Source organism: Eschrichtius robustus, chromosome 13 (genome assembly GCF_028021215.1).
Source record: "Eschrichtius robustus isolate mEscRob2 chromosome 13, mEscRob2.pri, whole genome shotgun sequence".
In the NCBI taxonomy this organism is placed as follows: Eukaryota; Metazoa; Chordata; class Mammalia; order Artiodactyla; family Eschrichtiidae; genus Eschrichtius; species Eschrichtius robustus.
In genome coordinates this window covers 13,605,875-13,750,053 of record NC_090836.1, presented here as the reverse complement: position 1 = coordinate 13,750,053, position 144,179 = coordinate 13,605,875, and the positions used below count along the sequence as shown (strand labels likewise).

The window sequence follows — 144,179 nt, the reverse complement described above, 5'->3', positions numbered from 1 at the left end:
GAGAAACCTACATAAAAGAAATGTTTAAGTCAACTTAAAAACAAATAAAGAAATAAAGCCAAAATTTTCTCCCAGATTAATCTATAAAAACAATGGAATACACAAACACGGTGGAACAACATGACAACCTGATTCTGAAGTTAAGACATGTTAGCAAAGAAACAGGACTCTCCAAGATAATCTTGGTTAAAAAGAGCGAGGAGGAGTGGGAGATTTGTGTACTACCTGCCGCCATCATTTTTATTAAAGCTCTAATAAGACAATGTGGCACGTGAATTGGGTTAGGTAGGCAGAATAATGAAAAGAATAGAGAGGTCTAAAATAATCCCACATAAATAATATGAAGCAGAAATTTGAAATCAGTGTGGGGAGTAATGATTATTCAATTAATGGGTCTGAGACAATTGGTTATCTACCAGAAAATTGAATGTTTGCTTTTTAACCCAGGTCATATCCAAAAATCAGTTATCAGTTATAAATTTAAAATAAATGTGAAAGGTAGAAACTATAGATATTATAGAATAAAATATAGAATATCTTTACAAAGTCAGACTACAGAGGATTTCTTAAGCAGTAATAAAACTGGCAAACCATAAAGTAAAAGGTAGGTATATCATTACATTGAAACTAAAAACTTGCATTCATCAAAAAGTATAAGAAGTTAAAAAGACAAATCACAAATCACAAATCATTGATGCAGAATCGATAAGAAAAAGATAACCCAATAGAAAAATGAGCAAAAATGTAAATGGGCATTTCACAGCAAAGGCAACACAAATAGCCCTAAGCATATGAAAAGATGCCTATCCTTATTGGCAATCAGAAAAATACAAATTAAAGCCACAGTGAGAAATGATTACAGTAAGTTCCCTACATATGAACGAGTTCTGTTCCGAGAGGGAGTTCGTAAGTCCAATTTGTTCATAAGTCCAACAAAGTTAGCCTAGGTACCCAACTAACACAATTGGCTATATAGTACTGTACTGTAATAGGTTTATAATACTTTTCACACAAATAATACATAAAAAACAAACACAAAAAATAAAGAAAACATTTTTAATCTTACAGTACAGTACCTTGAAATGTACACTAGTACAGTACAACAGCTGGCATACAGGGGCACATTTGCATCTTTGAAAGTTTGCAACTTGAAGGTTTGTATGTAGGCAATTTACTGTAATTAATTTTGTTAAAAATTAAAACAATGATACATTTAAAAATTAAAATTCAATCAAAACAAGGTGAAACTCTAACATACAGCTGGTGATGATTTCAAGTGTAACAGCCACCTGGGAAAAAGTTTATCCAGACAGTAGTAAGGAAAATTGAACATAGACATATCCTATGACTCAGCAAATCCATTCCTATGTTACAGGCTGAATGTTTGTGTCCACCCCCAAATTCATACGTTGAAACCTAACCCCCAAGGTGATGATATTAAAAGGTGGTGGGGGGGTCTTTGGCAGATGAGTAGGTCATGAGGGTGGAGCCCTCAGGGATTAGTGCCTTTATAAAAGCAGCCTGAAAAAGCTCCCTTTATCCCTTCTGCCATGTGAGGACATGGAGAAAAAGTGGCCATCTGGGAGGTGAATCCTCATTAGATACCTCATCAGGTATAAACTGGTGCTTGATCTCGGGCTTCAGAACAGTGAGAAATAAATGTTTGTTCATAAGCCAGTCAGTTTGTTGTATTTTTTGTTATAGTGGCCCAAACAGACTAAGACAGAAAATACCATAGGGAAACGCTAATCTATGAGGCAAGGAGAATTGCATAAGAATATTCTTAATAGTCCCAAACAGGAAGTGACCTAAATGTCCATCAGTAAGACCATGGATAAACCATCCTGTATTCACACAATAAGACATAGGAGTGAAAGTTATGAATTACTATTACATGCATCACATGAGGCTATTGGCCCAAAGAGCATGACACGTGCCCCAGAGTACTGTGCATGTCTTCCAGGTTAAGACTGGATTAACAGTATTACAACCATATTCTAGCACATGGGAAAGGGGAAGGAGAAGATGAAAAGACAAGCAATTTCCTCTAAGGAAGTGACAAAGAAGTCGCACCCATCACTTCTAATCATACTACCTTGGCAAGAATTTAGTCACATGACTATACAACAGCTGCAAGGGAGACTGGAAAACATAATCTCTAGCTAGGCCTCCATGTGCCCTTTTGAACTCAGGTGAAAGTTCTATTCCTACAGAAAAGAAAAGGAGTAATATGATATTGTAGGTAGAGGTGTAGCCCCCTGTATCAATATCTACCCAATTTCATTCCCTTCACTCTCTCCCTGGAGATAACCTCTATCCTAAATTTGCTGTTTATCACCCCCATTCATATGTGTGTACCCACAACAATTATTGATTTTTTAGTTTTTAACCCTTAGAGGCATGGTATCATCCTGGATGTATCATTTTGTGTGTTTTTCTCATACGTCCTTATATTTCTGAGATTTTTCCTTGTTAATACGTGTAGCTCTAGTTCACCCAGCTTGCCCACTGTAAAGTGATCATATGTGAATGTAATCCAAGCTACTTATTAATTCTCCTGTTGGTGAAAATTAGGTTGCTTTCAATTTTTCTCCAAAGTCCAAAGCTCAGAGAAAGGTGTTAGTGATAGTCCAGGTTGGAGATACCCATGTCCTGAGCTATGTGTTGTGTCTGTACTATGAAAATTAAGAAGACAGGGGAGTCAAGATGGCGGTGTGGGAAGACACGGAGTTAGCATCTCCCCACAACTAGGGCCACTTGTAGGGGACTCTGATGCCCAAGGAGAAGGGAGGAACCCCAAAGTGAACTGGTAGGACATAGGGGGACTGAGGGGGGAGGAGAAGTGGAAACCAGACAGGATCGGCGCCCCTGAGGCCAGGGAGATCAGGAAAGGCAGGTGGGAGGGACTTTCCGGGAAGAGCAGGAGAGGAGTGGAGGGCAATCGCCTGGCCCACTCGGGCAGGGGAGGCTGCTGAGCTCCCAAGCCAGTACCCCCACCACAAAGGCCCATCCAGGCCACGTGGGTCCTGGGGGCATAGGAGGGAGGCCAGGGAGATCAGGAGAGGGAGAGAAGCAGAGAGGGCGATTGCCCACCCACTCGGGCATGGGGAGTCTGCTGAGCTCTCAGGCTGGTCCCCTGCCCTCCAAAGCCCCCTGCAGGCCACATAGGTCCTTGGGGGCATAGCAGGGAGGCTGGGGAGATCAGGAGAGGCAGGCAGGAGGGGCCCTCCCAGATGGGAGGAGCATTTGCCCCACCCACTTGAGTCCAGGAAACCTAATGGGCTCCCAGGTGAGGTCCCCTGCCCTCTGAGACCAGGGGTGGGGGGCACGCCTGGGCCCCTTCTGTTCCTTGAGCCTAAGGGCCACCCCCCCACAGCCCCCAGAGCCTTTTCCAGCCCTGTGGGTCCTGAGCATTGGCCCCACTCACCACCCAAACCTCGACCTTGCTTAGGCCCCGCCCTCCACAGCCAAGGCCTTCCCCCCCCCTTTTTTTTTCTTTTCCCGCCTCCTCTTTTCTACTATTGTGGTACTGATGTACCTTCTGTTTGTTGATTCATCTATATATTTTTTTTTATATTCTTCCTAACATATCTGTTAGTTTCCTAGTCTAATTTTATTTTTTACTTTGTTATTGATGTGTTTTTGTTTTTGGGGTTTTTTTTGCCACCCCCAGGTGGCTTGCAGGATCTTGGTTCATGAGCCCCAGGTCAGGCCAAAGCTCCTGCGGTGGGAGCTGCCAGTCTGGACCACTAGACTAACAGAGAACCTCAGATCCCAGGGAATATTCAACAGAGTGAGGTCTCACAGAGTTCCTCATCTCAGCACCAAGACCCAGCTCTACCCAATAGCCTACAAACCCCAGTGTTAGAAGCCTCAGGCCAAACAACCAGTAAGACAGGAACACAACCCCACTCATTTAAAAAAAAAAAATGAGACAGCAAAAAAATATGTCACAGATGAAGGAGCAAGGTAAACCTACAAGGCCAAATAAATGAAGAGGACATAGGTAATCTACCTGAAAAAGAATTCAGAGTAATGATAGTAAAGATGATCCAGAATCTCAGAAATAGAATGGAGGCACAGATTGAGAAAATACAAGAAATGTTTAACAAAAATATAGAAGAACTAAAGAACAAACACACATATGAACAACACAATAACTGAAATGAAAATTACACTAGAATGAATCAATAACAGAATAACTGAGGCAGAAGAACGAAAAAGCGAGCTGGAAGACAAAATGGTGGAAATAATTGCCGAGGAGCAGAATAAAGAAAAAAGAATGAAAAGAATTGAAGACAATCTCAGAGACTTCTGGGACACTAAATGCACCAACATTCAAATTACAGGGGTCCCAGAAGAAGAAGAGAAAAAGAAAGGGTCTGAGAAAATATTTGAAGAGATTATAGTGGAAAACTTACCTAACATGAGAAAGTAAATAGTCACCCAAGTCCAGGAAGCACAGAGAGTCCCATACAGGATAAACCCTAGGGAAAACACACAAAGATACATATTAATCAACCTAACAAAAATTAAATTCAAAGAAAAAATATTAAAAGCAGCAAGGGAAAAACAAAAAATAACATATAAAGGAATCCCCATAAGGTTATCAGCTGATTTTTCAGCAGAAACTATGCAGGCCAGAAGGGAGTGGCAGGATATACTTAAAGTGATAAAAGAGAAAAACCTACAACCAAGATTACTCCACCCAGCAAGGATCTCATTCAGATTCGATGGAGAAGTCAAAAGCTTTTCAGACAAACAAAAGCTAAGAGAATTCAGTACCACCAAACCAGCTTTACAACAAATGTTAAAGAAACTTCTCTAAGTGGGAAACACAAAAGAAGAAAAAGACCCACAAAAATAAACCCAAAACAATTAACAAAATGGTAATAGGAACATACATATCGATAATAACCTTGAATGTAAATGGATTAAATGCCCTAACCAAAGGACACAGACTGGCTGAATGGATACAAAAGCAAGACCCATATACATGCTGTCTACAAGAGACCCATTTCAGACCTAGGGACACATACACACTGAAAGTGAAGGCATGGAAAAAGATATTCCTTTCCAATGGAAATCAAAAGAAAGCCGGAGTAACAATACTTGTATCAGATAAAATAGACTTTAAAATAAAGACTCTTACAAGAGATAAGGAGGGACACTACATAATGATCGAAGGATCAATCCAAGAAGAAGATAAAACAATTATAAATGTTTATGCACCCAACATAGGAGTACCTCAACACATAAGGCAAATGCTAACAACCATGAAAGGAGAAATCAACAATAACACAATAATAGTAAGAGACTTTAACACCCCACTTACACCAATGGACAGATCATCCAAACAGAAAATAAATAAGGAAACACAAGCTTTAAATGACACAATAGACCAGATAGATCTAATTGACATTTATAGAACATTCCACCCAAAAGTGGCAGAATATACTTTCTTCTCAATTGCACATGGAACATTCTCCAGGATAAATCACATCTTGGGTCATGAATCAAGCCTCAGAAAATTTTAAAAAATTAAAATCATATCAAGCATCTTTTCTGACCACAATGCTATGAGATTGGAAATCAAATACAGGAAAAAAAACTGTAAAAAACACAAATACATGGAGGCTAAACAGTATGCTACTAAATAACCAAGAGATCACTGCAGAAATCAAAGAAGAAATTTAAAAATATGTAGAAACAAATGACAACAAAAACATGACGACCCAAAACCTATGGAATGCAGCAAAAGAAGTTTTAAGAGGGAAGTTTATAGCAATACAATCTCACCTCAAGAAACAAGAAAAATCTCAAATAAACAATCTAACCCTACACTTAAAACAACTAAAGAAAGAAGAACAAAGAAAACCCAAAGTCAGTAGAAGGAAAGAAATCATAAAGACCAGAGCAGAAATAAATGAAATAGAAATGAAGAAAACAATAGCAAAGATCAATAAAACTAAAAGTTTGTTCTTTGAGAAGATAAACAAAATTGATAAACCCTTAGCCAGACTCATCAAGAAAAAAAGGGAGAAGACACAAATCAATAAAATTAGAAGTGAAAAAGGAGAAATCACAACTGACACTGCAGAAATACAAAGGATTATAAGAGACTACTACAAACAACTATATGCCAATAAAATGGACAACCGTGAAGAAATGGACAAATTCTTGGAAAAGTACAATTTTCCAAGACTGAACTAGGAAGAATGAGAAAATATAAACAAACCTATCACAATTAATGAAATTGAAAACGTAATTAAAAATCTTCCAACAAACAAAAGTCCAGGACCAGATGGCTTCACAGGCGAATTCTATCAAACATTTAGAGAAGAGCTAACACCTATCCTTCTCAAACTCTTCCAAAAAATTGCAGAAGGAGAAACACTCCCAATATTCATTCTATAAAGCCACCATCACCCTGATACCGAAACCAGACAAAGATATCACAAAAAAAGAAAATTATACACCAATATAACTGATAAACATAGATGCAAAAATCCTGAAAAAAATGCTAGCAAACAGAATCCAACAGCACATTAAATGGATCGTACACCATGATCAAGTGGGATTTATCCCAGGGATGCAAGGATTCTTCAATATATGCAAATCAGTCAATGTGATACACCATACTAACAAATTGAAGAATGAAAACCATATGATCTTCTCAATAGATGCAGAGAAAACTTTCGCCAAAATTCAGCACCCATTCATGAAAAAAACTCTCCAGAAAATAGGCATAGGGGGAACCTACCTCAACATAATAAAGGCCATATATGACAAACCCACAGCAAGCATCATACTCAATGGTGAAAAACTGAAAGCATTTCCACTAAGATCAGGAACAAGACAAGGATGTCCACTCTCGCCCCTCTTATTCAACATAGTTTTGGAAGTCCTAGCCACAGCAATCAGAGAAGAAAAAGAAATAAAAGGAATACAGATTGGAAAAGAAGAAGTAAAGCTGACACTGTTTGCCAATGACATGACACTTACATAGAAAATCTTGAAGATGCCACCAGAAAACTACTAGAACTAAGCAATGAATTTGGTAAGGTTGCAGGATACAAATTTAATGCACAGAAATCTTTTGCATTCCTATACACTAACAATGAAAGATCAGAAAGAGAAATTAAGGAAACATTCCCATTCACCATTACAACAAAAAGAATAAAATACCTAGGAATAAACATACCTTAGGAGGTAAAATACCTGTACTCAGAAAAACCGTAAGACACTGATGAAAGAAATCAAAGATGATACCAATAGATGGAGAGATATACCATGTTCTTGGATTGGAAGAATCAACATTGTGAAAATGACTATACTACCCAAAGCAATCTACAGATTCAGTGCACTCCCTAGCAAATTACCAGTGACATTTTTTACAGAACTAGAACAATCTTAAAATTTGTATGGAGACACAAAAGACCCTGAATAGCCAAAGCAATCTTGAGGGAAAAAAATGGAGCTGGAAGAATCAGACTCCCTGACTTCAGACTATACTACAAAGCTACAGTAATCAAGACAATAAGGTACTGGCACAAAAACCGAAATATAAATCAATGGAACAGGATAGAAAGCCCAGAGATAAACCCACACACCTATGGTCAACTAATCTATGACAAAGGAGGCAAGGATATACAGTGGAGAAAAGACAGCCTCTTCAATAAGTGGTGCTGGGAAAACTGGACAGCTACATGTAAAAGAATGAAATTGGAACACTCCCTTACACCATACAGAAAAATAAACTCAAAATGGATTAAAGACCTAAATGTAAGACTGGACACTATAAAACTCTTAGAGGAAAACATAGGCAGAACACTCTATGGCATAAATCACAACAAGATCCTTTTTGACTCACCTCCTAGAGAAATGGAAATAAAAACAAAAATAAACAAATGGGACCTAATGAAACTTAAAAGCTTTTGCACAGCAAAGGAAACCATAAACAAGACCAAAAGACAACCCTCAGAATGGGAGAAAATATTTCAAATGAAACAACAGACAAAGGATTAATCTCCGAAATATACAAACAGCCCATGCAGCTCAATATCAAAAAAACAAACAATCCAGTTAAAAAATGGGCATAAGACCTAAACAGACATTTCACCAAGGAAGATATACAGATGACCAAGATGCACATGAAAAGATGCTCAACATCACTAATTATTAGAGAAATGCAAATCAAAACTACAATGATGCATCACCTCACACTGGTCAGAATGGTCATTACCAAAAAATCTAGAAACAATAAATGCTGGAAAGGGTGTGGTGAAAAGGGAACCCTTTTGCACTGTTGGTGGGAATGTAAATTGATACAACCACTATGCAAAACAGTATGGAGTTTCCTTAAAAAACTAAAAATAGAACTACCATATGACCCAGCGATCCCACTACTGGGCATATACCCTGAGAAAACCATAATTCAAAAAGAGACGTACCACAGTGTTCATTGCAGCACTATTTACAATAGCCAGGACATGGAACCTAACTAAATGTCCATTGACAGATGAATGGATAAAGAATCTGTGGCACATATATACAATGGAATGTTACTCAGCCATAAAAAGAAATGAAATTGAGTCATTAGTAGTGAGGTGGATGGACCTAGAGTTTGTCTTACAAAGTGAAGTAACTCAGAAAGAGAAAAACAAATACCATATGCTAACGCATATATATGGAATCTAAAAAAAATTTTTAAATGGTACTGATGAACCTGGTTGCAGGGCAGGAATAAAGAGGTAGACATAGAGAATGGACTTGAGGACATGGTGTGGGAGGGCGAAGATGGGACGAAATGAGAGTAGCATTGACATATATACACTACGGAATGTAAAATAGTTGGCTGGTGGGAAGCAGCAGCATAGCAAAGGGAGATCGGCTCGGTGCTTTGTGAGGACTTAGAGGGGTGGGATAGGGAGGGTGGGAGGGAGGCTCAAGAGGAAGGGCATATGGGGGCATGTGTATGCATATGGCTGATTCGCTTTGCTGTGCAACAGAAACTAACACAGTATTGTGAAGCAATTATACTCCAATAAAGATCTATTTAAAAAAAAAAAAAGAAAAGCAGATCTGGGAGCTTTTTTTTTTGTCTCCTCCAAGCGTGAATCAGCACTGATTGGTTTAAGTACCTGTTGTGTCCCAGCCACTTCCTGCTTTGAATCTTGGGCTTGAATATAGTTGACAAATGTAGCACTAATTAATTAATGCTACTTTATTTTGCATACCTGGAGTAGGGTCTCTTGGACATTAATGCAGATTTATGTAAAAATAACCAAATTAATACTGCTCTGGCACTTCTTTTAATGGGACTAGAGCCTAGTTTTAGATAGAAATAAATTAAACATCTGCCTTTAGGAACTATTTTTTTCAACCACGTTTGATTTTGATCTGTCTCATAAAGAGTTATTTTTAAAAATTAGAAAATCTCTCAAAACATAATACACAGCTCAAATGCTAAGGCAACAAAGAACATGTTTTTGGAAAAACAAATCAGAGTGTAAAAAAGATTGGATTATTTTTACTGAATCATAACATAGCTTGAAACACAATCTAGAAATCCTTGTCAACACCAACTTTTTTACAGCTAATCTGTTCAAGACTGCAATTCTTGTAGCACCTCATCTTCTCCCGGGTTCCTACAGGACCTCGATCAAGCTGGCTTCCTGCAGGTTTAGCCAGGACTAGCAAGAAATCCACCCGTGAGGCTGGCACCGTCCTGTTCGACCTTCGTGTCACATCTACATCCTGAATCCAAAGACTCCACTGCCTTTGTTACTTAGGCAACAAAGTAGGATATACAGTAAGACAAGACAAATGATAAAGCTTTGGGACCTCAAAAGTTAGCCTGGAAAATGATGGAAGCTTGGGAGACTGGATCCATTCAAATGGCACAAAGCTTCTTTCACTTTTTGCTCAATACTTCTGCCCACACGTAACACACACACACACACACACACACACACACACACACACATCACACTTTGCTTGCTCTAAGAACTTCATTAATATTATTGACCAACTGACTGTAAACAAGAGGAAGAAAAAAGGCTTCCAGAATATATGAAATAACTTTTTAGTATGATACATTTGTATACTATTGACACAAACAGGCAAGATTGAGGTGCCCCGAATAATATTTGAGGATATAGAAAGACACTTTGGAAAAAAAGTTTAAAGCATTTTATGGGTCAAAGGAGAGCTGTTAAGGGATGTGACCAATCACCAAGTGGATAAAAATATTAGTGGCAGTAGTATCTTGAACTTATATAGAACTTTTTATTTAATGTCATTTATGGTATTTTATTAATAATTAAGCATACAGTATACCTTGATCTCCTATCTCCATAAAATGCATGTTAAATTCATACCAGATGTTCACCTACATTTTCCAACACACCCTCATTGATTTGTGTAGTAGAATAGTCTTCTTCACAAAAGAGAAGGGGAGACATAAACCAAAATTTTATTGCGTGTCTACCATATGCCAACACATACTACATACATTATTTCATTTAATCCCCACAGCAGTCATATGAGTATTGTATTATTATTCCCAATTTATAAATGAGAAATCATGGATTTAGAAAGGCAAGTAACTTTTTAAATGTTTCACAGCTAGAAGGTAGAAGAATCGGTATTTGAATGGAAGTCCATCTGGCTTCAAATCCCAGCAAGCTTTCTTTCCCCTGTGTTAAATCCTCCCTAATCAACGTAGTGTGTAACTGTGAAGAGGTAGAATAGGAAAATTTTCCCCTTTCCCCACTGTAGGGGAGGAAATTTTGGCACCCCAAATTGTGTTTCTTTGGCATGAGGATCAATATAGGCCGATTATTTTTAAGGCCCAAAAGACTCAGGAAGAAATGTTGACCTTCCCTCTAACTGCCTGAAAGAATGCAAACAGAGGACCTGTTCCAGGAAGGGAGATGTCACCGTGGATAACTATAGTATGAACTAAGTGCATAGACAGGGAGGAACCTAACAAAGTCTGTTTGTTAAAATTCCTCTCTGTGTCCCATGATCTCTGCGTGGCCCATGGAACACTTGAAAACACTTGCTTTTCCATCTCCATGTAAATTGTCTTCCTCCCCTTTGAGGTCCCAAACCACTGCCCCCAACATCCTCTTCTGTCTTTAGCTGAAGATGGTATTCAAGGTGAAGTCTTCTGCCACTTTGGTGAGTTAGTCAGTTTTCTTGGGTCTCTCTCAGGTATACATGTTATTAAACTTTTGATTTTCTCTTGTTGATCTGTCTCATATCAACTTAATCCTTAGACCAATCAGAAGAACCTAGAGAGGCAGAGGAAAATTTCTTCTTCCCTGACACCATAATCTAATATCAAGGTTGATCTTAATGGAGAAACTGACATCCAGCCTCAGTAAAGCCTGTCAGTAGTGAAAGCCTTTTGGAAAACCTCCTGGAGTACCAATCCCTAGGGGTAGTCAGGCAACATGGCTTTGCCTCCTCCTACTAAGTCATTCACAGCCTATGCCTTTCACTAAAATGCTGCTGATTGCAAGTGACTTCCAAATCCAAACAAGCATTTTAGGTCTGTTTAATAGATCAATACAGTAATTCGCTCCTGGCCCCCTGAAATCATTTGTTTGGACCTGATGTCTATGTCATCAGATTGAGGTGTATACATTAGCACGTGCAGGGAATTACACAAATAACTTGCATTGAAAGATGTTAAACCAATTTAGATTGTGTGAAGGAGGTAGCATTTAACTCATTTCCAAGTGACTGGGATTAAATGGGTCATTATAAAGGCAATGCCTTCAACGAGCATCACAGAGGAAAATAAACTTTTGGCCAAAGAATACACTCCACCATGTATAGATGCTTCAGAATTCCACTGAGCAGAGGCTAGAAAGAAAACAGTCAAGAAAACCTAATATAGGTTGAAGAGGTTTTCTTCTTCTCTTTTTTTCTTCTTTTTTTTAATCACTTCTATTTGACAGTGAAAGAATCTCCCAAGGGAAATAGTAGACGACCTGTTGCTTGATTCACTTAAACTCAGTGGACAAAACACCAGAGGGGAGCAATTTTGCCTCAACTCCCCAGAGGAACAGGGTCTATGTGGAGCTAATAATAATTTTCCATCTCTAATTTTGATGACACGAAAACCACAGTTACGTGCTTATTTGATCCAGTGTTGGGTTGGATTCTAGCAGCAACATTTCATATCAACTGAAGTCTGTTAATTACGTGCACCGGGACACCAGCCAAAAGACCATTACAATAGTCCAAAGGGAATAAAATAAAAAGTTTTAACATGGATCCTTCCATCAGCAACAGAGGATTGACAGTGGGAGGAAAATTTCATTACAGCTGAGGTGTGACTCGTTTGTCAGGTACTGAAGTAAAAGAGGATTCTCCATGAGAGAAACAAAAGAGATACCTTGAAAAGAGAGTTAAAGGAAGTTGTTTGCTGATCCGTAAATGACTTGTCCACTGATGCAATGCTGGTAACGGTGAGGTCCTATAAGCATTCGTTCATTCATTTATTCAATCATTCAAAAAACAGTTTTATCACCAAGTACTTTGCCAGATGCTGTCAATTTGAAAAAGAATAATACTCCATCCGTGTCTGCAAGATAGAAGGACAAAGTGGGGAAAAGAGATATGAATAGATAATGATAAGTGATATCTTGAAGCACAGTGTTATAGAAGCACAGAGAAAGAACATGTCACTTTCCATAGAATGAAGTGTAGGGACATCATCTTCCTAGAGGTCAGGAAACCTGACATAATCTTGAAATACGAATAAAACTTAGCCAACTGGAGAAGTTAGTATTCATGAAATAGGAGACAGCATGGGCCAGAGGAAAGAAACTAAGGCCAGAGTTGTGGTGGGAACTGTATGTAGTTTCGTGTCGATGAAGCAGAGAGAGTTGCTGAAGGATGAGAAACAGAGAGAGGCCAGATTACGGTGAGCACTGTGTCTTCTCAAGGAGCAAGGGCTTCATTCTGGGGAGTGACACGGTGAACAGAGGATTATGGCAGCTGAATAGAGAGGGGATTATAACGTCACCAAAGTGGAGACAGGATGATCAGTGGGAAGTCTCTTACAGTAATTACGGCAAGGCATCACGAGGGAACACTGAATAAGGAACACTAAGGGTAGAAAAGAGGAGACAATCTGAAAAATATCTGAAAGCAAAGTGGGTACAGCCATTGACTGGATGTGAAGGCTAGTGAAAGAAGCCTCAGAAGCTTAAATGAGAAAGGGGAAGGGAGGATAATGAAAGGTAACAAGAGACTTAGCCAGGACAGAAGCTGAAAGAAACCATCATAAAGACCTGTGGGGAGTCATCCTGAGTTCCTAAGTAATCCTGGTAAACCACGCCACCTTCCTGGGCTAACATCCTCATTTCTACTTGTAGTACTTGGTTTGATGTCATTTAATAACACATCCAGATCAATTATATTTGGTTTTCGGCTTTTTACTAGATAACATATATCTGTATGCTACACGTAGAAGTGCCTACACACATTTTGGTTGATTGAATTTGAATCTAAATGTTCTAGTACCCACTGTGCCTTGCCTTCTTTCAAATAAGATGCCAAGCTAGTTTTAGAATGCTCTGTTAGGCCCATCGTTTCTTCCTCTTTTCTTTACTTTTCTATTAGTGTCTCTAACAGACTGAAGCATGACTGAAAGTTACTATCCAATCTGATCATCCTGCAGCACAATTCTGATATGAATCAGCATTTTCATTATATAAATCTCAATTTTCCGTTCAAATGACCAGTATATAAGGCATTACGTTTCCTGCCATTTGGAATCTCTGACTCATTCAGCGCTTACCTGTAAGTATGAGTGAGAAAAATGATAAAAATCAAAACATCATTTTGGTAGCTGTTCGGACAGATGAGACACTAACGTGGCCTTTCTATTCTAATTTTTACTGATCTGCTCTGACATATAAATTTTTTCATTCATTTAATGAGTATTTATTGAGCACTATTTTGAGGCCCTTGAATGCTTCTGTGGGGGGGAGGGGAAGAGCAAAAAATCCTGCTGTTAGAAAATTTAATTCTACTATAGGGAAACGTTCAATTAAATGTGTGTGTGTGTGTGTGTGGTGTATATGAAGAGGAGTGGATAGATGGATAGATAGATAGATAGATAGATAGATAGATAGATAGATAAATTAACAACTTGAGCAGAGTAAGGCATATTAGGTGAGGGGTTTCCTGGGCTGTGGGACTTGCAATGTTAAAACCAGGAAGGTCCCAGGCAAACCAGGACAAGTTGGTCCCCAGAGTGTAGAGCGGGGACCAGTAAGCAATTTTAAAGAGGAAGCTTAGCGTAGGCCTAATTGAGAAGATGGTATCAGAGCAAAGCCTTGATGGAGGTGAGGGAGGTGGATCCACGGTTATCTGGGGGAAAAGCATTCTAGACAGAGGAAAGGGCTGAGGAAAAGGTCCTACGATGAGGACGTGTTTGGGGTGTATGGACATAGTGAAAACATGGACCCCAGACAGCAAAATTAAAAGAGTGAAGTTTTAATCCAAAGAGCAGTCCTCAAATGCAGTATCTTCTACTTCTTAACTCTGATATTGACCTCTCCAAACTCTGAAGGGGAATACTTTCACATTATTGGAAATATAAAAACAATAAGTTTAAATAGCTAGAGAATGGATAACATTATATTTGTGCTGAATCAACAAACCAGAAGACCTTGAACCCCCAATTCATTGTGGCCGTTCTTTAATATCCTTTGAGTCATTTAGACTTTGTCAATATAAATAAGCCCAACATGAAACCAATCAATGTAATTTTTCTTCTGCATATTTCTGCCTTTGCCTTAATAATCAAATATGAGTGTGGGAATCCTAAAACATTCAATAAGTATTTGGTACAACCGTAATAACCCCAGCCTTTCTCCGTACCAAGACTAAGTCAGTATTTCACAAGAAAAACAGGAACTTGCACGTTCACATTATTTTAGTTCTTGTTGACAGCGTATCTGGATAATTCACACTGAAGAACATCTTTAGCTGAGAAGGACTTTATATGGATTCATTAAAGCTCTTGTTTCAGCAAACCATGCAATTGCATTAAATTTCATATTCATTTTGCATGTCGTGGGCAGAGTTTACCTGTTCAGCCAGAGTGAACACTTAAAATAAAACTGGATTTACAGACCCCAAGTCTTTCCCCCCTGGTCATTTTCTACTCAAGGATACATTTTGGCCTAACATGTACCACATCACAACAGAAGTCCCTTTCTTTTCATTTTTTACTACATCCTAAGCAATTTCTCCAAGGACTTCCTCAGAGTTATCTGCAGATGGGAAAGGCAATTCACAATGCAATAAAATTTATAGCTCATAAAATTATGAATAAGCCAAACGTTAAAAAAGAAAAGTTAAACTAGGTTTAAAATGATTTTTATAATATCCACCACATGAATTGACACAGAGAATGAATTGCAAATGTAAGGGAAGGCAACAACTAAATGTTCTGTGCTATCTGGGTGTTAAATGAGGACTGTCGGCACAGCACAAAGAGATTCAGGAGATAGTCACTGATTTCTCTCAGTAGAGGTGGCCAAAGTAAGGTACAAAGTAGGGTTTTTTTTAAAGCAGATTAACTGGGTATGACTATAAGCAAAACCCCCAAAAGGAAGAATTTGGAAATTAGATGATGAAATGAAGTGAGTCAACCCAAATCATCAGTGTGGTTTTTGTTGTTGTTAAAAAGAATAAAAATGCAAAAGGAAACAAAGAATTAAACCATCCAAACTCTTTTTTCTCTCAGTAGTAGAAGTTCTTTTTAAAAAGAAATATTAGAATACTTACCAATATTCAGAATAACCTCAGTTTTCCACTTCACTTGCCTACTTAACATAGATACCCTTGGAGAAAATGACATTAGAATTTAGATTGAGGAAAAAGACATTATCAATATCTAATCCAGAATTGTCAAGTCCCCACAGGGTTGAGTCTTTGGTGGTCTTCTCTTCCTACCATACACACCTTTTCTGGATGACCTCATCTATTCTATTGGCTCCAATGATTATCCACACATTGATGATTCCCAGGTCACCATCATTATGGCTCATATTCTTATGTCCCAGGTCAATATTTCTATATCCGAATATCTGAATGTTTCTTGGTAACTTCAACCATATGCCCAAATTCAAGGTAAATGTACTTTTTCTTCTGTATTTTCCATCCCAGTTAAATGTCATTCTCCCAAGTGTGTGCGCGGACCTGGGGAGGGAGGGGATAAAGTCACCTTCCATACATCCCTCTGGGGTCAGTATCCCTGGCCCATTCCATCCAATCAGCACACTTAGGCATCAGTATCTAGGACATGTCTATTCGTTTATCTCTTCCTATCCATTTCCAGTATTACTTTTTCTCAGGTTCATTCGGGCCTTTTGCCTACTTTGCTCTGTATCACTGGAGATTGACCTCTGAAAACTCTGTTTCTGAAGCTCCCTTACCAATTGGACTCTACTTCAGTTTGATCAGTTGGGGGACGGGGGTTGTGCACATGTGGAAAATTGGAGGCCTGAGAAAGGTGACAGTCCAGGAATACCCAGCCACACAGGGACCCAAATACTCCATGTTTACCAGGCTGCAGGGTTTTGCTCACACTGTTTCTCTACGTAGGGTTCACTTTTTCACCTTTTCCACAAGGCAAATTCCCACTTTCTTCACAGCCAACTCAAATATCATCTGATTGTCCCCTCACCTCAGGGGAATAAATCCCTCCTCTTATACAGGTGTCTTATATGGGCACTAAGGAACATGCTCTGAGCCCTTTGAAAACACGTTCAGTACAGCACTTAATGTGCCAATGAAACTGGTCCCTCGTCAAAGATACCAATACCTTGTTTATTATTAAATTACATAGGTACAGTTTATTTCTTATCTAACTTGACATTTGACTCTTCAGTTCTTCCAAAATCTCCTGGGCAATCCCACCCCGGCCACCACTCCCATCTCCTTCCTACATTCCCACATAAGCAACTCTTTTTCTGACTTAAATATTGAAATTCTTCTACCTGTCTTGTTCTGCCTTTGTTTTACTCTCCCCACCCTCCCTGAATGGCTTCAACCACTCTTATGGTTCCTTTTAGCCACGGTAAATACATGACTCTTAATCTGTATCTCTGGTCCAGGTTTGTCTCCTCAGCTTCAGATGTGAATATTCTGGACATCTATTTCAGTATGTCCCTCAGGCTTCTCAAAAGCAATATATCAAAACTTAATCCATTATCTTCTTCATCCCCCCATACTCTCCCACTACAAAACCCTTCCACTCATCTGTGTCTCAGCAAGTAGCACTGTGAAATTTCTCCAGCCAGAAACCTGGGAGTCAAGATTGATTTTCCCTCCCCTAGGACAGATATTTAAATCTATCAGAAGTTTTTGAAATGTTTTCCTCCTTCATGACTCACTAATCTGTACCCTGCCTTCTACCCTCATTAAAACACCTATAAATAGGCTGTCATCATTTATCACCCGGTTTATGCCTTTACTAGCCAGTTTCTATGGCCTCCTATCCATTCTTCCCATTTCTGCTGGAAAGATGCCCCTTGTGGCTCTTTAGAATATAGTTCTGACTCCATCAACCCACAGTTGGAAATTCTGATGGCTTTCTCCTGAGTTCAGCATAAAATCTAAGCTCTATATCATGACACAAGACCCTCCACAATTTTGCCCCATCTCACTCATCTCTCACCCCTCCTTCTCTTCACACTGTGCCCTCATACTATCAAAATATCTGCAGTTCTCAGACTCTCAATTTGGTTTCACACTGGACTGCTGTGGCCCACTCCATCCTCTTCCCAGAATGTACTTCCCTTCCTTCTTGACCTGGATCACCCTTTGCACCTCGAGATTTCACTGAGGCATTACCTCTTCCAGAAAGTCTCTTCTGTACAGTCTCCTTCAGGTGCACTTCACCTGTTTTCCCATGATACCCTGTGCATATTTCTACGAAAATAACTGTCACTGTTTCCTAATTGTATTTTTATTTGGTCTCTACCATCAGACTATGAATTCCTTGAAGGCCAAATCTCTGTCTTTTTCTCTGCCCCCCCCCTACTTATTACAGCTTTCTAGCACACAACAGATATAAAATAAATATTTTTTGAATGAAGGAAGTAATCTTATCATAGTTATATGTATATGTATAAAGCATATTTAAAATATATAATATACTTACTTGAGGAAATTGAAAATTAAAGATGACTTTATTCACCTTTGACTCCCTAACATCTTAGCAGAGTGCCTGACACACAACATGTGCCTAATAAGTGTTGAATTTTTATTGGTCCTAAATGGCCTAGATGGATTGATTTTGGTGCCTCAGTTCATTGGAAAATCATGCCAATCCTCTGCTCTCTTTTCCTATGCACACTACTGAGTAGGTTAGCTGTCAGTCTGTCATTTGAGGACGTATATTGGGCACAGCACTGTGAAAAGCTTAAAAGGTTTGGTCTTTGTTCTCTTGAGATTTTTACAATCTAAATACATACATAGATGCATATATAAGCTTAATATCAGATTCCATCACATGGACAAGATAGACAGGATCTTACTAGCCCCATAAAATATTTCACCACAGCCCCTGTGCTCCATGGATTCAAAGATAACATCGTTCCCATTTGTATACGCTGCTTTGCAATTCAAAAACTTTCTAAAATCCAATATCAAGAGCTAGGGAAAGAGTCAGAAAAAGACATCTCACTCTATAACTCGCTCTAATTTCCTCATTAGTGAAAACGACATCATCATAAAGAATATCTGCCAACAATCTGATATAAAAATGTACATGCATCATGAAAAATAATTGCTGTTCAATTACTACTGAATTATAAAGCCGTCATACAGGTGCAATAATGCAAGAGCTTTGAAAGTATGAAAAACTGCTTAGCTTAGGTAATTACATGTGCTTGAATAAAGTCCCCAGAATAAAATGTGCAGAGTGTGAAGAAACAATGAAATCAGAATCAAAGTGCCATTTATAATTATATATTTTTAAATTTTCTGTTTTTTCTCCTGCATAAATTTTGAAAGGACAGGGATAATTTTTTAACTCTTGGGTCCAGGGAGTGAGAGAGAGATAAGTAGCTCTTCCTTTGCTTTTTACCTTCCCACCTCTCAAATTGGATCCACAGGGACAGTACTACCAAGATAGAAATCTAGCCATAACCATGGTAATTGCATCTTTTATAATAGTTAAATCTTACTTATGCCCTGTGCAGAGTTTACATATATGAAATGTAAAATTTATAGAAAGGCAATTCTATTACTACTGTGAAAAGGATATATTTCTTGTAAATTTCCAGGGTCTTTAGCAAGGGAAATTAGAATCAGAAAACTAGAAAGCTCCTTAAATATCATGTAATCCAAAGCCATTGGTCACCATATAAGGAAACTGAGGTCCTGAGAAGTTAAGTTTATTGTACAAATGTGTGTAGTTAATAGGAGAACTGGGTCTAAAAGCATTTCTACAATATTATGGACTTGATTAAGCATAAACTTTACAGGTCCAGGTCAATTTCTAACTTTCAAGATACTCAACCTTCAGAGCTCTAAGACAGATTTTTTACCCAACTACAATGCTATAGAAATAAAATTGGACTGGCAACAAAGGGGCATGAATTTTACTGCAGGACAGGGTGTTAATTAGTTAAGTTAGCTTAGGCAAATCACTTCACCTCTCAGACCTTCAGTTGTAAAACACCGTAAAACAAGGAGTTTGGCCAAAATGCCCTCTTCCAGATTTAAAATTGTATAATTTTGACATTAGGTGCTAGTTGATCTAGAATGATGAATTTTAAAAATTAGAGGCCACCAGCCCTACCCCTGTACCCACATCTCCAATCCTCCCTCACCCTATGGTAAGATGCCTTCCTTAAGCAAGCCATCATTCTTTCAAAACACATCTGTAAGTTTATGACCAAGCCCATATTCTAAGGGAATGATTGGTTTAAAAGTGGGTGCTTTAACATTCATCAACATTTTAAGTTTTCAAGGCCAGTACTATAGAGGTTAATGACTTCCTTCTACGTATCTTCCCTAAAATTGGTTCAGGCAAAACCCAAAACTGAGGTGAATGACAAGAAATTAGTTTTACCTTCACACTGATTAACATAGTATGTGATTCATCTGCTTACTTTTTTCTTTTAGTGAAGATATAATCTAGTGTTAAAAATAACAGCCAAATTGTTTAGTTTACTCCACGAAATAAAAAAAGAAGTGATTCAAAACATTAAAATTAAAATCAAAATACATGGATGGACCTAGAGACTGTCATACATAGTGAAGTAAGTCAGAAAGAGAAAAACAAATATCGTATGTTAACGCATATATGTGGAATCTTAAAAAATGGTATAGATGATCTTATTTGCAAAGCAGGAATAGAGACACAGATGTAGAGAACAAATGTATGGATACCAAGGAGGAAAGCAGGGGAGTGGGATAAATGGGGAGGTGGGGACTGACATATATACACTATTGATACTACGTATAAAATAGATAACTAATGAGAACTTACTGTAAAGCACAAGGAACTCTATTTAATGCTCTGTGGTGACCTAAATGGGAAGGAAATCCAAAAAAGAGGAGGTATATGTATATGTATAGTTGATTCACATATCTGTACAGTAGAAACTAACACAGCATTGTAAAACAACTATACTCCAGTAAAATTTTTTAAAAATAAAATAAAAGGATATGGAGCGAGTGGAGCAAATACAAAAATAAAATAACATAAAGGCCATTCAGCTATTTAAAAAAATCAAAATAGATTACTGTTTTGTGATTAATTTCAAAACAACTAAAACAAATCCATTTTGCTACCTTAATAAAAACTTTAAGCTTTTCTGAAGGTTATTGTTCTGGGGTATGTTTAGCAGAGACTATGGCCTCCCATAGTCTTCTCTAGGTGCTTTTCAAAGGTATTACATAGCGCCCCATAAATTCTCATGAAATCCACATGGTATTCAGTGGAGGCGATTAAATAGTAACGTTCTAAGATGCTTTTGCCTTGGAATGTTTAACATCGTTACAGAAAGTGTCATTGGGGTTATGTTTCACTTCCACTCAAAGCAGGGAGTAACTCTTCCCACGTACACTCAAAGGGTATTTGATTCACCTCTTTCATCACCGATTGGATATTCCACAGGTGCCTCAAATTCTATATGTCAAATGGTAAAGATGACTTGACCCCAGCTCTGCTCTTTAGGGTTGAATAGCACCTCTATCCACTGCAATGTCTATTCTAGGTCCTACTCATCATCCTTGATACTCTTAGTTCCTCGTACCACACATCCAATTAGTCCTAAAGACTCTGCCTCCAATTTTCTAGCAAATCCTAGCATTTATTTTTTCCATTCATTATTGCCTAGATTACTACACTAGTACTTTGGGTAGTGGCGGTAGTAAACGAAGTAGCTAGGAATTATTGTCAATACCTCTTAACTTGTGCCCATACTTCTGATCATGAGCAGAAAAAAATGATTTGGTATGAAAAACTTTAGTCCTTTATACCCTGCTTTATTGTAGAAATTTGTTCTATTTGACAGGTCCAACATATAAAAGAGGAATGACTTCAGGACTCAGTTAAATTTCCATCTTATAAAGCCATTTATGATCTAGGTTTTTTCTTATCTCTTTAGCTTCCTCACTCTTTTCTCCCACACCCCTGGAGCTCCCCAACCCAGGCCTTTTGAATCTGCTTCTGCCTTGAACCATTAAAAACAACTTCTTTTGGTCCTTAAAGGATAAAGTGCTCTATATTATGGAGAGCATGTCCTCTGTTAGGAAGAAGCCTCACCTTATACATTTTCCCAAGGCTGAATTCTGTCCCTCTAAGGGATCCAAGCATGGGTATTGCTTCCATGGAAATCTTTCTGTAGACTTTCTGAGGTTGGGAAACAGGCACTGCTATAAGTTCTGCTGCACTTTCTTCTTCCTCCACCATAGCATGTAACTCACTGTACTGTAGTTCTTGCTTAATTGTTGCTTAATTGTTGCTATTTCTCACTATGTGGTAAGCCCCATCCAGCCAAGGTTGCTATTTTGTCATCATGGGCTCCCCAGGGCCTGGCTGCTACTAGGTGCTCAATAAATACTGTTAGTAGCCAGATAGGGTCCACTTGGTGCATAACAATGCTGTTGTTTCCTTCACAATATCCTGAGAACATCTAATCCTAAACTAATCTTTCATTTATTCACTCAAGAAGTCAATTAGTCATTTATTCATTCAAAATGTTTTCATATATAGGCATCAAGTGGCTTCTACCCAAGTATTAGAGTCAAGATCCTGGTAGCAGATTTAAAAAAAAAAAACAACTAAAACTAAATGAGCAACACTTCTTGTAGAACTCTGTGCGAGTGAATGTTATTTGTGTCTGGGTATATCACAGGCACTCTCAGCCACTAGACACAAACTGAAATAACATTCCAGGCACTGTTCTAGGCAGTGGGGTATAAAGATAAACGTGAAACGGCCCCTACTCTCAACACATGGTCAGTGAAGAAAATGCAAACTAATTGAAAACTACGTATTAAGAGAGATGCACACAATGTCTTAAGAACACAGAGAAGACTATCTTTGAGAATTAAAAGAACTTTGAAAAATTTGTTTTTATTGAAGTATAGTTGATTCACAATGTTGTGTCAGTTGCTGGTATACAGCAAACTGATTCAGTTATACACACAAATATTCTTTTTCATATTCTTTTCCACTATGGTTTATTACAGGATATTGAATATAGTTCCCTGTGCTATACAGTAGGACTTTGTTGTTTATCTATTTTATATATAGTAGTTTGTGTCTGTTAATCCCAAACTCCTAATATATCCCTCCCCCTTTTCACTTTGGTAACCATAAATTTGTTTTCTATGTCTATGAGTCTGTTTCTGTTTTGTAAATAAATTCATTTGAATCATATTTTAGATTCCACACGTGAGTGATATCATATGGTATTTGTCTTTCTCTTTCTGACTTAACTTCACTTAGTATGATAATCTCTAGGTCCATCCATGTTGCTGCAAATGGCATTATTACATTCTTTTTTATGGCTGAGTAGTATTCCATTGTATATATATACCACATCTTTATTCATTTGTCTGTCAATGGACATTTAGTTTACTTCCATATCTTGGCTACTGTAAACAGTGCTGCTATGAGCTTTGGGGTGCATGTATCTTTTCGTATTAGAATTTTGTCTGGATATGTATTTTGTCTGCCCAGGAGTGGGACTGCTGGATCATATGGTAGTTCTATTTTTAGTTTTTTAAGAAACCTCCATACTGTTCTCCACAGTGGCTGCACTAATTTACATTCCCACCAGCAGTGTAGGAGGGTTCCCTTTTCTCCACACCCTCTCCAGCATTTGTAATTTGTCGACATTTTAATGATGGCCAGAGAATCAAAAGAACTTTTACTGAGAGTGTGATACTTACGCTGGGGTTTACAAAATGAAGAGGTTCCCTGTGTGAATGGAAAATGAAAGTATTCCAGGCAGAAGAGATAGCATGTGAAAAAGCATGAAGAGATAAAAGAGCACGCCATAGTTGTGCAACTGTGAGTATGTGATCTAACTCCGTGGCAGAACTGCAAGGGGAGATTCTTGTTACAAGCCAGGAACTTGATCATAAAGGGCTCTATGCGCCAGCAAAGAATTTGTAGTGTGATTCCACAGTCTAAAGGAGTTGTTCTCAAACCTTAAGCAGAAGATCAAATTGATCAAATTCAGATTAAAAAAAATCTCCAGGGCCTTTATGGAGATTTAAATACGGGAGTGTTTTCCAATATCTTGGAATTGGAAATGATTTTAGGTGATACGTGGATTGAGCATTAAATAACATGGAATCCTGTGAAAAGTGGTTGCTCATGCATTATCTTCCAATCTTTTTTATCACATAAAAGAAAAAGCATCTTATGACTGTAGGCTCTGGAGTCAGGTCACATAGGTTCGAGTCCCTGCTCTCCTATATATTAATTATCTAGAATAAGCTATTTACATTCTGTACCTTAGTTTCCATTACTATCATAGAGGTTTCATGAAAATAGTATTTACCGCCTAAGACGGTTTCAAAGATAAGTGAATGAATGCTTAGAACAGAGCATGACCCAAGAAGCACTTAATAAATGTTAACTGTTATTTTTAATTAGCATTATAATATTTATTTTTACCTTCTATTTATGGCAAGTGATTCCATTTATGGTAATCATTTTAAATTTCCTTGTTAAATAGGCTTACTTTATTTTTGAAAGTAAATCATTTTAAATGACTATTAAATAATTAGTATCAATATGGCAAAACTCAGGACAGTCAGAGGGGCAAGAGAGTACACAAATTGATGACAGTGATGTACAAATGACTGAGGTTTGACGTAGAAGGAGGCAATGTTGGAGCAGTGGTGCAAGGAGAAAGGTTAAGAGCTCAAGCTAAGATAAAGCAGAAATGGTGAAGGAAAAAGATGGATTTGTGAAATATTTAACAGGTTGGATTGACAGCACTCCCTGCCCACAAAGTCGAGGATAGTTCCTGGCACATGGTAGGTACTCAATAAAAACTTTCTGGGAAAAGGTAGATATAATAGATAAGGAAGAAATAAAGAGTCTAAGACATAGTCTAGTTTAAATATTTGAGTCATGAACTAGAAAGTAGAGCAAGAGACGAAGGATCTGGAAAGAAGATAATGAGTTAAGCTTACGATGTGATGAGTTTGCCTTTTCAGTAGAAATCTAAATGGAGAGGTCCACCCATTTACCAGGAACCCAGGTGAGATGTCTCAGTTAAACGTACAGAACTGAGAGCTATCAATTCCCTATTCTTAAGCTTGTCTTTCTCTTTCGTTCTTGATCAAAGCAGGAAGAAAAATAGGGGCACTATGGGTGGTGTCTGTAGAAGTCAGGATTCTCCAGAGAAACAGAACCAATAGGAAGTGCAAATATATAGAAAGAGTTTCATTTTAAGGAACTGGCTCACATGATTATGGAGATATGTTAAGTCTAAAATCTGATCGACGGGTCTGGCGGGCTGGAGGCTCAGAAAAGATTTAGAGTTCGAGTTCATAGGTAGTCTGCTGGAAAATCTGGAAGAGCCAATGCTGCAGGTGAAGTTCAAAGGCAATCTGCTAGAGAATTCTTCTTCTTCTGGGGGAATTAGCCTTTTGCGCTACTCAGGTCTTCAGTTGATTGGATTTAGCAAGCTGCTTTACTCAAAGTTACTGATTGAAATGTATTAATAAATGGCATCCAAAAACATCTTCACACAAACATCCAGAACAACGTTTGACCAAATATCTGGGTAGAAGTGGCTCATCCAAGTTGACACAGAAGATTAACTATTACAATGTACACGCGATAACTCATTCCCACCTTACTTACTTTATACAAATACACCTTCTATGTAGACTTCAACGCAACAGCAAGATTCATAATAATCATTGCACAGTAGAGGAAAAACCCCCTAGGAGTGCAATGGCCTTCATTCTTAGTTATCCTCAGAGAAAGGAGAATGATGGTACATTTTCTATGTTCTTGGGACTGTATGAGCTATGATCTGTGCGGGGGGGCGGAAGTAAATCTCCTTCACACTTGACAGAAGGATCTAGGTATAGATATTATACAACTGCCGGAGCCTCTTTGTAATAGAGGAGTAGGGGTTAACACAGAGAATGTCTTTTTCCCAAAACGAATCCATAGCCCAATGTGTACATTTCCAGTTCCACTTTACAACCTGACGATGAAGCACAAATTGCCCTCCAACAAGTCTTTGATGCACAGTTTTTAATAGTTAAATTATAGTAAGACCAATCCCCATGTTCTTGACATTGTTTTCAAATAAGCTACGAAACCTCATAGTCAATGGAATTAAATGGAATCGATAGGCCTAAAAGAACAAATATCTTCCACTGACCTTTGTGCATACCATTTACGGAGAATTATTGAGCTAGAAAAATCTTCCCTTAAAAACACTTATTAAGGGACTTCCCTGGTGGCGCAATGGTTAAGAATCCGCCTGCCAATGTAGGCACACGGGTTTGAGCCCTTGTCCAGGATCCCACATGCCACAGAGCAACTAAGCCCGTGCGCCACAACTAATGAGCCTGCGCTCTAGAGCCCACGAGCCACAACTACTGAGCCTGCGAGCCACAACTACTGAAGCCTGTGTCCCTAGAGCCCGTGCTCCACCACAAAAGAAGCCACCGCAATGAGAAGCCCACGCACTGCAACGAAGAGTAGCCCCCGCTCACCGCAACTAGAGAGAAAGCCCATGCACAGCAACGAAGACCCAATGCAGCCTAAATAAATAAATAAATATATTTATTTGAAAAAAATTGTCTAAAAAAAAAAACACTTATTAAGTGTTTAGAGGACCTATGAAAAGTTACCCTGTAAGTACACATAAAATTTGAAAGTATTACAGCAACACGCTGTAAAATCATTTTGGAAGACACTACAGTTTTCTCAAAATTCATAATCAACTTGGAGATATTTTATAGAAATGCTTTTTAATCCTGCATTGTTAAAAATAGCCTTCTTAAAAGCAGGGCTTACATGTCTGGTATGATCCCAATGCAACCCTTATGGGATAGGATGCATTCAGGTTCTGGGTGCTCAGTAAAAATCATGGGTAGTCATTAGGTCATCAAATAAGCTTCTGACTAATTTTTTTCTAATAAATAAGATACATATTTCAATATCTACAAGTAAGGTCAACATTATTACCCCACATGTTGACATGACTTTTGTCTTTCCAATGAAAACTTCTAGTGATAAGTATAGTTTTTACATTCCAAAAATCATACAGGCTTTTTAATTTTAAAAAATGCCTGAAATTTGCATTGTAATTTGACATTATATATCAAGATGCCTAAAAACTTTCCCACACTTTAACCCAGTAATATTGTTTCTGAAAAACTAGCCTAAAGATATAATCTGGGAATGGGAAGCTTTAAGCACAAATATTCATTAAAGTATTGCTGATAAAGTTGTCTTTTCTTTTAAATGTGGTTTCATGGTCCAAAGTTAAAGAAAGACTGACTTATAACTAATCTGAGACAAATGTAACTAACCCAAAATGGAGGAATAGTTAAGTGAGCCATGTATCTATCTATTAATGCAACCATAAAAATTCATGTTTACAAAAAGTTCACAATGGCATGTTAAAGTGCTTATAACATTACTTACAAAAGGGGTAGAAAACATATTATACAGTAATTTTATACAATTATACAATTTAAATATTTAAAGCCTACTAATAAAAACTAGCCATGAGAGGACAACATCAAAAGAAATGCTTCAAAAACATTCACTGTTTGTTTGTTTTTTTCTATTTTTAGACATTTTCCAAATTGTATCTAATGTGCATACCTGTTTCATAATGGAGGAAAAATGTCACTTTATTAAGGGTGGCACGGAGGGGGAGGGGCAGAGAACAAGCCCGAGGGTGTTGGGGGTAGGATAGGGTTGCCTAAAGCCAAAGTATGCCTAAGTTCCCACTTAAGGGCTCAAGTGTGTTGATAAAGATGGTATGCAATATATCCTGCCAAGTGTTATTCTCAAGTGAAGTTGGAACTTGTCCTTTAAGCTCATTCTGAGCTTGATATTGAGAAATACCAATAAGAAAGAGGTGCTTTGCTATTGTTTCAACACTACTCAGCAAATACTGTTGCTGTCCCTGAATAACCACCCTCACACGACAGGTCTCCACCACGTGTGTCATGTTCTTGGGCAAGGATGCACAGAGGAGCCAAGAATTCAAACACAATCATCATCAGGCCCCAGGAAGAGGCGGTGCTACCCTGCTTGGGAAATCACACTGCAGGAGACCTTCCTCAGATACTGGCTAAATATATCAACCAGTGTCTGGGGACCAACTTTCCCTTCCATTTGCAGCAAATAAAAACAAAGTATCACTGACGACTCTTTGTAAGTCACAGAAACCTAATAGGGCTAAGTTAAACTAAAATTGATTGGAAATTGAGTCCTTTATAGAAGGAAAAACTAATCATGTCTCCTTAAAGGAAAAGGACCATGGTGGCACTGAGTTCTCCATCAGGGCCACGTGGGCAATCCCTTTTTGGTAAAGCCATCTGACTCAGCTTCTACCATGTCTAATCTTGTCATTCCACTTATGATTAAAATTCCTGTGGAAAAACAGCAAAAGCACTATCTTAGACCATGTGCTGATCCCCTTTGCCAGTAGAAAGTCCCACCAGGGTCTCAAGTATAGACGGATGTCATTTCCCAAAGGTAGGATGACTACAGGTTGGGGTTTGCCCTAGACAATCCCAGTGTGTATCTGTTTTTTAGGAATAACTGTAAGTAGCATCACTTTCACTCACAAACGTGTCCAAGTTTGGATAATAAATTGCATGATCACTCTATACAAAGGAAAAACAGGGCATTGTTACCAAAGGGGGGAGAAGTGATGCTGAGCGGATGAAAATAGCCGCCATTACAATGATACTCTTAGAAGAGGTCAACACAAAGTGTTTTGCACCCAATCTCTCAGGTTAAAGATAAGAATCAGAGTCAAAAGCTTTTATCAGTCTTTTGCTTTCGACTCCAAGATGAAAATAACATTCCTGTACTCACCCCCTATGTTTTGAATTATTATGACTTTGACCCAATAATTCCATTCCCTTGTCTTCCTATGTCCTTGCTGCTAAACCCCTAACTGTTAAAATGTTCCCTTTTACGGCTGCTTTTTAAGCTTAATTCGTGCTTTTCTGCTTTCCGAAACAGAATGTTAACATCCATTCACCAGCTGAAGGGTCAGGGTGATACCAGATCCGATATTCCCCAAAGCATGTGTAGGATAGTTGCTGTACCCCTGTTGCTGACTAATAATGAGTCAAATAGTGCCTTTGGTTCTGATTTCCTCCGAGAGGCTGTTCCACAAGCCTGGGGTCAACTTAAAGGAAGACGGGTTTTGTTTAATATTTTCTCTTTTCATTAGTGCACTTAAATTACTTTCTTGCAAACTCTGCTTGTTACCTAAATGTACTAGCACTTTTGTTACCTAATTAGATTTCTTATCAGAATTCCAACCAAAAATAACAAGAAACGTAATAATGATAAGATATCCTGCCCCCTCAAAACAGAGTTCCTTTTGCGCTTTATCTCTTGGTACTGTTCTGGCTTGTTTAATTAAAGTATCAGAAATTATTAGACTCAAATTATTTCTTGATCTAGTGCTCAAATTCTCCTGAAAAACTGCTTCTTCTGCCTCTGTATTTAAACTTTATCAGTGTGAGGCAGATGAGTTTCCACACGTATGCAACTGGATTCATGTAATTCAATATAATTTTGGAGAAAGAGCCTAATTTAGCCTCTAAGTAATTAGACGAACAAATCAGATTTGGCTACACTGAGCTACCATGGTTTAAATACTCATGTCTTTTCTCTTTTGTGCTCTTGGATCATCAAAATGAACATTAATGTGCAAAAAAACCATATGAAATTTAGCATGGAGTTGTGAAATTCAAAGCAAAGATCTTATTTTTTTCATTAGAGGAGTGGGAGCAAAAATCACCAAGTTCAAACCACTAGCATAAGTAGTCTTCAAGGAGGGTAGTCATGTCTGTTACAGGCTTTAAAAACACCGATGAGAAAGTACCCTTAAATCACAGCATTGAGAAGGAGAAAACCATAAGACATATTGGTTATTTGTCTTCATCACACTCTGTGAAAAAAATTCAAGTTGGAATCTGTTTGCTTCTGGTGGAGCTGTGTGAGAGGTCCACTTTCTTTGAAGTCGTCTGCAATATGATCCCCTTTTGCACGGTCAAGCTTGGCTATCACAATTACCAGGCCGCCATTTTGAACTTGTGTTTTATTGGAACGTCAATCCTTACCCCGGTGTCTGCAGGATGGCTTGCTGATGCATGTCTAGGAAGAAACAAACTGGTACAGGTTTGCTTATTTCTGCATTTTCTAGGTAAGGGTCCACTTCTGACTGGATTGTTTTACAACTTATTTTAGTGGATTTTTTTAGAACGTTTGATTTATGCTGTACCCACTTTGTTTTTAGCATAAGATGTAATAAATGAGCTAAGAATGTTGTTTCAATTTAGTTTATTCTCTGTATTATTTGATGGAGACTACTAAGTGTGCGTGTGTGTGTGTGTGTGTGTGTTAGTTAGAGGATGCTTTGATACTTTTATCATTGCACTGATTATATTTTATAATAATTATCTCTTTAAATGTCTGTTTTCTGTACTCCGAAGAATGCCCTCCTTTCCCCCCTTCCTACCACAAGCCAAAATTTGTGACAAATTCTATGTGAAATATGAAGTTCATTTGCTTCACAACTAAAGTGAAATGTGCTAAAAAGTTGTTTTGAAGTTCATGTAGAATAATTGAGAAACGTTTTCATCAAAAGGTGGTCTTTTAATTAGTCATATAATAATTAAGATTGCGCTTGAAGACATGATTTTCATATTATGAAGTATGGCTACATGCTAAAAAATGAATGGATTTAACTCTACACTGTGCTTCTTTACATAACAAAAAAGAAATAGATCTACAAAAGTCTGGGAGTGACGTGATTGCAAGCAATGTTGGGGAAATATCAAATTTGTTTGATATGGCATAGAGATCAAGTTGATGAACAGTCTAGAAATTTAGGCTGGAAAGTTCAGGTTGCTCTTCTAGACGAGAAGGAGTTACTGAAGATATTATGAACACCATTTGTGAAATGCTTCAATAAACAGGATTGACAATCACAGTGAGAGGTTAGAGAGAGGACAGAAAATCTCAGGATGTTGGTCTAGGTGATGGAGAAGTGCCAATCCAGGAAAGAACGTAAAACCATAAAAACTCGTCCACTATGTGAGGGCACAAATATGATGGAAGGACAGAAATTAACTCCAAGTTCTGAGCTGAGGAACTTAGGTAGGCAGTTCATCAAAATTGACCAGTGCAGCAGAAATGCAGTTTTGGGGGACAGGGGAGGTGAATGAGGACGTGATGGGTATCAGGTGCTCAACCTACACACAATTCCAATCAGATGTTAAAGTACCATTCACTGAATCGATCAGAGCGTGATTCAAACTTGTAAACTTCTTCATTGTTTCAGTTCCATGAAATAAAAACTAAGTCACTGCATGGCAAATATTTGTTCACCATTCCAAAAGTGTTTCTTATTGACTACTCTGTGCTAGATGTTGTTCCAGGATCTGGAACACAACAGAGAAGAAAGCAGTCTCTTTTCTTGTGAAGTTGACTTTCTGGTGTGGGGAGAGAGAAAATCGAGTAATAAATAGCTATTATGTTGGGTGGTAATGTGTGATGATGAAAAAAGAGCTGGGGAAGGGGACAGGATAGGCTAGAGAGTGACAAGGTGGCTCTTCTGTGTCAGGGAATGTTTTCTGATGAGGAGACATTTAAGCATGATTTACTCTTCTTCACTTGGTAACAGGCCATGCCAGTAGCATTAGGTAACTTCTTGTTTAACATGGTGATTCCCGTCAGTCTAAATTCCTGTGTAAGTCATCAGACTAGGACTGAAGTCCCAACTTAGAATTTGGCAAACAAAAGGCAAGTCGATTCCACGACCATTCAGTTTCCTACTCAAAGTTGTTTCCTGGTGTCCCCCACTCATGGCTGTCATAAAATTCCAACCAGTCACTAAGTATCAGAGGTTCTATCAAAAATGTGTCTTCTGTCTGCATTGCTACAACCTTAGCTCAAAAATGCAGCCTTCATCTTCTTGACCATTACAATGACCTGCTTACTGGCTGTCAGTCATCAGTGTGACCCCAATGCTGTTTCTACCAAAAAACACTGACTTCCTAAAAGAATAAATCTATACATTGGCTCTATTATCTAAAATGTAAAAGCTAATTTAGTTTATAAGAACCTTTAGAACCTGTCCCAAATTTACCTCTCCAGACTTCTGTCTCAGTACACGACCCCAATCAGGCAGAACTTCTCGCGGGCTTCCCTACTTTTCTAATGTTACATCTGCTCTTTTCTCTGTCTGAAATTGTCATCTTCCTTTATCTTTCCATCCCATATCCGAGACATGAAAACTCCTGGCCCTTCCTTCAAGATTCATGTAGTGTTCGTTGCTAGCTCCTCCGTGCTCAGCCCCACTCTGATCATAACCAAGTGATTGCATTTGCCCCATTATAATTGTCTGCCTGCATGTGTGCCTTCTCCAATGGATGCACTAGCTCCGGATGGGAGGAACCACCAGACCCCACCACCTAGCAAGGGATATGACACATCATGGTGCTTTATACAGAGCTACCAAGTACAGGTGTGCGGACCGTGCACTGCACAATAGCACACATCAACAAGGAATCTTTTTATCTTATATGTCAATGACTTGTATTTTTATTACATCAATTTTACAGCAGATAGAAATAAAGTTTTGACCTATTGCAATCAGTGTATTATGACGTTTTTCAAAAGATGGAAGTAAAGTGCCTTTCAAATTTACACAAAGGTACCACTAAAAGAATTTGTCTTTAAATAGATGGCTGCTGCAAGAAGCAGTTCTTCTGTCCATCCTCTTTGGACAACCCTTAGCCTAGCCAGGCCTCACGTGACACTTCCAGAGATGAAGACTGAGTGGCAGAGAGAGAGAGGAGTTACCTGCACATCTGGCTCACCTTAACAGGAAACATTTCAAACTCAGTAAAGGGCCCACCCTCATGGTAAATCAATCTGTTACCAAACAACTATTAAGGGCATGCATTCTTCACATTGCAAAAGCCACTGTATGGGAGATGGAAACATAAGACCCAATTTTTGCCTTTAATACCCTTATAGTCTAATTGAGAAAACTAACCACATAAAATGACTATATAAAAATTTATACCAAAAAGTGTGAATGCCGAGTTAATAAAACAGAGGTGAAGACTAACATGGAGAAGCCATTTTTCCCTAATCAAATTGACCCCAAAAAAAAAAGTGGTGATTTGATCATGTGATAACAGGAATTTCAAGAAGAGGGAGATTACAACTGGGTTACTCCGTAACATTGGGTAAGTCACTTAGCCTCAACAAATCTGTTTCTTTTTCTTTTTCTCTTTTTTTTGAAAAATCAGAATTAAAAAAAAAAATCTATCCTCTGACATCACAAAGTTTTTCCAAGGTCAAACAATGTAGTATGCAAAAATATTTTGCAAACTATAAATAGCTTCGCAAAAGTATGGAATTGAGTGGTAATTATTAGACAAGGAAAGTCTTCAAGTTTGGTCCCGGCAAGATGGAAGTGAGAAGGCGGCTCAACCTTCTTTTTGTTGGTTTGTTTTTGTTTTTGATTGAAGTCTGGTTGATTTACAATGTCATGTTAGTTTCAGGTGTACAGCAAAGTGATTTCAACCTTCCTTTGTCACTCTCTCCTCCCTCCTTCCCACTGGCACTGCATTACTCACCTCACACCCGTCCCCAGCCTTCTCACCTATGTGTGTGGCAAAGGAGGCTCCACGCCACTGCAGGAGAAATGAGAGAAATAAAAGCGATTTAAAAGGAAAAAACGAAGTAGAAAAGGAAAAGAGAGGCTATGTTCTCCTCTAACTACAATAACGTTCTTCTTAAAACGTTTTATTTAACAGGCTTCCGAGATGTCTGAGATCATCGCGGTTTCTCTCACTCTGTTGATTAAGAACAAATAACCCTTGTGAACGGTGGTTTTTCTCTGGGGGTGGGACTGCAAACACCTTTAGTGTCTCACATCAGGTATTTCTGAATTGTTTTAACTTTGTTAAAATAGACACGATTTGCTTGTACGTTCTCTGAGAGATAGTTCAAGTCTGAGGGGAAAACAACTAGGAATTTGGATTCATTAAAAACATATATTGAGGGAAATATTTACATTTAGGAAAATCGTATTACCTCCAGAATTGCCATGATTAATATTTTAATAAGACAATTGCACAACGAGGCTACGTTCAGAGGAAAAACCTATTTCTGATGTGGTTTGGTGAGTCAGTGGTCTATACATATTTATTCCTTTTTTTTTTTTTTTTCTCTATCTATAGGCTCTGCTTTGTTATCTGTGGCTGTTTCCCCTTGGAGGGTTTCTACATAGGCACTCACCATATGATTAACAACGTACCAAAAAAGGAACAGACCAGGCTGTTTCACGTAGCACTGGTGGCCATCTGACTCGGCACAGGAGGAATAAAGCCCATCGTCTGTCCACTGGGCGCTTACAGCCTTCAGGAGTGTGGATCCCAGAAACAAATGTCCTTTTTTAACTGGCAAGTAGCACTGGCTAGGAGAGAAAACAGGCATTCTCAGGAACAGACATTCCTTCCCCTTTGGGCATTTCTCATTGTTTGCTCTCTGGTCCTGTTTTGATGATGGTTGTTCAGCCTTTGTCATTGATTGGGCTGGGTGACAATGGGACAATACCTTTGACAATGATTCAGCCAGTAGTCTGGGAGCCTATGAGTCAGGTATAGACCAACACAGTTTACCAGCACCTTCTTGAAACACACTGATGACTTTATCCCCCAAGTAAACAAGTGAGATGGCATGTCGTATTGAATAGAACGTGGCTTTGGAGCCAAACAGGCCTTGGTGGAAATCTCAATTCTACTTCACACAGTTGCCTGACCTTGGTCAAGTCATTTCTTCTTTATGAGTTTAACCATTTCTGAAGGGTTATAATAATACCTCTTCCTGGGTTTTATTAGAGGTAATAATATGTGTATTACTGGCAGAGAATGTGGCACATAGTGGTAATCAATAAGCAGTAGATATTATTAGTTATGTCTACATTGTAATAGACTAACACGGCCAAGATTAGAAATTCAGAGAGAAGATGAAAAGGATGGAAGAAGTATTTTACAATTCGTTAAAACATCAACCAGCATCTCTATTTCACATCCACTTCACCCCCAGCACCTGAAAGAATTTGTATTCCATGGAAATCAAACTACATTTCTATACATCTTTGTCTCTCTTAGTGAGTTCTTATACAGTATTATGTGTTTTCAAGGAACCAATTTTTATTATCGAATGCAAATTCAAGGAAAAATTGAGATTTTGATCTTAAGATCGAGTATTTCAGCATTTAGTAGAGAATCCTGTTGTTGTTATTGGCATTCACCAGTTGACGTCAAATATATTGGAGATAGATTGTCTTTTGCTTCCTCTTCTCTGGGAAATAGGTTAGCGTCATTTTTCTAAAATATTCTGCCATTCCATCAATGTTAGCAGTGGATAAAAGCAATGCACAGACAGCATCAGACAAAATGTTTAAAGAAAATTCATATTAAAAGCATTAAATGAAAAAAATTAGAATAAATATTATCTAGGTACATATAGCTATCTAAGACAGTTCCTTTTTCTATCCGTCTTTCTTTTCTTCTTTCTTTTTTTCCTTCTTTCTTTCCTTCTTCCCCCCATCCCCCGATTATATTAATATTACAAAGCACTCAGGCCTATTTTGGATTAAGTCCAAACGTCAGAGAATAATGCAGTTTTACCAAAGGTGGAAGGGACTTTTTACTTCCTTACAGCAAATTCTGCCTCCTTGACCTGCCCAAAGGAGAAAGAAAAATCCTTCTTTTTTATTCTATTCGGAGGTTTTAATCCTTAATTAGCAACATCATTTTGATTAAATAAGACTCTGGAGGATTAAGACTAAAGAGCAATCAGTTGTTCTGAAAGATAGCTCTGGAGAATTTATTGTACTGTGGTCTTAGTCATTCAGAGTCGTGTTTAATCAAAGTGACATTTCTCAGTGTTGATTACAAAGGAGACATTATATGAATGAAATATTTCCTTGGGGAAATGGAGGGGACACCCAATGGGTTCGTGCTTTAGGACATGGGAAAGGCGGGGATGAGGAATGGGGTGAAAATGAATTCCTGTAGCCAGGCCAAATTTAGGATGAACACATTTCGATTTGCTTACTTATTATTTCCTGATTTCATTTAAATCTCTGATAAAGGAATCATGCAATATTTTTTAAAGTTAAGCACCGAGAAATGTGTATAAAGAACCAGGGTGTTATTCTTTAATGTGATAAGAGACTGTAGAAATAATAAGCTCCTTGAAGGCTGAATACGGTTGGTTTTTTTCTCAGTTCAAATACTAAACTTTTATGAAGAGCTGCTTGTTGCACTTTATAGAAATGACTGTTCATTCTATTCTTGTACATACCGCAGGGGTTGGTGGCAAGATGCACAGAGCCCCTGCTGGGCAGCCAGATAGCTGGCAGGATCCTGGCTCTGTCACTTAGGAGTCTTATGGTTTTCGGCAAGTTCCTTCACCTCTCAAAGCACAGAATGGGGATACCTTGGAGGGCTGTTGTGGAGTTTTTACACAAAGTATCCTAGCACATTATAGGCATTCAAATCAGGGTAACTATGACTGTTATTATTAAATGACGAATAAGTCATCAGCTAAAATCATTGTCCAACTTCTGGGAAAGAGGAAGGCCATTTAGGAGAAGGCCATCTTTAAAATGAGCAGCCCATTGATTTATAATCTATTTCTCCAAGTCAAAAATGCCTCTAGAAATTACAAGCTTGGTTAATATAATGAATTTCAGCAGTGTCTTTAAAAAAGCAACACAGCACTTGAACCTATAACCACTTGAAGGCTGCATCCAGTTCTGTTTTCAGCACAGATGTCAGATGTTCATAGTTACGGGACCCTTAATGAGATGTGTCATTGCATCTCTACCACCTAAAGCTTCCCGATGATCATGTGAAATAGTATAGACTGGCAGTCTAAAGCACTGAAAGCACCACTTCCGAGTAGAGCTGCCAAATGTAGGTGAGAAAACCCCTCCCAGCCAACAACACCATCTGGTACTGGATCTTCCTCAACTATGTACCTAACTGAAAGAATAAAGCTAAGCTCCCTGAAATCAAGAGGCATAATAATCTGCCAACATCTCTTTGTGCCATCATCCAGATCGGAACCTGGCTCTTTCAGCATTTTCCAAAATCTGATGTGTACAATAAGAGTTACCATACTGGAGATCATCTAGGTAAATACACCTGTGCAGAATCTTTTCTGGAAACAAAATGAATGGTGAATAATTAAGTCTGTTCATGACCATAATTTTAAATCCTACCACAATTAACCTTAAACCTTGCTTCCTCATGTCTCTACTTTTTTCACCTGATAATTTGCATCCCATCTGCATATCATAGTCTGTCGCTAACCAGTTACCAGACTGAATTATACATGATTTAAAGGCTCAAATAGTAGATTGGTAAATTTCTTGAAAAAGTCTAGAGATTGACTTATTCCATCCCAGAAATTTTGATTATCTGGTACTCAGTTTGACTCTACATAATATCTGTTTCATACTAAAGTGTTCTGATTTTACAATACTTACTCAAATTTAATATCTTTTATCTTGGGAAAACACTAGAAGTAAAAAAATTATTATCCCACAGCCTTTTTTCCAAAGCTGTTTTAATATTTACTTGAGTGTTGTTTGAGAGCAGTGATTCTCAATCCTAGATGTCCAAGAAAGCCACCTGAGGACCCTTAAAAAATACTGATGCCTGGGCCCTACCACCAGAAGTTCTGATTATGTTGATTTGACGTGGGCACCAGAGACTAGGATTTTTTTTTTAAGCTGCCTAAGTAGTCAGGTTTGAGAACCACTGCTCTCAAGCAGCATTGCATGATTTTAAGAATCACTTGAGGGCTTTGTTATAAAACGTTTCCCATGCCCTACCCCCAACCTCCTAGATCAGAATTTCCTGGGAGCATAGCTGAGGAACAAACGTGCATTTTTAGCAAGTGCTTCAGAATTTTGAAAACAGTTCCAGAGACATAACGAAAGTGGATTCCAAACGTGGTCTAGAAATATTCTTGAAAAGAAATGGAGCTAAACATTGAGGGAAGCACCTATTTCGTACCAGGATGCTTCAGAAATTTTTGATGATTCCTCACAATTTTTTACCACACTTAGAAATCTACCTGTTTGAGAAATTCTACCTAATCCTTGAGAAGAGAAACAAAATATGAATTTACATAATTCTGCAATAGTAAAATCATAATTTCAGCTAACAAAATCAAAACAGTTCATGGAATAGTCTTATTAGTACTCATTAATACAGGCATATCTTGTTTTATTGCTTTGCTTTATTGTGCTTCACAGTGATAAAATTTTTTAATTTTATAAATTTATAAATTTTTATAAATTTTAAATTTTGTAAAATTTACAGAAAGTTTGTGGCAACTCCGTGTCCAGCAAGTCTATCAGCGCCATTTTTCCAACAGCATTTGCTCACTTCGTGTCTCTGTGAAGCATTTGGTAATTCTCACACTATGCAAACTTCATTATTATTATATTTATCATGGTGATTTGTGATCAGTGATCTTTGATGTTACTACCACCGTGCGCTGAAGGCTCAGATGATGGTTAGCATTTTTTGCAATAAAGTATTTTTAATTAAGACATGCACGTTATCTTTTTAGACATAATGCTATTGCACATTTAGTACATTACAATAGAGTGTAAACATAACTTTTATATATACTGGGAAACCAAAAACTTTGTGCAACCTGTTATATCTCGGTGGTCTAGAACCGGACCCGTAGTATCTCTGAGGTATGCTTGCGCTCAGAATATCCTCTAAGTTGCATACTGAGGAATAGCTTGTAAGTAGCTTTCTAAAAAATCGCTAGACCTTCCAAAATTCTATTTTCATGGGCTCTAGCCCAGTTTAACAAATGTTACCCACTCACCCCAATTACAACAGGCACCTCCTTCATTATCTTGGCCAGAATTGTAAACTTTCAGAAAATACACTCAGAATACCTCTCCACCATATAACCATGTAAACTAAAAAGTATTGAGGAAAGAAAAAAAAATATTTCTTACATTTCTTACTGATCCTGCAGCCTGCTGCTTTTTCTTAAGCCCTGCTTGGTCACTTTTAAGCTTGGTAGGTGCATCAGCAGGGACTTATTTTTATGAATAAACACACAGTGGTTCAAAGATCTTAAACTCAGGAAATGAGAAAATGATACACATTGTTAAAAAAACAAAATTCAACGGCAGAAATTTGAAGACCTAATGGGCTTTATTAAGCGATTCATGAACTGGTCAGCATCCCATCCAGCAACTACAAGGGTGATCTGAGGGGTTGTACAAAATGGAAGGTTTTTATAGGAAGAAGGGTAGGGCAAGGGAGCTATTCGCAAAAGAAAAGGAAGCATTATTTTTAGGCCAGGGTATCTTCTTTTTGGGGAGGTGGGGTGGGGAGGGAATGGCAAGGGTTTTACCACGTAGATTGCCTCTTCTTCTGGAGGATGGAGAGGGCCCACATGACAGATGACCTCATTGATGCCGACCAGAAAATTCCAGACTGGTTGATTAAGATTACATTTCTGGAGAAGCTCGAAACTGCAATTAAGTCCTGTATCTAAGTCTAGGTTTGGTATCATGGACTTTAGCACAAGTGACGCCATTTGGGGCCTGTGGTTTTCTCTTCAACAACATAAACAACTGTTAAAATTGGGATTTGGCAGAAGACAGGGGAACAAAGACAGAAAGGGAACGAGAGCAAGTTAAAAGAGTGAGAGAGGCAGGGAGGGCAGGAGAAAGAGAGTGAAGCATTCCCCCCCAATTTCTTAATTAAAAATAAACCTTTTACTTTAATCGTGCTGTCGATTCACCAAAATCAATGATCTTCCTTTATTAAGCCATCTTTTCTTTAATAGCATTGTTAGAAAATATTTATAGATAAAAAGTAGGAAAAAATGATATAAATGAACTGATTTACAAAATGGAAACAGACTCACAGATTTCGAAAATAAACTTATGGTTGCCAAAGTGGAAATGTGGAGGGAGGGATAAATTAGGAGCTTGGGATTAACATACACACACTACTATATATAAAATCATCAACAAGGGCCTACTGTATAGCACAGGGAACTCTACTCAATACTCTGTAATAACCTATATGGGAAAAGACTCTCAAAAAGAATGAGTATAAGCACATGTATAACTGAATCACTATGCTGTACACCTGAAACTAACACAATCATTATACTCCAATAAAATTTTTTTTAAAATGTAGGAAATGCAAAATTTCCTTCTGGTCCTTCTTTCTCCAAATTCATGTCAGCTAGAATATTCTTTGAAGTACTTCAGTGGGCCAGTGGTTATGCTAAAAGAAGCAATGATTGACAACAGCCATCCACCATGAAATCAGCGCCCCAGTGTTTCATTGACTCTTCTAAACAGTTCAATTTTAGCCCACTGAAGAACCACAAATCCCCTGGTGAATTATCTCAATATTGTTCGAGGCAGAATAAAATATTCTGTCTGAACTCTTAAAATTGTCCACTAAGGCTATGAAGACCCAGAAGTTTTTCTTCCCTCTTCAATACCTTCTCAAGTAGGTTGGAAAGCCCATTTCAAACTATTTCTCTTATAATCACTTAAAATAAGTCTGAAGCATGTCAAAATTGGTCAGTCTAAGAAGTGACAGAATATTTGAGTGACTATAAAAACTATTACTAAATAAATTAAGGCGAATGTTTAAAATAAATAATCTCAAAAGGTTTTCTGAATTTTGCAGCAATAGGGGTTTTACCCCCTTATTTGTATTCAACACCATAGAATCATGAAGACCAAAAAAAAAAAAAAAAAAAAAAAATTACCATTTATATATACCCCCAATTATTTGCAGTTCCCAGTCTGTATTTAGAAGTAGACTAAAGAAACATATTTTTACTGCTGCTTTCAATTTTCCTTAATCACTGGTATTTGTTTTGCTTTAGTGCTTTGCTCTCTGACTTTCTGTGTGAGAGTTGCTTTATATATTCAATTTGCTGGTGAGCTATGAGATGAAAGGAGTCTTAATGGTGAGTTTGAAGACTGTGGATTTTTATTTCTTTTATTTTTTTACAGTTGATACATATACAGTTTCACCCTTAATTATCTATGGCTTGTCCTGTCCATGGATCAACAACGATTATATAAAACATGATTGTACTAGGTAATTCTTTCAGAAAATTACGCAATCAAATAGGTTGGGTGGCATTTGTTAAAACACATTTAGTACTTTATGTGAAATCTCTCCCGATACAGAGATATTCAGCACTATAATTCTTTGGTTTATAACTATATTTCACAAGATGTAAATCTTGGAAGAATTGTAATTTTCCTTGACCCTCTTTAGAGCAATTCCGTTTACATCCCCCTGTGGTGTACTGAAGAGTCACACAGTGTCCTCTTGGATTTTTTCTCAGCAATACTTAGCATTTGAAAAAAGGGTTTCTTAAAGATGGAAAGGACCATAACATTGCTCTGCAGTTCCAGCCTCTCTCGGTTGTTACAGCCACAGTTCAAGTGTGCAGCTTGCAACTGCACGAAGGGATGACCTGAGGCTGAGCCTAGGGACTCTACCCCATTGTCCTAGAAAATTCTAACTTTGTACCCCCCACCCCGCACTGTGATAAATACACTGCTATCAGTGGATTACAGTCAATCAGTTTGCTCAGCATGGCCATGTTTGACATTTGATTACTTTTCTAGGTCAGTTATGGAGAGTGGATGTTCATGATTTTGAAAGGGGTGATCATTTATTGGGTGCATACATATTCAAAACTTAAATTGCACATTTTAAGCACATGCAGTTTATTGTATCTCACTTATATCTCAATAAAATTGTTTTAAAAAACAAGAGGAAAAGCAACAGTAATAAAGATAGTATGGTTTTGGCATAAGGATAGATTAGTAGAACAGAATTGAAATTCAGAAAAAAGAACCACGTTTATAACGTCAATTGATTTTCAACAAAGGTGCCAAAAAATTCAATGGGGAAAGGATCATCTTTTCAATAAATTGTGCTAGAATAACTGGATATCAAATAGAAAAAGTTACTCATGACACCTGACTAAAAAATTAATTCAAAGCCGATCAATGACCTAACATAGAGATCTAAAGGCATAAAACTGCTTTTTAAAAAAGGAGAAAATACTTGTGACCTACATTTAGGAAGTATTCTTTACATAGGACACAAGAAGCATGAACCAATTAAAAACACTGATGAAATTTATTAAAATTAAAAACAGTTGCTGTTATCAAAAGATTTAACTAAGAGAATGACGAGGCAAACCACAGACTGGGAGAAAACATTTGTAGAACATATATCTGACAAAAGACATGCAGCCTGAATATATAAAGAACTTTTACAAATCAATAATAGGAAGATAAACTACCCAGTTGAAAAATCATAGTAGGATTCCAGGACAGGCCATGACAGTAGCCCCATTCCTTCCAGGTCCTCCTTTTTTTTACATCTAAAAAACCCTGGACATAACACAACAAACAAACATAGGAAGATTCTGAAAGGTGGAAAGAAGACAGACTCTAGCTAGAGATCTTGGAACTTGAGAGAGGAGAGCAATGAGTTTTCTGGGTTTTCTTTTTGCCAACAGTGGAGAAGCCTGGAACTGTCCACAGGGATGGTGGGGAGAGGGCAGCTCCAAGAAAAGACTGCTGCCCTCAGGTAAAGTACCAGGGAAAGGGTAGCCTAACATAAAATATCTTTTTGATAATACCTGCCCTATTTCAGGCAAACACTGTGGAAAAACTGCCCCACCCTCCTACTCTGGCTCCATAGTTTCAGCAGGAAAGAGAAATCTAACGTACGCGCGCGCGCGCGCACACACACACACACACACACACACACACACACACACACACATATACAAAGCAGGCAGGGACACTCTGATTCCCCAGCTTGAGTGGTATGTTGGTGGGACCAAGTAAGGAACTGGTCTTCAATCCTCTGCCCAGCAGAAGCAGGTCGTGCACCAATCCACCCTCCTGGGTAATGTCAGCTGAGCACAGCAGGGAGCCAAACCCCGCCGTAAATCAGCAAGTGGAATTAGTAGAGTCAGGAGGCTGGTCTTCAATTAACAATCTAATTCCACATCCACAATTCCTCTCTCTCTTTCCCCCACACTTTGCAGTACTCTCCTGAGGAATGAAGGAAGCAATCCTGGTTAAAATTCAACTCTTTACTTGTTCTATTACTGTACTCACGGAGCCAAACAGGTCTGGAGGAAAATGTAAAATCATGCTATGCTCGCACTAAATACATGGCCAACCTCAAGTGAACCCTTACCATCACCCTTCAGGTGTACAGTATGCAATCATTCTCTCTCCTCCTCCTTCAAATGACTGTTTCTAACCTTTTCCTTTCTTCTCAAACCTTCAATATCCCCTTCTCATAGCCAGTCTTACCTGTTCACTCTGCTTCTTTTACTTAAAGGAAGAAAGAAAGAAAAAGAGAGAGAGAAAGAAAGAAAGAAAGAAAGAAAGAAAGAAAGGAAGGAAGGAAGGAAGGAAGGAAGGAAGGAAGGAAGAAAGAAAGGAGAGAGGGAGGGAGGGAGGGAGGGAGGGAGACGTATGGGAAATGCCATAGGATGACCCCCAGTGGGTCACACTCTTGGCAGATCCATGTCCCCGAGTATGGGAACAACCTGTGACCTGACTCTACTGAATAGAACATGGCAAAGATGATAGGATATATCACCCCCTCCTTATGTTATATGGCAAAGGTTAAGGGATTTTGCAATGTAATTAAGTTCTCTAATCAGTTGCTTTTGAGTTAATCGAAGGGGAGATTATCCTGGTATCCTGGGTGGGCCTCATCTAATTAGGTAAGCCCTTCATATTTTAGTGATAATATAAGTGTTCTAATGTAGATCTATTAGTGTTTGCACAACTGAAACATTGACCAAAACTCATAAAACCATATTTTAAAAATTTTTATTTGTTTTTAATTTTTATTTTACATTGGAGCATAGTTGATTAACAGTGTTGTGTTAGTTTCAGGTGTACAGCAAAGTGATTCAGTTATACATATATATGTATCTATTCTTTTTCAAATTCTTTTCCCATTTAGGTTATCACAGAATATTGAGCAGAGTTCCCTGTGCTATGCAGGAGGTCCTTGTTGGTTATCTATTTTAAATATAGTAGTCCATAAAACCATATTCTTAAATGGGTAAATTTTATTATATTCAATATTACTTCGATAATTTTTTAAGCTAATGTTAATGAAATGGAGTAGGACCCTTTGGTCCTTGCTCCCTATGTCCTCAGCCTGCCCTTTGTCTGTGGAAAAACTTTAGCCAAAGATGAATTTAATCAGGGAAGTAAGAAAATGCAGAAGCAAAGAAAATCAGTCAAACAGGACAAAACAATAATCGTTTAGTTACTAAGCAAAGTCAAGGACCTTTAGTTCCTTCTCAAGGGCTGTAGATAATATTCTGAGCCACATCCTGTGAGCTGTCTTGTAGATATTGAAACCCCGCACCAGGTGGAAGAAGTTAACTACATGATGACCAGACTGTAGCCGTGACATAAGCTGCCACAATTCCAAGAATTGGCCTCAAGGAAATGGGAACAAACTGACCCCGGAACTGAAGATTAACTGTACTTAACACAATCAAGATGATGCTCGTCAGACCACCATATGACCAATTTCAAGATGACTGTCAGAACTAACTGTACTGTTTCTACACGTAGTCCCCTCCCTCCGCCAATAAGAGCTCTTGCCCACTGGTTGTCAGTGGAGGGGAGTAAGCCTTTGGACGGGAGTCCGCCTTCTCCTGCCCCAGTTGCAGGCATCCAAAATAAAGCAAACTTTCCTTTTCACCACACTTGCCTCTTTATTGGCTTTGGAGCGGTGAGCAGCCAGACCCCACTTTCAGTAGCTGTAAGACACCCCCTTTGCAATGGGATTCCAGCAGCAGAATTTAGACCCAATGAAAAGTTGAGAGGTAGAGATTATTTCCCCAGAACTTGCAAACCGTACTACTGGTACTTAGTTACTTAGGTACTACTTAGGTACTTATTTTTAATATTGTTTATTAGGAGGAGACACTGGGAGTTTTATTCAAATGACACTAATTTCTTTGGTTTTACCCATGCCATGGTCTAGGTATAACCTGAGTATTCCTGAGTTTTCCCATACTTTGAAAAGTGGAATAAATAAGTTTCAACTCTTTAACTGTGTAATCTTTTCCAGGTTTATTAGGCATATTCAACGAGGTATTATTTATGGCTTCTCTAGAGTCACAACAGAGTTGACTTGTTGCTGTAGAGACCATATGATTTGCAAAGCCTATAATATTTATTATCAGATGCTTTACAGAAAAGTTTGTCAACTTCTGCTTTAGAGAAAAGAGAACACACTCTTCCTATATCTATTCTAAATAGAAAGGAAACATAGATAATGAAACTGATAAGACATAGCTGATGTGTATGCGCTTATTAAGAAAGCTAAAAACAGAAATGTAGATGGCCACAGGCATATGAAAAGATGCTCAACATCGCTAATCATCAAGGTAATGCAAATCAAAACCACAATGAGATATCACCTCACACCTGTCAGAATGGCTATCATCAAACAGAACACAAATAAATGTTGGTGACAGTGTGGAGAAAAGGGCACCTTTGTGCACTGCAGGGGGGAATGTAAATTGGTGCAGCCACTGTGGAAAACAGTATGGAGGTTTCTCAAAAAACTAAAAATAGAACTACCATATGACCCAGCAATCCCACTCCTGAGTATATATCTGAAAAAAAAAACCCCACTAATTTGAAAAGATTCATGTACCCCAATATTCACAGCAGCATTATTTACAGTTATCAAGATATGGAAACAACCTAAGTGTCCATCAACAGAGGAATGAATAAAGGAGATGTGATACACACACACACACACACACACACACACACACACACACACAATGGAATACTACACAGCCATAAAAAAGAATGAAACTTTGTCATTTGCAGCAACATGGATGGACTTGGAGGGTATTTTGTCAAGTGAAATAAGTCAGATACAGGAACACAAATACTGTATGATATCACTTATATGTAGAATCTAAAAAATACAACAAACTAATGAATATGACAAAAAAGAAGCAGACTCACAGATATAGAGAACAAACTAGTGCTTGTGGGGTTGGGGGAATATAGGGGTAGGGGAGTGGGAAGTATAAACTACTGACTGTAAGATAGGCTCAAGGATGAGTTGTACAACATGGGGAATATAGCCAATATTTTGTAATAACTATAAATGGAGAGTAAACTTTAAAAATTGTGTAAAAAATTTTAAAATGAAATTTAAAAAAAGAAAGCTGATAAACAACATTTGCAAAATCTAGTTCAGCTAACATGCTGCTAAGTTGTAGCTTATATTTATTAAAATCATTAAAATTAGCAATTGTTATACTAAGTAACTCAATGGTAATTTTATTTTTGTTTTGGTACCCCAGGTCTTATTGGATCATGAGCCTAAATGCAACTGTTGTCTTTCTGGGACTGTCTTATATCCAGCACTCGGCGGCCTGGGCCCTGGTCTTACTTACTCCTTTTATGTCTACACTTATGGCTCTGATAACCCTTCATATGATGCACTATAACCTGATTTATCAGCCAGAAAAATGTAAGCAAATCACACTTTACATTGATTTTTTTGGTTCTTATGGTTTTTTCAACACATCTTCTTCCTCTCGGATTCCCTATTACTTCTCTTTCAACTCAGAGAATTTGTAGAGTCTGTCAGTTATTATACTTGAGAGCAACAGATTCTTCAAGAATATCAATAATCTCTATCTTCTTTGATCAAATTGTTCCATGTTTGGGCAGTGAGGTACTCTTCATGCTGGCCCTGAGTCCTTCAGACAAGCCTGTGTTGTCTTTGAATGTTTCCTTGCTTTCTGGTATGCCAAGATATTCTATGGTCATCATTCTCTTCCCTGAACTTTGAATCATCTCTTTCTTAAAGAACTGTTTCCTTTTCTTGTATATATAATGGTATTTAGAGACTACAGTCTTGGTGATGGAGATGTTCATCGCTACTTAGTCCATCACGGTTTCTCGGTCTTTTCAATGCACAGACCTAGAAAATGTCCTTTTTTTTTCTCTAAGATAACATACATTTTGGACTATACGAATACCCTAATCAAAACTGGAACTACAGGATTTTTACTTAACCTTATCAAACTCAAGTTTTTTTCTACTTCTTCCCATGCCAAAATCCCAGTTCACAATGATTATTGACAGTCTCAAAATTCTTCTTACAGTTTTTTTCTTTATGTTATAATCCCTGGGAATGTACACTAAGATGATTATGTTTTAAAGTCACTTGGTATAGTTCCTCTCTGTTTGGTTATGCCACTAACTTTAAATACAATTAAGCGCATTTGCTCCATTTGTGAGGTTAGTTTTTTTTTTTTAGTTGTTGATACAGTGTAATATGATTCTTATTTTGTGTTAAGCACTTTACATCCTGTATCTCATTTAATACCATATCAACAATAGGAAATAGTGTTAAAATTCACTTTTTGCATGTAAAGTTTTAGACAATAGTTACTAAAATCTGGACCCAGACCATTCCTAATAAATTGGGAAAAAGCACAGAATCTTAGTAGCTCTGAAACCACAAGTCTCCTATCCAAAGTATTTCTATATTATATTATACTCAGTCTAGCCCACTCAAAGCTAAATGTGAAAACGGTTAAATAGCTCATATAACCCTGTCATAGGCATATATTGTTTAACATCCAGCACTGATCCCCCTTAAATCACAGTAACAATACTTCCTATATCTTTGGAGGACCCACAGGTCTTTGGAGACCTTATTGAGCTACACTGTAAAGCCTTGCCTGTGGGACTTTTTAATTACATATCTGCATAAATCAGGTTTTTCCTTCTTCCAGTTTTAGTGAGATATAACTGGCATACAGCACTATATAAATTTAAAGTGTACAACATACTGATTTGACTTCCATACGTTATGAAGTGATCGCCACAAGTTTAGTGATGATACATCATCTCACATAGATACAAAATACAAGACAAACATTTAAAACGTTTTTCCTTGTGATAAGAACTCTTAGGATTGACTCTCTTAACAACTTTCATCTATAACATACAGTTGTGTTCATTATATTAATCATGTTGTACATTACATCCCTTGTGCTTAGTTATCTTATAACTGGAAGTTTATATACCCTTTGACCATTTTTGTCACCATACAAAGATATTACATTGCTATTGACTACATTGTCCATACTGTATATTTCATCCCTGTGACTCATTTATTTTGTAACTGGAAGTTTATACCTCTTAATTTCCTTCATCTATTTCATTCATCCTTTAAAAATCCTGAGGCATTTTTAAAATTTGAAAATTTTAAATACCTGGAAGCATTTTAAAAATTTAATTTTGTTTTAAATCATAAATAATTTAATGGATCTAAAATTCATGCACAAACAAGGTCTACTTATATTCCTATATCCCCTCTATTCCTTTAGGTGTCCATTTACATATTTTTAAAGAATCATCCTTCCATTTTTTAAGTAAAGGAAAATACTAAAATTGTATATATGTGTATGTATCTCTACGTATATGTATGTATTTCCCCCCTTCTCCTATAAACAGTAGCATTTTATTCACACTTTTCTCACCTGCTTTTTTCATTTAATATAACCTAGGAATTGCTTCATAACTGTATATAACAATATTCCTCATTGTATAGAGGAAGTATAGACTTTTTTCTAGCTGGATATTACTCCATTGTTTATTTTACCAGTCTTATATTGATGGATGTTTGGTTCGTTTCTTTACTTCTGCCACATTAAATAGGTTCTAAAGAATAGCTTGGTGCATACCTCTCTTAGCATTTTTTCCCCAGCAGATCTTTAGGATAGATTCCTACAAATTGGATTACTAAATCAAAAAGTAAATCCACAGATAATTTTGCTATATATCACCAAATTCCCTTCTATAGTAGTTGTACCATATTGTATTTCCACCAAAAATGTATGACAATGACTATTTCCCTACAGTCTCTCCAAATTTTTTCAATTTCTAGATATTTATACACTGAAGATATTCTTTGTTTACGATAAAAGTTGCGAATATTATTCCCCATTTGTCATATATCTTTTAATTTTGCTTCTTGTGTTGTTATCCATGCACAACACTTATTGTTTGTTTATTCGTTTTGTCTTTTGTGTGGTTTTTGTTTGTAATCAAATTTATCAGTCTTCTCCGTTATTGCTTCTAGATTTTGGTTCATGGTGAAAAAGTTTTCCTCATTCCCAGATTATAAAGGAATTCATTCATATTTTCTTTTGGTATATATATTTACCTTTACATCTGTGACCCATTTGGAAATTATATTAGAATAAGTTTTATGAGTGAACTCAATTTTATCTTTTTCCCATATGACTGTCACATTATCCAACCTCACTTATTAAAAAGTTTCTATTTTCCCCACTAATTTGAGATGCCACCTTCCTCGTATATTGCCACTTGCATATCTAGAGTTTCTGTTCTGTTCCTTTGGTTAGTCAGTCTACCTATATTCATATTCATCTATCTTGTTTAACCCTGACCTTTATTTCTAAATAACACATTTTAGTTTTAGTAGTACTTTGACTGCTACCACTGTTTCTACCACTTACCTATACAACTACCACTAATAGCAATGCAATAAATTGTATTTTTAAAAATTCACTGTTGTTACTTCATTTCTCCACATACCAGTGAGGTAGGCAAGAAGGGCCCCATATTTCCTTTTACAGACTAGACTCCATGTCCTATGCCTCTGCTCCTGTACCATCCTGAGCTATCTTTACCATTTCACCTACCATGTTGTGTTGAAATGATCTATTTCTGAATATAGTTACAAATTCCTGTGTTGTGTACATACTTGGAATATGGTAAATTCTCAGTGTTTGTTATTGTTAAACTGAGTACAGAAAATGAGACATACTTGAATTAAATGACTTGCCCAAGATGTCACAGGCAGTGGCTGAAGTGGAACCAGAACCCAGGCCTACCTTTTCTCAGGCTAGAGCTCGTTTTATTACACCACATACTGAAGCAGTGAAACAGGGAAAACATCATCCCCAGAAGCCTCTGCCTTGTTTCTCAGAGGTCTGTGTTCTGTGGGTCACAGCTAGGCAGTACACAGCCTCCTGTACACAGCCCCCTGGTAGTCTGCGGAATGGGTTCATTATGCAAAAAGGGTCTGAGAGATCCTCTCTGTCCGCCCCAAAAAGGCAAAAAAGAGGAAAATGTAAAGGAAGTATAAACTTTTATCAAAGTTTATCAAACTTTTATCAAAGTTTTGACGTATTCTAAAGTGTGTAATTATCAAATAATTCTGATTTTTTTGTGACTAATTATGTATACATAATTTTCATATTCAAATTTTCTAAATAACTATTTGGCATCCAACCATTTGCTTCCTAATCTCCTATTTGAAAATATATTCATCTGAATAAAGAATTACAATTCTTCAAGTAATACAAATCTATCTGATCACCTCTGTTTACTGCCAGCCTACTCTAGCCCATATGTTACATATTTTAACATGTGATAAGGTAACTTTCCTTTGGACATTTACAAGAAAGAAACTGTATTCGCTGCAAGTAAAATTATAATATAAAATGTTCACCAGTGGTTTACTTTACACAATACTATATCAAATGAATATTTTGGAGTTGTTTTGCTTTGTTTTGTTTTCTATTTCCAAGTTATACGATCACCCAATTATGATGAAGTAAAACTCTGTCTTGCCTCTAGAAAAGTATATAATCCTTATTTTGGCTTCTTCCTCTCTGATGACTAAATTGGAAATTCCTCAAAGCTGTAATTCAAAGCCATAGGTGACCTTAAAGAAATGATTTTTTATATGCTACCTTTTATTTTAAGGTAACTTTTCAAATGTGGACCATGCATTCCATTATGTTTAGCTGTCAAGCATGGCCTTCATTTGCATTTCTTCCCACCGCTATAATTTTGAGAACTGGCAGGTGACCAAAGAAGAAAAAAATGTGCATCTACCATCTAGAGTGCAATGTAGGCTTTTTTTATTATAATTAGGTAGCATAGATATTCATGATTAGATCTAGGTCAGAGGAGCAGAACATCAGAGCTAAGAACTTAAAGGTACAAAGAATAGAAAAATTGCTTTCTAAAGTTTTTTTTTTTTTAAATAGTAATGGCTACAATCTTTAAGTTTTTCAATAAAGCATTTAAAATAGCTCATCTGTTTTATTTTAAAATGTGCACGCCTGGTGTGTTTGCCACGCATGTTTAAACTGGAGCTTGAAGTTTCGGTTGCATTTTCACTTCAGGTTTTTTTTCAACTTCCCATTTCTGCTCCTGATGCAGAAAACCAATTCGGGGATTATAATGACAATGGATTTTTCTTTTTAAGGCTGAGTCTACAAGACACACAAAATTATTTGTACAGAAGGCATGAGTTTTCTATTAAGTCTAATAGATTAATCCAGGAAGGTGGTGTGATGTTTAGATGTAGATGTTTTCACGGGGACATCCCTCCTAACACTCGGGATAACTACCTTTGGATGGGACAATGGGCGCTCCCTTTGGGTAGACAGATTACCATATAGCTCCTTTTCCTGACCGCTCTAACTTACTGGCTCCCTCTCAGTCCAGCTGATCAATTTAGGTTTATTACTTCCTCTTCTCTCTGACGTACAACCCATGTAGTTCATTGTCTACTCTTGGGTCCCTTTTCTCCTCTCACAGTCTCCTAATGGGGAGCCCTCCGATTTATTCTAGGGACCCCACTCTTCTCACCCTCTTTCATTAAGTAACCTCTAGTCCCACAGTTTTTAATGCCAACTATACACCAAACGCTCAATTTCATTTGACCTCTCTCCTCACCTTGAAACTCATATATCCGACTTCCTATTCAACATTTTGATTTTGTTATCTAGCGGCCATCTTAAATTTAACCTGACCAAAACTCAACTCTTGATTCACCCAACCGCAAACGGATTCCATTCTTGTCTTCTCCATCTTCATGTAAGTCACTGAAACCCAGTGGTTTAAGGGGAAGGAAAGTAGCATCCTCAAATCTTCTCATTTCTTCAACCTCTCCCCACATTGGAAGATCCTATTGATTCTCTAAAAACACATCCCATTCTGTTCACTTCTCTTCTTGCTGTTTTATGTCCAAGTCACCACGACTTCTTACCTGTATTCCAGCTTCCCATCTTGTTCCTTAAAATCCATTATGCACACAACTACCAGAGTTCCAGAGTAACTTTTTAAAAATATACATCATATGTCCACTCTGCATAAAATTTCTTAATGGTTTCCCATAACATGGAGAATAAACTCCAAGCTCCTTACTTTTGGCCTGTAAAGTCTGACCCTGACCAAATCTTAGACCTCATCTCCTTCCAACATTCTACCTGAGCTACTGCCTCATTGGCCTTTCCTGTTCCTGAGCTTCTCCCCACTCATTTCTACTTCATGACATGCCTGATATATGCTTCCTCCAGGTCTTTTTGCCTATTTCCAGTCTATTCAATCCTCAGTTCAAATTTCAACTCTTTAGGTGTCCTCTATACCCTACCCACAATCAGTCTCTATCTTATTACCTCATTTTGTTTTCATCATTGAACTCACCTAGTATTTCCCTGATTGTTTAGTGTCTTCTCAGGGATCTCTAGATCTTGTTCACTACTATATTGTTAAGGCCTAGAAAAGTCCCTGACACATAGTAAGTACATAATAAATATGTTAAATGAATGAATGATTGCATTCACATTTGTTTGGCATCAATTATGCACACTTGGAGGGCTAAAATTTTAGACCTCATTCATACCTAATCACTTCTTGTTCTTAACCATTTTGTTTTTGTTGCTTCATATCACCATATCAGATACAATTTTACTTGTTTAAATAAATTAATTTTTCAAAGTGTGTATTCAAGGCAGTGCTACTCAAATCTTGGTCCATGGGGTAGTGCTGTTTGTTACTGGTGTGCAACATAGGAAATAAAGACACTGAGAGAAAACATGTAGAAATATTATGGAAAGTTACCTCATATGTCTGTTGAATCTAATAATCAAAAGATCAGGTTTTATATTTTGTATCTTTGTTTTTATTTTATTTTTTAGGTATTCTATTTTATCGTATTTCACAAATGTATTGACCATGATAGTTGAGAAATTTTTTTTAAAAACTTATCTTTTAACACAGCTAGTTTCAGAAGCGCTAATCCGAACTACCTTTCTTTAGAAATAATATGATAGTGGTATTTAACTACTTAATAAGACTGGAGGTATCAAGTTATCATGCATAAAAGCAGATCCAAATTTATCTTGGGACAAATAGTGATTTGTTTATATGGAAAAGAACTAGTGAGTTTAAAACATATTACATTCAATAAAGTCCTGAATTTAAAACATAGGAAGGAAATTGGGGAGAATACCTCTTGAAATAACCCTTCATCCTGCAAATAGTTATCGTTTAATAATAAAGTCTATTTGAAAGCACAGAGTAAGTTGGATCAATGCCAGTAATGACCCTCCTGTCTACATGGTACTGTTTCGCAAGAGTTGAGCAGAGAACAGGTTGATGAGCAACAGAGATAAGATGAGAAGGAAATGTCAGGACGTTAAGCCTCCTAGCCCAGACCTGTTCAAATTCAGTCTCTAGACTGTTCATCAAGACATTCTCAGTTTTCATCTTACCAAAATCTTAAGTAAACTAATGGAAATAGCTGGGAATAGTCTCCTAATAGAGAAGTTCTTTCTCCAGTAGTAAACAGATGTCCCAATTACTTCCATGTTAAGAGACACAGACCTTGGTCACTCACAGGTGCTTCTGTTCCCTTGGCCTTCTCAGTTCCGGTCTGGCCACAGTGACTAAGAGGCAGTAGTGACTGTAGATATGAGCCTATCTTCTGCCAGCAATTATCCCGACATACTTCCACTTGACCTCAGCACACTTCACAGAGGCCTCTGCTGTAATCACTCTTGGTCACTACCAATTTGGGCTGGATTGGATTCAGTGACTTAGAGGTGAAAGGCTCCATATTCAATTACCAGGCTCCCAGCTTCCTCAATTAATCAAAGACTGACATAATAGGTCTATTACAACTCTTAAAGAAAAGACCAGATCAAATCACTATCATCACTCTACAACCATAAAAAGAAATATTAATAAATATCCTTTATTTAAATATAAAAACCAATACTCTGTGGCGTTTAAATGAACTTAGTTAGAAGGCATTTCACCTAGCATTTTACTATAGGAAACTTGAACATAATTAAAATGATGATCAAACTATTATCTGAGTTTCTACAGCAGCTTTCTTTGGAGAAACTCAAACATTTTAATATTTATTTTATCATTTATCCTGCAACCATGGTTTAGTGTCTTGGTAATTTGTGAAAGGGTTTATCTGGTCAAAAGGAGTGCTATGAAAAGTTGTATCATGATGGCGCAGCTGAACTGCTAACCAAACCGGGATCTCTTATCTGTCATTGTATCAGGAAGTCCTAATGGAGTCAAAGAAAAGGTGAAATCTGAAAGATCATAAAAGAAGCAACAATGAGATTGCAAATCACTAGCAGTAAGTGATTGCAAACATCTAAAGCAATAAAATACTTCTGATGCTAAAGCAACAGCCATATAAACCCAGAGGAAACTACTGGAAAAGTCAAAAGCCAACTAATCTAATCTGAACTTTTAGTGACACTATCAACATACATAAAGTGATTTGAAGAGTTCAAAGTTTAACCTTATGTCTGAAATTCAAGGATAAAGTCAAAGCAGAGAAAATATTTCCTTTCATCTACATGTCAAAATAAGAAACCGCCTTCTACCTAACAAGGAAAGTGAGGATTATTTATATGGCAATTTATATTAAAAAATAGTACCAGTTCTTTGCGTTAAGGCTGTAAATGAAACTTCAGGTTGTCTTATTCATTAATGTGTTCAAGTTAGAGGCTTCTGAGAGATTCTGAAATCTTTTACTTTGGTGCTTTATTTTGTCACCTTTCTTCCCTTTTTAATATGCTTCCACTGATCTTAGCTTTTTCATTTTTTACATCATCTGTCAGGCACCACCTTGGGCTGGTCACCAGGATGCCAGAACCCTTGTCAGAAGCTTACTCCTTTGAATTCAACCCCTTGGGTGCTAAAATCTTCTCAATCACTTTACTGCTTTTCATCCTTACAATTGTCATCCTTCTGATTGACATTTTGGAAACTTGAAGAACAGTTCCTTCACTAATATGTAATATTTCCAATTGCTTGCAGGTTGCTCCCTCCTGACAACCTTTGGGATGTTTGTTAATGCACTAAAAACATGCTGTCTGCAGCACTGCCACCTTGGCGGAGGTGTGACAAGCTGGTTAGACCATGCCAAGGAAAAAAATGGCAGCCGCTATAGTGAGCTCCATGTGGAAGACACAAAATTTTTCTTCACCCTTCTCCCTCTCTTCATTTTTCAGCTCCTCTACAGAATGTGCATTATGCAGGTGAGGAAAGGTAATTAATACTACCCCTACCAACAACCAAATGATTGCATGTTAACATAACAAGTAAACGTTTCTTTTCACCCCAACAAGCGCTTCCCATATACTTCATTAGGCTGTTATCATATAAATACATTACAGGCTCTAATTTTAAGAGCTAAGTGGGGTCAGACAGAGGCATACCTGAGGAGGACCTGGGTGTAATGTTTCCCCTATAGAACTATGAATGTCTGTCAGTAGGTGCAGACAATACTTCAGAGAATTTGTCATAAGGCCTAAGAGTAATGCACAAAAATATGAGATCTATGGATAATTACCCAACTACTTCCTTCCAAAGGTTTTGCCTTCCTCCTTGACCAAGCCTTTAAAAACCGGTACTAACAAGTAGCTAAACTGGCTGATTTGAGTACCACCCCCCACTGTACTCTTAAGTATAAATACTAATCAGCAAATGATTCTTTCCCTACCAATTCTTAGTTCCCTTGCTGAATCAGTCCCTATGCTATGAGGAAATCAGGGGGAAAACACTAAGTCCAAAGTACTCTTTATAAATATATGTGATTTTAATACAATTTTAATGTAGTAATGGTCAAAGATTCACTTACTTATGAAGAAATATAAATGATTATAAGAAATTGAAGAAATTTGGGACTCTTCATTACTAACCTCTACCTTGGAATTAGATGGCTAATGAGTGAGTTATATTCTTAAATCATAGAATAATAGAGCTGGGAAAAAGCTTCGAGATTAACTTATTCAATTACTTCATTTGTTGAAGAGGAAACTGAGGCTCAGAAAAATTAAGTGATTTTGAAGGGGATAAGGAGGTCATACAGTGAATAGTAGTGAAGGAAAAGCAGAATCTACCTTCTTATTCTTAGTACAATGCTTGCTTCTCTAAACCAGGGGTCAGCAAATTATTACCTGCAGGCCAAATCAGCCCACTGCCTTTTTCATATGTCCTGCAAGGTAAGAAGGTTTTTACATTTTTCTATGGTTTAAAAAAATCAAAAGAAGAAAAATGTTTTGTAGCAAAAGACAATTATATGAAATTCAAAATTCAGTATCCGTACCCACAGACATAGAAAACAAATTTATGACTACCAAAGGGGAAGAGGGGGTGGGGAGGATAAATTAGGAGTTTGGGATTAACATATACACACTACTATATATAAAATAGGTAACCAACAAGGACCTACTGTATAGCACAAGGAACTATACTCAATATTTTGTAATAGCTTTAAGGGAAAAGAATCTGAAAAAGAATATATATATATATATATACGAATATATGAATCACTTTGCAGCACATCTGAAACTAACACAACAATGTAAATCAACTATACTTCAATTAAAAAAAAGAAAGTAGCCCGTGCACAACAACAAAGACCCAGTGCAGCCAAAAATAAATAAAACTAAATTCAAGAAAAAAAGGAAAAAAGTACAATTGTTAGAAAAGGATAAGTATAGAACTTCTGTTTGGTTAGAAGGATACTGTCCTTCTAACCAAACAGAACAAAAACTTCTTCTTTAAAAGAAAAAAAATTCAGTATCCATAAATAAAGTTTTATTGGAACACAACCACTCCTGTTTGTTTGTCATAGTATGTCTGCTTATGCATGAAAACAGCAGAGCTGAGTAGTTGCAACAGAATCCACACGTGGAAATATTGTCTATCTGGCCTTTTACACAAAAGTTTGCTGACCCTTGTTGTAAACAATGCATGAAAGCTAGGCTCATTTAGCAGATTCAACCTCTCTCTTGACTCCACAATAGTAAATGGAACAAAAACACAAAATTACTACCTGTATACATGTCATTAATAGCATGAAAACACACTCCCTCTTGCGAGCGCACCAGAATCACAACTAACTGCTGAATAATCATCAACAGGAAGACACTGGGACTCACCAAAAAAGATACCCCACATCCAAAGACAAAGGAGAAGTCTCAGTGAGATGGTAGGAGGGGCGCAATCACAATAAAATAAAATCCCATAACCGCTGGGTGGGTGACTCACAAACTGGAGAACACTTATACCACAGAAGTCCACCCACTGGAGTGAAGGTTCTGAGCCCCACGTCAGGCTTCCCAACCTGGGGGTCTGGCAACAGGAGGAAGAATTCCCAGAGAATCAGACTTTGAAGGCTAGTGGGATTTGATTGCAGAACTTCCACAGGACTAGGGGAAACAGAGGTTCCACTCTTGGAGGGCACACACAAAATAGTGTGTGCATCAGGACCCAGGGGGAAGGAGCAGTGACCCCATAGGAGACTGAACCAGACCGACCTGCTAGTGTTGGAGGGTCTCCTGAAGAGGCGGGGGGTGGCTGTGACTCACTGAGGGGACAGGGACACTGGCAGCAGAAGTTCTGGGAAGTACTCCTTGGTGTGAGCCCTCCCGGAATCCACCATTAGCCCCACCAAAGAAACTGTAGGCCCGAGTGCTGGGTTGCCTCAGGCCAAACAACCAACAGGGAGGGAACTCAGCCTCACCCATCAGCAGAGAAGTGGATTAAAGTTTTTCTGAGCTCTGCCCACCAGAGCAACACCCAGCTCTACCCACCACCAGTCCCTCCAATCAGGAAGCTTGCACAAGCCTCTTAGATAGCCTCATCCACCAGAGGGCAGACAGCAGAAGCAAGAAAAACTACAATCCTGCAACCTGTGGAACAAAAACCACATTCACAGAAAGATAGACAAAATGAAAAGGCAGAGGACTATGTACAAGATGAAGGAACATGATAAAACCCCAGAAAAACAACTAAATGAAGTGGAGGCAGGCAAACGTTCAGAAAAAGAATTCAGAATAGGGGCTTCCCTGGTGGCACAGTGGTTGAGAGTCTGCCTGCCGATGCAGGGGACACGGGTTTGAGCCCTGGTCTGGGAGGATCCCACATGCCGTGAAGCAGCTGGGCCCATGAGCCACAGCTGCTGAGCCTGCGCGTCTGGAGCCTGTGCTCCGCAACAGGAGAGGCCGCGATGGTGAGAGGCCCACGCACCGCGATGAAGGGTGGCCCCCGCTTGCCGCAACTGGAGGGAGCCCTCACACAGAAGCGAAGACCCAACACAGCCAAAAATAAATAAATAAATAAATAAAATTAAAAAAAAAAAAAAAAGCAAAAAAGAATTCAGAATAATTATAGTGAAGATGATCCAGGACTTCGGAAAAAGAATGGAGGCAAAGATGGAGAAGATGCAAGAAATGTTTAACAAAGACCTAGAAGAATTAAAGAACAAACATCTAGAAGAATTAAAGAACAAACAAACAGAAATGAACAATACAATAACTGAATTGAAAAATACACTAGAAGGAATCAATAGCAGAATAACTGAGGCAGAAGAACGGATAAGTAACTTGGAAGACAGAATGGTAGAATTCACTGCTGCAGAACAGAATAAAGAAAAAAGAATGAAAAGAAATGAAGACAGCCTAAGAGACCTCTGGGACAACATTAAACGCACCAACGTTCGCATTATAGGGGTCCCAAAAGGAGAAGGGCGAGAGAAAAAACCCAAGAAAATATTTGAAGAGATTATAGTCAAAAATTTCCCTAACATGGGAAAGGAAATACCCACCCAATTCCAGGAAGTGCAGAGAGTCCCAGGCAGGATAAACCCAAGGAGAAACACACCGAAACACATAGTAATCAAATTGACAAAAATTAAAGACAAAGAAAAATTATTAAAAGAAACAAGGGAAAAATGACAAATACAAGAGAACTCCCATAAGGTTAAGAGCTGATTCCTCAGCAGAAACTCTACAAGCCAGAAGGGAGTCGCACGATATATTTAAAGTGATGAAAGGGAAGAACGGACAACCAAGATTACTCTACCCCGCAAGGATCTCATTCAGATTCCACTGAGAAATCAAAAGCTTTACAGACAAGCAAAAGCTAAGAAAATTCAGCACCACCAAACCAGCTCTACAACAAATGCTAAAGGAATGTCTCTAAATGGGAAACACAAGAGAAGAAAAGGACCTACAAAAACAAACCTAAAACAATTAAGAAAATGGTAATAAGAACATACATATCAATAATTACCTTAAATGTGAATGGATTAAGTGCTCCAACCAAAAGACACAGGTTCGCTGAACGGATACAAAAACAAGACCCATATGTATTCTGTCTACAAGAGATGCACTTTAGACCTAGGGACACATACAGACTGAAAGTGAGGGGGTGGAAAAAAATATTCCATGCAAATGGAAATCAAAAGAAAGCTGGAGTAGCTATACTCATATCAGATAAAATAGACTTTAAAATAAAGAATGTTACAAGAGGCAAGCAAGGACACTCCATAATGATCGAGGGATCAATCCAAGAAGAAGATATACCAATTATAAATATATATGCACCCAACGTAGGAGCACCTCAATACATAAGGCAAATGCTAACAGCTCTAAAAGAGGAAATTGACAGTAACACAATAATAGTGGGGGACTTTAACACCTCACTTACACCAATGGACAGATCATCCAAACAGAAAATTAATAAGGAAACACAAGCGTTAAATGACACAATAGACCAGATAGATTTAATTGATATTTATAGGACATTCCATCCAAAAACAGCAGATTACACTTTCTTCTCAAGTGCCCACAGAACATTCTCCAGGATAGATCACATCTTGGGTCACAAATCAAGCCTCGGTAAATTTAAGAAAACTGAAATCATATTAAGCATCTTTTCTGACCACAGCGCTATGAGATTAGAAATCAATTACAGGGGAAAAAACGTAAAAAATACAAAAACAAGAAGGCTAAACGATGTGTTACTAAATAACCAAGAGATCACTGAAGAAATCAAAGAAGAAATCAGAAAATACCTAGAGACAAATGACAACAAAAACATGATGATCCAAAACCTATGGGATTCAGCAAAAGCAGTTCTAAGAGGGAAGTTTACAGCAATACAATCCTACCTCGAGAAACAACAAAAATCTCAAATAAACAATCTAACCTTACACTTAAAGGGACTAGAGAAACAAAAACAAAGAAAACCCAAAGTCCATAGAAGGTAAGAAATCATAAAGATCAGAGCAGAAATAAATGAAATAGAAACGAAGAAAACAATAGCAAAGATCAATAAAACTAAAAGTTTGTTCTTTGAGAAGGTAAACAAAATTGACAAACCTTTAGCCAGACTCATCAAGAAGAAGAGGGGGAGGACTCAAATCAATAAAATTAGAAATGAAAAAGAAGTTACAATGGACACCACAGAAATATAAAGCATCATGAGAGACTACTACAAGCAGCTCTGTGCTAATAAAATGGACAACCTGGAAGAAATGGACACAGTCTTAGAAAGGTATAACCTTCCAAGACTGAACCAAGAAGAAACAGAAAATATAACAGACCAATCACAAGTAATGAAGTTGAAACTGTGATTAAAAATCTTCCAACAAACAAAAGTCCAGGACCTGATGGCTTCACAGGTGAATTCTATCAAACATTTAGAGAAGAGCTAACACCCATCCTTCTCAAACTCTTCTAAAAAATTGCAGAGGAAGGAACACTCCCAAACTCATTCTATGAGGCCACCACCACCCTGATAACAAAATCAGACAAAGATACTACAAAAAAAGAAAATTACAGACCTATATCACTGATGAATACAGATGCAAAAACCCTCAACAAAATACTAGCCAACAGAATCCAACAACACATCAAAAGGATCACACACCATGATCAAGTGTGATTTATCCCAGGGATGCAAGGATTCTTCAATATATGCAAATCAATCAATGTGATACACCATATTAACAAACTGAAGAATAAAAACCATATGATCATCTCAATAGATGTAGAAAAAGGTTTTGACAAAATTCTACACCCATTTATGATAAAGACTCTCCAGACAGTGGGCATAGAGGGAACCTACCTCAACATAATAAACATATATGACAAACCATAAAAGACAAACCCACAGCAAACATCATTCTCAATGGTGAAAAACTGAAAGCATTCCCTCTAAGATCAGGAACAAGACAAGGATGTCCACTCTTGCCACTATTATTCAACACAGTTTTGGAAGTCCTAGCCACGGCAATCAGAGAAGAAAAGGAAATAAAAGGAACACAAATTGGAAAAGAAGAAGTAAAACTGTCACTGTTTGCAGATGACATGATACTATACGTAGATAAGCCTAAAGATGCCAGCAGAAAATTACTAGAGGTAATCAATGAATTTGGTAAAGTAGCAGGATACAAAATTAATGCACAGAAATCTCTTGCATTCCTATACACTAACAATGAAAGATCAGAAAGAGAAATTAAGGAAACAATCCCATTCACCATTGCAACAAAAAGAATAAAATACCTAGGAATAAACATACCTAAGGATGTAAAATACCTGTACTCAGAAAAACTGTAAGACACTGATGAAAGAAATCAAAGATGACACAAACAGATGGAGAGATATACCATGTTCTTGGATTGGAAGACTCAATATTGTGAAAATGACTATACTACCCAAAGCAATCTACAGATTCAGTGCTATCCCTAGTAAATTACCAGTGACATTTTTTACAGAACTAGAACAAACAATCTTAAAATTTGTATGGAGACACAAAAGACCCCAAATAGCCAAAGCAATCTTGAGGGAAAAAAATGGAGCTGGAGGAATCAGACTCCCTGACTTCAGACTATACTATAAAGCTACAGTAATCAAGACAATATGGTACTGGCACAAAAACCGAAATATAAATCAATGGAACAGGATAGAAAGCCCAGAGATAAACCCACGCACCTATGGTCAACTAGTCTATGACAAAGGAGGCAAGGATATACAGTGGAGAAAAGACAGCCTCTTCAATAAGTGGTGCTGGGAAAACTGGACAGATACATGTAAAAGAATGAAATTAGAACACTCCCTAACACCATACACAAAAATAAACTCAAAATAGATTAAAGACCTAAATGTAAGACTGGACACTATAAAATTCTTAGAGGAAAACATAGGAAGAACACTCTTCGACATAAATCACAGCAAGATCTTTTTTGTCCCACCTCCTAGAGTAATGGAAATAAAAACAGAAATAAACAAATGGGCCTAATGAAACTTAAAGGTTTTTGCACAGCAAAGGCAACTGTATACAAGATGAAAAGACAACCCTCAGTATAGGAGAAAATATTTGCAAAGGAATGAATGGACAAAGGATTAATCTCCAAATATATAAACAGCTCATGCAGCTCAATATTAAAACAAACAACCCAATCAAAAAATGGGCAGAAGACCTAAATAGACATTTCTCCAAAGAAGACATACAAATGGCCAAGAGGCACATGAAAAGCTGCTCAACATCACTAATTATTAGAGAAATGCAAATCAAAACTACAATGAGGTAAAACCTCACACCAGTTAGAATGAGCATCATCAGAAAATCTACAAACAACAAATGCTGGAGAGAGTGTGGAGAAAAGGGAACCCTCCTACACTGCTGGTGGGAATGTAAATTGATACAGCCACTATGGAGAACAGTATGGAAGTTCCTTAAAAAACTAAAAATAGAATTACCATATGACCCAGCAATCCCACTACTAGGCATATACCCAGAGAAAACCATAATTCAAAAAGACACATGCACCCCAATGTTCCTTGCAGCACTATTTACAATAGCCAGGTCATGGAAGCAACCTAAATGTCCATCAACAGACAAATGGATAAAGAAGAAGTGGTACATATATACAATGGAATATTACTCGGCCATAAAAAGGAACAAAATTGGGTCATTTGTAGAGACGTGGATGGATCTAGAGACTGTCATACAGAGTGAAGTAAGTCAGAAAGAGAAAAACAAATATTGTATATTAACGCATATATGTGGAACCTAGAAAAATGGTACAGATGAACCTGTTTGCAAGGTAGAAATAGAGACACAGATGTAGAGAACAAACGTATGGACACCAAGGGGGGAAGCGGTGGGGTGGTGGTGGTGGTGGTGTGATGAATTGGGAGATTGGGATTGATATGTAGACACTGATGTGTATAAAATTGATGACTAATAAGAACCTGCTGTATAAAAAAAATAAAAATCTAGAGGGGCTACATCAAAGATTCTGAAAGAAGCTGGGGATGTGCTCCTACGACTTCTTCCAAGTAAGCAGTCTGCCTCACGTGCTGGAGACTGGTTTGTCACCCATGCTAGAAACCAACATCCATCCTCTACTACTAAGGGGGTTTTCAGATTCTTAAAGAAAAAGGCCGCAGAAAATATTACATTATATTCACACAGAAAATATAAGTAAAGCCAAGCCGAATGAATCAGCTTTTTCTAAAACCTCAACTCCAAAAACTCTTTCTTCACAGGAGTTAATATTTCACTTCATGTTGCCAAACAAAACAAACTTTCAGCAATGGTATCAGAGAGACTTGGTGTTGGGAAATACTTTCACTGAGGCTGAAGTCTGATCCGGTAGCCTCTATTCTCATGTTAACGTCCACCTTCCATTCCAAGAAACTCATTTAAACATATTTATCACTACAGGGTAGAAACAGTTTGTAAATCCAGGTTAGCTGTTTCTAACATATGCCAGGAGTATTCAAACACAGCGATTTCAGATGATAGAGTAACTGCTTGGAAGTTATTTGGATTATTTTAACATAACTGAACTAAGAGAATCCACATTAAACTTTGGGTGCTTGTTCCTGCAATAAGTAAATGTAACAACTGCTATTTATTAGCTGCTACATAATGCTGGAGTTGTGATGGGCTTCCCTAACTTTTAATCATAAGAGCCCTCAACCAGCTAAGGTCTTTTGCTAACTGTTGATGGTTAAACTTCAAGCTTTGGTAGTGGGTGTATTCTTTTAACCTCAGAAGGGGAGGAGAAAGATGGTAGTTTTGTAAGCTTGGATAGACACTCTAAGCCACAGCTTTGACACACAAGTAAAAGCATGATGCCTATTTAGTTCTAGGGTAGTGTAGGTGAGCAGATAAGGTGTGCATATCTACAGGTGAACTTTTAAAACATATCACCATTTGCATCCCACACACTTTAATCACTGTCTCCCATATTGTTCTAGAACTGTACTATTCAATATGGTAGCCACTTGTTGCTCTTGAGCATTTGGAATGTGCCTTGTCCAAAATGAAACATACTATATGTGTAAAATACCAGGTTTTGAAGACTCAATATGAAAAAAAACCCATGTAAATATCTCATTAATAATTTTTATATTGATCATGCTAAAATATTTTTACTTTATTGGGTTAAATAAATGTATTAAAATTTTTTAAAATATCATGAAAACATCTTAGAATGGAGAAATTAATCATGAGTACAAAATTACTAATGGTTCCGTGGGACGCCTCGAACCTTCTGTGCAAATAGCACAAATTACTGATTCTTACCTTCATAATGTAGTGACACCTGATTTTTTTTTTACTAAGTTCGAGTCTTCTCTGCAAACTGTTACATATTTTTAAATTTAACATAAATTAGAATAAATTTTGATAAGCTAATTTTTAAGCATATCACCAAACCTAGATGCCTAGTTTATTGCAAAGAACAAATACTAATACTTATTTACCACCTATATGTGTCATAGAGCCTCTAAAAGGTGACTTCACAGTGTCTAATTTAACCCCCAAAGCAAGCCTAGAGGGCAGATTTTATTATTCTAAATTTGAGTCTCAGAGACATTAAGTGACTTGCAATTTGTTCTTGGTTACCCTACTAGCATATGGCAGAGTGACTATTCCTACCCCAGGCTGGTATCAATGCACACACTTTGCTGTTACCCACTATGCCTCTCCTGCTGCAGCTGGGTTAAAAATCCCTGGTACAGACTGTACAGGTTCCAAAATCATATACAGTAATGTTATACCAGAAGCTTCAAAGAAAATGGTTAGAATGTACTTCTCAAGGGAGGCAGAGGAAACTTCCATTGGGATAGGCTGGAATAAGATTTTTGCCTCCAGATGAAATAATCACCAGTATAAAGGCAATCAAAATACCAAGAATAAAACATCATCGAATTCCATATTTTAAATTCAGTAGCCATTATTGACCTTCAGTTCCAAGACATACATTTAAAATACATTGATATTAAGGCCAATGATGTTGTCATTTGACATTACTGGCCATTCAAAGGTGAAAATGAATCTTTATTGACAGCAGTTATTCCTGAATTCTCAGAGGCTTGTATGAAATAAAAGTATTTAAAATTTTAAAAGGAGATGATTTCAGAACTTGAGGCAGAAGCAGAAATGATTTCAAGCTTTCAAGACATCAGGGCCTTTTTTTAGATTATGCAATATATTAATATTGCTTCACTAAAGATTAATAGTACATTTGCCACATTATTAAGTTAACAGGTTTCTGTGTCTGTGATTCATGCCGATAATAACTTTATTCCTGTTAACAATAATTCTCGCTTGAAATCAGTAACAGAAACTTCCAAGTTGTGCTGAGATCCTTTCAGTCTTAGAGTAGTTCTGCTGCCAGCACTATTTTAAAAACCATCCTTCATTTTCCTCTGACTGGGGATACATGCTTAATATTTTGATTGAACTAGGGCAGAACTAGCAAATACTCCCTTCCCTCTTGCCATCTGTACCCAGCCAAAACAATCCTGTTTACAATCCCAAGGGTCAAATTAAAGATTGGAAGATAAATTATCACCAGGACATATTTTATAGAGATAGAAAGAATCTCAGTGAAAATGTGGTCCATTCCTGGGTTTAGGCAGTTAACATAGCAATAGGCTCATTTTACAACTGGCGGGCTGGTTAGCAGCTGTACTGACTTATGACTCTGCTTCTCCTTATACCTTCTCGAATTGCACAATTGATAATAGAGAAGGAGTTAGTGAAGGTTTCAAACAAGAAGTTGTCATCTGGATGTTTGAGCCGGGTTGCTCTCCCAGGATGGAGGTAAGGCAGGAATCCTAACGTAGTTCACGCACTGTAAGAAAAAACGGAGAATCCATTCCTCAAGGAAAAGACTTGGGTTGACTTTCTTGCCAAGCCACTCAGTAGCTTTGTGTGCCCCTGGGAATTAAAGAAATACTCTGTGCTACTAATGATAATGACAAAGATGTGATTATTGCAACACAGCTCAGGAACTAGAAAAGTGAGGAGATGCCCCTTTTCCTGTGACATTGTGCTTTAGTTCTGATGTTGTGACCTAATGAGAGGTTAGGAATACTTGAAGAGACTCCAAGTTAATGTTAGAGTTTTAGTTAGTATTAGGGTTTTTTTAAAAATGAAGAAATTCTAACACTACCTTGAGGGTTTCCAGTGAGGTAGAGGTGTTGCTGGTGTTTTGTTTTTGTTTTTTTTTTTTCATTTCTGCTACTTTATTGTGCAACTTTTTTCATGGAGTTCCCTTTTTGGTCCTCTAGTGCCACACAATTAGTTTAAAAGGAGAGTATAGACACAAGTATGTTTTCTCTCCCTTTTCTCGTTTTACTTGGCTTATGTTAAAAACAAGGCCAATCCAGGGAGCCTATAAAGACAGCCTACAACAAGTAATGTGTTTCCTCACTGGGTCCCCTCTTCTTAGGGAAAAATCATTCTTACCTATTTTGCCATCAAACTCGATGCTATTTAAAGGATCTAGTCTAGCCCCAAACTATTTTTTAATCCAGGTGAAAATGAAAGTCTTAATACTTTCTACTGGCTTTTGCTTTATTGTCGGGAAAAACAAAAAGCTTATTTGCTTATATGCAAAATTTGTTACTTGCTTTCTTATGTGTCATCCCAAGCACAAAATTAGGGTCACTTTTACTTTTCCAAGGAAAATTAAGAAGATAGACTAGATGACAAAATATTCGTCCATAAAGAATCAGTAGAATTGTCAATAGACTAAACACAGTTCCTACTCTCCTTTGTCAGTTCATAATCATGACCTTGAAGACTCGGGGAACATCCAGCTCATCTGTCACAGAGTACTGGCAAGGGACAAGGCATCTGCCACAGGACACTTCCTCCAAAGTTACTTTAACCACTGTCTTACTGAATGGCTCTTTCCCCCTTCAAATACAGATTCCTTCAGGATATTATCTGCAGACCATGAATTCCAACCTGAACTTGGGTGGATTTCTTCTGCCAGTTGCAGTAATGAATGTCGTCAGCATCCTACCACTACTAATTCTAGCTCCTTTCATGGAGTATTTCAGCACCTGCCTATTTCCCTCTAAGAGAGATGGCCCATTTCTGTTGGCATGCATTAGTAAGTACAACTTACCATTTCAAGTGAATGGTTTACAACTTTTAAAATAAAAAAACACTGTACTAAGATCTAAGCTAGCTATATGCTCTGGAGTAGTCTGATTTTGACAAATTGGGAAGAAGGTGAATTTGAGAGTGATTATGTCCAGCTTCTCAAATCTCTACATAGACATCAGTGTCCCATTTTCTTCTCATCCTTTTATGCTTCCTCAGAAGACACACATAAAGACTTGGTGCAACTTCCAGTGCCACCAAATGGCCTCTTCTTCTTCAAGTAAAGCAGTCTCTACTCCTAAGTCGATGCTGAGAATGTTCTTAAAAATTAACACAGGTAATGGACCTAAAAAATAATGCTGGGCTATACTTGGGAGGCTTTAACTTCTGAACCAGCAGAAAAATTTATTAAAAGTTAGTTGTATTCACAGCTTTAATATAGTACTTCTTCCAATAGTAAAGTGTATAACAATAATTTTCAAACATTTTTTCCAGCTTTATTGAGATATAATTGACACACTGTATAAGTTTAAGGTGCACAGTGTCATGAATTGATGCAAGTCTATATTGCAAAATATTTATCACAATAAGGTTAGTTAACACATCCTTTACCTCACATAATTACAGCTTTGTTGTTGTTATGGTCTACTCCTATTTTTTTAAATTAATTTATTTTATTTTATTTATTTTTGGCTGCTTTGGGTCTTCATTGCTGCTTGTGGGCTTTCTCTAGTTGCAGCGAGCGGGGGCTACTCTTCGTTGCAGTGCGCGGGCTTCTCATTGCGGTGGCTTCTCTCGTTGTGGAGCACGGGCTCTAGGAGCGCGGGCTTCAATAGTTGTGGCACGTGGGATCTAGAGCGCAGGCTCAGTAGTTGTGGCACATGGGCTTAGTTGCTCCGTGGCACGCGGGATCTTCCTGGACCAGGGATCAAACCTGTGTCCCCTGCATTGGCAGGCGGATTCTTTGGTCTACTCCATTTTTTAAAGTGAAAAAAAATGTAGGACTTCTTACTCAGAACACAATCAATAGACTTTAAAATAAAATTTCTGCCAGTGAAATGGGAGAGGAGGAGCATTCAGGTCACACTCTCTTCTGCCTTGCTGTGGTCCCTCAGGTGCTGCCATGGAACAAGAGGACAAACGATGGTACAGGAAAACCAGGCTCAATCTAACGACCAGAGATGGGGGGTCTCAGCCCCTGCTCAGCTACTGAGCTGCTCCTGGGTGAACTGGAAAAGCCACTTAACCTTTTTTGTCTTCTAGTTCACTTATTTTTTTTATTGAGGGGAATGCCCGAGATAAATTTTGGGTTCCTTTGTTCTGTAAGACTTTTGAAATAATTCAGGGTGACATCAGTACCTGGAGCCCAGTTGGGACACAGAGTGAAAGCTCTATAAATGTTAACTAATATTGAGTCATCATTTGCAAGGGGCAGGTCTCATTGTTTGGTGAGTATAAACACAAAACAAAGGGAGTTTGAAACGCTTAAGAAATAGCACGCAATGGCAACCTTATGTCTTATCGTCTACTTGAGAAATAATTTCATTGAAATAGCCAAGGTCAAGCAACTGAAAGATTCTTTTCTCTTGGTTAACCAGTTGTTATTCTTAATTCCTCCTTTGTAGAGATCTGTGAAGACCAAGCAGTCTTCTAGTAACCCATTATTATATATTTTGCTGTTTCTCTGTTTATAAGTTACATTTTAGGGTATGTGCTTCCTATTTACCAAAGCCATCAACAAGATCACTCCAGATCACATCACAAAGTAGATTTGTTTTTGGAAAGAACTCAAAGTGACTAAACTATCCCGAGTTTATTTTGTTATCTTCAACTGTAGAGGTCTTTAGTGCATATTCTGTTTTGATTTATTCCATAAGCCAGTAACCCTGACATTCTTTATTGTCATAGGTTTAGGCAAACTATAAATCTTAATAGGTTTTGACAGTTCTTAAATCTTAAAAAGTGCTTTTTTTGTCTGCCAGTGAAATCCAAAACAGTATTAGTGAATGCCCGGCAGTATTTGAGGATACAAAAGAAAAGTAAGACATCGTACCTACCCACAGCAAGTGTACTATTAATATATTGAATGCAGAAAAAAATGGGGGTAAATTTACATTGCAAAATCCCAGAAACTTTGGCAGTCCTGTCCAGAATCATGAAAATTCAGTCTAAGCTTCCAAATTATGCTTTAGTACTAAAAAAAAATTTTTAATTGCGCTACTTTAGAGAAATATGGTATACAACATGGCTGAAAGAACGACTTTAAAAATCCTTCCTGGGAATTCCCTGGCAGTTCAGTGGTTAGGACTCCACATTTTCACTGCTGACCAAGTGAGGGCTCGGGTTCAATCGCTGGTTGGAGAACTAAGATCCCGAAAGCCATGCTGTGCAGCCAAAAAAAAATCCTGAGAATAAGAAATCTTAAATTCACTTGAAATATGAGCAACTTTCTCTTGGACAATTCTCCACTCTTGCATATTGGAAATCATATCTATTCTTAAAGAAGTGTGTGTGCTTTTCTGGATAGAGGAAAGTTAGACAGAGTTATCTAACATATTGTTTGATGTTAATGAACTAAATATTCCCTGTGAAGACTGGTAACAGACTTATTGGGCAGGAAAAAGAAAAAAACTAGATTCATCTAAAAAAACTGAGCTATATTCTTCTGCATACAGAATACTGAATTCGGTTGTTTCTAAGCCAGACTCCATACATTTGTTCATTTACATATTTGTTCACTTATTTGCATAATATTTTGCTATGGTAATATAAAGAGGTATGCATCTTTTTAACTAAATGTTTGCTTAAGTTTTCCATATTCTGCTTGTGATTATGGAAGATTAATAAGTTTTATCAGGACATATAAACATAAACCTAGGGTACTTCTTGATAGTAATTTACATAACTGAATTAACCTAACATTAAAATTTACTTTCACTTTGAACCCAAGTGCCTTGAAAATGTGAGTGAAGTATATAAATATATAAATGATGAACATACAAATATTTATGAATTCCTAATTGGAACCTAGGCACCTTCATATACATACCCTACTTAACCATGATAATTCATCATTTACTAGGTCAAGGGTCTCAAAGATAATGTCTTATTTGAATTCAGACCTTCTAATTCTAAGCCCATTGCATCATCATCATAATCATCATGATCATTATTCCACTTACCAGCCATACATAGTTCTTAGATTATAGAAGTTATCAGTGTTAATTTGGAAACCTGACTGCTATTTCCAATTAAGGCTATGAAGTGAATGAAAAATTCTTTTGTCATCACAATGAGTAGTTGCTCCTGGAGTCTCCCACTCCCTTTCACATTCAGTCGTTCCCCATCATGTTTAAGGAGGCAGATGGTATAGACAATGACGATGCCTAGTGTTTGACATGGATAATCACAGCCCAGGCCAAGAGTGAGGGATAGAGAAATCTCATTCAGTTGGTCAAACTAGAAATTTAATAAAGGGAAAAAAATGAGCTCACTTTCCTTCATCTAGCTCATAAACAATGCAACGAAAGAGGAGTTTCTTATTCAAGATAGGACATTCTTGAGTTTATCAGCTAAAGAAATCAACAAGTGTACCAAAGTACCAACAATAAAAAATCTCCAAACCTTCCAGAACTGTGAAAGGCAAAGGTTTGATACGCTCAGAGTGTTTCATCAAGACTGTATTTTCCTAATGTTACATGTGACAGATTTGTCTGTTTAAAAGTCAACCTTAATATACTACAAATCTAGAATTAGTGATATTGTGATTTATCCTCTGTCATCGTTGGATATCCTTTGTTTTAGGCTTTTTCAGTTCAAAAATGTTTACACCATGAGTATTTCCTTTCCTTGCCATTAATTAAAGCCCTGGAGTATGTGGCATTTAGTAGCTAGTGCTGACACACACAAGCATTAATCTGACTAAAATTAGCCTAATTAAGATTGTTATTAAGCCTTATACAAAGCAGAAGTGTACAACACAGTAGGTAGCAATTATCTTGGCTTTTAAGTAGCACTGATATTGAAATGCAGATGAAGTATATTCAAATATCTGCCAGACCTTCCTCTTTAAAATAAAACTTGAAAATTCAAATTCTAACTTAAACTCTTTTATGATATAGGTACAGCCAAGGTGTTGGTTCCTTTTTGTATAACCATTAACTTCTACTAGTTCTAATAATTGGCAGTGATATAAAATTTCTTTTTGGTTGGAATCAAAATGCTTGATAAATTAAAAACCAAGTCAGAGATCCAATCACCTTCATTGAAAGTAGGATTATTTCATCAAAACTACTTTTTCTCTATTATAGTTTTTAGAACTGTGACATTTTTCCAAGAAACATCACAGTGTATACCCATCGCAAAATACCTGGCAAGAGGAAGTGTATAAACACTAAAAGAAGTAACATGCAAATATCTAGCCTGAATAACTCGTTCATTCGGTTGTTCACTTGTTTAATAAAAGCACGTTAATGTTCTCAGGTTCTTACTTTTAAAGTTGACATGAACACTGGAATTAAATTTGAGGTGAAGTAGACCATCTAGTAAGCCATCTGAAGCAATAATTTATGCTTACAGACACATTTGTATAACTGATCTCCATGTAAACGAGTTACCTGTTCCAGATTCAGAAGTTAAAACACAAACTGAAGCTGAATCTCCGGAAATGAGTTCCCAGTGGTCTAAAGAGAAACGAAAGACAGAATATGGATAGCTCAATTCAAATACAGGAACATACCACTAGTAGGAGAAACAATAAAGCAAAAAACATATGCCATTCTAATAGTGGGTGAGAAAGATCTTCCACAAAGGCAGCAGATATGTATGATGATAAAATCACAGCTGTCTCTATAAGTGTTTTATGGAGACCAGTATATTCTTACATTAGCTAATTTCATATTCTCAGAATTTTCCAAAATCATGGATCCAAGGGCAATTTCTCAAGGACTCAATAGAATTCCATACTTACTGTTGCGTTACATATCAGAGACTCATACATCAAACTGCACATAAAAAACCCATAGTTTTCTCAGTGAGGTAAATTTAGCCAATAATGGAAGAATCTTAACATATCTATATTGTAGTATTAGATTCTGCTTCAACAGGAAATGGCAAGTACAACCGAAATGTTTGAATAAATTCTGACTTTTAAAAATTTCATTGTGGTCTAGTTTGGAAAATTATTACATGGTGGGATAATAGAATAAACTATAAGAGCTTTAAGACTTTTATAGACCTGTCTACAATCACACAGCCAATATTAAAACATACATTATTTATCTGCATATAATATCTCCTTTGGAACCATGTGCTTTATCTTGTAAATACAGATCTGCTAGAGGTGTAAAATGTGTACATTCTGATAAACTGCACTCTGCTTTGGACGAGTTATGATCTAATAGAAGTTAGGAATAAAAATGGAGCAGATTAAATTTAGGTTGGAATCCAACTTTGTTATGAATTTTTAAAAAGCCATTTTTCACTTGCACCAGACTGCAGTAGCAAATAAAAAGCAAATGTAGTTACCTAGATGCTTCAGGTAAAATACACTTTGCCCTAAAATATCTAGGTAAATGAGTTAAATATTTGTGCTTTGCTTGAAATTGTCTGGAGAATTATCTTTCATTGGATTTTCCTAGACCAGGTCTCATAGTGCTCTATGCTAGAGAAGTTTAATGTGTGTAGAAATCTTCTTGGATCTTGTTGAATGCAGATCTGATTCAGTCCTTCTAGGATGAAGCTTGAGATTCTGTATGTCTAGCAAGCTTCCAGGTGATCCCGAAGCTGTTGATCAGGGACTATACTTTGGGTTTCAAGGACAGAGCAAGAGGCCAAGAGACTTCTCTCTCACATTCCATGCCTATGTACAGGAAACAGAGGCCCAGGTAAAAATGCCACAATTCTGCATCAAGTCAGAGCTAAAATTCATCAGTAGGCAATAAAAACTGATGATTAAACCAAGGTTTGGCCAACCACTACACTCATGGGCCAAATCTGGCCCACGATTTGCTTTTGCACTGTTTGCAAACTAAGAATTGTTTTCACAGATGAACATTTGCAATTGATTTGATAAGAAATGATAACTTTGGGGCTTTCCTGGTGGCGCAGTGGTTGAGAGTCTGCCTGCCAATGCAGGGGACACGGGTTCGAGCCCTGGTCTGGAAAGATCCCACATGCCACGGAGCAACTGGGCCCGTGAGCCACAATTACTGAGCCTGCGCATCTGGAGTCTGTGCTCCGCCAACAGGAGAGGCCGCGATGATGAGAGGTCTGCGCACCGTGATGAAGAGTGGCCCCCACTTGCCGCAACTGGAGAAAGCCCTCGCACAGAGGCGAAGACCCAACACAGCCATAAATAAAAATAAATAAATAAATAAATAAAATTTAAAAAAAAAAAGAAATAACTTTGAATACCAATGAAGTGAAATTACATCCCTCCCAAAAAGAATTATTATTTTGAATTTCATCAATAAAAAATTTTGTAGAAATTTATTCTATCTCTTGTAACATAAGTACCTACATATCTTCAAAATATTGCCTTTTGTCCCACAAAAACTAAAATATTTACTACTGGCCTTTTACAAAATGTGCTTATCTCTTGTCTAAACTAATGTCTCTAATGCTATAAACATTCCTGGATAAAATATCAATATAAGCCATTTTACATAGGACAGGTGACAACCAAAAAAAAAAGGGGGGGTGGACATGATATTTTTTATCTAGATTTACACTAAATTAGTTAGAATGAGAGGTATCATAGAAGATACTCATAGAATTCAAATTCTGAAACAAGAAAGCCAAGAAATTTTGAAAACTTATTTCTATCTACCTTAACACCTTCTTTAAAGTTCATGGGACTAGCCTACAATTTAACTGCACAATTTGAACAATTTAATTTGTATGTAATATCTGAACATATCTGTGATCAGTTTGCTAGTGCTATCAGAACAAGATACCATAAACTAGGTGGCTTTCACAACAGAAATTTATTTCTTACAGTTCTGGAGGCTAGAAGTCCAAGATTAAGGTGTTGGCAGGTTTAATTTCTCCTGAGGCCTCTCTCCTTGCCTTGCAGGTGGCCTGCCTTCTTGCTGTGTTGTCACCCTTCCTTTCGTCTGTGTATGCACAGACTTGGTATCTTTTCCTCTGCTTACAAAGATACCAGTTATATTGGCTTAGGGCCCCACCCTTATGACCTCATTTAACCTTAATTACCTCTTTAAAGGCTCTGTCTCCAAATAATCACTTTGGGGGTTAGGGCTTCAACATATGAATTTTGAAGGAACACAATTCAGTCGATTTTGTGTGTGTGTGTGTGTGTGTGTGTGTGTATGAAATTGGGTTGCATATTATGCTAGATTGGCAGCATTTTTTCCTTTTTCAGTGGTACATAAGAATGTTTCCTCATATAGTTAAATTAATCTGAGATTCAGGGAAGTGTGGTAGGTCAGAAAACAAATAGTACTGAAAGTTTTTTAACAATAAGTAACAGTGTCTGACCCCTGCTTTCTCTACATCCAGTCATAATTTCCAGAGGTAAATAATTTTTAAATTTTAGGTGTTATTTGTCTAAGTTAATATTGCTAAAGAATATGATTATAAAATATTTTTAAACAATAATCATATATATATCATTGCAAAACCAAAGAAAGAATTTTTTTCTGCACTTAATAAGTAGGTGATTTTCCCCAATTTTTTTTCTTTTGACCTCACCACACAGCTTGTGAGATCTTAGTTCCCTGACCAGGGATTGAACCTGGGCCCTTGGCAGTGAGAGCATGAAGTCCTAACCATTGGACTGCCAGGAAATTCCCACCAGTTATTTAATTAAAAAGTTTCCTTAAATTTGCAAACTGCTCTACCAGTTACCACTAGCTTTTTCCCAGTACTAACACATATAGGGTAATGTACTAATGGCCCCTTTTCTTCCGGAAATCTTGCGGACTTCCACGTCTTTGTTCTCTATCTCGACTCTAGATCTGCTGCGCGGTGCTTGCCTCTGTTAGGTCTCTTGCTTACCTCTCTTCCACTTTCTTGGTTTACACCCTCTTTTATTACCCTTTATCTCTAAGCAGCTTTCTAAGAAAGGGTATGTGGAGGTAAAATTTCCAAGTACTTATGTGACTACAAAGTCTTCTTTACCCTCATACTTGATTAATTGGTTGCACATAGAATTCTAAGTTGAAATCACTTTTCTTCAGAATTTTAAAACCATCGCTCTATCGTCATCAGGGACTTGAATGACTATTGAGAAGCCCAGTGCCCTTCTGATGTTCATTCCTATGTTTATGACCTCTTTTCCTAACTGGACCACTCTTCTCCCTACCTATGATATTCCAAAATGTCATATTATTGTGCCCTGGTGAAGGTCTTTTCAACCACTGTACTCTTCACCAGGTGGACTCTTTCATTCAGAGAAATGTTCTGTTATTTTTAAAAAATAATTTCCTCTCCTTCATTTTCTCTGTATTTCTTTTGTCAATTCCTATTGATCAGCTGTTGAACCCTCCTAAAATAATCCAAGAAGTCTCTTTAAAAAACAACAACAATAAACCTTTATTGAGGTATGATTGACCTACAAATAGTTTATAATTTTTTGTGTGTGATAAGAACACAACATAGGGCTTCCCTGGTGGTGCAGGGGCTAAGAATCTGCCTGCCAGTGCAGGGGACGTGGGTTCAAGCCTTGGTCCAGGAAGATCCCACATGCCGCGGAGCAACTAAGCCCGTGCACCACAACTACTGAGCCTGTGCTCTAGAGCCCGCAAACCACAACTACTGAACCTGTGTGCTGCAACTACTGAAGCCTGCATGCCTAGAGCCCGGGCTCTGCAACAAGAGAAGCCACCGCAGTGAGAAGCCCACGCACTGCAACGAAAGAGTAGCCCCCGCTCACCGCAACTAGAGAAAGTCCGTGTGCAAGCAACAAAGACCCAACGCAGCCAAAAATAAAATAAATAAATTTATATAAAAAAAAGAACACAGCATAAGATCTACCCTCTTAGCAAATATTTAAAATATATAATAGAATATTATTAACTATAGGTACTGTGCTGTACGGTAGATCTCTAGGACTTATTCATCTAGTATAACAGAAACTTTGTGTACTTTGATGAATATCTCCTCATTTCTCCCTCCTCCTGCCCCTGCCAACTACCATTCTACTCTCTGTTTCAATGAGCTTGATTATTTTATATTCCATATAAAAGTGATATCATGTAGTATTTGTCCTTCCATGTCTGGCTTACTCCACTTAGCAAAATGTTCTCCAAGTTCATCCATGTTGTCACAAATCGCTTGATTTCCTTCTGTTTTAAGTCTGAATAATACTCCATTGTGTGTATACGCCACATTTTTCTTTATTTATTTATCCATTGATGGACATTATGTTGTTTGCATGTCTTGGCTATTGTAACTAATGCTGCAATGAACATGTAAATGGAGATATTTCTTCAAAATTCTGATTTCAGTTCCTTTAGATACATACCCAGATTGCTGGATCATATAATAGTTCTATTTTTAATTTTTTGAGGGAACTTCCATACTGTTTTCCATAATGGCTCACCATTTTACATTCCCACCAGGAGTGTATAAGAGTTCTTCACTCCACATCCTTACCACCCTTATTATCTCTTGTCTTTTTGATAATAGCCATTCTGACAGGAGTGAGGTGATATCTCATTGTGGTTTTGATTAGCATTTCTGTGATTATTAGTGAGTTTTTTAAAATTTTTATTTATTTTTGGCTCCGTTGGGTCTTTGTTGCTGCACGTGGGCTTTCTCTAGTTGTGGCAAGTGGGGGCTACTCTTCGTTGCAGTGTGTGGGCTTCTCATTGCAGTGGCTTCTCTTGTTGTTGAGCACGGGCTTTAGGTGTGAGGGCTTCAGCAATTGCAGCACGTGGGCTCAGTAGTTGCAGCATGTGGGCCCTAGAGCATGCAGGCTTCAGTAGTTGCATGTGTGCTCTAGAGCGCAGGCTCAGTAGTTGTGGTGCATGGGCTTAGTTGCTCTGCGGCATGTGGGATCTTCCCGGACCCTTCTTGTCTGGTGGATTCTTAACCACTGCACCACTAGGGAAGTCCATGATTAGTGATGTTGAACACCTTTTCACATACCTGTTGACCATCTGTATGTCTTCTTTGGAGAAGTGTCTATTCAGTTCCTTTGCTCATTTTTAATCAGATTATTTTGTTTGTTTGTTTTGGCTACTGAGTTGTAGGAGTTCTCTTTATCAGATATATGGCCTGCAAACATTTGCACCTATTCTGTGGGTTTCCTTTACATTTTATTGATTATTTCCTTTGTGTGCAGAAGCTTTTTAGTTTGATGTCACACTTGTCTATTTTTGCTTTTGTTGCTTCTGCTTTTGGTGTCATATCCAAGAAAGCATTGCCAAGACCAAAGCTTTTACCCTATGTTTTCTTCTAGGAGTTTTGCAGTTGCAGGTCTTAACAATTGAATCTTTGATCCATTTTTGGTTAATTTTTGTGAGTGGTATAAGATAGTGATCTAATTTCATTCTTGTGCATGAGGATAGCCAATTTACCCAACATTACTTTTTGAAGATATTATCCTTCCCCATTGTATTTTTGGCACCTTTGTCAAAGATCAGTTGATAATAAATGTGTGAGTTTATTTCTGGGCTCTCTATTCTGTTTCATTGGTCTTTATGTCTGCCTTTATGCAGTATCATACTGTTTTAATTACTGTACCTTTGTAATATATTTTGAAATTAGGAAGTATGATGCCTTCAGCTCTGTTCTTCTTGCTCAAAATTGTTTTGGCTCTCAGGGTCTTCCATGACTCTATGTGAATTTTACAATTATTTTTTTCTGTCTGTAAAAAGTGCCATTGGAGGTTTAATAGAGATTGCATTGAATCTATACACCACTTTAAATAATATGGACATTTTAACAATATTAGTTCTTCCAATCCATGAGTATGTCATGTCTTTCTATATATTTATATATGCTTTAATTTCTTCAATCAGTGTTTTAGAACTTTCAGTGTACAAGTCTTTCACCATCTTGGTCCACTTCATTCCTAAGTATTTATTCTTTTTGTTGCTATTGTAAATGGGATTATATTCTTAATTTCTTTTTCAGATAGTGTAGCGTTAGTGAATAGAAACACAGTGATTTTTGTATGTTAGTTTTGAATCCTGAAACCTTTCTGAATTTGTTTATTAGTTCTAATAAATTTTTTGGGTGAATTCTTTAGGATTTTCTACATATATGGTCATGTCATCTGCATGATTTTACTTCTTTCCTTCCAGTTTGGATGTCTTTTATTTCTTCTTCTTGAATAATTGTTCTGGATAGGGCTTCCAGGAATATGTTGAATATAAGTGGCCAGAGTGGGTATCCTTGCTTCGTTCCAAATCTTAGAAAAAAAGCTTTCAGTTTTTCACCATTGAGTATTATGTTAGCAGTGGGCTTTTCTTATATGGTCTTTATTATATTGAGGTAAAATCCTTCCATACCTATTTTGTTGATAGTTTTTATCGTAAAAGGCGTGGAATTTTGTCAAATGCCTTTTCTGCATCTTTCGAGATGATCATGTGATTTTAATTTTTCTGTTAATGTGGTATATCACATTTATTTATTTATGGATGTTGAACTATCCTTGCATCCCAGGGATAAATTCTATTTAATCACAGTGTATGATCCTTTTAATGTGCTATTGAATTTGGTTTGTTAACGTTTTGTTGAGGAGTTTTTCATCCATATTCATCAGGGATATTGGCCTGCAGTTTTTCTTGTAGTGTCTTCATCTGGCTTTGGTACTGTGGTGATACTGGACTCATAAAATGCGTTTGGGGGTAACCCTTCCTCTTCTATTTTTTATAAGAGTTTAAGAAGTATTTAAATGTTCGGTAGTGTTTACCAGTGAAATCATCTGGTCCTGGGCTTCTCTTTGTTGGGAGGTTTCTTATTACCTTACTCCTTACTAATATTGGTCTATTCAGGCCTTCTATTTCTTCTTTATTTTTAATCTATAGTTTTCTAATTTATTTATAATAAAGTATTGCATTTTATTAAAAAACAAGTTTTGCTTTTAAAAATGATGACAATTTAAATGTGATGAAGAAGATAAATATACACTCTCCAACAGTACTGACAGGATATCAAAATGGTATAATCCTTTCTAGAGCAATTTAGCAATATGCATCAAAAGAATTAATAAGCCTGGATGTCTATTTAGAAGTAGGGGCAAAGAACGCTTTTTTTTTTTTTTGAATTTTATTTTATTTTTTTTATACAGCAGGTTCTTATTAGTCATCTATTTTATACGTTAGTGTGTATATGTCAATCCCAATCTCCCAATTCATCGCACCACCACCGCTTTCCCCCCTTGGTGTCCATATGTTTGTTCTCTACACCTGTGTCTCTATTTCTGCCTTGCAAACTGGTTCATCTGTAAGGCCTTTTATTTTCTTCTTGAGTCAGTCTTGGTAAGTTGTTATTATCTAGAAATGTATTCATTGCCTCTAGGTTGTCCACTTTGTTGGAGTGTAATTGTTCATAATAGTGCCTTATGATCATTTATATTTCTGTGATATCAGTTGTAACATCTCCTCTTTCATATCTGATTTGATTTAATTGAGTCTTTTCTCTTATTTTCTTGGTTGGTCTAGCTAAGGGTTTTTCAATTTTGTTTATCTTTTCAAAAGAAAAAAACAACTCAGCTTTATCAATCTGTTCTATTGAATATTCTATTCTCCATTTCATTTATTTCTGCTGTAATCTTTATTATTTCTCTCTTCTGCTAACTTTAGGCTTAGTTTACTCTTCTTTTTCTAGCTCCTTGAGAGGTGAAATTTAAGAAGGTTGAAATCATTCTAAGTATCTTTTTTACCACAATGGAATAAAACTAGAAAGAATAACACAAGGAAAATGGGAACACTCACAAATATATGAAAATTAACACACTCTTGGAAAACCATTGGGTCAAAGAAGAAATCAAAGGGGAATTTTAAGTGTCTCAAGACAAATGAAAAGGAAAACACAACATGCTAAAACTTGTGGGGCACAGTAAAAGCAGTAGTAAGAGGGAAGTTTATAGTGATAAACACCTACATTAAAAAGAAAAAAGATTAAATAACCTAAGCTTACATCTCAAAAAAGGCTCACTAATATAAGCTGCAAATCACAACCACCAACTTTAATTTTAAGGCCATAGACATTCCATCTTCAGCTAAATCCATCAACAGTGGTTATTGAAAACATTTCCCCTCTATTCCCTCAACTTCATCTTCATCCACTTACTCTTAGCAAGTGATTGGCCCCTCTAAGTTGCAATCTTAAGGTCATATGGTACATATATATCCTTGAATTCACCTTTCTAGTTCTCCACATTCTCTTTCCCACCCCCAGTGGCTCCTTCCCTCTGCATACAAACATGGTCAAGCCTTCCATGTCTTATGAAACAGCTCCCTGTGATCCTGCTAACTTCTCCAGCAACTTATTTAGCTTTCTCCTTTCTTGCACACCAAACTTCCTAAAAGAATGGATGACACCATTTACACATATTTACTACCCATTGATTCTTCAAGTCCTTGCATTCTGATTCCATCACAGGAGTTCTGTTGAATTAAAAGATAACCAATAGGGCTTCCCTGGTGGCGCAGTGGTTGAGAATCTGCCTGCTAATGCAGGGGACACGGGTTCGAGCCCTGGTCTGGGAAGATCCCACATGCCACGGAGCAGCTGGGCCCGTGAGCCACAACTGCTGAGCCTGCGCGTCTGGAGCCTGTGCCCCGCAAAGGGAGGGGCCGCGATAGTGAAAGGCCCGCGCACCGCGATGAAGAGCGGTCCCCGCACCGTGATGAAGAGTGGCCCCCACTTGCCGTAACTAGAGAAAGCCCTCGCACGAACCGAAGACCCAACACAGACAAAAATAAATAAATAAATAAATAAATAAATAAATAAATAAATAAATAAAGTAGATATTAAAAAAAAAAGGTTTAAAAAAAAAAAAGATAACCAATAATCCATTTAAAAATACAGTTGACTTGCCACATGTTTTATTATCCTCTATATCTCAACATATTTAACAGTATGGTCATTTATTTATTCACGTGTGCATCCGTATGTATCTGTGTGTGAATGTATATATGTATGTTACTTACTGTGAATCAGGGCACTTTTCTTGGTAGCAAGAAATTGGTAAGAAAAACAAACTTGGTTCTTAGTTTCATGAAGCTTCCAGTAAAGTCACTGAAAAAATCATGGTACAAATGGACCCACCAAAATTATTTAAATTCAGATTGTGGTAAGTGTGGTGAATTAAATGGGTATTATAGAGAGATTAACAGGCAGGGTCTAATTTAGATTATGAAATGCACACCTGAAGGATAAATAGGCAGGTGAAGAGTAGGGGAAAATGTTTCAGAGAGAAGAACAAAGCAAGGGCTCTAAGTTGAGAAAGTTTAAGGTGGTCAAGAAAAACAAAGAAGATGGATGTGGTTGAAATGTGATCAGAGGTGAGAAAGCAGCAAGCAGTTGAAGTGCAGGGATGAGCACAGGCAAGAACATACAAGCCATGTTAAGGATTTTGGATTTCATCCTAAGGGCGTGGAAATCTATAGAAGGAAGTCAAGCAGAAGAGTAACATTGAATTTGCATTTATCTAAGATCACCGACTGTTAGGTGCTTAGTAGGTTACAGATGGGCAAAAGTGGGAACAGAAAGACCAGCTAATATGGTATTGCACACAGTCTGGTTAAAAAGGTTAATAACCTAGGTTAGAATGATAGCAGTGGCTATGGAGAGAAGCAGGTTGATTCATAATATATTCTGGAAATAATTTTCAGAGAACTTAATAATATATTTAGAGGCTGGGGGAAAGAGAAGGGACCCCAGATTTCTGCTCTGAGTACATGAAGGTACTGGAGGAGTTGAAGAAGAATGAAGGAGAAGAATTAGGGGAAAAGATAAAAAGGTCTGTTTTGAGTATCCTCTTTGAAACCTTCCCTTAGATGTGAACTATCTTTCCTTTTTTGTGATTTAAAAAAAAATTTTTTTTCATTGAAGTATAGTTGATTTACAATGTTGTGTTTGTTTCAAAGTGTAGTGACCTATCTTTCTGACTTTTCTTTCAGTGGTTTTACTTCTCTTTCTTGCCCCCAAATGCAAATATGAAGACATTGCTTAGATGTTCTCTTTCTCTCCCCAATTATCTTTCAGTTTCACTTCACCCTAAATTCCAACTCTGTGTAGATGGTTTCATAAATCTTCCTCTCTTGACTCAACCAATGTGACCCATAACTCACATTTTTGGTTGTTTTCTGACCACTTCTCTTTAGATTATCTCTTTGCGCCTCTCTCTCAACCCAAAATCAAATTTATTTTCTCCATATCTACTGTGAGTCTTATTTTTATTATTGTTACTAGCATCTCTCCAGTCCCCTAGACTCACAGTCAACATTGACATCTGCTTCCTCCTTGATCCCTGCTTCAGTTGCTATGGTTTTTATCAGTGGAATCTATTGCATCTTATGTTTCTGCCATCTATATTTCCTAGAAGTGGGACCCCTGATTGTAACTCAAAACTCCTTTATACTTTATTAGGATTATTTTTTAATTCCTTATCTTCCTACCTTCAATATCACTCCCATTCTGTCAACCAGCACACATGGCCTTTAGCGTAATCACCCTAAATTCCAATTCTAATCATTTCACTTGTGTCTAGTATCTTCAATGGTTCCATTATCTTCAGAGTAATTTCCAAATTCCTAAAAATATATTAAGTGCCTCTTATGATCTGACCCCAATCTATCTTCTCCCCTGATTCCCAAATAACTTGAGTTTCTCACCATTCTGAAAATTTTTCTGACACCCTCACAACTCTGTGCTTTTGCTCAGGCCATTTGTACTGCCTTCACCTCCTACTGAAACCCTTCTTTCTTTCAAGCATGAAATGATTTATCTCACTTCTCCAGCTAGAAGTAAATTCTTCTTATAGAATTGAATATGAGTCTGCAATGACTGAAAACAAATATTTTTTATCTTACACCCCCCAACTGCCCTAGCAAACTCCTTTACATATAGCAGTAACAGAGTAAATGTTAAATTGAATTGACATTTTAGGTCTCTTTCTGGTGAGTCTTAATGTGCCAAGTAATCTAGATAAATCCTGTGATGAATTTTATCTTAAAGGTAGATAATATTAAAATTCCTTTTTTAAATATGAACTGTTAACAGAACCAAAATCTCTACTTCAATATGAATGGGCCTTCATGGAACCTAATTTAAAGTAATAATAAATTTTTAAATTCCTCAAATTTTCTGTTATTCAGATTTCCTCCTTTTTTACACCTTCTATTTCTTGAGGTCTCAGTAAAGAGCAGATTTTATGGATACATTTAAATGCTGAGATACAATCAAAAAATTTACCTACCAGTTTCTCTATCAACCAAAACAGACACTAAGCTATTTAAACATTAGATTGATTTTTCTGAAGTGAAAGCTTTGCCTTATCTGAAATTTTATGCAAGTTAGCAAAAGGCGACTATCTCTAAATTTCAAGTAAATTCCATCAAGCTAAAGTTTGCCTCTGCTCTAACAATGGGATTAAGTCCAGTAATATGAATGATAAATTGAGAAATGGAATGGTTGCAGTAGATATAAACTGTAACAAAATTGTAACAAAATCGTTACTCATTTTCAACCAAAATTTCCCAGATAATTCCTTAAAAGTAAAAGAGAAAAGTTGAACCACTATCTGAATAATTGCTTCCATTTATATTTGTTTCCTAGTTAATTAACCTTTAATATTTTTTTCCTAAGCAAAAGTTTCTAGTCTTTAATTCTGTAATAGCTGCTTTACTTTTTCTGAAAAGATTAGAGAAATGTCAGAAAACTGAGGACTGATAATGCTTACAGGTTATTTCAAAACTGTTTCAATAACAATTAAAATCTTATAAAGAGATCATTTTATTTAAAATTTTCCCAAATCATTTTTGATTCAGATGTATCTAAAAAAGTTATCAGAATAATATAACTTATCTGAGGATAAAAGTTCAGAACCATTGCTTTAGCTTCAATAATAATTGCTACTAATTGCTACCAGGAACCGTTACAATAATAACCGTACATTGTCTTTAAATCTCATAGCCATCCTACAAAGTAAGTGCCTTTAACCGCATCTTAGAGCTGAGGAAAGAGATAATGAGGTTAAATAACTGAGGCCGTGTAACCAGTAAGTCAGGAAATAGGGAACTAATGTAGCCATTTCTGAGAGACCAGAGCCTGAGCACAGGAAAATCACACAACACAGTTAGCTGGCATCTGGATATCCCCAGAACAACAGCAAAAACAACAGATGCTGAGGATACATCCTCTACTGTCCATGTGTAAGAAATGCTATAGCCTATTACACTGATTTGGGGGCTCTTTTAAATTTTTTTTTTCTTTTTCATTCTTTTTCTTTAGTTGCTGGCAATCTTTCTGCTGCATTGTCCGTGATGGTAGCTGGCTTCTTTGAAATACACAGAAAGCACTTCCATCCAATCGAGCAGCCTCTTTCAGGCAAAGATGTCACCTGTTTCCTCCATGCCCTGTTTCCACCTGGTTCTTCAATAAGTTTTACTTGGAGTGGGTGAAACTCTGGTCAACCCAGCCTGTGAGTAACAATTTTTTCACCACCTGTTAGAACATACTGAGTCTTCGCACAGAACACATCACCTCAAGCAGCTGGAGATCTAGTGCCACCCTGGAGATTTCCTGCAATGCTTCAGAACAAGCCTATGCATCACCCTCATTTTTAAAAAATGTATAATTACTCTTCCTTCCTTTACTACATACAGACTATGATTAATTCTACCTGAATATAGATAGAATGGAACAGAAGATTTACTCACCTGGTTAAAGGCAGTAATCATTTGGTCAGATACACGACAGGAGGAAAAAACTTTGCTAAAATCTAGAAGACACAGCTGATATATGCAGATGCAAACTCTCCTCTTCTCCCTTCCCTCTTCCCACCCCGCTCCCTCTCATTCATAGATAAACTCACATATATACTCCCTCCAAAAATGACATTTCTAATGTACTTTGAGAGTATATAAGCATGCAAATGCAATGAAAATTTGAGTCAATTTTCCAGACAACTCAATGTCTTTAAATTAAATCACACTAAATTAAGTGGGATCACTAGTGTTTCATAAGACAGGTTCAAAGTAACTTTATTAAAAATCAAGCATTTTCTGGCATATCTAGATGGCTGATATTAATTAAACTAGCCACTTTAAAATTCATCAAAATATTTCTGTGACTTCTTGCACAGAAATATGTGTGTGTGTGTGTGTGTGAGTGTGTGTGTGTATTTATCAGTGTGATCTATTGCATCCTATATTTCTATCTTCCTTATAGCTCCCTGTATGGGGAATCCTGATTGTAACTCAAGCACCAATTATACTTTACCAAGATTATTTTTATAACTTCCTAACTCTTCCTACCTTTAACATCTCTCCTGTTCTAGCTACTCAATTCACAACCTTTTGAGTAATTATCCTAAATGACAATTCTAACCATTTCACTTGTTTAAAATCTTCAATGATTCTATTATCTTCAGTTATTCTTAAATTCCTTAAAGAACTATATATTTTATATATATACATGCACACATACACATACATATATATGATACTGAGGCAGTTCTTTGAAAAAAGTCAAAATAAAATTGTGTCATTACAGTCATATATGTGTTAGACTTCTTTTTTATACTTTTAAATCATTTCATTCCACATGAAATAAAAGGTTTTATGAGCTTCTAAAATGTGGCTATCACTGTTTAACACTACAAGGAATACAAAAGAAGTATAAAAGAATGCCACCACACAAATATTTGTGACTTCCCTGATGTTTCCAGAAAATTGTTGGAAGTAGTCAGCCAGAATTTTATAGGCTAGATGTGAAGAAAGGTAATGTATGAAGGTGATGAGTGAATACAGTCAGGAAATCCCCAATCAGCTAAGCAATTGTGGTTCAACACACAAAAGCCAGAGAGACACTTACAACCATGGACTTAAAAAGGCAGATCATATAGTATAAATCATTTAGTCCACCCATCCCTGATTTACCCATCTGGAAACTGAGGTCAAACTAAGTCAACTGACTTATCCTCTATAGAGCTCATGGGGTAGGGACCAGAAGACTTTGTTTTGATTTACAGCTTTGTCACTTACTACATATGTGACCTTAAAAATTCATTTAACCACTAAGCTTCACCTTTTAGATCTTTAAAATGGAAATAATTATAATTCTTCCTTATAGCACAGCATCAGTGTAACAGTCAATGGGAATGAAGCCTACTTCTTGAGAATTAAATGACATAAAATGTGAAAGGGTGTTTTGAACTGTAAAATCAAGAATCATTCTTCTGGAAGGCAGTACAGCATAGCTGTTAATATCTATGGTCTTAAAGTCAGGCAGATCTGAATTCAAACCCACTTCAGCCACTGACTGGTTGTGTGACCTTGAAAAAATTATTCTGCATTTCTGAGCCTTTCTCATCATCTATAAAATGGGGAAGGGATATTGTAAGGACCAAGTGAAATATTTCACATAGAGGAAAAAAGCAGAGTGTCGAATATATAGACAGCACTCAGTATTAGCAGCAGTAATGTGTGCTATTATTGTTACTATCTTTCACATAAATTAATAGTCCAAGACTCAGGGCTAAAGCACAGATGTCCGGCTTATAACTCTTTCTACCACACCTTCCACAATGTGAGCACGAGGAGACCTGGGAAAGTGAGCAGAATCGTGTCTTTCTCACCAGTCATCCTGGGTCCCTTTCTTCTCCTTACTTCTCACCTCCAATCCAACAGCAAGTCTTTGTCTTTACTCTGAAATATAATCTAAATCTGGCCCTGTCTCCAAATGAATTGATCTATGAAACACAAACAGACCCAGAGACCTAGAGAACAGATTTGTGGTTGCCGGGGGGGAGGGGGTGGGGGAGGGACGGACTGGAAGTTTGGGGTTAGCAGATACAAATTATTACATATAGGATGGATACACAACAAGGTCCTACTGTATAGCACAGGCAACTATATTCAATATCCTGAGATAAACCATAATGGAAAAAAAACCATTAAAAAATGTCTTTATATGTATAACTGAATAAACTTTGCTGTACGGCAGAAATTAATACAACATTGTAAATCAACTGTACTTCACTAAAAATAAAATTTTAAAACATGAAAAAATGACAAATCAATCTGGCTCTGTCTCACTATCTCCTTTGCTATCCACCTGGTCTCTAACCCCAATTCTTTTTTTTTTTTTGGCCACGCTACAAGGCATGCAAGTTCTTCCCCAACCAGGGATTGAACCCATCCCCCCTGCATTGGGAGCATGGAGTCTTAACCACTGGACCGCCAGGGAAGTCCTCTAATCCCAATTCTTTCTGAGCCTCCTAACTTGTCTCCCTGCTTCCTCTCCTGCCTGAGCCCATTCTCTTAACAGCTATCCTGCTCTTTCTAAAACATCAGTCCTATCGTTCCCCTGCTTAAAATTCCACAATAGGAATTTGGAGATAAATTCCTTAAATGGTGAGTAAGACTCCACATGATTCAGCCTCCGTGTACTGCTCCAACCACATTCTATAATATTCTTTCCCCTGACCGCTTCACTAGAAATTTGGTGATCTTCATTCTGTGTTTCTAAGGTGTCAAACTTATTTTTGCCCCAAGGCCTTTGAACTTCTTCTCTCTGTCTAGAATCTCTTTTCTTTCCTCTTCAAGCAGCTGGCTTCTCCTCATTATTGAGTTTTCTCAAAGATCATCTCGTCAGAGAGGATTCCCTGGTCATCCCATCATTTTCCAGTCCATTACCCTGTTCCATTTTTTTAAAATAACACTTGTGAGAATCAAAAATTTTCTTATTTATAAGTGTATGTTTATTGCCTGCCTCTCACCATGAGAATGTACAGTCTTGAAGTACATTTTCTGATCTTTCTTGTTCATCTATGTATTCTTCTGTGTTCTTCCCTCCTGAAAAGTACACATACATGGTAGGTGATAAATAAGTATATTTTGACTGAATAAACTAATGAATGAATGAACTCTATAGCCATTTCTATTTGAGTATAATAAAAATATATTATTCAAATTACTGACAGTGTCCTACATTGTTAGCACTGAGAAAGCAACCACAGTGGATCACTACCCAAATTTCAGTGGACATTTTTTACCCCACTAAAAGTCATGTTGAACATTGAAGATGATCTGCAAGAAAAAAAAAATAGAAAACACTTCAAATTATGTCTTAATCATGGCAGTGTATACCCCAGCTATCTCATAACTTGTTTTTGTTTATTCAAATAATACTGTGTGGGTGTCTACAATATGCCTGACACTGCTCTAGGAACTTAAGACACATCAGCTTAAAAAAAAGAAAGAAAGAAAATATTTCTGCCATTGTAGAACTTATATTCTACCAAGGGGAGAAAGGTAATACACAATAAATGTAATAAATAAATCATAGAGCATGTTAGAAGTTGATGAGTGCTAAAGAAGAAAAGATAGAAAAGGAAAAGGGGGATCAGAAATGCCAAGTAGGGAGGGAGCAGGTTGCAGCATTAAGAGATTGGTCAGGATAGACCCCAGTGAGAGGTGACATTTAAGCAGAGACTTGAAAGAGTTGAGGGAGTCATCCACATGGATATATGTAAAGAACATCATTGCTGGAAAAGCAGTCAGTAAATGCAAAGATGGGAGGTGTGTCTGGCAAGAAAGTGCAAGGGGTCTCATGCAGTTGGAGGAGTGAGGAAGAGAGAAACTGGTAAGAAATGAGTCAAAGTGGCCATTGTAAAGACTACAACTTGGGCTCTGAGTGACAGGGGAAAAGGAGTGACATGATATTACTCACACTTAAAAAAAAACAAAACCCTCTCTCTGCTGTAGAGAATATACTATAGTTAGGAAAAGGATAGATGCATGGAGGTAATAATCTAAGGAAGACAAATGAGTGTCTCAGAACAGGAAGAAGCAGTATAGGTAGTGAGAAATAGTCAAAGTTCAGTCATATTTGAAGACAGACCACTAGAGTGAGAGAGAAAGAGGGGAGTTAGTGATGACATCAAAGTTGTTGACCCGAGCAATTGGAAGGATGGAGTTGACATCTATAGAGAGATAACAGGCTACCGGTGGAGCAAGCTTTGAGGAGAAGATCACAAGTTTCATGTTGGACGTGTTGAGGATGAGCTGCCAAACAGAGATATGAAATAGGGCATTGGATATCCAAGCCTATGATTTGGTACTGAAGTAGGGGACAGATGCAATTTGACAGTCATAAGCATTTCAGTGGTATTTAAAGTAATGGGACTAGTTGAGATCACCAAGGGAGTCAGGGTACATACGAAGTCGGTGTAGACAGAGAAGAGGATTCAAGAACTGAGAGCCCTGAGGCACTCCATTATGAAGGCATTCAGGAGAAGATGAGAAATTTGCAAAGGAGATAGAAAAGAACCTGAGAAAAGAAGAAAATCAAGAATGCAACATCTTAGAAGTCAAGTGAAGAAAAGGTATCCAGGAGGAGGGAATGATCAACCGTGTCAAATGCTGCTGATGGATCAAACAAGCTGAGGACTAAGAATTGACTATTGGATTAAACAATCTGTGGGTTATGGGTGATTTTGGCAAGAGCTTTTTGTATGCCCAGAATGGGAACGTTCAAAAGCCTGACCAGAATAAGTTTAAGGGATAACGGGACAAGAGGAATTGGAGACGATTCATTTGAAAAACTTTGCTACAAAGGGAAACAGAGAAATGAAATAGTAGCTGACAAAAGAATGGGGTTAAGAAAGGGTTTTTTATTTGTATTGCTTTTAAGGAAGAAAAATGATGGCATCACAGATTACTCTGGTGGGAATGATTCAACAGAGAAGGAAAGTTGATGGTGTCAGGAAAATACAAGTTGAGAATTTGGCTTAGATAGTAGCAAGCATAGTTCATCAATGGGGACAGTGTGGAAGCCAGAGTGTATGGATGCAGAAACTCACGGGTAGGTAAATATGGTGTGGAGATTCTATGGGAATTCTCTTCCAGCTGATTCGATATTTTTAGTGAAGTAGGATGCCAAGCCATGAGCTGAGGATGAAGGAGGACATCTTGGGGGTTGGAAGAGAGGGGAAAGGTGTGTAGTCGTTGTCTAGAACAACAGGGAGTGAAGGAACCAGGGAGATAATATAGAAGTTACCATGGAGCATAAGGAGGTCATTTGAGGTTTGTGGGCAGGAATTTACAATGGGTTGGTCAACGGGGTTATAAGGTTTTCTCCAGCCACATTAGACTGCATGGATATAGGAGCAGAGACAGCAGATAAAGAATTGTTTTGCCAATCAATTTCCAGAAAGCAAGAGACAGGCAAAGAAATGAGGGAATGTGGAAGAATATGATTCTGACAGTTGAACTTAACTCATCCAGTGGAACTTAACTTGAGTAAAAAGAGTAGTGAGAACATGAAGGGCATGAAAGAGGTGAAAATAATAAAAGGAGTAATGGAGTGGAGGCCCTGAAGGAGGACAAGCATTCTGGTGGTTGAGTAGTCAAGAGTAAGCTGGGAAGATGGAAGGTGGTAGCCAGAGGGGAAGGCACAAAGTTGAGATTATGGAATGGTGACAAGTATTACTCTAGGGCATGGGTTGGCAAACTTTTTCTTAAAAGTGTCAGATAGTAAATGGTTAGGTTTTACACTCTACTCTCTGTTACAACTACTCAACTCTGTCATTGTGGTGTATAAGCAATCGGAGATAATATACAGTGAATGGGTGTGGCTATGTTCCAATAAAACTTTATTTATAAATAGGTGGCAGGCTGGACCTTACCTGACTGTAGTTCAACAAGCCTGGTCTGGGGTGCAACATTCAGGATGTGACCATGGGTGTGAGTGGCTGATGTCAAGTGGAGGACAAGGACATTGGAAAGGAGGTCAAGGAACTGGGAAACAAAGAGGTGGCAGGATGGAAGGTCGGGAGGATGATCTATATGTATGTGTGTGTTAAAATTGCCGAGAATTAAGGCAGAAGTGGAACTGGAGAGCGTGACCATTAGAGGGGAGCTGATGACTTTGAAAAACAGAGGAAAACGTCTTAGAGATTGGTGGCTGACAGCACAAAAGAGAAATATTAGGTGATATAACTGGGTAACATGAGATTCAAAGCTGAAGCTTTTTAGGGATGAGGAAGGAAAAATGACCTGAAAATGGAAATAGTATAAAGTTCCATTTTCTAGGTCTGTGGTGCTTCTCCACATGTTCAAAATAACCCCTCACCAAATGCAATAAACACATTTTAACTGTTTAAGAACAACTGGAGTAAAAGAAATTTCCAGCAACGAGTCCCTAGTACCAGGTCCCTCAGGAAGGCAGTTCTGGTCCTATAGTTTGTAGATTCCGCATATGCTGTGATGGGGCATCTTGGCAAAACACTAATCACCCTCCACCTGGAGACACATTTCAGCTCTCTTTGGCAAGAAGACCAGCTTTCCCGTACACTGAATATTTTTTTACAGTGTCTTCACAGTAAAATGAGAATTTTAGAATAGTGGCAGACTTGTTGATCATATCTATACTACAACATGCCAAAAGAAGTATCATGGAGCCTTAAAAATCAAGCTGATGATCACCAAAGTGGAAAAAGATCAGAACATGCAAGTAGACGCCTGGAATTGGAGATCGGAGGACTTGAGGTGCTAAGTCCTATAAAAGGGAACCGGAGGCTTTCAAAACGATGAAAATGACACCAAAGAGAGATTCACCAGCAGGCAGAGAGCTGGCAAAGTGTGTTCATGAATTATATACCGCACCAGAAGTTCTAGCAAGAGAAAAGCACAGGATTAATAATTAACTAGCAAAGTAATAATGGGCTTGTAGAGTTTCTGCTTTTTCTCAGTGAAAGAAATCGGCCTACTTCGTCTTTCTGCCCATTGTTTGTCTCCTCATATTTATAAAGAGGAAAGTTCATAAGCCACATCCTTTTTATAACCATGAATCATTTCTTCCCAAAGCCTCTTCAGCATTTTCCTCCTACTCTCCTTTGGATCTTCCTGAACAAACCTTGCGAGCTTGGCCTCGGGCTCCTGCTGGTGGTTTGCACTGCACAAGAGAGCTCTGGTACCCACGGCCTCCTGGTGACGATATTTGAAGCCCTTCTTCACAGTATTTTTTTTTTTTTAAACTGATTGGAAATTGAATGCAAACTAAGACCACTTGACTGTTACTGAAATGAATAGACCAGTTTGCTTTTTTTTTTTTTAAAGAAATTCACGTTCTTTTATTTATTTATTTATTTATTTATGACTGTGTTGAGTCTTCGTTTCCGTGCGAGGGCTTTCTCTAGTTGCAGCAAGTGGGGACCACTCTTCATCGCGGTGCGCGGGCCTCTCACTGTTGCGGCCTCTCTTGTTGCGGAGCACAGGCTCCAGACGCGCAGGCTCAGTAATTGTGGCTCACGGGCCCAGTTGCTCCGTGGCATGTGGGATCTTCCCAGACCAGGGCTCGAACCCGTGTCCCCTGCATTGGCAGGCAGATTCTCAACCACTGCGCCACCAGGGAAGCCCCTTCACAGTATTTTATTTCTCACCATCATTACCTTCATCTCCAGTAACTATTTGTGGTATTAAGTGCCCAGTGAGCACCGCCCTTAGTATTGTGCATATCTCTGCTTTCTGCCCTCCCAGAGCTTAAAATCCAGGAAAGATGTACTGATGCTTTTTCCCACCCTCAGCCCCAGCACTCAGCACATCTGGGGCACAGAGCCTCCTTTAAATGTTTATCAAATGATAAATAAAAACACATGAAGAACACACAGAAAGCAAAACAGAAATGTTCAATGAATACAGGAAGGAACATGAATACATTGACATTAGGTGTTAGTAAGTTCATTTAAAAGTGCTGGACAAATGCAGAGTTTTACTGAGGTAAAAGTACAGAGAAATCAGGGGTGAAGTCTTCCTGAGAGGGAAGGGAGAAGGTAATAAAATCTCATTCTTCTTAGAGAGAGGGAAACTAAAAGTTTAGTATATCGGTTTTCTATCACCACATTTCTTTTTTAAAAGAACTTTAGTGTTTATTTACTAGCTCTCACGGTAGAAAAATTTGCAAAGTTCAAAAGAGTAAAAATCCAATAATTCAGCCAGTCAAAGCTAAAACTGTTCATGTTATTTAATGTGTTTACTTACAATATTTTGCCACTCATATACAAAAGAGAGAGATGAGTACAATAAACTCCCATGTATTCATGTTCCAGCTTCAATAATCTTCCACACATGGCCAAACTTGTCTCATTTGTACCTTCATTCACATACTTTCTTCCTCTTTGTGGTATAATTATGAAGCAAATCGCAGATATCATATCATAATAAATACTATAAATATTTTAGCTTTATCCCTTAGATTGCCATGCATATTTTAACACAGTTATGTTGATATGGAATGTACAAAATTATATATACTTATTTCATTTATTTCTGATATTGAAAAAATTATTTTTAAGCGAAAATTTAAAAAAACTTTGCTCCGTGATTTTCGTTCAACCTCTTACCACCATTATTACTATTACTCCAACGATGACTTGGGGGGAAAAAGATAACCATTTTGGAGACCCGATGCTTAAGCTATTGTCTCTCCTTAAATGGTATAATTTAAATGCATATAAAGGGCTTTGCACAGTGCCTTACACAAGTAGTTAGGGGCTATTTGATTTGGTAAAATTAATACTGTTAAAAATAGCTAACCTTATTCAGCATTGTAATAAGCACTTTACATATATTACAGCAAGTAACAGTCACAGCACCCCAGCAAGTGAGTAATGGTCTTACTCTCATTTTATAGAGAAGAACACTGAGGCTTGGGAAGTTTAAGTAACATACCTAAAATCACAGAGGTAGTAAACAGTTGACCCGGGATTTTAGTATAAGCTTATCTAACTCCAGAGCCTATGCTGTTAACCTCCATGCTAGTTTTCTATGATAAATTCAAGATTTCTATAGGGAACCTAATGATGTATATAGAAGTACAGAATCATAGACCTTATTGATAGATTGTCATGATACTATCCAGTACGAGCCTTAGCTCAATCCAAAATTCATAAGAAATATACAAATTGAGGTGAAATTTGGGTGAATATATTGGGACACTCAACCACCAGTAATCATATTTTCCTTGTACCATTACAGCAATATATTTTGCCATTTTTTATTCCTTGTAGACATCTGTAAATTGTAACATCATAATATAGCTTACTATAGTAACTTTAACAAAGTCCAACAGAAATTTTGCCTGTTTTGGTAAACTTTCTTTGAGATATGATCAATACTAATTTGAAGAATATCTATGAAAGTATTTTAAAGAGAATGTTCTAAACTCTGACCTTTTTTCTTCTCAGTCTCTGTAATATCACACAGATTTGTTCCAAGTACCATCAGAGGAAACTTTATGAATTGTTTGACACTGTTCAATGGATTTGGTTGTTTCATGGGGGCTCTGATGGTGGAGTTGGTTTACCTCATCACAGAAGGTAAAAACAGTTTCATGGTATGCTTATATATATATTGATTCGATGACTAGAGAACTGAGAGAGAAAACGTTAAGAGAGGGGCTTTGCTAGTGTAGTCTTTTTTTAAATTGATCCACTTTTGCAATTAAGATAGAATTAAGATAGGAAATAGACTCTTGCTGTATTCATTAATTTCTAGGAATTGTTTTTCTTTTGATAGGGGGAGGTAATTACAGAATGTCACTTCTCATGAGACCCTGTCTGCTGTCTTTCTTTCGTGTATTTTAAAACAAACTGGTCCTTATATTCTTACTAGGTCTTTCAACAGGGCTGTATTCCACAATGTGTCATAGCTGGCATAGGTTACCCTCAGAAAATGTAAGTCCTGTGTAAATATAAGAGGACAGGGTATCTGGATGATCCTTTATCCAGAAATAGTGTCTGTGCAACCAAAGAGAAATTGTGAGTTGAATGACAACTGATCTTGGAAAATTTTCCCTATAGATATTTTGGTAAGGAGAAATAATCAATCTGAAAAATTCACATGCAACATAAAAAGTACTACTCTTATATGGGCTGGTAGAAAAATCAAACAGGATAACATTAAAGATTAGTTGTCACAGTGAAATGTCTTTGGCTGTTTTTTAAATCTACAGACTTGTTCTTTTATTTGTTCTGTTAATACAGCTTAAAATTTATTAAATTTGCTTGTGCTTATTTTATGGGAAATACTGCATGCCTATTCTTCTCTGCTTTCAAAAATACTTATTGTTATACTTTTAAAATAATGTAAAGAAATATTCATTTGTATTCTCTACAAATAAATTTTACTTACCTACGTTCACATTATGGAAAACATAAATTCTATGAATGAGAAACTCCTTGTAACACTAGGGTTTCCATTCAAAAATTATTTATGGAGGATCCACTCTGTTCCAATTACCATACTGGGCACTAGAAACACCATGGCAAGCAAAATAAACTTCCAAACCATCACAAAATTTCCAGGGGTGTAGGGAAGCAATAAAATTGAGTGAAGAATTAAATGATAGGTATAGTAGAGTTCTAGGGAACAAATCTACAATCCTTGATTGTTAAGATCAAACCCTGTTCTTTTCTTAGTTGACTGAGAAAGTTAAGCCAAAGTATATATTGAATACTTACCATGTGCCAGGCCCTGTGCTACATGGAATTATGTGAGATATGGTTCCAGTTTTCAAAGGGCTCAAATCCAAACTGTCACAATTAAGTGTGAACTACAGGAGTTGTTGACATCTCTGATGATTAGATTCTTTAAATGCAAACAAAGAACAAAGCACTGGTATTAGGATTTTATAAGATAACTTGGAAAATTCTTACCTATATCTCTACCTCAACATCTTAGTTGTTGAACATGTTTATTTTCTTCAACATTACTCAATGAAGATGTTTCTGAAAATTTGCTTAAAAAAAAGGTCTATAATCAAATTACATTTGACATATTCTAGAAAGACTGCAAGGTCAAACATTACTATCAGTTTACCTTTTATATAAGTCTAGATTTTTCATATACGTGCTTAAGCAAATGAACCAGAGTCTGTCCAAACTTCAAGTTAAGTTCTCCACACGGCAGTTCTCACTTTAGTCATCAGCCACAAGTTTGGAGGTCCCCAGGGCTGCCATCACTTCTGATAAGCTGGCTATAAATATGGAGATTCCCCACAGACTCCCCCTCAGAACTGATAATTTGCTAGGAAGCACAATACTTAGGATTACAGCTTTATTATAGCAAAAGAATACAAATGGGAATGTGATAAAGGGAGAGAGGCATAAAACAAGGTCTGGGAGGGTTCCAAAAGTGAAGCTTCTTTCACCCTCAGAGATGTGGTACACAACTGGCACATCAGTGTGTGACAATACGCAGAGTATTATCACCCAGGTAAGCTTACCTGAGCTTTGGTGTGCAGACTTTTTATTGAGGCTTTATTAGGTAGGCAGATTGACTGAAACATTGGCCATTGTAGTTGAACTCAATCTCCAGCCTCTTTTCTCTCTGAAGAGATCGGGCTGATATCCTGTGGCTCAAAACCCCAACCCTCTAATCATATGGTTGGTCTTCCTGGCTGGCCAGCTCCCATTCTGAGTCATGTCATTAACATAAACCATCAGGTGGGGCTTAAGAGGCCAACCATGAATAACAAACATACTTCAATCACTTAGGAAATTCAATGGTTTTAGAGTTTATCTCCCAGGAACCAGGAAGAAAGACCAGGCAATTTCTTTATCACGCACAACTATTCTTGCAAATACATTTCACTGAAAACCTAAATTTTTATTGAGAATCTGCATAGTGTGGTAGGACCTGTTATATACATTACTGGGTTTATTACAGCAATCTTATAAAGTTGATATTACTACCCTCATTTTTGAAATTTAATAATTAAGACAGAAATAAGAAAAATGAAGTGCTCCAGTCACCACCACTAGCATCTGACAGAGCTCTGACCCTCCCAGCATTCTGAAACCACTGCCAATGTTTTTCTTCAATATTTATTTACTTATTTAATTTTATTTTGGCTATGCCGGGTCTCAGTTGTGGCACGTGGGATCTTCATTGCGGCATATAGGATCTTTATTTGCAACCAATGTTGATTTTAGTACATCAAACAGCTACTAAGAGTCACACAGTGTAAGGGCTTTTTACTTCTGCAATACAATCTCCTTGGATGGAGGTCTGCATATAGGATATTATTGATAATATTCTAGACATAGTAAAAGATAGATTTTTAAAAGTTTATATAATTTTGGCAGTTTGGTGCCCATGCAAGGAGGTTTACCAAGAACACATGGTGAGGACAGCTTAGCAACATGGGATGTGCAGGGGAGATTCTCTAAACTTATGTTCAAAAGAACACCATTTAAATTACTGATGAGTGATTTGATTTACTTTTGAAAAATTTTTTTTCTGTTCATAGTGATACCGTGTTACATCAAAGCACATCCCAATAAATTAAGAGTCTTACAGTTGGATGTCACCTTAGAGGTAATCTAGTCTAACATGGTACCAAAAACTAGAAGATGTACCATCATCTTCCAGTGCCCAGAAAGATTCTCTACTTTGAGAAGTAACCTGAGTCTACTCATCTGTTGATAACTGTATTCCACAGGATAAGCTTAGTTTTCTATCCACATAGCAACTCTTCAGACATTTGATAAATATTTGGAGAAGTAATGTGGTACAGCGTTTAAAAGAGTAGGTCCTGTAGTCAAACTATATGAATTCCAATCCAGGTAGTCTAGCTGTGTGTCCTCAGTTTTCATGCCAGAAACAACAACAATAAATAATTCATCATGTTTCTGAGAGGATTAAGTAATTAATATGCACAATAAGTGCTCAATAAAGACAGCTATTATGATCCCCTTCTATTTTATAGACAAACCACTCCAGTTTTTTTCATGTTACATGATTCCCTGATTTTTCACTATCAAAACCCTTCCATCCATTAAACAAACAACAACTTGACAGTATCTTTCTTAAAATATGGTTTCCAGAATCAATCGCAATACTCAAAATGGGTACATCAAGATAGATATGTTACTGTTATCAACCTTCTCTCTCTCTTTATTTCTCTCTCTTTCTTAATGCCAACGGAGACTGTGCTGACTTTTTCAGTAGTTGCATCACACCTGCGGTAAATTAAAACCCGAGGCTTTTTTTTATTTTTGGCAGTTTCTCTCAGTTCAGTTCCAGTCATCTTATCACAGTTTCTTTTCCTAATTAAATGGGGGACTTTATCTCTATCCTTAATAAATGTCAACCCATCATTCTAAATAACAGACATTTAAAAAACTTGATTCTGTCATCCAGTGAATTACTAATTTTACTTCTTTACCAGCTTTGTGTCATCTGCAAATTTAGTAAGCAAGTTCCTAGACTTCTTCCAGGTAATTGATAAAATTGTTGAACTGGACAGGACCAAAACCAAAGCCTTGTGGAAAATTCCTAGAGCTCTCACTGCAAGTTAATGACAATCAACTAATCCTCCCCTTTTGGATATAATCATCTCCCACTTCACCTAATTACTATCATTCAGCCCACACACTTCTCCATCATCCCCGGAATGACATCACAGGAGACTTTTGTCACATGTTTTTCTAGGAATAGGATATATCTGAGTTTGTGACAGTCCCTTTAACCATCAGATTAGCATTCGTCAAGAAAGGAAATGAAGTTCATCTAGATGATTTGTTTTAGTGACCCTAAACTGGCGTATGGTGACTAATTAGGACCCCTAAGAGAGGGTGATCCTTTGACTTTTTGCATGACTTTGGGTAGGTCATCATCACTCTAAGACTGTTTCCTCCTACGTAAAAAAAGAGAATGCTGCACTTCAGTTTTCTCAGAGATGATGGGAGGATAAAATTAAGTAATGTATTTGAAATTTTAATGCCAGAGATTATTTTAAATATAAGATAAAGCCATAGTCGCACATTTGGTTAGAAATAAGATGGGTCTATTTAATCAAACAACCAGACCAATTTCTTTGACAGAACCGACCATAGTGAAGAGAACACTATAGCTCTACGCTTAAGCATCCCACAAGCCTCCACATTCCATTTAGCATATAGGATATTTTAAACCTTTAAGGATTCATGTCAGCAGAGCATGTGTGTATGTGAGTGTGTGTGTGAGTGTTAGCGTATGATTGGAAAAGATGATCAGCTATCACAGTCTCCAAGTTGCATTAGTCATTTTTAGCACCATGATGGAGAATGGTGTGAATGCGGTAAATTCAAAAGATTTCTCAAAACTTGACTGTGCAGACAGATAACTGTTAGAATGACATTTTCAGTACAAGTGAGAAAACTGATCCTTCTGGGATCTCTAACTCTGAGTGCTTTAAAGAAGATACAAGACTAAACCCATCTTCCTACACTAATCATTTCAGGAATAGTTTATCTAAAAGTAGCAATGCTAATAAAAGGGAGTGAAGAAGTCAGTCAAACTGCTTATTTCGACTCTATGCCATTAGCAACCAGATCAATTTTCTCACACACATGAGCGCGAGCTTACCTTTTGACAAAAATAACAAAATAGAATTCAGTGAAAAGTGACATCTTAGTTATGGATGTGTAGGTGATTGAAAGATCCAAAGGAAAATGTCTCAGAGAAACTGGATAATTGGGCAGAATCAAGAGGTCAAGGTATACATCTTCTTGCCCCTGTTAGTCCTTCCTCTTCAGAGTTCAGGAAAGAAGCAGAGAATTTAGCTGTTTAATTCCCACCAAGAGCATTTTAAATTAGAATAGTGATCTTTTAAAATTCTCATTTAAATATCTATGATTATTGAGACCACTGACAGCCATCTCAGCATGAATCAAGGAGTCGTTCTTGAAACAGGAATTTGCAGTTGCAGTAAACTTGAAAGAAGAAAGTAGTTATGCATCTGGAAGGCTATTCAACTGGATTTCACAGGTCCGTGCCTATTTTCTTAGAGATGTGTTTCTTCAAATTCACATCAATGCCTCAGGTCTAACTACAAATGGGTTTCGAGATGACAGATTTTTAGACCCAGAAGGGAAAAGAAGTGGCCTGCTACCCCGTAATTCACCTTTAGCCAGGCCATATTCTACTTGACCATCAACTGGCGTCGTGCCACTCTTCCCGTGGCTAACATGGCATGCCCCCAGTGCTCCACGGGCAAAGCTGCTCTTGACCATCCGTCAGAATCAGGTGCAGAGTCCCCCTCGTCCAATAGGGTTACATATCCCAGAAACAACTTATTCTACACCCTCAACCTTTGGCTCCAGAGAGACCCTCAGAGCTGCTCGGAGGCCTTAGGGTTCATAACAGTATCAGGGCAAAGCCCAAAATACTTTTCAGATGGGGACAGGAGCATCCATTGCTGTTGGCTCATGAGAGGTAGAAATGGAGGAACTTGGAGTCAGACCAACCTGAGCTCAAACTCAACTCAGCCCTTGATAAACTGTGAGGTCTTGAGCACTAGGGGTTCAGAACAGCCCTCCCCAAGATGTGCCAGTTTGGCCTATTATTTATTTGAGCTAAAGTTTGGATTATTTTTGAGCTAAAGTCAGTGGAGACTTTACTGCCCCTCCCTTAACTTCCTAGAAAAATTTAAACTGGGAATTTTTCCCGGAAAAAGAGTTTTCACCAGAGATAAATTTTATCTAAGTGGCCCCATCTCTATGGCAGGGCAAACATCTAATTACCAAACATCTCCTCTTTTTCTTATTATCCTGTGAATTACCCTCTTTCTTTGGAAGCTCCAGGTCCCTATCCCATTTCTTACATCAGGATGGCATATATACCTCATTTTATCTTTCTTTTTTTTGAACCTTTCATGTATGTGGGGTTCCCCGTAAGTACAAAATTAAATTTGATTTTCTCCTGTCAATCTGTCTCATGTCAATTTCATTCTTAGACAAGCCAGAAGAACCTAGAAGGACAGAAGAAAGTCTTTTTCACCCCTGACTGCACATTACTTAACCTGTCTGAGTCTCAATTTCTCCTTCTCTAAAATGGTATCACTAACAATTTCCAAGATATCTATGAGGACCAGAGGAAATAGATATAAAGCACCAGATCAGTAAAGGTGCACAAAAATAATGATTTGTATTGTTATTGTAATTTGAGTGGGATCTCAACATTTTCCAAGTGGGCTAGGATTATCATGGGCATGATGTTCTGGTTTGGCATTTTTATAATTCTTCAGAAAAGAATGTGTCCCATAAATGCAGAGCTCAGGTGTCCTATCAGCTTTAATTCCAGGACCATATTGGGATGAGATGAAATAAAGCCACATTCTGAGATTCTTCTTGGCCTCATGGACCCATGCCATTAGTGGTGCTCCCTTTGCATGGCAAACTTACATGTCTAGATAGAGTTAGATTCACATCCATGTTCATGTTAAGAGTGCCTGCAAACGGTGTTGAAGTTGACACTAGAAAGATGAGTGGTATTTGGCTTGGTGAGCATAAGAGTGAAGAATTTCTGGTAGAAAGAACATATACCAAAGCCTGGAAGTAAGGAATCACCTGGTGCATCAGAGGAACTCAGAGAAGATCAGTAACCTGAAAATATTCAGGAAGTATCACATGAAGTCAGGTTGAGAAAGTAGAAGTAAAATCATGCAGGACCTTTGGCTTACAGGGATTTTTTTTTTTAAACCTGTATGCAATAAGAAATTATAAAGGCATCAAGCAAGTGACATGAGCTATTTGTGTTTTAAGATCACTGTGGATGCAATGTAATTTGAAAAGGAAAGAAGAATGGCTTGGGAGAAGCCGGAAGGGTTCAAATGAAGTAACTCAGGCAAGTCTAGTGGTGATGAACTAGTGAGGAAGTAGGCAGATGGAGAGAAATGGATAGATATAAGCTTGATTTCAGAGGTAGAATCAATAGTGCTTAGTGATGGTTTTGATAAAGTCAGGAGGTGGTAGGATGCAGAAGAGAGGAGTGGTATCAAGGAAGCATCCCAGATTCTGCCAAAAGCAACTGGGTGGGCAAAGATTCTATTTACTAAATGGAGAACACTAGAAGACAAAGAGGTTGAAAAACTTTTCAGCCATTCATTTTTTAACACATTAAGTTTGACCTACCTGTGAGACATCCGAATGGAAATAGCTGGATCTCAGAAAAAGGATCTGGGTTAGATATATAAATATGAGAATCTTTGGCACAAAAATAGCATTTGAGCCCATGGAAGTGAATAAAATTATCTAGTGTGAATATTAAGAACGAGGAGAAAAAGGACACCAGCAACTAGACCTGAAAAGCCTCAATAACAGAGGTTAAATGGAGGAGAAATGGCCAGCCAGAGAAGGAAAAGGCCAGCCAGAGGGTGGAGGGAAATATATACATACATACATGTGTGTACGTGTGTGTGTGTGTGTGTGTGTACTGAAGATAAGAGAGAGGACTGATTCAAACAGGAGATGATAAATTGTGTAAAATGCTACTGTGAGATCAAGTAGAGTGAGGAATGGAAAGCATCCATAGATTTAGCAAGAGATCATCACTGGTAACTTTAGCAAGAGTCATTTCAGCAGTGAGAAGGGAAAGAAAACCAGATTGGAGTAGGGTCAAAAATATCTAGTAAGTGAGGAAATAAAGGCATCACATCCAAACAACTCTTTTGAAGAACTTCCTCTGAAGATTTAAGAAATAAAGTGGTGGTTTGGAGGAAGCTGTGGGTAGATTTACCAGATTTAGCACTTAAAAATATAAGACACCCAATTATGTTTGAATTTCAGGTAAACTAAATTTGTTTTAGAATAAGTATGTCCCATGCAATATTATGGATGTACTTTGCATAAATTATACTTTACAAAATTATGTGTGCGATATTTAGGACATGGTTATTCTAAAAAAATAATTCATGGTTGTTCTGAAACTCAAATTTAACTGTGAGTCCTGTGTTTTATCTGGGAAACTGAGATGTGGGTTCGAGATACATTTTTTTTTAATTTTGAGAGATACTTGATCATGTTTAACTGATGAAATTATCTGGCACAGATGGAGAAGTTAAAAATGCAAGAGACAAAGGGAGGTTGACTTCTTATCAGAGGGTGGATACTTCTTTCCTGCACTGAAACAGAAGAAAGGAGAGCGTGGGTGCAGGTGCAAGCAGATGTGTAGTTCTGGTGTCAGAAATATCCTGGAGGCTTCCTTTCAAGGCTCCCAACTTTCTTTATAAAGTAGGCAGCAAACTATTCATGAAAGCAAAAGTGGCTTAAGATGAGAATAAAGAGTAGGAAAGACAGGGGGATAGGAATTTGTTATTTCGAGAGCTAGAAAAGATGATTTAGAAGAGAAATGTTAAGAAGGGTGGCAGTGTTGAGGACCCAGTTGACACTGGTGATCATGAAGGGTGATTTTGCCCAGTGCTATTCAGGTGCTCAAGGCAGGCATGAAACTGTCTGGTAGATTTTAAAATGGTCTAAAGACCATAAGACACAAGAAGAAAGGCACAAACTCTATTCTTGATTTTAAGTAATTTAGGGTAAATCTTATAGGGTAAATCTTATAGGCTATTTCCCTATAAATATGCAAAAAATGAGAAAAGTTTTCTTCTCAAATTTTGATATTAATAAGTCTACACCAGTAGCTAATTGGAGGTGCAAATGAAAGGACAGACTGTACAAGCAAGCAGATTTGGGGCAAAAATCAGTTCCTGCTATATCCATGATGTTATTTAAATTCAATATTTCACTCTTTGAAATAGCTCCACTTAGAGCTTGATTTATTAATTCAGTCCACAAAAACACATTAGGTTCCTACTATGTGCAAGAACTGGCTAATACTGAATTAATAATACCATGGCTGATGTTTAATTAACAAGAAGAACCTTACAGAAATATTTGACACTCAAATTAATATCAGATATATTCATTTGACTAATGCTATTACAATTACAGTTCAGAGCTAATGGCATTATCGGGCTATTATCACAAAGCATTGCCTCTCTTCTAAAACTCATTTCCATGATAATTCATTGAAATCATCATGAGAACACACTATCTTGATGGGTTTTTACCTCCCAATGCTCTTCAAGAGAATGAAATCACCCTTATAAGAAAGCTTGTTATCCCAAATATCACCCAGGCCCGTTCTCCTGCAGTTCAGGTGAACAATGCATAGAGATTTCTCAACAATTTTGAAAGACACTGTGTCCCTTCCTGGAAACAGCAAGTTGATTTCATTTTTATCCACAATTCCCAAGAAGTAGAAATGCAAATTTTAGTCTCGATGCAGACATTGTTATGAGAACAAAGTATTGAGCATGTGCAGATCCGGGGCCCAATCTCCAATCACCCATTCATTCAACAAATATTTATTCTGTCTCCTTTACATGACTTTATGCAAACAGTTCAGCCTCTCTGTGTCTCTGTTTCCTTGTCTGTAATTTGAGGGTAATAATAATTTGAGTAGTTATTAGATAAATATGAAAAAGTGGTAGAAAAGCCAAAGTTAGAATATAGTTGTTAGGCATTTTTTCCTTCAGGTATCATGAAAATTAATGTGTTTTAAAAATTAACTCAGGTAGGAGAGCTAAGAATCTCAAATGAAGCATTTAAATCAGGTTACTGAAAGGAGGAAGGAAAGAAATTAACATTTATTAAGTGTCAGTTATATGCAGACCTTGCTGTATGCATTTCACAAAGATATTATTTCATTAAATCTTCACAACAATTCTTTGGGGGTAGATATTTGTAGCCCCACCATGAATAAGAAGAAAATGAGCTCAGAAAACTATACAAGTTGCACAAATCATAAAGCCAAGGTGGATCCCTGATTCCAAAGCTCTTTTCACTGCACAGGGTTTATTTCTCTGGACACAGAAGCACGTCCACCCTGGAAAATGATGGGTACATCTTTTTAATTGCATACTTCTTGGCTCCCAAGCAAAAAGCACATAGTGAAGTGATAGATGTGCCTAAAATAAAGTAAGGTGTAAAACCCATTTCAGTTTTGTCTCAACAATTTTGGATGTTTGCTAGATGACCCCCATTATAAAATAACTTTTAAAAAAGTCTAACAAAGTTTGAGGTAAATAATTGCTCCCTGTGTCCAACTATCATTTGAAAAATTGCAAAAGGCACATTTTAAGATTTTCAAAGTTTCAATAAAAACAAAAATAAACAAATGGGACCTAATCAAACTTAGCTTTTGCACAGCAAAGGAAACCATAAACAAAACGAAAAGACAACCTGCAGAATGGGAGAAAATATTTGCAAATGATGTGACTGACAAGGGCTTAATTTCCAAAATATACAAAGCTCATACAACTCAACAACAAAAAAACAAACAACCCCAATTGAAAAATGGGCAGAAGACCTAAACAGACATTTCTCCGAAGAAGACATACAGATGGCCAATAGGCACGTGAAAAGTTGATCAACACTGCTAATTATTAGAGAAATGCAAATCAAAACTACAATGAGGTACCACCTCACACCGGTCAGAATGGCCATCATTAAAAAGTCTACAAATAATAAATGCTGGAGGGGGTGTAGAGAAAAGGGAACCCTCCTACACTGTTGGTAGGAATGTGAGTTGGTGCAGCCACTGTGAAAAACAGTGTGGAGGTTCCTCAGAAAACTAAAAATAGAATTACCATATGATCCAGCAATCCCACTCCTGGGCATATATCCAGACAAAACTATAATTCAAAAAGATACCTGCACCTCTATGTTCATAGCAGCACTATTCACAATAGCCAAGACATGGAAACAACCTAAATGTCCAATGACAGATGAATGGATAAAGAAGATGTGATACATATATACAACGGAATACTACTCAGCCATAAAAAAGAATGAAATAATGCCATTTGCAGCAACATGGATGCAACTAGAGATTATCATACTAAGTGAAGTAAGTCAGAAGGAGAAAGACAAATACCATACAACTTACATGTGGAAGCTAAAATATGACACACATGAACCTATCTATGAAACAGAAACAGAATCATGGACATTGAGAACAGACTTGTGGTTGCCAAGGGGGAGGGGTTTGGGGGAGGGATGGAGTGGGAGGCTGGGGTTAGCAGATGTAGGCTTTTATACATAGAATGGATAAGCAACAAGGTCCTACTGTAGAGCACAGGGAACTATGTTCACTATCCTATGATAAACCATAATGGAAAAGAATATTAAAAAAAGAATGTATACATATGTATAACTGAATCACTTTGCTGTACAGCAGTCATTAATGCAACATTGTAAATCAATTATACTTCAATAAAAAAATTTAAAAATAAAAAAATAAAGATTTCTCACAGTTCCATTACCTTCAGAATAAAACAGTAGTTAGTAAAAAGGGGAAATACTGCCTCTTCCTCCAAAAAGAGACAGCCAAAGTCTGCCTTGAATCAAAAACAATATGCTTTAGCACTTAAAATAATGCCATGTATACTTGAGGTATTGGGTAAATCTAGGATTTCAATAGAGAATACAGTGAAATGTCACTGAAGGGTTCAGAATCGACCAGTTTTTGTCACTTGGGGTATTATAATTTCCAAAATAAAATCTTAGGACAGGTTCGTAAATAGCACGTAACTTGCAGGTTACAATATTGAGGCTGTTATCCTGTACTTTGACTGCTGAAGAAGAGTTGGTTGTGATTGAAACCCAGCCAATTCTGATCTTTTATAATAAATCAGAAATGATTTTTAGAAGTCAAAGTTTTTCAAAAGTATGTTTGATGAAGTGGTTTTAAAATATTATTTTTCTGCCATAAAGGTAATAAATGATGAAATAAATCCAAAGTATATAAGAAGGGAGAAAAAAAGACTTTGAAAAGATAATAGCAATTATTATTTGGGTAAATTTTCTTCCAAATTTATTTTTATTTGTGTGTGTAGGTATTAAATTTATATGGGTATATATTTTCAGCAAAATTAGTGTCCGAATTAATCCTGCTGAAAGCTCAATAAATAAATTTGTATCAAGCACCCACCTTTTGTTCTTTCTTTAAAAATATTGAGAGCATATTTCCATGTCTCTCCAAAAGAATAAAAGCTCACTTTTAACAATTACTTGATATATTTCATTGCATGGATGAATATATATCTTAATTTAATTTGCCTTTCCCTTCTTGAGGAATGTTTAGGTTGTTTCCCATTTTCTAATGCTACAAATATTACTAAGGTGAGCATCTTTTATATAATATTAAAGTACATCAACTTATTGTCTCCGTGGAATAGAATCCTGGAAATGTGATTGCTTTCAATGAAGTTAAATATTTTAAAGACTCCTGAGAAGTAAAGCCAAATTGTTTTCTAAAAGGCTACATCAATTATGCTGCCAGTGTGGTAGGATATTACTTGTCTCAATGTATTAATTTCAGCCCTGAGAATATTACTATTTTAATCTTTGTTAATCGGATTAGCAAAAATTATATTCCATTGTTACTTTAATTTGTGTTTTTAAGAACAGGAAATTGAAATTTTTAATGTTATGAACATTGCTATCTTTTCTTCATTCATAAAATGACTTATATTCTTTGCCCATTCTTCTTTTGGTCTATTTGTGTTTTTTCTTATTGCTTTCTATGTCTTTGAAACTTTAGAGATATTATTATCGTCATTTATTGCTAATATTTTCCCGGTTTTAACTAAACATTTAATTTTATAGATGAGTTTTTTTTACATGTGTTTTGCTGATATATGTAATCAAGTCTATCAACCTTTATCACTGTGATTAATTTCATTGCATTTAGCTATAGTTATGGAATTTTAGTAGATTAATAGTTTGAATAGAATTTTCTCATTCATGTGAACTTAATTTTCGTGTTAAGTAAAATAACACTTATTTGATTCAAATAAAAAAATTGCACAACATAGTTTGATATATGTTGAGAAAGGTTAGTTAAACCAGAAATATTCCACAACCATAGGATAAGTGAAATGATTCTGGTTAGTCAATGATGTGTACTTTATTTTTATTTTTATTTTTTTTAGATATTTTTTGATGTGGACCATTTTTAAAGTCTTTATTGAATTTTCCTTACAATATTGCTTGTGTTTTACGTTTTGGTTTTTTGGCCACGAGGCATGTGGGATCTTAGCTCCCCAATCAGGGATCAAAGCTGCACCCCCTACATTGGAAGGCGAAGTCTTAACCACTGGACCGCCAGGGAAGTCCCGTGATGTGTACTTTAATATAGCCTTAGTGCTCAGGTGATCTTAGGACTGTTTCAGGGCTATCTTTGCATCTTGTTCCTTTTAGCTGCCTCTTGATTTTAGCTTAGTATCACCCTCTTTTCAATTATTACAGTTTTATGATATATAATACATATTAGGTATTACTAATCATACTTCTTATGGTCATTCTTCATTTATAAAAATATAATAAATATAAGAATCATATTCCCTATGGTTTATACCTCCACATGAATTTTAAAATCATTCTTTTAGTTTTCCCCAATTCCTGTTTTTATTTAATAAAATAAGTAGAAGTTGTTAGCTAATTTTAGGGAAAAAAGTAAAAGCTTTTACAATAGTGTTCCGTCTAAGTGTATAACATTTTTAATTTATTCAATGTTTAAAAATTTAGTTCAGTAAGATTTTCTTCATATATATCCTTAACATTTCTTGTTAGAGTTATTGTAGGCATTTTATGCTCTTTATCTTTTTGCTATTATGAACTGAATCATTTTCCCTCATTACAGCTCACTGAGATAATCACTATTATATAGGGAGATTATTAATGTTTATGTCTTCATCTTGCATCCAACTTCTTAAACTTTCTTAGTAAATTTATGAGAATATTTTAGTTGATCCTTTTAAGCTTACAGCAGTATTCTCTAATCTTAAGATAAATATAATTTTTATCCTTATTTTCAATATTAACTCCTATGCTTTGCATCCTCATCAGGACACAGAACTTCCAGGGCAATGTTAATACCAGAAGACAGTCACATTTTATCTTGCTCATGATCTTAATATGAATTTTTCTCAGTTTTCTATTAAGCATATTTGTAGGTTTATAAAGATAATCTTAAATGATGTTTTTTATCATAAGAAAATTTCTATTTCTTGTTCTCTAAGATTTAAATAAATCAGGTTAAATTTTATTGAATGCTTGTTAAACAGCTCTTGAGATCACCTTTTGATTTTTCTTACTGCTCCTGACATTATGGTATATTTAATTAATAGATTTTTCAGCATGAAGTCATCTTAACATACATGGGATAAACAATCCTCAGTAACATCAATACTTGATGATCTTTTGCTCTGGAAGATCCAGGGGAAAGATTCACTTCGTCCATGAAAATTAAAAGGTGCATTCAGGACCTAATATCTCTTTTGAGAATCATTCTTTGTAATGTTTTCCTGCTATTTGCCACCATTAAGATTTTTCATCTCTTCTTAGTTCTATTTTGGCAATTAATGTTTTCCTAGATAATCATCCTCCTTGCATAAGATTTTTTGACACTAACATAGCATACTCATAACTAAACATTGTTATCTCTTTTGATTCTTTTGTTGTGTATTTTGGTATTGGATTTGTCAGGGTTTTTGTTGTTACTGTTGTTACATTTTCCTGCAATGAATCAGCTCTTAGAACTATTTAATATACTTTAAGATATTGACTTTCTGTTCTATTTCCTTCCTCTTACTTTCCGTAGATTTTTTTAAAATTTATTTTCTGATTTTTTTTGTGTTGAATGTTTAATTCATGTATGCTCATTCTTACTCTAAAAATGAAAACAGTGTGCCTTTAAATCTGTCTCTTAACAGGATTTAAATCTGTATGCCTAAATCTGTAAATGCAATTTTCTCATTTTCTTTATTTTCTAAATACATTGTGATTGTGGTTTTCATTTCCTCTTCGACCAGCTAGTTATTTAGGAGCAGAATCTTCAATTTATAGGAATTTGGTTTGTCGTTGATGTTACCTAAACTTCTATAAGTTCTATAACTTTTTTCTTTCTACTAAACAATGTGGTGGTCTTAATTAAATTCTTACCGATTGTATTATTCTTTTTTTATTGAAGTATAGTTGATTTACAATATTGTGTTAGTTTTGGGTGTACAGCAAAGTGCCAATCACATTATTCTAATTCTCTACATTATTTTCCTTTTTGCCTATTCTATCAAAAATTGATCAAAGTGTGATGTATGTAATCATTCACAAGAATTATCTACCTGTTATTTATTTCTGTGTTTCCAACAGATTTTATGTTTCATTACCTAAGGGATATTCATTGACATATCTTCAATTTGAATTGTGCTTTTTACCAATATAAGAAGATCCTTGATGTCCCTTTGAAATAGTTTTTCCTTTGAATTCAATTTTTCCTGAAATCAGTATTTTCTGCTATTTTATTTTCATCTTTGCCTTATGAGTTTCTCATTTTTATTATTATTATTATTTTAACCTTTGTCATTTTGTGTTGGGGTGTTTTGTAAGCAACAGTAATAATATATATTCTCATCACATTTCCTCCCTCATATGGATTTTTTTTTTCTACTTACTCATCTTCAAGGTAGAGATTTACTGAGAGGTAGTATCTACTAACTGAGAATGTATATGGATTTCCTTACCTCTGGTCACATTCCATATTTTTGCCAAAATCTTCTGTTAAGGTGCCCCATTAAAACCCAAGTTACTGCAGCAAGCAGACTGCTGAGCTAAAGTGAGAACGTTATCTATACCATCTTCTGGTTCTCCATCACTCTGATCAGACAGTGTGATTATAATTTGCAGTCTCAAGCATACTTGACTCTCGCTCATGTTCATCTGTAATGCTTTCCTTCTAAGAACTACAATGCCGTGCTCCCATTACTTCTTGTCTCAGGGTTTATGGAAGTTCCACTCCCCGATGTATCAATAGTTTAGCAGCAGAGATACTTGGCGCTGGGTACTGGTTAGAGGCATGTAGGGGAGGACTTCTCCTCCCCAAAACAGTACTTACGCATTAGATCAACAGCAAATACTATAATTCTGTCTAGAATTGACCTTGATTTCTGTGGTACGGGCACTTCCTGATCACCTCCTATTCACCCCGTTGGGGAGGGAAGAATCCTCCCCCTAAATAGCATAAGAAGGCTGAATACATGGGCAGATGAGACTGACAGCAGTTTAGTCATCACCTGTGCTCACAGCCCAGGGGACCAGAGCATGCCATGCCTGGCCCTGTGGGGTTGCACTGAGGAAGAGAGGGAACAAGCAGGGTCTGTAACAACAAAGCAGTGAGGTGATCTCTGGTTCCTACAGGAGGATGTGATTGCTGGTCTGAATAATGTTGAAAGCTGGTAAGGAAGTGAAATCTGTCAGGTTGAGGACCGGGCGGAGTGCAGCTGGTCTGGCTAATAGGGAACTAGCCAGGAGGGGACAATATCCCCCTGTGGGGAACATATCTGACAAAGGAAGCAGGGAAATGTGTGGTCAGGCCTTTGGGGCCCTGTGACACTCAAGACATAAAGGCAGCACATGAAATGTTAGGCCTTATAATACAGGGCATAAGATGGGACAGGAATAAAGTATGTTCCTCTTTTACATCAGCAGCTTTGTGCTGTTTATAGCCTCAGAGCATGTGTGGGTCACCGTATGTATTTCTCAATCCCGTTCCAAAAGCCTTAAATTTAGTGTAAATTACCCCAAGAGTCTCATGATAGGTTGAGTCTCACGATAGGTCAATCCCAGGATTTAGGTGGAAATGTTGTCTTAGGAATTTTAAACGGTATTTGGGGTAAGCTATGTCAAAGACTGCTGTCCAGACGTTTTTAAACTGTTGAGATGCTAAGGAAAGTCCTAAAATTAGTAGTTCTGTTAGCGCCAGTAGGGGGCTGTATTCGTGCAGTGGTGAGGGTAAGAAATGAGGGTTCTGCTGAGTGATGATTCCCTTTACCGCTCTGTGCCTTCACCCTTTAGTCAATAACATACAAGAACTAGCTTAGATAAGTCTATAGTCTGTTTATCTCTAAAATGACCGTGATCATTTAAGATAAATAGAAACATTTTATTTACTATCTATAAAGTCTAATGCTTGAGAATAATTACAGGCATACCTCGGAGACACTGCAGGTTCGTAAAGCAAATAAAGCAATAACAAGTCACGTGAATTTTTTTGGTTTCGAGTCCATATAAAAGTTATGTTTACACTGTACATTCCTTGTACTATAGTCTATTAAGTGCACAATAGCATTATGTCTAAAACAAATGTACATACGGTAATCAAAAAATATTTCCGTTGGGAAAATGGCACTGATAGGCTTGCTTGACAAGAGTGGCCACAAACCTTCAGTTTGTAAAACATGAAGTATCTGTGAAGTGCAATAAAACGAGGTGTGCGTGTCTCCCTTACGAATCCATGAGCTCCTTTTCTTAAGCAACTTGGAATGCCCGTTTCCTGGCACATAAAAATTTCTTAACAAATGATTTTCAAATGAACAAATAAATCTAGCTGAGCAAGAGATATTTGAGGAAACTGTGAACAATGCCAAACATTTTGTGAGTGTTCTATTACCTCAACAGCCTAACACTCATTACTAACTAGCTGGTTATACAATTAAAGTACGTAACTAGGGCTCACTGTCAGCATTAACAAATAGCACTTTGTCATTCCTTGGACTCTTTACGTGGCTATTTTCTTCTCATGTTGTTCACCTTCTTGCCCACCCCAGCTAAGATCTAGAGAAGTCTAGTTAGTCCCATTCGAGACCTAAAGTCTTCACTTTGTCTCCTTTTGCAAGGATACTCCTGATTTCAATCAGGTACTAGAAATGTCAGATGAAAAATGGCACAAATGTGAATTATGACAATAAAAGTTTATAAGCTCCTAAAATAAAGTTATAGTACCTAAGAGCTGAGTCAACTGACAATGTTAAATGGAACATTTTACAACCAGTCCTGGGATAATGATTAAAAAAAAAAAAAAAAAGGCACACAGAACATGAAGAAATATCTAACAGGAAATGGGCCCAAGATCAAGCTCAGGCTACGTGATTTTGTATGAGCATCTCTAAAGAGGGGAGAGGTGATAGCCTAATGCTTACGGGTGCCTCCTTTGTGCCTAACCCTTGACTTCTATTATCTCTTTTACTTCTCATAACAGCTCAGTGAGAGAGGTACTGCTGTCATGTTAGAGAGGAGAAACCAAGCTTGAAGGGGTCCAGTGGAGCAAATGCCCAACAACAAAACTATTAAATAATAGAGACTTCAAAAGTCTCTCTGATTCCAAAGCCCATACTATTTCCATTGGGTATATCTTTTTATACCCAATGCTATCTCTTTACATAGACACAATCTCTCTATACATATAAAACAAATTTAAGCTTCATGAAGAATCTCTCTCTCCAACTTGATGCTAGTGTTTGTTCCATGTTATCAATTCAGGTGACGGTTCTCTTTACCACAAAGCTCATCATGTAAATTAGCTATACAGTCAATATTAAATTATAGCTAAAGAAGGCCAAAATATGGGGCTGGAATGAGCTCAGCATTAGGAAGAAAGCCGAACACAAAAATGGTATTTAAGAAAGAATACTACTATATATAAAATAGATAACTAATAAGGATCTACTGTATAGCACAGGGAACTCTACTTGATACTCTGTAATGGCCTATATGGGAAAAGAATCTAAAAAAGAGTGGCTATATGTATATGTATAACATTCACTTTGCTGTACACCTGAAACTAATGCAACATTGTAAATCAACTATACCCCAATAGAAATTTTTTAAAAGGAAATAAAGAAAAAAATAGAGGAGTATTATCAGGAGTCTGACCAGGTGGTATGGCACTCTTTCATTTTATTTTTAAAATAATTCCGCTCACAAAATATCTTGTGTTACTCGTAAATTTCCACTGCCTTTAACTTTTCTAGTATGACATCCTCCTGTCACCCCACATGCACATAATGCCAAGTCACAGTGCTTCTCATGTGTGCCCACCCCAGCATCCCCAGTGACAGAGACACAAGCACACCGGCATGCCCGGGGGATCTAGCACCATCTCCTGATAGGCTGGTATTCGCTGTAATTGCACAATTTCTTGGAAATATTATGTTTTACCTTTAAAGATCTTACAAAATTGATATTCTTCTCCCTCAGCTGACTTTGTTATAGAATAAAGACAGTCTTTCCAATTACTTGTTATGGACCAAAATGCATGCTCTGGGAAGAATTAATGCCATGTTAATTCTGAGGCTTTGCATACTCTGTGCAAACTCCTCTTACTCTAGCCAGAGAAACACGGTGATAAAATGGTATAATCGCATGACATGCAAAGTGCTTATGTGAAATGAAAAGGACAAAAATATGAGTGGGATATTAATTCAAGAGAAATAAGGAAACAGGACTGTTTGAATAGGCTTAGCAGGATGGCTTAGTTCTTCCTGAAAATAAGTGTGATGCTATCTCACCGTACCTTGACCTTTCTACCCTGACTCCCCCATTCAAGTACAATCAAATGTTTAGTTTCTGTACACACACACACACATTAAGAGGGTTACACAGTACCCGACAGACAGACATAGAGGGAAACCATTCAGGGAAATTTCTCCTAAATATCAGATAAAGGCAGCATGTCAATATAGCAATAAAACCATAAATTTCTATTGTAATGGAACACAGATTAATAAAATGGGGAAGTAGAACTTACAAAATAGCTTTAAACTCAATACCAGATTTCATTATAGGTCCCAGACTATAATGGACACAAGCTAATTTTCATGGTTGTCCATAATAATAGTCATTGGGAAGTTAAATGACAGAAGAGAGGCAGCTTTAAATGGGAAATGGCACAATTATTCACAGCTGTCATGCTTATGCACTTGCTGACTATCAACCTTGAACAGAGCATTTAATTCAAACCCCATTTAAAAGTATACACTGTCAAGGGAGAGGCCAAGAACCATATTCTAGTTCAGGGAGCAACCCATAACCCACGTGCGAAAGATGACACTGAAGATCAAGTCTATTGGAACGTAGACGGATTGCTCACAACCCAGTGTAGGAGCTGCTCCTGTAAAAAAGCAAGGAAATGCCAAGAACCTTGGCATCTGACTGTGCACAGATGATCCATTCCTGCTCTCATAACATTTTGAGGGGAAATATTCTGCCCATTCAGAACAGCACTTGAATTTAAGTTCTCTCTCTGAAGATAGATTTTACCTTTTAATCAATCTTTTAAACTTCTGTAATGCTACATATGTGTATTATATTTGTTAATACTAAGATTCCATTGCTGTTTCTAAAGTATTGTGTAAAAATAAGTGCTGCATGTATAATATATATGATATAATACATCGTATTTCATATAATGTATTTAATAATAGTATCTCAAAACCAACTGAAGAAAAACTGAATGTGTGTGTAACACATAGAGGTAATATGGATACAGATACATAGGTGTAGATATGAAAAAGTTCTAGGAAAGATCAAAGCAAAAGTCACAACTTAGGAGTAAAGTAAAAGAAATTACCTGAATCCTAATTAGTTTCATATATACTCAGTTGGACATCAAAAGGAAGTGAGGATTCCTTACTTAGGGGTATTAAACTGAAGGGATTACTCATCAGGTTAAAAGAAAATCTTCACATCAACCAGAGACTGCAAGTATTTGACCGATAGGGTCTGTGATATTATAATACGGTAACACTGGATTATCTTATCTAAGTTATCAAAATAAAGTAATATCTGACATCTACATATATTATTATCTCACTAGCCTTACAATTAGCACATGCAACCAGCTATCTGGTGATGGTAAATATTTTTCATACATTGAATGTATATTTATCAAACAATCCCTATGGGGGTGCCAAGCACTGTTCTAGATATTAGACATATAAGGATGAAAAAGACAAATGTGGTTCCTGCAAATTAATAGCATAATCAGGGTTACTTTTATAACCCAGTTCTTCTGACACCTATGTTGTGTTATGCAAATCAAGTTTTTTTGACCTTCAAAACATTTGGCCTGCCTTGCTTATTATTTTACTGTTAATTACAGAATTAAATGAATTTTAACTATGAGTTTCAGATGTGCTTTTTTGCTTTGTAGATATTATTCAAGCGAATAAAGCTCTATGAATTGTGGCATGATAAAATATTCACAGAAACTTATAACTCCACAGTTGAATAACAATTACATTTGTTCCAAACAGGCAATTGGTTTCCAAACACATTAAACAAAGGCAATTTAGAAAGCTTCTTCTTCTTGGCATCATTAACGTTGTTGAACGTCCTGGGATTCTGGAGTGTTTCACAAAGGTAAGTGTGTGGTAAGATGAACAATTTCTGAGTCCATGAAACAGTGATCTGGGAGCCATCACTGAGCCAATGGGAATCCTGTATTCCATGACTGGACCAATTAGCATATTAGAGAAATTTAACAGATATTCAGAGCAAGAAATTTCCATTTAGACTTCACTTTTTCTTTTTTCTTTTTTTTTAACATCTTTATTGGAGTATAACTGCTTTACAATGTTGTGTTAGTTTCTGCTGTATAACAAAGTGAATCAGCTATACGTATACATATATCCCCATATCTCCTCCGTCTTGCGTCTCCCTCCCACCTTCCCTATCCCACCCCTCTAGGTGGTCACAAAGCACTGAGCTGATCTCCCTGTGCTATGCAGCTGCTTCCCACTAGCTATTTTACATTTGGTAGTGTATATATGTCCATGCCACTCTCTCACTTCGTCCCAGCTTACCCTTCCCCGTGTCCTCAAGTCCATTCTCTACGTCTGCATCTTTATTCCTGTCCTGCCCCTAGGTTCTTCAGAACCTTTTTTTTTTTTAATTCCATATGTATGTGTTAGCATACGGTATTTGTTTTCCTCTTTTTCTTTTTTTAAAATTTATTTTTTTTTATTTATTTATTTATTTTTGGCTGTGTTGGGTCTTCGTTTCTGTGCGAGGGCTTTCTCCAGCTGTGGCGAGCGGGGGCCACTCTTCATCGCGGTGAGCAGGCCTCTCACTGTCGCGGCCTCTCCCGTTGCGGAGCACAGGCTCCAGACGTGCAGGCTCAGTAGTTGTGGCTCATGGGCTTAGTTGCTCCACGGCATGTGGGATCTTCCCAGACCAGGGCTCGAACCCCCACACTGGCAGGCAGATTCTTAACCACTGTGCCACCAGGGAAGCCCTTGTTTTTCTCTTTCTGACTTACTTCACTCTGTATGACAGACTCTAGGTCCATCCACCTCACTACAAATAACTCAATTTTGTTTCTTTTTATGGCTGAGTAATAGTCCATTGCATATATGTGTCACATCTTCTTTATCCATTCATCTGTCAGTGGACACTTAGGTTGCTTCCATGTCCTGGCTATGGCAAATAGAGCTGAAATGAACATTGCAGTACCTGTCTCCTTTTGAATTATGGTTTTCTCAGGGTATATGCCCAGTAGTGGGATTGCTGGGTTGTATGGTAGTTCTATTTTTAGTTTTTTAAGGAACCTCCATACTGTTCTCCATAGTGGCTGTATCAATTTACATTCCCACCAACAGTGCAAGGGGGTTCCCTTTTCTCCACACCCTCTCCAGCATTTATCGCTTGTAGATTTTTTGAGGATGGCCATTCTGACTGGTATGAGGTGATACCTCATTGTAGTTTTGATTTGCATTTCTCTAATGATTAGTGATGTTGAGCATTCTTTCATGTGTTTGTTGGCAATCTGTATATCTTCTTTGGAGAAATGTCTATTTAGGTCTTCTGCCCATTTTTGGATTGGGTTGTTCATTTTTTTGATATTGAGCTGCATGAGCTGCTTGTAAATTTTGGAGATTAATCCTCTGTCAGTTGCTTCATTTGAAAATATTTTCTCCCATTCTGAGGGTTGTCTTTTGGTCTTGTTTATGGTTTCCTTTGTTGTGCAAAAGCTTTTAGGTTTCATTAGGTCCCATTTGTTTATTTTTGTTTTTATTTCCATTTCTCTAGGAGGTGGGTCAAAAAGGATCCTGCTGTGATTTAAGTCATAGAGTGATGTGCGTATGTTTTCCTCTAAGAGTTTTATAGTGTCTGGCCTGACATTTAGGTCTTTAATCCATTTGGGGTTTATTTTTGTGTATGGTGTTAGGGAGTGTTCTAATTCCATTCTTTTACATGTAGCTGTCCAGTTTTCCCAGCACCACTTATTGAAGAGGCTGTCTTTTCTCCATTGTATATTTTTGCCACCTTTATCAAAAATAAGGTGACCATATGTGTGTGGGTTTATCTCTGGGCTTTCTATCCTGTTCCATTGATCTATATTTCTGTTTCTGTGCCAGTACAGACTTTACTTTTTCCATTGGTCCTTATAATAAAATAGTTCTTTGCTCAATTCTAAAACAAGATTTTTTTCTCCACCATATAGTACCATTTTAGAATTAGAAATAACCATATCGATAATAAGAACGAATGAGTCATTATCATTAAAAGCAAATATCATTAAACAAATAGCTAGAAATCTAATGATGCTTAAGATTTGGATTCCATTCAGGCCTTTAAATCAGCAGTGACCATTTCAAGGTCAATAACAAACTATGCAAAATTATTTAGCCAGTCAGTCACCTGAGACCATTCAGTGGCTTAATATGTATTATCTACCATCCATCCATTGCCAGCCTGTCTCCCTCTCACTGACGTATTCTTGGATGGCTGTGTTCTTTTGAGCAAATTCTCTAACCTCTCTGAGCCTCTGTTTTCACACATGTAAAATAAGGACAGTAATTCCAACCTTCTGTGGGCTTTGTAGGGAGATGAATTTTGATAAAGGACCAAGTGCGATGTCTGCCACATAGCAGGAACTAAACAGATTTTTATCTTCCTCACTTCTTTTCATTCATTTATCTATTTAGTATCTCATCTATTGCCACTTATTCCTTGCCTGAATCATTCTTTTGTTCATCTAATAAATCTCTTTTGGAACATCAGTCATGTGATAGGCACTGTAATAAGTTAGAAGGACATAAAGTCAGTATCAGTAAATATTTAGTGTCACCTATGTCCCTGCTTTCATGGAGCTTATGGTCCAATATAAGAGAGGCACCTAAACCTCATGCAAGACAGAATTAATGACAAAATCAAAAGTCTTAATGGCTCCCTGAATTTTAAAGTTTCTTACCTTCCAAAGTGTATATTATCGAAGTGACCCTCCAGGATGCATAATTTCCCTAAAATGCCTGTCTCATTCTTAGATTGAAAACCAAATTAGAAAGTCAATTCTTGCAGAAGGATTCAACAGAAATGTCCCCAGCTTTGCAGCAAAAAGTGTCGGCAACAAAAACTGAAATTGAAGGCAAGACCTTTCTCCCCTCTGTCCATCGCCTCCAAACACGAGTGGTGCCCATCCACTAATTCTCACAAACCTGCCTTGTTTCTCAATTTCAGTTATGCTCCCACTGTAAGAGCTGACCCTGTCTTTCATGAAGTAGTTTAAAAGGCAGTCTCTAGAGGCAGCCCAGTTGAATCCAGTCCCACAACTTAGCTGCACAAACTTTTAGCTGTTTAACCTTGCTAAGCCTCAATTTCTACTTTGTAAAAAGGAAATAATAAGAATGGTAACTGTGTCATAAGGTTGCTGTGAGGAAGAGTAAATGGCCAAAGTGTTAGCAGTAATAATAATGGCCTCATACGTTGCCTTATGCTCCCTTCTTTTTATTCTTTACCTAGACTCATGCTGAGATATGGCTAAGATGACCACGATTGTGGGCTGAATTCAGGTAGAACTAGTGCTGGAACCAAAAACCTACTAGCTCAGGGACTGATTCATTTATTCATTTATCCATTCATTTAACCAACATGTTAAGCATTGTTCCAAGCACTAGAAAAATAAAACCAAAGAAAACAAAGTACTGGTCTACGTGGAGCTGGCATCTAGTACTCAAAATATTTAAGTATGGTTCTTCTGTGATTGTCGAGCAACTGAGTTACTGTAAAGTGAGAGATGGTGGAGTTGGGGTTCAGAGAAGGAGGCAAGAATAAAAAATACAAAGAACCAGAGATTGGAGGAACCAAAGATGAAAGGAACTAAGGGATAATGTAGGGTTTATTCAGAAAGAAATTGGATTCTTACCAAATCTTCTCCATCTCCTGTATACTTTCTTTTCTCCTGCATACTTTTTGAGGGACGGTAAAAAAAGAGAGGGTGAAACAAAGCAGGAAGGAAAGAAATTAATTTTCCTTGTGTTGAGCATTTCTGTCTTAAGCAGCAGGTTTGTCCCCCTCCCTGTTATGGAGATCATACCATTCCACTTTATAAGTAAGAAAACTAAAGTGAAAATCTAACTAAGTAAATTGACTAAGTTCACACAAGTAGGATTCAAACCCTGGTTTATTTGTCTCCAAAGCCCATACACTGTCTCCTAGACTATGCTGCTTCTAAGTGCCATAGAGGAGCCCTTTTCCTGCTCCCTGATGGCCCCTTAACTCTCGTAGGGGAGGAACCCAGTCCCTTCAGGTCAACTAACTATACCCACCACCACCTGTTGATCAGCCTTCACAAGAAAAGAATGTGTGTCATGTTTCAGAAGAAAGGAGAATCTGGAAAATTTGCCTGCAGAGATTAAGTAGCTAGAGCCAACTACATTAGTTCAAAGGCACACATTGCCTTGGGTAGCTATTTCCCACTGGGATCCAAGGGGCCAAACCAAAGGAGTTAACCAAAAAACTCTCTGGAATCCAAGGCATCGGATCACTGTCTGCAGTGAGAAGTGCATGATTCCAGCTTATTTCTATACTGATTGTTTCTGTCAAACACTAACGAACAATAAGGATGCAAAGAAACAGAAGAAAACACAGACGTCCCAGGGACAGCATTATTGAAACATTATTTATGAGTCAGATGGTGTTTGATCTTAATATACTTCCAATCACAATCCAATTTTTACCAAACCCAAAGGTGTATTTGTTCGGAGCCAGATACTGGTGATACTGGTGACAAATCTATCAAGAATAGGACAGTCCCAAGTTATTCCTGTCCCCAGTGGATTAATGATGAAGCAGCAGCCTCACTAACATACAGGTGGAATTAGGTTTGTGTTAGCACCTGAGGGCACCCTACCATCAAGTTTATTTTAGTGTGCGACAATCCTGGTGTAAGTCCTAGAACCAAAATAATCTTGTAGGGGTCAGTAGGATACACTTAACTGAGTATAATTAGGAATATTCCATGAATATCAGTCCAGATGTACCTTCCATTACTACAAAAAAAAAAAAAAAAAAAGGCAAACAATCCCCTGCCTCTGCCTCTGTCTGTATTAGAGTCCTTCTCAATCAAATCTGAAATAGGGCAATAGTGACATGACACACCTAAGGTTCTCCAGGTTGGGGGTGAAGGAAGTAGGTGGATGAAATGTCTTTCCTTGCTGAAAAGTATTATACAAACACCTCTACAGTCCTTACTATAACTATGCATCCTACATCAAATGCTAAAATAAAGGATATTACAGATGTTTATGGGGGGAGAGAGCAGAAGCGTATTTGTTATTACAACTTGACACCACTGTCCCTCCAATGTTGTAAAACACATCTTATAAAGTTGATATCATTGTGCTTATTTTGTTAATGATACCAGTAATCTTTTGTGCATAACCTGCAATGATTATTGAAAGAGACGTAAATCAGAGAAAAATGACCAGTCATTCAAGCATATCCTTTTCTTACAGTTATCTCTAGCAATATATTAAGAAGGAAAAGAAGGTAAAACTCTCTAGCATTGGAAACTTTCACAAATCAGAAAAAAGAAAAAATGTCTGACCTCAGAGACTTAGGTGCATTTGATAAAATTGAACTTATGGCCCTTGACCATTTGTTCATTCAACCAATATTTATTGTACATCTGCTATGTACCAGGCACTGGTCAAGGTACTAGGAATACAGCAGTGAATAAAGCAGTCTGAAATTCCTCTCCTCCTGGAACTTCTTCAAAAATGTTTAAGAAATAAGTTGCCTTTAGAGGCAGCATGCCATAGAGGGAAAAGGCCAGGACTTTGAATAAGAGAGTTCTGGTTTCAAACCCAGGCTCTGCCAACTATTACTCATACAAACCTTAAGCAACTTATTTAACCTCCTAGAAGTTCAGTATTTCTGTCTGTGAAATGGGGATGGTTCCACCCTTCCAGGGTTATAGTGAGAATTTGGTAAGTTAGGGTCAGCACTGGGCCCTAGCATGCTGCCTGGCACTTAGAAGATGGGAAATCCAGATTTTTCCTGAGTCAAGGAGAGAGGGCACACATTTTAGAAATATGTTCATGGATTTTTTCTTTGACAGTGGTGTTTTCCACACAGTCTCAGCACCGAAGTTACAAACCCTCAGTGCATCTGATAAATCTTTTGAGTCCCGCCGCCATGAAATCTACAAGGTTGATAATTCCAGACTTTCCAGTTCTCTCACTGTCAGACTCACTGCAGGTTGTAAAAGAGCGCCATCTAAAGGTCCTCATGAGACACCTTAATATGTCCTAAAGCTCCTTTTGTCGTTTTATAAAGACTGTTCTCGTGAGCAGTGCTCTTAAATAATCATCACTGTTGTGCCAGTATCCATGGGCTTATAATAAAAGGAAGACAAGCACAGGGGGAAGGCAAATGATTTATCAAGTCATCTACATCTGGTCCTAAAAAAAGCTTTCTTTCTTTCTTTTTTAGATATTGTAATCTAAATCATTTTAATGCCCAGAACATCAGTGGAAGTAATCTTGAAGAAACACTTCCCCTCCATGAAGTCTCTGAAATTTTATGGCAGTACACAGGAATTTTCTTCGAGTATTGATCTCTGAGAAACAGCCCTATGAAACTCTGTTTGACTCAACCTGTCTTATGAGCAGAGTATTCACTGTTTTCTTCGGCTAGACACTATGCATTTTAGTTTTAGAGCTAGTATGTATGAGAGTGGCCTTATAATATTATCTGTGTACTTTACAAAGACTAGTTATGACTCCTCTAGTCATAATTATGACTATTACGCTTTTGCATTAACATGTTGTGCCTTTGAATTAATTAAGTAATTTCAAAGTCTAAGTAATTACTCTATGACAACAAAAAGTTAATATTTCCTATACATTACAATATTTTATAACTTTTTACAATGGTTCGGCCGTTAAAAGCAACCTATATGACATTTTTTAGTTTTCACGTGTCCTTAGAATCAAAATAACAGTATGTTAACATTCTTTCTTTCGATGCATTTATTGAGTACTTACTGCATGCCAGGCATAGTGATCATATACTGTCTATGTCAGAGTAAATAATAAACCTATACACAATTTCACTATACTTCATCTTGCTATTACACTATCAAGTTATGAATTAAGGAAATCTTCTCTGAATCAAACAGCAGCATTACTAAAATAGAGGTCCTTAACAAGAAGAGAATATTCACATACTGAAGAAACTGTAAAATAAATGTAAATGATGGAGTTATTGCGATTGAAGGAAAGAAGAAAATTAAGGAAGGTTAAATGAGCGTTGGGGGAAGGGCAAGTGATCAAATCAGTCAGGGATGCTTAAAGAGATTACCTAATCCAAAGGACGTCTTTTAGTCTCCACTGCTCCCAGTTCAGACGCACTCAGAAAATTATCTTCCAAAAGAGATTTTTCCCGTATAAGCAAAGAAATGTGAAAAAACTCATTTAAACCAAAAAAAAAAAAAAAAAGGCAAATACAACTAGTATCCCAAATCTTTGTAGCAGTGCTTGTCAAAGTTTTGTTAAGGACCCCCTGCTTCAGGCAACTCTTTCTGGCCCCTACCACAGACTGCTTTAACCCAAACCTTTTTCCAGGAATCGGCAGTTCTAACAAACCTTCCCAAGTCTTCTTACTCTCCCTGAAATCTGAGCACCGCTGCTTTCCGGGACAGTTCAAGCTGGATAGGAGAGGGGGGTTTATCAGTTGATTGCAAATGGTTCTGCAGTTAAGCACCTCCCTTGTGACCTAAAATATTTTAGATCTGTAGAATAAAAGATTTACACATCTTGATTAGGTGTGATATGCATTTTTAATTGTAAAAGAACAGCTGTAAAGCACCAGGTGTTTCTCTTACTCAAACTATTTTTTTGTTTGTTTGTTCTGAGGACAAATGAAAAGACAAACTCTTATAGACAAAAATTCTTGCCCTGTAACTTTTTCGAATCCTTCTTTTTTCAGCATTTGTTCTCTGACGAAACAGTGAGGCCAATCCTTGATCTGCCTTAGAATCCTTCTTTGCTGCAAAACGTTAAATGCCAAGTTTGCGATTTGGGTTTAATGAACACCCCGAAGATCAAGAAACCTTTAAACATCTCGTCTCAGTACAAGTCAGAAGCTCTAACGGTCCCTCTCACCATTAGAAAAAGGGTTTGCCTTATTTTGTTGTTTCCCACCCCCCCACCCCCGCCCCAAATTTGCCTTCCTCTCCTTAATTTCTACATCATAATAGAAAAAGGTGCTCATTACGCTTTCACTCGTCCTTAGAGATGAAAAGAGAGCTACAGAATTATAAAGATGACCCTAAGCGAACACCAAAAGAGCTTAGAATTCTCACATCGGGGCTGACGCCCATGATTAGCTGAATTGCAGGAACTACACGCGCTTCCACTGGAAACAGGATGCATTCACGCACTAGTTTCTTGTCTAGTGCTTAGCAACATTATCACTGAGCACCTGGAATAGTTTAGGCATTAAGTGTAATTGGTTTTGCTTTACATAAATCTGTAGCTTTGTAAATAAGCGGAGCATTTCAGCTTCTCTGTAACACCAATTAACTTAAAGGGATGCGTTGTTTGCCGGAGACTGCTGGGTTCTGTACTGTATTTCTCCAGTAACGTGCTCACTGGCTGGCGAAGTTCTGTGTCCCTGCAGTGTTCCATTGACTCCCAGTCACTTGGTGTCAAGGGTCTGTACCCAGCCACTCATTTGCTCCATTTTTCAGTTGTAAAAGATTGGGTAAACAAAGTCTTCCCTAAGAAGCATCTTCTGTGCTCTATTTCTGTCCACGGTGGAGACCTGAAAGGCAAGGTACTTGAAAATGTTTTCTGTGACCTGCAGAGCACATATCTGACCCCAGCTGATTCTGCCCATAACTGATGTCCACATCTCTTTCCTCTTTCTTTTTTTCTTGTAACGCTTCAATCCAATGCAGCCAAAAGTCACTGCATTGAGCCTGTATACAAAATTAAGAAAACCATATATATATATATATATATATATTTTAAATTAATTAATTTATTTATTTTTGGCTGTGTTGGGTCTTCGTTTCTGTGCGAGGGCTTTCTCTAGTTGCGGCGAGTGGGGGCCACTCTTCATCGCGGTGCGCAGGCCTCTCACTATCGCGGCCTCTCTTGTTGCGGAGCACAGGCTCCAGACGCGCAGGCTCAGTAGTTGTGGCTCACGGGCCCAGTTGCTCCGCGGCATGTGGGATCCTCGCAGACCAGGGCTCGAACCCGTGTCCCCTGCATTGGCAGGCGGATTCTCAACCACTGCACCACCAGGGAAGCCCCAAGAAAACCATATTCTTATTATGTAAATTTGCTAGTGAAAACATTTCCATCAGAGGGACTTTTTTTAATAACACTCAGAAATCTGCTCCTGGGAGTTGGTAAATTTTTTCAAGCTTCTGGGATATTACCCCTCATCTCTTTACTCGGCTTAACCCCTTCTCTCTCATATCTCCTTTAGGTAATCTTGATATATAGCATTCATTGCACAGCATTCATTCCACTCTGGCCCACCTCTAATTCTCTTGGTTTCTGAAAGTGTTTTGTCGACTATCAGAGTAACAGTATCACCAAAATACAGCTCACGATTCCAAAAAGTCTCCTACTAATATTATGCGATTTACAAATTGAAGGAGGGAGAATCACCCCTTCTGAAAACTGTCAGGATCCCTTGTTGGATGAGCAAAGAGCTTCAGCATTAGGACCGTGAACCAGTCCGGCGGTGGTCATAGCCCCTCGCCACTGCTAGAGAAGCTGACATACAATTACCGGTCACAGGCTTATGGGTAAGGTTCTTAAGTGAAATCAACAGCCAAGTGATGACAGCACACGGGTGCTGCTAACATTCAGGTCTGCTTGTAGAGAACAGGGAAATGAAAGGACCCACTCGTAACAACAACCCTTTACAGTTTACACGTTGCTGTCACGTGGATCGTCATCTGAGTGGTTGGCACCACTCCTGGGAAGTAGACACATTTTGTACATGAGACATTGCAGCTCTGAGACACTGAGTTATCAAGAGTCACAGAGATACTGGATGTCACAGGACTAGAAGCTTGGTCCCTCTGTCTCTAAAGAGCCAGCCCCTTCTACAAATGACACTCATAATGTCACCAACACTGGATCATCTCCAGCCACTTAGGTGAAACGCTCTCTAAATAATCCACAAGGGAACAAGAATGAAAAGAAAGACCACGTTGGGGTCAGAGACTCTGACAAAATGGTTACCCAAAACAGCATGTTTCTAACTTCTCTTAACCCTGCCCTCAGCTTCCTCTTTGTTGCCAGGCAATAACCTCATCTGGACTTTAGGCTGTCAGAAGCACCCCGCTGAAAAGACCTGCCCAGACTGACCACACTGGGGTCGGGAAGGAGGGTCCTGGGCTCAAAAGCATCCTCTCCTTCCCCTTCCAACAAAATGCCCTCAGATGTGCTATAGTCAATTCCAAACTGCTTAGGAAAGAATGGGTTAAGAAATTCACCCCCCAGAATGTGACTAATATTTGTGAAGACTCCTGTAGTACTTGCTGAGTATAAGACACTGTTCTAAGTGTTTTTATTTAATATTAACTCATTAATCATCACAGTAACTCTACAAGTACAATTGTAGACCCCATTTTACAGATACGAAACATGAAGCACAAAGGAGTTAATAACTTTCCAAGGACTTCCCTGGTAGTCCAGTAGTTGAGACTCTGTGCTTCCAGTGCCAGGGGCACGGGTTCGATCCCTGGTCGGGGAACTAAGATCCCACATGCCGTGTGGTGTGGCCAAAAAATAAAAAAATAGATAATTTTCCAAAGGTTATACATGCAGAGTGGACAGAGTAAAAATTTGGACCTAGGGATCCTGATTACAAATTCCAGGGGCTAGCCCTCTCTATATATAACTGCCTCTCAGTAAAGCTGTTGTCTACAATAGATTTGTATGTATTCTCAGGGCAATTCCATGGAAGACAATGCCTTAGCCCAAGGGATTTCAGTCTCTTTCTGTCCCAACACAAAAGAATGTGACTTCTTCCATCAGTCGTTGCTGATGGAAACAACAGGTACTTTTAACACCCCTAGGTAGTGCCTCCTCCCTCCCTTTTTGTGAATAATTATTGTTCTCCTGCTTACACCCAAAGGCATGACTCTAAGGGCAGAATTTCAGACTCTATGGTAGTGAGTGGGTACTTCTATCTCAAAACTGTTGTAGGGATCCTTGTAGGGTGTTCCTTAAATCACAACGTAAGCTGTCTGTTCCTCAAATGACAGTCATCATTAGATCAAGATGGAGCCTTAGGTCAACTAGTTTCTCCACTTCCTTAGCCTCTCCACAGACATTCCTGGGATTCCTCCAGCCCTGTTCTCCAGTGAGCTTAGTGGAAGTGTCAAAGATAATAGAGGATCGTGATGACAAGACCCAGCCTCTCTGTCTCTCTCTGCCTATCTCTGTCTCTCTGTCTCATTCTCTCTTTCTCTCGCGCTCTCTCTCCCTCTGGCTCTGTGTCCCACTGAGGTTGTCTACAGTAGAATGGATGCTATTTGACAGCCAAGATCTTTTCCCCAAGTGATACATCGTCACTAGTCTACTCAGAGACTTTACTAATTATTAAATAATAATAGCAACCAAACCTTAATCTATCACCCATCTTAGACAGGCTTGAATCCATTTACTGGCTGGGAATCAGGTTGTTGCTTAAGCTTGCTAAACCACAAGTGACCAAGTCTCATATAAATACAGTAATGAGTCAAGAGCCTATGACAAGTGTCTATTACCATGGTAGCAGCAAGTCAGGAGCACATTTAATGACATTTATGCAAAGAGCAAGGTAACACTCCTACCAGGGATAAAAGAAGGAGAAAAATGGAATCAACAGGAGGCAGAAATTTGGCAAAAATCAGGGGGAAGTCACCATAACATTGAAGAAACTACCAAGAAAGCACACATGTCGTCATCATGTCAGTTTTCATTTTCCCAAAGCAATCTCTGGAAGCAAAACGAGAAGGCAAGTCGAGAGAATATGCTAAATTTTAAAATAAGAGAAAGAGCTCTCTGTCAGAAATGCCAGAGAGGAAGTGTGAGCTTCAGAAGCCAGAGCAGTGAGAGGCCATCTGGAAACACTGATTTCCCATTTTGGTGTGATACACTGCACAGCGTAGGTGCCTGGATTCCCATGAATTGATTAGGACCCCCCTAGAGCAGACCCTATGCTTCTTACCACATTCCCACGCCTCTCTTACACGAGTGAAACCTTCCTGACCAGTTTCTACGGTATCTCCAGAAATGCAGACTTCTGTCTTCATGCAGCTTGTACAGTTCTGCCTTACTTCTTTGCAGCCAACCGCGCCTGAAAGACAGGAACAAACAAGACGGACAAGTGTGGCAGTGAATGAACCGTTTTACTGCAATTGGAAGTTCACGGGGAATAAATTATCCTCTAGTTCAAGCTGTCCAGTAGTAATTCTCATTAATAATAACACTTCGACAACAGTCTGCCTCTCACAATGACAGTGAGTGCTGGAAACTTTATCGTTACTCTTGAAGCAGGAGTCACATCCCAGACGGCCGGCCCAGATCACCATATGCAGCTCACAAGAGAAGGCTTAAATTACCAGGAAGCTTGACTGCATAACTGTCCCCGAAGTTCACTGGCTAGATGAGCAGGTGGAAAAAATCCAAGGGCTTCTCTCCTTCCAGGTTTCTCTGCTGATTCACGCTACATTGTAAATGATTTTTCACATTAATGAGTTAGTCAGGCTACAAGGATACTTTCCTCTCTTCTTGCTTCACTGAAGATACCTCTTTTACTACAGGATCTTTATTTCCTACATGTGGCCACAAGGTAATAGAGAATATGTGGTCCATGAAGACAGAGATTTTCGTGGAGATCTACATCTCCACATATGTACTTACATATACATATACGTATACTTACATGTACACAAGGAGAGTCAGTAGCTGATGCTACTGTGCTTCTCCATGTGCTTCTCCATAAACACTTCTTTATGTTGTCTCTCTATATGGGCTACTCTGGGCTTCTTTGAAACTTGATGGCTGGTACCCCAGGGCAAGTATCCCCCAAAAGAAATAAAGCCAGGCAGAAACAATACTGTCTTCTGTGACCTAGCCAGGGGCTATGCAGAATCACGTCTACTGCATTCTATCTGTTGAGGCAGTCAGAGAGTCCTGTTTAGATTTAAAGAGGGGAAACCGGCTCCATCTCTTCGTGAGAAATAGCAAGATTCTAGAAATTCACTTGGGACCCCAAATGTTGCTGTGGACATTTTTAGTCTAAAGAGGAACAGATGTCTGTTAGACAAACAAAGGGCAGAGGCAGGAGCATTTCAGGTAACGTTAGGAAGGAGCATAGGCAACATGGCAAAGCGTGAAACAGAACAGCTTATTCTGCAAACTGCAAGTTGTTTGGACTTTTGACAGGAGCAGTTGTTTGACTGGAGCACAAGATTCAAGGGCAGAATAATATGACAGATTTGTGTTTCAAAAAGAACACTCAGTCAAAAAATGTAGAGGATACATTGGTAAGGGCTAGACAGAAGTTAGCTCAGGATGGTGACTGTGTGTAAGTGAATATTGGTAAGAGATAATGAGGTCTGAGGTTAGGATAGCAGGATGGGGATGGGAAGGGGAAGAACATAGGAGCTTCAAAGGCAGAATAATAGGAAGAGACCATTTATTGGATTTCCACTGGGCATTTAATTATCTCAGGTAGCTCTCACAGTAACTCTATGATCTGGGAATTATTATTGTCTTTATTTTGTATGTTAGGAAACTGAAACAGAGAGAAGGCAAGGTACTTACCCATTTTCCCCACAATTTGAACTAGGATTCATAGAGTCCAACGTGGAATCCCACACATTTAATCACTAAGCTGTACTGATTGGATGTGGTGTTGACAAAGGAAAAAGTGCCCAAGATCATCACCAGGTTTCTGAGTCAAGCAACAAAGTGACTGTTAATGCCACTCGACTAAAGAAAGAAATACAGGAGGATGGGGGACTGGGATGGTGGAAAGGCTGTAAACATGTTTGTACATAATGAATTTGAGGTGTCTGTAGGGAGTTAAGTGGAGATTTCTAACACCCTGTTGGTGATCTACACAAGGCATGATGGGTTTTGTTCATATAGAAATGAATCCAATGTTTAAGAATCTAGTTGGAGACATTAGATGTGAACAAGTAAAATTAAACAAATATTTTAATAGCAACTCGACACAATACTATGAAAGATGTCATAGGTCAGCACACAATTAATTTCCATCTTAATTGAAAGTAAAATAAGGATCCAGAAGAGGAAGAAATCTTGATAGGTTGGGGTGATAGGACAATGTTTTACTGAGGAGGTATAACCTGGATCTTCAAAAATGGACAAGGATTTGGACAAAGAAAAGAGAAAACGGAATAATACAAAGGTTTTGGAAGAAGCCAGAGAAAAACTCATAGCCCACAGTGCAAGTGTTTTACAAGGGAAAGCTTCGAAGGCAATATAGGAAATCCACACCAGAATGCCAGAGTTCTAATCTGCGGGGCAAGATATGCTGCCTCACTGAGTCTCAGTGACCCCGACTGTAAAATGGGTATTTCAGTTACGACCTCAAGGTTTTTATGAGGATTAAGTAAGATAATATATGTAAAGCAACAAGAACATAGTAAGCACCCAGTAAATGTTTATTACTGTTTTATTTTTTAAAAAAAGAAATGAATCTAAGTCATCAAACGTTTATACTTAAAAGGACCTTAAGGAACATCTAACCAAATTTTTATTTTATAAATGAGGAAATCTAGGCCCAGAGAGGTGATGCAATTTGCCCACAGAGAAACACCTATTTAGCTGGTAAAGCTTCCAGGAGTTCTGACACTCAGTCTGGCTCAGTGGAGTATGGATTCGCCAAAGAATTATTAGGGAAGAAGCCTCCATAGTCAAATGCTGGATTTAACAAACAATTTAGTTCAATGTCTTCAGGACTTCTCAGAAGCTTTATTATATATATTGGGAATTGCTAAGAAATGGATTTGCTATTCAGTGTTTTCTAAATTCATGTGGCCACTCAGTCCTTTGCTCAGAGAATACTTCTCAGCACTGGTATTCTTTGCTATACATTGGAGATGCTGGTAGGGTAGAAAATACATAGGCTTTGAGATCAAACAAAATTGGATTTGAACTAAGTATCCATCAGACAGTAGCTGGGCAGTCTTTGACATACTATTTAATCTCCTTGAGGCTTAGTTTCTACATCTGCAAAATAGAGTAAGAACATATACTTCACAGGACTTTGCACATCAACATATATAATGCATGTGGCAAAAACCCTGAGACATGATGATAGTCAATATAAATTAGTCACCTGCTATTTTTTCCTCCTCTTCAATCAGCAAATACTCATTGGATATCTTCTATATTCCCCAAACTACTCTCAAATGTATCTTATTTAATATTCTATTTCTCACTCTTAGAAAAATAAAAAGCATTTAGTCTTTCCTATTTGTTTTACTCTAAATAAAATGTTTATGCATTAATACCAATCACCTTGATGCCAGACCCTAAATTCTTCCAATTTGGGCACTAGAAGAGATGGAGAAGTAGAAATCTCATTTATGAGACCAAAAAGTCCCTTGATCCATCGTAACAAGTCTTCATGGAATTTGGAATTTCTCCAGATACACAGTTAACAAGTTTCCTCTTCCTTGGTACTCATAATTGAATTATAAATGAGTTAGAGCTTCATACAGATAAACACTATATAAGATGGAAAGAAACTGTGATGGTTAATTTTATATGTCAACTTGACTGGGCCATGGGGTGCCCAGATTAAACATTATTTCTATGGATGTCTATGAGGATGTTTCCAGATGAGATTAGTATTTGAATCAGTAGACTCAGTAGATTGTCCCCCCACGATGGGGGTGGACATCATTCAATCTACTGAGGGCCTGAATAGAACAAGAAATAGAAGAAGGGATGATTCATTCCTTCCCTACCTGCCTACTGATCTGGGACATTGGTCTCCTGCCTTTGGACTGAGACTTACATCATTGCTCCCCTGGTTATCGGGCCTTCAGACTTGGACTGGAATTATACCACTGGCTTTCCTGGGTCTCCAACTTGCAAACAGTAGGTCATGGGACTTCTCAGCCTTCATAATTGTGTGAGCCAATTCTTCATAATAAATCTTCACATGTGTATCTTAATGGTTCTTTTTCTCTGGAGAACCCTGACTAATACAGGTTCTGGTACTGAGTGTGGTTCTAGAAGAACAGAATATTAAGAATGAGTTTTCTGAATTGGTTCCAGAGTTTATGGAATTGGCTCTCTAATGTGATTAGATTTAAAGTTGCTAATGACTCCTTCTGGTAGGAAAGAGGGCTGACAATCCACGGCATGATCTGGCAATAGAAATATGCAAAACATCTTCATTGGGCACTCCTAATCAACCACTTATAAGAATCAAGAAGCTAGGTAACTCTGTGTACTACATATGATACTTTCATTTTTTAAAAACGAATGACTATAATGACATTGACTGGTTGCTTCTAATGTTGCTGGACAAAGTAGTGTAAGAAAAGGATGAACTCAGGGGTCTGAATTCCCAGTTCAAGCACCATATAAATAACCTAAGAGTTTCTTTGTGCGTCCTGAAGGAGACTCTTGTTTCCTGTAGCTGCAGGGCTGAAAATTTGAAAATCAATGCAGGACCATCCTGTGAATGAATTACAATGCAAGTTGAACTCCTAGCCTCTCACAGTGTCTACTGTTAACGTCAGGGCATTGATCCTGGAAGCTGGGGTGGGGTCATGTGGGAAGACCCTGAGGGAGCTGGAGACATGGAGCCTCTAAATTCTGATGAATCTTTGTCAGTGGAAGAGGTCTCCCCACCCCCCCCAGTGGAACTAGCCTCTCCAGACCTTTCCATCTCGGTCTGAGGGGATTCACCCTGCATAGCCTGAGGAAACTGTTAGGGTCTTTCCCTGAGGCAGCTGCCAAGCAAGACAATGCTGAGTATCCTCAGGACCCACCCCTACATCCCTCTTCGCCTCTAGACCTGTAACAGGACTCAAGTCCTAGTAGACTCTTAAAGGGGAGGTGATGGACTACCCTCTAGAAGAACGACATGAGTTTTCTCATTTATACAGTCAGGAAAACAGGGAACATGGGTGGGTATGAATATTAGGAATATGAGATAAAGGTAGAAGAAATACAAAGTTGGATCAGGCAGAATTTATTAATATGGTTTCACTAAATCAAGATTATACGTTAAATATTACAGCTCAGGGAGTTAGAAAGGGTTCTAACAGTTTGTTCAGTTGGTTGGCTGAAACATGGACCAAAGAGTGGCCCACAGTGAGCAAACTGGAAAATCCCAACCTGCCTTGGTTTAAAGTATAGGAAGGGATTCAAAGGCTTAGAGAGGTTGGAATGTTAGTGTGGATTTGTCATTTAAGACCTACTCACCCACACTAGAAGGGCCCGGAAGACATACCTTTCACCAGTACTATGAGAAATAAGTTAGTGGTGGAGCCCCAGCATCCTTGAAGAACTCTGTGATCACTCTTCTGTGTAGGCCAGACCTTACACTGGGAACTGCAGTCACTGAATTGGGAAACCTAAATGCAATGGGAGTGATTGGATCCCAGGGTGACAGAGGCCAAGCGACAGCACTCCACCACCAAAGGCAGGGTGAGCCTTCTTACCATAATGGACAGCAGAGTCAAAGTAGCAATCAGCTTAGCTTGACTCATGCAGACCTATGGCACTGGTTAGTTGATCATTGTGTTCCCAGACATAAGATGCTAAATTCTTACTTAATGTGTATCGGCAGAAAAGTTCTAGGTCAAGTGGACACAAATTTAATCTGAATCATAAAAACAGAGAGTCACAGCCATCTGAACAATTTTCAGGCTTGAGCCACCTTACAGACCCAGACCACTTGGATTAAGTGGGTGCGGGGCAGGTCCCTTTGAGTAAGGACCCCAGTACACTACAGAAATATACTGTTAATTTTCCTCCTAGGTCCCCCCAAAAGGTACCTACTGCCTTTTATCAGAGTACTTGTACACTGGGGATAAGGAAATGATCAAACCTTTTGGGAACTACTGGATACAGGCTCTGAACTGACACTGATTCCAGGAGACCCAAAACATCACTATGGCCCACAAGTCAGAGTAGGGACTTATGAAGGCCAGGTGATCAATGGAGTTTTAGCTCAAGTCTAATTCACAGTGGGTCCAGTGTGTTCCCAAACCCACCCTGTGGTTATTTACCCAGTTCCAGAATGCATAATTGGAATAGACATACTTAGCAGCTGGCACAATTTCCACATTGGCTCTCTCTCCTATAGATTGAGGATTATTATGGTTGGAAAGGCCAGTGGAACACATTAGAACTGCCTCCACATAGGAAAACAGTAAACCAAAAGAAATACTACATTTCTGGAGAGATTGCAGAAGGAAGGCATATGTCCAGAGAAAATCCCAGACCACTAGTATCTTCCTTGGACTTTATTCTTCATCCCTAAAAAAATTTAGCTCCTAGGTACAGCTGAACTGGATATGGATGAGGTTTAAACAAGTGGAAATAAGCACTCTTCTCACCCTCACATGTGCCGATCATAGGTGGAATTACTTCTGTGCAAAACTAGTTTACTAAAGACATGGTAGCTAGAAATGTAGTAAGAAAAATAAAAAGAAATGAAGAAGGAAGGAAGGAAGGCAGGAAGGAAAGAAGGAAGGGAGGAAGGAAGGAGGGAGGGAGGTGGGAAGGGAGGAAGAAAGGAAAGAAGGAAGGAAGGAAGAAAGGAAAGAAGGAAGGAAGGAAGGAAGGAAGGAAGGAAGGAAGGAAGGAAGGAAGGAAGGAAGGGAAGGAGGGAGGAAGGGAGGGAAGGAGGGAGGAAGGAAGGAAGGAAGGAAGGAAGGGAGGAAGGAAGGAGGGAGGAGGGAAGGAAGGAAGAAATGAAAGAAGGAGAAAAGGGAGGAGGAGGGGGAGGGAGGAAGAAAGGAAGAGAAAAGTTGACCCTTCTCAGCAGAATACAGAACATTTCAATTTAGTTAGTTTGGTATTCTCATAAACCCATGAAGAGTGGAGCCAATTGTCCATTAAAGATTTACCAGCCATTCCTAATCTTCAATGTGCAAAGTGTCCTTTGGAGATTTCCCTGTTACTAGTTGATGAGGATTACTCTTCCTTTCAAAGTGATTTATGGTCACTGAAGAATCTGAACAGTAAGAAATGGACTGTTGGTCATATAACCAAAATTTTACCTGTGATTATTGACTTTGTCAGATCTCAAGTTGTCCCAGAGCACTCTAATAGGACCTTAAATGTCCACAGAAAAAAATTTTTAACCATCTATCTGAAAAGTTAGATAAATGGCATCTTAAAACCCAATTATCTCCTTAAATTGGGGGCTGTATAAGAGATGTTTACTTAGGAATAGTAAACTTTCCCTCTTAACCCACTATCTCCAGATTTGCAAAGATGCAGCCAGAGCTAAGACGATACTTCTATTCTTCTGAGATAACTGAACTAGCAAAATCTAGAAAACACCAGCAACCCTCTGAAATGTCAAAATAGCCTGGTTCAAATAGTTCAATTATTCATATTCACATTAATTATTTCAAAGATATGTATTGACTGCTGATATGTCCAGTATAGTACCTAAAATTACAAAGGTGAGGAAGACAGAGAAGATCCCTCAGGGAGCATACAGTCTAGGGAAGAATCAAGGGGTAGGTCTCATCTAAACCCTGAAAGATGAGGATAATATAACCAAACAATGGGGGACACTTGGCAGCCTCCTCAAGTGATTGTGTAGATACAGGAATTCCTTGGAGATCTAGAATTATTTTTAAGAGGTCTCATAGAAGGGGCCTCAGGCTCTTCCCTCCACTCTCATCCCAGGATTAGTTTCAAAGAGAGTGGAGAACAGAATAGAATTCTGGGATGATTTGGGGAATCCAAAAGAACTCTGAGTTCTTCTGGAAGTCTGGGAGACAGCATCTGCATACATTCAGTCAGCCAATCAACAAACATTCAGAGTGATCCTCGTTGTGTGCCAGGCGTATCTGTACAGGGCTTTTTGTTACTGTTTATAGCACTAAAGCAAGGCAGCAGCAGAGATGAATGGCTTCATGGGATGTCTGGGGCAGAGGGCCCAAGATATCTGCAAGTCTCCAGCACCCTCTCTTCCCCAACTCTCAGGATACAGAAGTTATAGCTCTGAAAGAAAGGAGAGAGAGAGAGCAAACAAGTGTCCCCAAATGCACTTGGCGGTCACGATGAGGGGTCACAGAAGCACAAAGCAGCGTGGAGGACCAAATGGGAGAATTGTCTATCTCAGGAGAGACAAGTGCAGGACAGGTGAAGACCAAGTAGTAGGTACTGTCTCATCACTATTGCTATGAGACTGTGCTATGAGCTTAGATTAGTCCCATGAAGAAGGAGAAACTATGACTTAATGGAGTTTAAACCAGAAATAGGGAAAACTCAGAACTGACTTAGATTGTGTTGTTAATAACCAGAGAGTAATAGTGTCTTTGAATGCATATTTAGTTGAATTATATAAAATAAAGTTTTATTTTCTACACAACCAAGACACTTGAAAACACTGCCACCTGTACACAAGCTGTGTGTGTGAGTGTGTGTTTACAAACATAGCCAAATGTACTTGAACGTTGGACCCTTCAGAATAGCCAACGTGGGAGTTTCTATTTATGGTGTTGTCATTGTTCAACTCTTTCTTAAGCCTTCAGCATCATTTTATAAACCATACAAGAAAATCAATTTCATTAGTTTATATTTACTCTCCATGTTTGATTATCAATTGTAAAAGAAAGAAAGAGAAAAAAATGATCCACTTAAATCAAGGTTTTATTTACCAAACATGGCACTTGCAGGCTTCTGGTAGTTTCCAAAATTCAACAGACGTATGTTTATTAGCTCTGAATATACACAAAAATAAGCAATGGCAAAGATGCTTTGAGCAATGGCTACTGTATTGTAATACATGTACTATCAGGTGACTATTTCGAATGAAAACATTCATTTGAATGTATTAGTATATTTGTGGAAAACAAGAATCAACCCAAAAAAGCAGCCACGTTATTTATTATTATTATTATTTGAAGTCTTCATTGAATTTGTTACAATTTTGCTTCTGTTTTCTGTTTTGGTTTTTTGGCCGCAAGGCATGTGGGATCTTAGCTTCCTGACCACGGATAGAACCTGCACCCCCTGCATTGGAAGGTGAAATCTTAACCACTGGACATCCAGGGAAGATCCACAGACACATTATTTTAAAGTCCTAGGTATTTAGGGCAGTGACGAAAATCTCAACTTTGACTGAACAGTCATTTCTCCTGAAATTGCACGTTCTCTGTCACTGTCTCAAGCTCCACATGCCATATATTTCTCCACACTTTAGAAAGGGCTTTCTCAAGAGGGCCATGACATCAGTGCTGTCACACAAGAAGACAGGGGAGCTTGAGAGTGTCTGGGTCACACTTCCTCCGCTGCCTCTCACACAGGTATCTTTGCATTTTTACAAGCATTACTCATAATCTCATTTTTCATTCCCATCTTGCAACTTTATGCCTTTCTTTTTTTTATTTTATTATTTTTTTTAATTTTGGAATTTTATTTTACTTATTTTCTTTTATGCAGCAGGTTCTTATTAGTCATGCATTTTACACACATCAGTGTATACATGTCAATCTTAATCTCCCAATTCATCACACCACCACCACCCACCCCCCGGCCACTTTCCCCCCTTGGTGTCCATACATTTGTTCTCTACATCTGTGTCTCTATTTCTGCCCTGCAAACTGGTTCCTCTGTACCATTTTTCTAGGTTCCACATATACGCGTTAATATATTATATTTGTTTTTCTCTTTCTGACTTACTTCACTCTGTATGACAGTCTCTAGATCCATCCACGTCTCAACAAATGACTCAATTTCGTTCCATTTTATGGTTGAGTAATATTCCATTGTATATATGTACCACTTCTTCTTTATCCATTCGTCTGTCAATGGGCATTTAAGCTGCTTCCATGACCTGGCTATGGTAAATAGTGCTGCAATGAACATTGGGGTGCATGTGTCTTTTTGAATTATGGTTTTCTCTGGGTATATGCCCAGTAGTGGGATTGCTGGATCATATGGTAATTCTATTTTTAGTTTTTTAAGGAACCTCCATACTGTTCTCCATAGTGGCTGTATCAATTTACATTCCCACCAACAGTGCAAGAGGGTTCCCTTTTCTCCACACCCTCTCCAGCATTTCTTGTTTGTAGATTTTCTGATGATGCCCATTCTAACTGGTGTGGGGTGATACCTCATTGCAGTTTTGATTTTCATTTTGCTAATAATTAGTGATGTTGAGCAGCTTTCCATGTGCTTCTTGGACATCTGTATGTCTTCTTTGGAGAAATGTCTATTTAGGTCTTCTGGCCATTTTTGGATTGGGTTGTTTGTTTTTTTTAATATTGAGCTACATGAGCTGTTTATATATTTTGGAGATTAATCCTTTGTCCGTTGCTTCATTTGCAAATATTTTCTCCCATTCTGAGGGTTGTCTTTTCGTCTTGTTTATGGTTTCCTTTGCGGTGCAAAAGCTTTTAAGTTTCATTAGGTCCCATTTGTTTATTTTTGTTTTTATTTCCATTATTCTAGGAGGTGGATCAAAAAAGATCCTGCTGTGATTTATGTCATAGAATGTTCTGCCTATGTTTTCCTCTAACAGTTTTATACTGTCCGGTCTTACATTTAGGTCTCTAATCCATTTTGCGTTTATTTTTGTGTATGGTGTTAGGGAATGTTCTAATTTCATTCTTTTACATGGAGCTGTCCAGTTTTCCCAGCACCACTTATTGAAGAGACTGTCTTTTCTCCATTGTGGTTCCTTGCCTCCTTTGTCATAGATTAGTTGACCATAGGTGCGTGGGTTTATTCCTGGGCTTTGTATCTTGTTCCATTGATCTATGTTTCTGTTTTTGTGCCAGTACAATATTGTCTTGATTACTGTAGCTTTGTAGTATAGTCTGAAGTCAGGGAGTCTGATTCCTCCAGCTCCATTTTTTTCCCCTCTAGATTGCTTTGGCTATTCGGGGTCTTTTGTGTCTCCATACAAATTTTAACATTTTTTGTTCCAGTTCTGTGAAAATGCCATTGGTAATTTGATAGGGATTGCATTGAATCTGTAGATTGCTTTGGGTAGTATAGCCATTTTCACAATATTGATTCTTCCAATCCAAGAACATGGTATATCTCTCCATCTGTTGGTATCATCTTTAATTTCTTTCATCAGTGTCTTATAGTTTTCTGCATACAGGTCTTTTGTCTCCCTAGGTAGGTTTATTCCTAGGTATTTTATTCTTTTTGTTGCCATGGTAAATGGGAGTGTTTCCTTAATTTCTCTTTCAGATTTTTCATCATTAGTGTATAGGAATGCAAGAGATTTCTGTGCATTAGTTTTGTATCCTGCTACTTTACCAAATTCATTGATTAGCTCTAGTAGTTTTCTGGTGGCATCTTTAGGATTCTCTCTGCATAGTATCATGTCACCTGAAAACAATGACAGTTTTACTTCTTCTTTTCCAATTTGTATTCCTTTTATTTCTTTTTCTTCTCTGATTGCCATGGCTAGGACTTCCAGAACTATGTTGAATAATAGTGGTGAGAGTGGACATCCTTGTCTTGATCCTGATCTTAGAGGAAATGCTTTCAGTTTTTCACCATTGAGAATGATGTTTGCTGTGGGTTTGTCGTATATGGCCTTTATTATGTTGAGGTAGGTTCCCTCTATGCCCACTTTCTGGAGAGTTTTTATCATAAATGGGTGTTGAATTTTGTCAAAAGCTTTTTCTGCATCTATTGAGATGATCATACGGTTTTTCTTCTTCCATTTGTTAATATGGTGCATCACATTGATTCCGTATATTGAAGAATCCTTGCATCCCTGGGATGAATCCCATTTGATCATGATGTATGATCCTTTTAATGTGTTGTTGGATTCTGTTTGCTAGTATTTTGTTGAGGATTTTTTCATCTATATTCATCCCTGATATTGGTCTGTAATTTTTTTTTTTGTAGTATCTTTGTCTGGTTTTGGTTTCAGGGTGATGGTGGCCTCATAGAATGAGTTTGGGAGTGTTCCTTCCTCTGCAGTTTTTTGGAAGAGTTTCAGAAGGATGGGTGTTAGCTCTTCTCCAAATGTTTGATAGAATTCACCTGTGAAGCCATCTGGTCCTGGACTTTTGCTTGTTGGAAGATTTTTAATCACAGTTTCAATTTCATTACTTTTGATTGTTCTGTTCATATTTTCTATTTCTTCCTGGTTCAGTCTTGGAAGGTTATACCTTTCTAAGAATTTGCCCATTTCTTCCAGGTTGTCCATTTTGTTGGCATAGAGTTGCTTGTAGTAGTCTCTTAGGATGCTTTGTATTTCTGCGGTGTCTGTTGTAACTTCACCTTTTTCATTTCTAATTTTATTGATTTGAGTCCTCTCCCTTTTTTTCTTGATGAGTCTGGCTAACGGTTTATCAATTTTGTTTATCTTCTCAAACTACCAGCTTCTAGTTTTATTGATCTTTGCTATTGCCTTCTTTGTTTCTATTTCATTTATTTCTGCTCTGATCTTTATGATTTCTTTCCTTCCGCTAACTTTGGGTTTTGGTTGTTCTTTTTGCTCTAGTTCCTTTAGGTGTAAGGTTAGATTGTTTATTTGAGATTTTTCTTGTTTCTTGGGGTAGGCTTGTATAGCTATAAACTTCCCTCTTAGAACTGCTTTTGCTGCATCCCATAGGTTTTGGATCATCGTGTTTTTATTGTCATTTGTCTCTAGGTATTTTTTGATTTCCTCTTTGATTTCTTCAATGATCTCTTGGTTATTTAGTAACGTATGATTTAGCCTCCATGTGTTTGTGATTTTTACGTTTTTTTCCCTGTAATTCATTTCTAATCTCATCGCGTTGTGGTCAGAAAAGATGCTTGATATGATTTCAATTTTCTTAAATTTACTGAGGCTTGATTTGTGACCCAAGATGTGATCTATCCTGGAGAATGTTCTGTGTGCACTTGAGAAGAAAGTGTAATCTGCTGGTTTTGGATGGATTGTCCTATAAATATCAATTAAATCTATCTGGTCTGTTGTGTCATTTAAAGCTTCTGTTTCCTTATTTATTTTCATTTTGGATGATCTGTCCATTGGTGCAAGTGAGGTGTTAAAGTCCCCCACTATTATTGTGTTACTGTCGATTTCCTCTTTTATAGCTGTTAGCAGTCGCCTTATGTATTGAGGTGCTCCTATGTTGGGTGCATACATATTTATAGTTGGTATATCTTCTTCTTGGGTTGATCCCTTGATCATTATGTAGTGTCCTTCCTTGTCTCTTGTAACGTTCTTTATTTTAAAGTCTATTTTATCTGACGTGAGTATTGCTTCTCCAGCTTTCTTTTGATTTCCATTTGCATGGAATATCTTTTTCCATCCCCTCACTTTCAGTCCGTATGTGTCCCTAGGTCTGAAGTGGGTCTCTCGTAGACAGCCTATATATGCGTCTTGTTTTTGTATCCATTTAGCAAGCCTGTGTCTTTTGGTTGGAGCATTTAATCCATTCACGTTTAAGGTAATTATTTATATGTATGTTCCTATGACCATTTTCTTAATTGTTTTGGGTTTGTTTTTGTAGGTCCTTTTCTTCTCTTGTGTTTCCCACTTAGAGAAGTTCCTTTAGCATTTGTTGTAGAGTTGGTTTGGTGGTGCTGAATTCTCTTAAGTTTTGCTTGTCTGTAAAGCTTTTGATTTCTCCATCGAATCTGAATGAGATCCTTGCCAGGTAGAGTAATCTTGGTTGTAGGTTCTTCCTTTTCATCACTTTAAGTATATCATGCCACTCCCTTCTGGCTTGTAGAGTTTCTGGTGAGAAATCAGCTGGTAACCTTATGGGAGTTCCCTTGTATGTCATTTGTCGTTTTTCCCTTGCTGCTTTCAATAATTTTTCTTTGTCTTTAATTTTTGCCAATTTGATTACTAAGTGTCTCGGCGTGTTTCTCCTTGGGTTTATCCTGTATGGGACTCTCTGTGCTTCCTGGACTTGGGTGGCTATTTCCTTTCACATGTTAGGGAAGTTTTCGACTATAATCTCTTCAAATATTTTCTCTGGTCCTTTCTCTCTCTCTTTTCCTTCTGGGACGCCTATAATGCGAATGTTGTTGCGTTTAATGTTGTCCCAGAGGTCTCTTAGGCTGTCTTCATTTCTTTTCATTCTTTTTTCTTTATTCTGTTCCACAGCAGTGAATTCCACCATTCTGTCTTCCAGGTCACTTATCCGTTCTTCTGCCTCAGTTATTCTGCTATTGATTCCTTCTAGTGTAGTTTTCATTTCAGTTATTGTATTGTTCATCTCTGTTTGTTTGTTCTGTAATTCTTCTAGGTCTTTGTTAAACATTTCTTGCATCTTCTCGATCTTTGCCTCCATTCTTTTTCCAAGGTCCTGGATCATCTTCACTATCATTATTCTGAATTCTTTTTCTGGAAGGTTGCCTATCTCCACTTCATTTAGTTGTTTTTCTGGGGTTTTATTGTGTTCCTTCATCTGGTATATAGCCCTCTGCCTTTTCATCTTGTCTATCTTTCTGTGAATGTGGTTTTTGTTCCACAGGAACAGGATTGTAGTTCTTCTCGCTTCTGCTGTCTGCCCTCTGGTGGATGAGGCTATCCCTTTATGCCTTTCTATTGATCTTAGTTCTGCTGCTCAGAGACACCAATGAGAAATGTTGAGTACATTCAATAAATAAAAAATATCCATCCACCCTGTACGTGATTCCTCTTTAGAAAACTGTGCAAATAAAATAGTGTTTTTCTCCTCCCTGTTCATTCTTGAGACCAAAGACTATGCCCTGAATGTGTAATTGACTCCAGGGATAGGTAGAGGGTGTTCTAAATTTCAAATCTGAGTCCTGGTTCTGAAGCCCAATATTGCCTTAGAGAAGTTTCCTTCTATAATTATTGATTACCTCTCACATACTGGAAATGAAGTCACATCTACAAAGATCCCAGTTTAGACTGTAGCATTTGTGAATTTTTCCTGAATGAAAAGTGCATTTATTTGCATTATTTCTATAAAAGACTTTGTTTACAAATGAGAAAAGAGTCTTTTATCACATATATTTTGCCAGTTTGAATTTAGTCAGGGATCTTGGTATATTGATGCATATTTCATTCAAACAATACTTTGCTTTAAAAAATTTGCAGCTGGGGCTTCCCTGATGGCGCAGTGGTTAAGCATCCACCTGCCAATGCAGGGGACACAGGTTCAATCCCTGGTCTGGGAAGATCCCACATGCTGCAGAGGAACTAAGCCCGTGAGCCACAACTACCGAGCCCATGTGCCACAACTACTGAAGCCTGCGCACCTAGAGCCCATGCTCCACAACGAGAAGCCACCACAAAGAGAAGCCTGTGCATCACAATGAAGAGTAGCCCCCACTCGCCGCAACTAGAGAAAGCCCGTGCACAGCAACAAAGACCCAACGCAGCCAAAAAAAAAAAAAAATTTGTAGTCAAAGATCACCTAAGAGGTG

The 144,179-nt window shown here is 37.7% G+C and overlaps 1 protein-coding gene across 1 annotated transcript; it reads left to right on the top strand.

Moving 5' to 3' along the window:
- The first annotated feature begins 29,587 nt into the window (after positions 1-29,587).
- Positions 29,588-123,200, top strand: SLC15A5 (solute carrier family 15 member 5). Its single transcript, XM_068562113.1, is given in 12 exon segments — positions 29,588-29,948; positions 34,003-34,020; positions 34,023-34,224; positions 46,256-46,425; positions 55,083-55,303; positions 67,293-67,479; positions 84,906-85,015; positions 85,017-85,095; positions 94,864-94,995; positions 116,595-116,700; positions 123,055-123,126; positions 123,128-123,200. Coding segments are annotated over 12 exon segments (1,731 nt in total).
- Positions 123,201-144,179: the final 20,979 nt, after the last annotated feature.